At 44.0% G+C, this 142,742-nt stretch overlaps 8 protein-coding genes across 13 annotated transcripts in view; 4 read left to right on the top strand and 4 right to left on the bottom strand.

Annotated features, from left to right (window-relative positions):
- LOC311508554 (cystine/glutamate transporter) overlaps positions 1–1,333 on the top strand; it is a 4,133-nt gene extending 2,800 nt beyond the window's left edge. Inside the window, exons 9-11 of the mRNA XM_084573369.1 lie at positions 204–353; positions 453–630; positions 1,167–1,333. Of these exons, the coding sequence (XP_084429495.1) occupies positions 204–353; positions 453–630; positions 1,167–1,231 (393 nt within the window). The 3' untranslated portion in view covers positions 1,232–1,333. The remainder of the gene's footprint in view (positions 1–203; positions 354–452; positions 631–1,166) is intronic.
- Positions 1,334–1,448: 115 nt separating this feature from the next.
- foxm1 (forkhead box M1) lies at positions 1,449–6,007 on the bottom strand. Of its 2 annotated transcripts, none has more exons than XM_084573367.1 (8): positions 5,511–6,007; positions 5,268–5,410; positions 4,965–5,156; positions 4,722–4,850; positions 4,540–4,593; positions 4,075–4,123; positions 3,782–3,954; positions 1,449–3,695 (listed from the first exon to the last, which is right to left on the bottom strand). In XM_084573367.1, the coding sequence occupies exons 1-8, from the start codon at positions 5,968–5,970 to the stop codon at positions 2,901–2,903; spliced, it is 1,995 nt and encodes a 664-aa protein (XP_084429493.1). In that variant the 5' UTR covers positions 5,971–6,007; the 3' UTR covers positions 1,449–2,900. The 2 variants fall into 2 exon arrangements, with proteins under 2 accessions (XP_084429493.1, XP_084429494.1); XM_084573368.1 differs by having other exon boundaries at positions 4,075–4,120.
- A 241-nt stretch (positions 6,008–6,248) lies between these two features.
- Positions 6,249–9,109, top strand: rhno1 (RAD9-HUS1-RAD1 interacting nuclear orphan 1). 2 transcript variants are annotated; one of them, XM_084573371.1, is made up of 3 exons: positions 6,249–6,292; positions 7,480–7,667; positions 7,869–9,109. In XM_084573371.1, the coding sequence occupies exons 2-3, from the start codon at positions 7,503–7,505 to the stop codon at positions 8,583–8,585; spliced, it is 882 nt and encodes a 293-aa protein (XP_084429497.1). In that variant the 5' UTR covers positions 6,249–6,292; positions 7,480–7,502; the 3' UTR covers positions 8,586–9,109. The 2 variants fall into 2 exon arrangements, with proteins under 2 accessions (XP_084429497.1, XP_084429496.1); XM_084573370.1 differs by lacking the exon at positions 6,249–6,292 and adding an exon at positions 7,197–7,336.
- A 488-nt stretch (positions 9,110–9,597) lies between these two features.
- tulp3 (TUB like protein 3) lies at positions 9,598–27,977 on the top strand. 4 transcript variants are annotated; one of them, XM_084573210.1, is made up of 12 exons: positions 9,598–9,659; positions 15,193–15,234; positions 17,038–17,089; positions 21,260–21,422; positions 22,110–22,331; positions 24,231–24,364; positions 24,453–24,644; positions 24,730–24,842; positions 25,047–25,164; positions 25,251–25,349; positions 25,456–25,627; positions 26,154–27,976. In XM_084573210.1, exons 1-12 carry the CDS (start codon positions 9,640–9,642, stop codon positions 26,285–26,287), a joined length of 1,461 nt encoding a protein of 486 aa, XP_084429336.1. In that variant the 5' UTR covers positions 9,598–9,639; the 3' UTR covers positions 26,288–27,976. The 4 variants fall into 4 exon arrangements, with proteins under 4 accessions (XP_084429336.1, XP_084429337.1, XP_084429335.1 ...); XM_084573211.1 differs by lacking the exon at positions 9,598–9,659 and adding an exon at positions 10,959–11,323; XM_084573209.1 differs by lacking the exon at positions 9,598–9,659 and adding an exon at positions 12,782–13,222 and having other exon boundaries at positions 26,154–27,977.
- A 21-nt stretch (positions 27,978–27,998) lies between these two features.
- LOC311508892 (protein mono-ADP-ribosyltransferase TIPARP-like) lies at positions 27,999–31,440 on the bottom strand (the record flags this gene model as incomplete). Its single annotated transcript, XM_084573879.1, has 5 exons — positions 27,999–28,455; positions 29,300–29,563; positions 30,101–30,288; positions 30,382–30,550; positions 30,620–31,440. The coding sequence occupies 5 exons, from the start codon at positions 31,438–31,440 to the stop codon at positions 28,005–28,007; spliced, it is 1,893 nt and encodes a 630-aa protein (XP_084430005.1). The 3' UTR covers positions 27,999–28,004.
- A 1,121-nt stretch (positions 31,441–32,561) lies between these two features.
- On the bottom strand, positions 32,562–35,154 carry LOC311508971 (zinc-binding protein A33-like). The gene is made up of 7 exons (XM_084573978.1): positions 35,075–35,154; positions 34,449–34,892; positions 34,235–34,330; positions 33,929–34,159; positions 33,821–33,843; positions 33,620–33,738; positions 32,562–33,518 (listed from the first exon to the last, which is right to left on the bottom strand). Exons 2-7 carry the CDS (start codon positions 34,872–34,874, stop codon positions 32,977–32,979), a joined length of 1,437 nt encoding a protein of 478 aa, XP_084430104.1. The 5' UTR covers positions 34,875–34,892; positions 35,075–35,154; the 3' UTR covers positions 32,562–32,976.
- A 26,955-nt stretch (positions 35,155–62,109) lies between these two features.
- Positions 62,110–108,111, top strand: ptn (pleiotrophin). Its single transcript, XM_084573977.1, has 5 exons — positions 62,110–62,237; positions 92,954–93,048; positions 94,588–94,761; positions 97,765–97,926; positions 107,354–108,111. Exons 2-5 carry the CDS (start codon positions 92,955–92,957, stop codon positions 107,407–107,409), a joined length of 486 nt encoding a protein of 161 aa, XP_084430103.1. The 5' UTR covers positions 62,110–62,237; position 92,954; the 3' UTR covers positions 107,410–108,111.
- Positions 108,112–116,307: 8,196 nt separating this feature from the next.
- On the bottom strand, positions 116,308–118,068 carry chrm2a (cholinergic receptor, muscarinic 2a). The gene has a single exon (XM_084573017.1). It carries the CDS (start codon positions 117,851–117,853, stop codon positions 116,345–116,347), a length of 1,509 nt encoding a protein of 502 aa, XP_084429143.1. The 5' UTR covers positions 117,854–118,068; the 3' UTR covers positions 116,308–116,344.
- Between the last annotated feature and the right edge of the window lie 24,674 nt (positions 118,069–142,742).

Genomic DNA, 142,742 nt, shown 5'->3' with positions numbered 1-142,742 from the left:
TCAAAGGCCCCCACCAATGACATTCTGTTGCCAGGACACCCTCAGAAGGCCCATGTCCATTCTCTGATGAGTTACTGTTACAGAGACACAAGGGAGACCTACACAAAATTAGGAAGGTGGTCCTTATGTCCTTTTTCTTGTAATGCAGTATTTTCACTTGAGGGTCTGAATTGCTTCATCCACCACTGCCTTGTTATCTGCAGTACCCACTGTCGGTGCTGATGCTAATCAAAGGAGAAATCTACCAGCTCATCAACTTCGCCTCCTTCTCCCGTTGGTTCTTCATCGCCTTGGCAACCCTGGGTATGCTCATCCATCGCTACCGTTTCCCTCTCAAACCAAGACCTTTCAAGGTAAACATGTCGCGCTGCAAACCGCACTGCTTTGGTTTTTTTTTCCTCCCCACCTTCTGCAAACTGACCTTTTCACTCGCTCTGGTTAACGACCCAAAGGTGCCTCTGGTCATCGCAGTCACCTTCACGGTGGTTTGCTTCTTCATCGTGGGCCTGTCTCTCTACTCGGACCCCTGGAACACGGGGCAGAGTTGCGCTCTCACGCTGACAGGGGTCCCGGTTTATTATTTGACCGTCTACCGCTTTCGATTGCCAAACAGATGGAGACGCATCTTCAGTAAGTGTCTCTGCACTAAAACTAGCACAACCCCCTAGTGGACGGACTTTGAACAGCAGTTGCATTTATTGAAAAATTTCACACTTTGCAAATTCATCCCGCCGGGTGAGACTAGACCCTCTGAAGGGCCAGTTTTGGCCCTAGGGTCGTTTTAGTTCAGGGGCCACATACAGCCCAGTTTGATGCCAAGGGGGCCAGACGAAAAACACAATAGCGTATTTATCTATAAATAATGACAACTCCAAATGTTTCCCTTTGTTTTAGTGCAAAGAAGAACATTATACACCAAATCTGTGTGAACCCTAGGAATAGCAATTGCTTTTATTGGAAAATTTGCAGTTAATGTCTTCCATGTAATTTTTGCAATTTGCAAATTCATCCTGTGGGCCAGATTAGACCCACTGGTGGGCCGGTTTTGGCCCCCGGGCCGTATGTTTGTCACGTATGATCTAGAAGATATGGTTTGACTTAGACCAGGCTTCAGTTATGTACAAGTCTTTAACAGTTACATAATTCTGACTCTCTGATATTTTCAGATTATTGCAGCAAGCAGATGCAGATCCTTCTAGAAGTGGCTCAACAGGAAGTCCAGACGTACTGAAGACACCGTGGATGCCACCTTGACAAGTTGTAGTCGTTTTATTGCAGTTGATTGTACTTCATCATGTTTTTAAGTCAGTCTAGATAAAACACTTCAGTAGAATTTGACTGTTTTTTTTTGCAGTACTTGATCCATTAAAACTTTTACAAGGAAGAACCAATAATTTCGAATCACATACACAATCTATAAATTGTTTCAACTTTTATTGAAATATAAATAGAAAATGAGCAGTTGCTATGTAGTTTTTTTCCACATACAGTACACTATACAGGGCTAACATTACTGTACTGTAGCACATATCAGATTAAGACATATTTCAAAGTGTCTTTGGTGGAAAAACACAACTAAATCAAAGCGTGATGTTCCTTGAGGCACTAACAGATTTATTGTTCAGTCTTAGGAAACGCCAACTTCAGAAAACAGAGCACAGCACATGCTTTTGGATACAGCACTCCTCTCTCTCCCCTGCCATTTAGCACCAATTGCAAACAGGCGAACTTGCTGCAACGGAAACGAAACTCAAGGATTTATTAAAGCCATACATTATTTTGTGGCATTCGATCCTCCACCCCAAAAAAGAAAAAAGGATGCTGGGAACATTTATTTTTTTTTTGCTTAATGACAAAAAGAAAACAAGCATGTTTACTGACGACAATCTGTGCTACATAGATGCAACATGTTCAGAATTGCGTTCCCGAAGACGAAAAGACGACACTGCATGCAAAATATCCCTCTGTTGAATATATATACATATATACACAGAGTCAAGAGACAAAGACACTTCTACAATTACCCGACAGACATTCCTACTGCTGTTAGTGCTATTTTTGTTTTTTATTCTTTGTCATTTGTGTACATTACTAACGATGCTGGGTTCAGTTCTACAAGTCTAAGCGCCGCTGTCTGAACCGAACGGCACAGAAGCTGGCTGATCAGACATAGAAATTTAAAAGCTAAATTATATATTAAAATGTGCAAATCAACATACATATACACATATTGGTCTTCAGTTCTCTGAGAAGACAGGCAGATATGACTGGCTAAGAAAGGTTAAAGGACAGACAAGGATTCCCACGTGAGGAATTTTACAGGTAAGGGCAGTAAATGAGTAATTCAGTTTGTGAAAAAAATAAAATTAAGCTGGAGATGGAGAGAAGCCAGTGAGCAGCTCCTTAAATTTGACCTGGTTGATTGAAATTAAAGTGTCCCAGTAAACTTTCTTTCCCGTGGCCGGCAGAAACGGAAAGAAAGCAAAGCAGGCGGAGAAGAAAGCAATTCCAAAAGATGCTAAAGACATTTCGATGCTTAACTGAGCCTCATTACAGGAAATAAAAAAAAAGTGTTTACAGCTATGTTACGCCTCCAGCTGTTGAACAGAATGGGGTAAATGATACGGCTGCGTTTTGCAAAGCAGATTTAGCAACTATTCATTTTTGGATCTCCACCGCTCTCGATGGATAGGATAACAATATACTGGCAATAAAATATTTTATTTTACTCTCTTATTTATTAACTCTTTCTTAGCCTCAGATGCTGGTCTAAACATCTGTACAGGCTGGGGGTGGTTGGAAAGTAAGGGACATTTGGATCTGCTTTGCTGTTTCAGTGTGGGATTTCTCACCTGTAGTGTTTTAAAAACAACAAAAAAAAAACCTGTTTTGGTCCTAAGCTACTTAAACTGAGGGATGAATTCAGACCAGCTGATGTTAGCCATGCCCAGGTCCTCATCATCCAGGCCTGAGAAGCTAATGTCCACCAGGATCTTGCTCAGGCTGTCGTTCATGGTGTCCAGGACGAGGCCCTCTGTGATCGAGCGGTTGGAAGGCGTGGCGGCTCCGGCCTGCAGCAGCTCTCTGGAGCAGCCGCCGCCGGTGGGCGACTCCGTCGGCCCCGGCGCTCTGGAGGGAGCGGACGTGAGCAGCTCTCTGGGGGAGTTGAACAGAGGCAAGTCTTTAAAGGGCGTGCTGTTGAAGCTGAAGGTGGTGTAGTCGTGTCGCGGGGTGACCGTGGGGCCGCCCGGCGTGCGGATGGGGCTGAAGTCCAGAACGCTTTGGCTGCCTTTGCCGACGGGGGTCACTCTCCAGGGCTCCAGGATGACGTTACAAGGGGGCTTGCTGGGGGTGGAGGAGGTCAAGTGGCTGCTACTTTTTATGGGGGTCTTGAAGGAGAACTCCCGGTCAGGGCTGTCCTGCGCATCTAGCTCCCGGATGTCCTGGAACGTGGACGCGTCGGAGGCGACGCCAGAGTCAAAGAAAGTGTTATCGGGGCAGAGGAGAACGGGCTCCTCGTGCACAGAGTGAACCAGGCGCTGTTTGCGGCGGGAGCTGCTGGCCTGTCTCTTCGGAGCGGCTTTGGGAGTCTCGCACTTTACCGGAACGCACACCAGCTCCTCCTTCACCTCCACCTTCAGGTCTTTGCTCTTGGTGGGGGACATCGCCACGGCTGGAGCGTCGCTTTGCGTCACCTGTCGGACAAACAAGCACGGACTTTGAAAACGTACGAGTCCTTCACACTAGCTAGAAACCTGCGATGGACGATTAAAGTCTTTACCTTAGGCGCTATGCGGACTCTCTTAGTTCCCCGCGAAGTGTTCCTTTTCAGCTGGGAGCAAGAGGGCACAAAGGGGGAAGACGAGGACGGCAGATAGACCGAAGAGGCGACGGGCAGCTGGATGGGAACCAAGTAGGACTCGGTTCGAGGGAGAAGAGGTTTCATCCTTCTCTCTGAACACAGAACAGATAAACACTGAGAGCAGGGCATCTGAATGACCCATTTCCAAACTAAGAAGCAGTTACCGACATTGTTTTCTTCCCCATCTTAGTTTAACTCGACCAAAAACTCACCAGAGCCGTTTGGCGTTCTTCTCACATCAGGAAACATCCTCTTCTGCTGCTATGAAAAATAAGACGTGTCATGACTCGATACAGACAAAGTACGGTAGCCTTTATTGAGCCGCCATTCCTCTTTAGTAGCAACTTGTAGGTTACCTTTTATCACTGTCCCTATTCTGTATGGAAGAACAGTGGATATAGTGTTTATATTAGTTTTGGCATACTGTCTGAAAGTACACTAGGCGTTCTGTCTCTGTGCCTCCCTGACGCTCACATCAGCTCCCCCTGCAACAAAGACATGCACCTCGACCTTCAAACTCTGACTGCGGCTACACTCTGCGGGGCCAAAACAGTCTGGTGACAAACGGGAAAGTGAAACTGTGAAACTTTGCTGTCCCTTCTCGGCTCTCTGCTGCCTGACCGCGAGGTGAGGTGAAGGCGGCTCCTAAAGGGGAAAAAAGGTCAAATCAATCTTACTTGGTGGGGAAATAAAACCATTTGCGCGGGAGCAGTCATTGGGTCGCCACCAGGCTGTAGAGGAAAAGAAATATGAAGCTCATATGAAACTCAACACCAGACAGAGAAAACCGGAGAGGTTAATAATTCCTTTCAGATCCTTTCTCTTGGTAGATATGCGAGAAGACGTCAGGTGTGCTCACCTTGTACACCTGATCTAGAGTGAGGCATCGATTGGCCTCGGGTCTGATAGTCCAGAAAGACACTTTACCATCGGGCGACGTCTCACGGATGAACATGTCATGCAGAGAGAGGTTATGGCGGATGGAATTCTGAAAATGTGAAAGAGAAAAAAGTCTTAAATGCACCCTATCTCTGAAGTTTTATCTTCAGCTGCGGTAGATGTGACCACTAATTATACTTTTAACTGATGTGTTCTTCACTACCTTCCATCCTGGTTTGGCCACGTCCCTATAGTAAGGGAAATGGTCCTCAATCCACGTGTAAATCTCTTTCAGGGTCATCCTCCTGTTTTTCCGGCTGTTGATAGCAAACTGGATCATGGCCATGTAGGAGTAGGGCGGCCTCTCCGACATGGGTTGCTTAACAGCTTCGGACTCGACATCTGGATTTTGAGCCTGTACAAAAAGAAAGAGATGCATTTGAGATGTAGGACATTGTAAATTACTTTTGTGCTTTGTTTTGAGTGAGACCGTCTTGTTAAAAGACAATCAAAAGGAGATGCTGACCTGAAAAGTCTTCGTAGTCGTGTTTTGGTTCTCCTTGTTGGTCGCTAGCTTGGCAGAATTTGGCTCGAATGTGCTCATTCTGCCCAGCCACTGGATATTGGTGAGGCTGTCATCTAGAGGTCCGCAACTCACATCCCTGTTCACTAATGAAAGAGTGAAAAAACATTATTACAGTACGTAGAGATAGATTACTCCATATATAACTCCACACTAGAATGAAAAAGAAAAAGAAGATTTCCATACATGGTTTAATTCCAGTGAGAGGTTTTGCCTCCGGGGAGTTGTGCGCAGCCTCTGCTTGCACCGGCTGACCAGCTGCACTCCTCGCGGGAACATTTTCCGCTTCAGAAGCAGGCTGGCAAAGAGATTCGCCGTCCCGACCCTCGCTCCCACTCAGAAGGATGAACTTGTTTGGGCCCTGGACGCCACACTCTTTGCCTTTGGCGGTGAGGGCCCCGATCACGCTCTGGAGGTCGGCCGTCTTGGGAATGACGACCACCTGGGTGTCGGACATGGAGGGGTGATCCATGATGCGGATGCCGTCGGGGAAGCACTGGCTGGCGGCTGCTGCTGCTGGCTCTGGTGCTTCTTTGGGGCCCGGTGCTCCACGCTGGATTTCCGATTCAGCTGCTGGAGGGTCATTTTGCTGAAAGGGCAGTTTTCTTCTCTTGAGGATAAGGGGTCTCCTTGGGCTCCGTCTCATGGTCAAATCATTGAAGTGCCCCTTGCTGTTTACTGGTACTCTGCACAAAAATAGAAAAATACAAATATTTGAATTTGGATTGTTTTTACACCTGTTTGGAGAAAAATACCATCCGTATATCACTGTGTAGCATACAGGCAAATCGTGCTAACTTGAATTACCGGTAGATTAACGTTTGGCTACCTGACAGGAGGCAGTTAGGAAGTCGATGTTGCTCGCTAGCTAGCAGCTAACCCGGGGCTGGATGCAAATCAGTTTAGCCAAGGCACGCTGCAGAGATGGGCTAAATGCTCTCGAGATGAGACTCAGATCCACATTGTCCGTGAGTCTTTTATTTATTTGCTCTACAACTTCTCGGCCGAGCGGCTGTTTTTCACCGGTTAGCGGTGTTGCCTAGCGAGCTTCTAGAACAACAGTCGTTAGCTAGTGACATATCTGCAGTTGGTGGTTCTTTTTAATGTAACGTTTGCCGCTAATATACTGGCACACGTTTTAATATTTTATTAATTAATTAAGTATTCATATAATTAATATAGTTAATTTGGGGCACCAATACACTTGGCAGCTCTGTGTCTAAATAATAGTTTTATATAATCATAATATTAAAGACATATTCGACACAAACACGAACGACACGTGTAGGAAGTCAAAATTAAGTTTAAAATAATTATTCAGAACTATTCAGGCAATATAATATGTACATATAATATGTTAAAACTGAAGACAATACAGTTTCGCTATTGCACTTTGCAAGCCTAGCCAACAAGCTAGCTAAGCTAAGTTAGCTGGGTGGCTAGGTGTCACCACAGCTAGCTAGCTAGCTAGCTGGCTAACTATTGTAATGAACGGAAAAGCCACACAAAGCCTGACCTTCATATTACTGCGATGTTTCAGACGATTCCGCTCGACTTGTCTCCGACTGCAAGTTGAAACACTCGGTTCATATTCGACCTTAAATCATACAATCTGCGGTGAGTGCGGAACTCTTTTATTCAACCTTATTTACATGCCGTCAGCTCGATCCAGAAACGTTTTTGAATTTTGGCGCTGTGGGGGCTGCCCCCGTCGCTTTGATCACGTGGTGTCAAAACGCACCAATTGCAGCTAGACATAAAACCACAGTGTAACCAATCAGGAAATAGATTGAAGTCCGGTAGGTGGCGGTAATGAGCCTCTAGGCTGTTTTGTCAACAGATAATTTAACTAAAAGAAGAAAAGGAGGAGGAAAACAATGGGGTAAGCCGGGAAACTGAAACAAGAAGGCAGAAAAAAAGAAAAGTTTGGAGCGCAATGTGGGAACGGAATAACCAACGTTTGCTATATGTGCTCAACAATGACTATGTTTTACACTAAGAGACAAATTAAGGTAAATATAATGTCGTACCTGTAGCTGCGAGTGCAAACATTCAAGTGTCAACAATCGGATGTAGACATTTGAGCTGTGTGGGTCTGTTGTTTTGAAACAGGATAGTTTTCTAATCTAAATAGTGTTTTTTTTTATTCCACCAGATGTTCAGGGATGATTTCTATTGATGCCCCGCAAAGTTACAAAGACAGACAAGCCTCCCTTGCTGTTCGCTGAGCAGCCTGTGTGTGGCGCCAGACTCCAAAATGGGCCTGAAGTCCGAGCAGCAATCAATCCCAAAGATTTTTTCACAGAGAAACAAGAACAGAGCAGCTCGGCTCTTCATTCCTGGGTAAGATGTGTGGTTGCTCTGAACCTCCTTTTTAAAGTTGGGAATGTAGTTTAAAATATCGACATTCAGAGAAAGGGGACACTGCTAGTCGCTGAGTCTGTTGAGCCTGCAAATAAACCTGATCTTCTTTTCCAGTAATTTCACATAATATTTGCTGTATGTGAAATATGCTGTTTATTTATTGTGCTTTTAATCTTTTAGGTAAGCCCAGAGTTTGACACTTCAGCTGCAGCTGCAGCTCCAGCGAGACGAGGGAGGAGAAAATGCCAGACGGCCACAACCTTCCTTGGAAGTTGCAGTCAGCTGTCCAGGAAAAACAGCGTGTGCAAATTCCCCTCGTTATCTTTTCACACTGAGTCGAGAGAGCAATCGCATCAACCAAAGAGGACTCGCAAAAAGAAAGCTGCAGAATGTGCTGCAGTGTCTGATGAGAGAAGTCTGCAACGGGAATCATGTGCAAACCAAAGGACGGGTTCAAGGGCACAGCACTCTGACACACCTAAGAGACAATTGTCCTCTTTCAGAAAAAATAATTCAAAGACAGTTTCCGGTGGCGCTTCATCCCGCAGCAAATCTTTAGCTCAACCTGAGGGATGCTGTGTTCCACCAAACGCCGCTTCTACACCTGCTTCCAATGAGTTTAGCACCTCAGAGGTCAGCATTGTCGACCCACCGCCCGATGTAGACACTCCAAAAGTAATACAGGAAGGCAGCAGTTGTCCCTCGTCCCCCTCGGTACATATGCTACTGGCTGAGCCGTGTACACCACCGTGTAATCAGCCACCTGACATTTTGGCGCCGGACACACCAGAAAGGAATTATTGGGTGAAGGTGACATGGAGGAGGAGGAAGGGTTTGATGTTGCTGTTAAAAGAGAAGGGCTATCTCTCGGAGTATGATGCACAGATTCATAGCTGATGCAGAGAGTGTAAAAAGCAGATTAGGCACTAATGTGAATGGAGAAGAGACACTGATTATTTCGTTGGTCCACTTCTATGACCAAAATTATCTCTATGATCTATTTTTTATAGCACACCAGACAATGCTGCTGCAAATCAGTTCTATTTTTATATCAAATAATTTAATCTGGATTTTGATTGGTGGACTAATTGTTGCAGTTCTAAATGTCACCTCAGTGGGCCAACAGATGATATTAAATAACTCTCATGCTTCCTCTCTGCATGCTTCCAAAACCTGGTGGTTATGATTGTAATAATAAAAGAAATAATAAAAAAAAAATGAATTGATCAAAACTGCAGTTTAATGGCTGCAATGTTCAAATCGCAAGATGGATTCTGTTTGTACTGTTACTAATTATGTTGTCAAATCATTGGCAATCCCGACGCCACGAAACACAAACCACTTGTGTAATAAATCTAAGAGTGAAATAAATATGTAACTGCAAGGAGGATTTTTTCTTAGCATTGATTTAGTAAGACTTCTCTCAGGGCATAATTGCAGAGTGGTTATAGATGGAAAACTGAAGTGGATGCTGCAATCTGCATATTTCTGCACAAACACAGAAATAAAACTACACATTGTTTGATAAAACCTAATTGGGTAAGAATTTGTTCTAAGTGTTTTCAGAGATGTATTATGTTTAAACCATTCCAGAGGCAACAGTTGTAACATGCAGAATGTTAACCTTGGATGGGTTTATTTAACTATTTATTGTGTCTATTACTGGTTACTACAGCTCATCCATCACATCACATTTATTAATATATATATATTTATTCTAGGTTTGCTTTTCATGCCTCTGAGGCTTAGGAAAACTACGAGCTTCTCTACATCCATGGCTCGCCCTCCATCTGGCTTTGGAATTTCCGCCAATCAGCTTCCACCTAAAATCAGGGCGGGCCAATAGGAATCCCCGTTCTTGGTGTGCTCGGTAACTAAGGACCTAGCAACGGAGTTCTCCGCGAAAAGTGCTCAACCTCACGAGGATCTTCCTTAGCAACCGCGGATAAACATGAGTTACTACAGCATAAGGTGAGTTTAAAACATAACGCCGCGTTCGTGCTTGTTCTGTTCGGTCAACCGCGGAACGAGAAGCTAAGCCGTGGGCGTGTTACGGTTTTTCCTTTGAACCGAAAAAAAAACTTAACTGTCGCCCTCAACTTTTATAAAGGCACCATTGCAGAAACAGCGGAGGCTTGGGCTGAGGCAGCTAGCGTTAGCTTCTAACGTTAATAAGCTAGCTATAACATTCCCCAGCTGACACAAATAACATGTCTTTCACAAAATACGTTTTTTCCTCCTTTTTTTTTTTTTTTTTTTTGCTTATACGTGTTAGTAATTGAGCAACAGGCTTGTCGAGTGAGCGAACAGTTGTGGCACGACAGCAGAAAAAACCGCTTCACATATTATTAAGCTGCACAATGGGAACAACGTCGAGAAGAGGAAAACATTCTTAATCGCAACTAGCTAACGTTTTAACAATATTTCGCTTTATTCGCTTATAAATGGATGTGTTTCGTTTTGTTCGTCGCGTCGAATACAGTAAAAAAAAAAAACGACGTACGTATGGTCCGAGTAGCCATAACAGGGTCTCTTTTTTTTACTTATTCAACGTCCAGGGAGCGTTTCCCTTACATACAAAACATTTATGTAAAATAACGAGCAGTTTCCTTACATTAACATGAAGATTAAGGATGCCTGGACTGAATAAGACACTTTTTGCTTAATTACAGGCCATTAAATATGCATTACAGATCCACAGGCTCTTTCTCTTGCTTTGGATAAAGAGAAGTGAGTGGCGTTGGGAAAGAAGTGTTTGCATATCATGCCTGAGCATGCCTGTCTGGAGTCTCTTGTCTTTTTGTGTTCAACACATGCACGCTTGTGTTCATCCTCTCTCCTCAGTTCAGTAAAGCTGTGTAACCAGAGAATTACTTAGTAAGCAGACCAGTTTGTAAATGCAAAACATTGGCACATTAATGCACCATGACTGCAGCTTCTTTTTACATGCAAATAGATATTGGGATATTGGGTTGGCTTCATGTGTGTTTGCGTGTGCGCGCTCAATCTCCTTTGATTTTGGAACAAGATTAAAATCAGAAGTAGCTCACACCCCTTCCTGTTGTGGTGACATTCAGATTTCATCAGTCTGAAGAAAAAGGCTGTCACCTAAAGATCACTTTTTTTTTTTTTTTTTTTTACAGTTTTTTGAACATATGTAAGTATGTGGCTCGCTGTATCCGGGAATATTCTTGTTAAATTGTATTGTGAGACAGAAAACGACTCGACATGGCTATGTTTTTTTGTTCTTTTCTCCCAGAAATGCCTTGTAACTGTGTCGGTTTAGTAATATGAACCTGAATCAGCACACCAGCTGGGATGCACCCTGCTCTGTAACCTCAACCAACCCGGACAGTTTGTCTTAAAGTTCACGGATGGCAGCTTCAGCATTTGTAATAATCAACTCCTAAATGGGGACTGTGTTTCTCTGCTTCTTGTAGCTTTTTATTCATCTCAACTGCACTAGTTATTAGTAGTGTACTGTTTGTTTGTTGATCTTTAATATTTATTCCCTTTCTCTTTAACTGGCGATGGGCTGAGTCACTCGGCAGTTTGAGGCAGTTACAAATCTCAAGGTCCGCTTGCAGAGATGACACATTTGTGGAGTGACAGTTTTCATAACAGCATCACGAGCGGTGAGTGTGGTTTTGGGAGTGGTGGACTGAAGAAGTCTTGTGGTCCCTTGTTGCACATTGCCAGGGTTAACGGGGAGGTCGACACATACAACCTGGTTTAAAGTGGATATCTGTACTTATAAGACATGTAGAAGTGTTAGCACGGAATCCACAGCTGAATGGCAATGATTGCTAGCAATTTTCAAGGGTATTGTTGCTGACAGTTTAATCTAGGCCTGACAAAGCTCTTGATACCAATCATGGTGGAGATGTGTTTTTTTTTACTTTGTACCGTAATCTGTAAGATCACTGTTGAGCTTCCTGGTTGCCATGGCAGTTAGCGTTCAACTCTTTTAAAAGAATGCTCATCAATAGTTTCCTGAATTTGTCAAATGTGTAGCCTATGGACCAGTGTTTAGCTGACCCTAAGAACTGTATACTGTGTCTTCTAAGGTCACTGTCATTACACATCGCCATAAATCAGTCAATTAAAAACATTCCCCACAAAGATGGCGGTTGACATCTGCAACTGCATGCATGGCTTGTGGTGAAGCTGTGGTTCACTGTTGTTGTCCAGTGAATTCCAAACACACATGTCCCTGCTGGCCAGCTTTAGTCCACTCTGTTTCTCATGCACTTAGAGACCGAGATAACATTTTCTGGTGTTTGTATTTCACGCACTTTCTCCTCGTTGAGTGCTTACAGCTCTGCATACATTTTTATGCAACGTTTTCACTTGCACGTCCACTCTGAATCTGGACGTTTCTACGATCAGTGCCAACGGACAGCAGCCTGCATTTCTTTTAAAGCTGCCTGGACAAAGCATCACTGTACGCGGGTCATAAGCCGAGTGCGTCGCTTGGGATTCCCAAGAGAAAATGTATTATTATCAACTCTTGCCGCTTATTTCCATGATTTGTTTTGAGCTCAGTAATTACCCCCTCAGGTGAATGATTCCCCTGCTTATCATCAGTTGACTTACATGCCATTTTACCGCTGTCTCTCGAGGCAAACAAACATACATAACATACTCCTCATTTCTTTGTGATTTTTTTTTTTTCTCCCCCCCCCTCCCGCTTGCAAATAGGCGTAGAAAAACGAATGCTAGACTCTGGTCTCCTAGCAACTAGACTGAGGTCCCCACACCGCATCTGTTTTTAGAAAGGGCAGTCTATAGGTTTAATTCCACTGAGTAACCTGAGTAGAATATCTCACTTATATAAGGACAGGCAGGGCATTATTTATTTTAGAAGAGATTGGCACCATTTAAAGCTCTATAAATTCCCGCGATTGCATATAAGTGAGATGGCAGGCAGTGTTTGCACCTGTGGTTTGATCTGTGGTTGCCCCAAATGAGTCAAAGGAAGTGAGTCTCTGAGAAAGTTGCTGAAAAGTTGTAAGACAGTGAAATCCGGAAACATAGGCAATAGAAACCTCTGTCTATCATATTTAAACAGGCTCAAATAGCTGTCTGGCATCTGCATTCACCGTGTCAGCTTGGCTTAAAACACTTTTAATAGTTAATACAACATTCAGACTTTCTTGCTTTCCGCTCCCATCCGATCTCTGCAAACACCTTGGCATTTAGGGCTATCACTTTCAGACCTGTCCCTCTGTGGATCCTCGTGCGTTGTCTGAAAAGTGAAGTCATGGTAACACAGCATAAGCCTCGCAACCTCGGGAGCTGTCACTCCCCAGGGTGGGAGACAGCCACTCTTACTCTGTGACATAATAGCAGAGATCTTGGAGCCGGCAGGGCTCAGTGTTCGGTAGGAGTGCACAGAAACTCTGACCGAGAGTGTGAATGTAGATTTTTGTGACACCGTAGGAGACCCGTGGACTAGGAATTCCTGCAGCTGCATCCATGGACACTGTAAAGACTGAGGGATCTCAGCCTGCGTACAGCCGCTGGTCATACAGGTAGCTGCACATACAGGCTCACATATGTGTGTTACGATGGTACGCATTTGTTAAGAATAAGCTGTCTTTTGTAGCTTTTGAAGTGGTTTGTTTGTTCGAGCAGAACACATGGCATTAAACACCGTTCTTCTGGTTCTATTGGCTTTGTAGAAACTGAGCGGCCTGTTTGAGCGCGACTGCGGCGTTTCTTCCAGTCAGTGCCCCGTCCTCCAGGCCGTCTGAATGACACGTTGACCCGCAGTCAAGATGTGCCGCTCGCTCATGTTTCCGCCTCCTTGTCGTTACTTATTCAGGTGACTGCGTGTGCTGTAACCAGAGTTGGTGATTTGCGTATGCGTCTATCCAACGTTTGGCATTTGGCTGCTTGATTGGAACACTCGCGTAACTGAGGATGTGCTTCGAATATTCCTCCCGTTTGATTACTGAAATAGCTGTTTAATGACATTTGCATAACTTAAATGGTAATTGTTTTGGGGTGTTGTGATCTAACTTAATAAGAGTTTGAATTATCATCGCTCATTGCATTTCGTGGGTTCGTAGTTTATCTACTGACATGTTTAATCTTGTTTGAATAAGTTTGGCAGAAACATAAAATCTAAAACATACTACTCAGGGTTTTACGGGTGGTTATGACGCTTTCTTTTTTGGCAAGCCACAGCTGACAGCGACTGCTTTGCAGAGTCACAGTGAGGTTGCTATGTTTGGCGTCACTGTACTTGTCGGAGGCCAAAATCTGTACTCCTCGACCGCATCCTGTAACCTGTACGACAGCTGCAAATAGTGCTCTGAAATAACGGGCAGGTGGGTCAGTTTAATTCTTGTTCAGTTGCAGGAAAGCTTCCTCAGTGTGGTCACCAGAGACTGCCTAGCTTCATGCTATCAGTTGTTTTTTTCATGTATTTTAGTAATATTTGGTAATATTCCCTCGATTTCCTTGTGCTGACCCACGGGAAACCAAGCATTTAATCTTATCAGCTCTTTTATTCCGCATCTAAGCTGGATGCTGAATTTCCTTTGGCAGAAATCAAGTTATGCTCATCCAACTTCCACATAACTTTTTGAAGCGTCACAGTGGAAAGCTTTTTAATTAAAATGAACAACAGACAAAATGGACGCCGATCGGATAATAGGATTCCTGCCGGTTCGTGTCATGCAATTTTTTAGTAGCTTTGATATTGCCGGCTGGAAACAAGTCCTGGGTCAACTTGTCCTCTTTTTTTTTTTTGTTTTTTTTACCCTGGACCATCACCTCATTACCGCTACACTGAAAACATATTCATAACACTCAAACCTCACCGCGACCTCTGACCAGATGTTGGCTGAGCGGATAGCTTTTCATGTGCGCTTCAGCTTTAATCACGCGGCGCCTGTCAGCATGTGAATCTTCGCAGCACGGCGCTAAAGGCCTCCAATTACAGCGAAGCTCAAGAACCGGCTGCAGGTTTTTAATCAATGCTGGTGGAGGTGTGCCGTTGACGGAGCCGGAATCTCCATGGTTACCTCGATCTGACACACAAGGAAGGGACAACAGTGGCGCGTCCTTGTCTTGTCACCCAAGCTGTGACGGACTAATGAAACATTGATCACTCACAGCTGTGAGGAGGCACCCCGCGACTGTGTTTGTGTGTGTGTGCATCATCTCCAGGAACATTTATGATGGAGGGCATTTTCTCAATCCCCAGCGGATTAGAGTATTTATTATAATACTCAGAAGGAGCTTGTCACCTGGTGTGCACCTGTCCTTTCCGTACATTATCGGCTTGTCGGGGTTTATTAGGCGACATCTAAAAGTGTAACCTGTGTCCGTACTCCAAAAACGAATCAGTAAATCCAATCCGGCTTAAGATGCAAAATCAGTCATATCCCCTGAGAGTTCTTGCTAGGTTTTGATCTTGTTGTTGAACCTGTCGCTTCACTGTTTTCTTTTCCACATGTGCGGTGCTTGCGGTCGTGCCTTCTTTGTCCTGAAGACCCTCCAGCTCTGCCAGCTTCTCCTCTAACTCGACAGGAAGGTACACAAGAATGCACAACCCCGAACACGAACGCACACACAAATCTGTTTTGTCACGAATATCGGAGGACTGAGGATAGATAGAGTTTTCTCGTGGAGCTCTAGAAGCAAACAGATTATTTTATTGACCAATCAGGTCAATAGATCAATAGATAATCCCCCTGTTGTTTTCCTTCTCACATAATGTGACCACATGTGGTATAATAAAGCTGATTGTAGAATAACAAAGATATAGAGGGCTACAGCGTTGCATACATGGTGTAAACACTATATTTGTATGTTTTTCCACTGCTATGACTCTTGCATTAGTAATGATTGATCTCTACAGGCTATAAACAATCTTTTTGTCAGGGTAAACTTGCTCTACTCTGTTGAAACAGCCATAAAAATGTTCTTTGACTACTCAGTCTAAACACAGTAGTCAAAGATTACCTCAAGGTTATGTTGCAATACCACCGAGGCTGAAAATACCAGAGAGAGCTCTGATGTTGTAATGTAGAGGGAGCTTCTTCGACCGCGCAAGTAACATTATTAAAGCACAGTCCGATGAGAAATCTTGATTTAGGTGGGAGAATTTGTGAATGTGACAGTCCACTGGTAAAATCCACTAAAGACTAACTCAGTGACTTAGTGTGAAATCCACCTGCAGATCTCCCACCCACCCCTCTCTGTCGTTTACCCACCTAAATGACAGTACGTGCAATTAAAAACCACCATTATCCACCACTCTCCACCCCTCATCTTTGTCACCGGCACCTGCTCTCAGGTGCAGTAATGGCCTCCCGGGGGGGGACCCATCTGCGTGCCAGTGTCAACAGCGGGGGGACATTTTAGAGAAGGATTCATTAGCGATGATATGACACACTGGTGCGAGGTGACTAATTCTTTGACGCGGGGCGGCCAGATCGTGACTCAAGCCTCATGCTGGCGGTTGGGTTTACAGATCGTTATGTCGACTGTAACCCCGCTAAAAGAGCCAAACAGCTTCATCCGAGCATTAAATCTTTTTTTCATTGGTCTTGAGGCGCTCGAGTGTGTCACCATACAAGCTGTGGACAGGATGTGGGACACGGGGACGAGCGAGACAGATTTCTAATGAGCTTACCTCGTGGAGAGACGGGCAGCGTGATATGAAGACTTTTCATCCAATACTCTTAAGTCCATCTCTATGGGAAACTCATTCCAGCCCGGCAGAACATGTAATATTAAACATGACAGAAAAAGATGGAAGATATGAGGAAAGGAGTCAGTGACCCACATGACTGATTCATGTGTTGCATTTTGACAGGGATATAGGAGCAGAGCTACTGTAAGTCTCTGATTCTTGACAGTAGAGACTCCTGCTGTTGCCCTTCTCTCTCTCTCTCTCTCTCTTTCTCGTCACTGTAGCTAAGCAACATGGGCCCAGTCCCTTCAGATAGGTGTCCAAGGTGAATGCCCAGAGGCCTGACACTGTAAGACAGTCTCTCAGCTGGGCATTGTCCTGTTTCTTTTTCTTTTTTCCCCTCGCCCATTCTGTAAATACCTTGCTTTTAAAAAGACATGTTGCACAAACAAGTTCAGAAGATCAGTGTATAGATTTACCAAATAAAAGGATAACAAGTCTCTTCATTGTGGATTTATTCTGCTTTTCTGACTAAACCTTGTAAATGCTTCTTTTGCATAAAAGACCGTAAAGGATAGAAAGTCTTAAATGCTTTCTGTTTATGCAGTGATGACCCCTACTGGTCAAATTCTGTGTCGATACTTGTGTGCTCTACAATCTTGCTTTACACTGTTTCTCCTTCTTTTCTTTTTCCTGCAGCGGCATTGAAGATGACAGTTCAAGTTTTATGCAGCAGAAGCTGGAAAAACAGGTGGGGACTAAATGTTTACAAATGCACCTTTCACATAGCTCATATCTGTTGTGCTTGGAGCCTTCTAACCCACACAGACATGCTGTAGGTTGTATTTGTAAGCCTGATGGTAAATTAAAGGGCCTGCCTTGGGTTCAGCTCAGTTGTCGCCCTACTGCTGGCAGGAGCGGCTTCACTATCACACAATGTGCATTTTAACGATTAATGTTTCCTTCTTTCACTTTTTTCCCGTTCTGCCGTGTTCCCCTTTATCCGCCCGTTACGCCGACATAGCCGTTCCTCTGTCACGCATTTGTCCGCTTTTTTATCCTTCTCCTCCCGAGTCTCTGCTGGTCCCTTTATCCCGAACCTTGCTGCTGAGCTGCGGTGTAGAGCTTTGATTTAAGCTGGAAGCTCTACCCTGCTATCTTACCACACATTAGACAGAAGGAAAACAGGAGGGACAGATTGGTGAGTTCAAAGAGAGAGGAGGATTTAGTGTGGGGCGCCTGACTGTGTGTTTGTGTGTGTGTGTGTGTGCCCCACGGTCCCACTGTGGATGACTTGTGCCGCACACTTTCAGCTGAGACCAAACAGCCTCTCTGGAGAGTCTTCTGCTTTTACATAACTCAGGAGGATAAACACAAATGCACTTATGCCTAGAAGGGATCAGATGCAGGTTATAACCACAAGATAAAAGATAAAAGGATCACCGTGACCGCGTCTGGATCTGCACCTCTCAGCCCCTCTCTCTCTCTCTCTCTCTCTCTCTCTCTTTCTCTTTTGCTTTCTCTCTTTATCTCTCCCGCTCCTGCTGGAGTGCTAATGAGCGCCGATTCCGTTAGCAACGGCGACTGTGCACACACACACACGAGCTCTCGCACTCTTGCAGCCCGCTTGGTATTTGGCTGAGTGATAGACCTTTTCTGTCAGAGGACCGCGTAGTGCAGAGGAGGCTGCTAGTTTATTGATTCTCTAACTGAGCTCCAGAGGAGGTACGAGGGGCAGGGAGACGGAGTCATGCCCGGCGGGAGTGCTGCTCCTCGGGGGAGGACGTATCTTCATCTGATCTCAAGAGAAACGGAATCTGAAAGTTTGTCGTAGAAACTTCGGCCCGACAGTCTTTCACAATGTCAATGGAACGGGTTTGTAACCTGTAATTTTTCTTTCTCTGATTTGATCTGTTTGTGGATTGTTTGTGTTACACAAGCTGTTGTTGAGACTGAAAGTTTTTCCAGTTCTGTCTGAAACCAAATCTGACCCAGTTATAACTTCTCTTCTTTGTATAGGTTGTATAGGCATGACCTCTTTTTCTCTTCATCATGTGCAGCCCATTATTATCGTCATCATTATGTATTAAAACCAGCGTCTCTCTGGCGCAGGAAGGGTTGTGAAAGCCCCTATTATGTGTCACATCCTGATGTGAAAATATCTTCACAGGAGAATGGAGTAGTAGAATGTCCGGGCTTAAAATAGTCCCATGGAAGATGAAACAATCCTCTCAGACTTCAGTGCATTTAGTGAGAAGTTGAGTGAGACAGACAGTTTTCATTTAAAAAAATAAATAAAAAAGTTTCAGAGGATTAGGATCTTGATATCAGTTAAAGCAGAATTACACCATTTCTGGCATCACTTCCACATCCATTTATCACACTAACGGTGTTCATTATGATAATCCTGCTTTATGTTTTATTCATCTGTCGCCTTTATTTATAGCCGTGAAGCGAGCATGCCGTCCTGGTCCTATTTCCTCGCTTATCCCTTATCGTTAATCTTTCCCATTTGTTGCCTTGTGGCGCTGGTGATGATTGGTGAAAACAATCCCATTAATCCACTTTCACAACAATGGTGGCAGATGTTTCTGTAGAAACCGGTGGAACAGATTCCCTAGAATTTTCTCAGTGCTCACACAAGGGCCTATGAGTTATGAAAGCTTTTTTTTTTTTTTTTTTTTGGTCTGGCAAATATGAGACAAGGCGTCCAGCTCACTTCCAGCTCACTAAACAGCCTCAGTGAACGGAACTTGTTGTGCATTTTGTGCGCCAATTAGTGTGCTTGCATAATACATCCTCTGACTACACCGGGGTTTTTTTGGGAGGGGGCGGTGGGGTTGTATACAGTATGACCGTGGTGGATTGTCTCCCCTCATTTAACTTGAAGCACAAACCACTGTGCACTAATCCATACTTCCATAGTAAAGCACAAAACCAGCAGATATACTGTATATATTTTTAAAAAAGCCTCAAGACCCTGGATTTTAAGAGGCATATAACTTTACCTTACGTTGTGTTTATGCTAGCCATTCTTCAATACAGCACTATACTCTCTCAGCACCCATTATTCTGGCTATTCACTGCACTCAGATATATATAGGCCTCTGTGTGATTGTTGGATTTTATTCTATCTATACGTTTTCCTCTTTGCTTTGGCTTCAATCTGTCGGTGAGTCATCCAGCATTCATATCTCCTCTACTGTACAATATATTTCATTTCCACATGCAAAGTGGGCGTATATTCCTATACTTATCATTTTTTTTCGATCGTTGTCATTCCTATTAAGCGAACTATCCATACTTTGAGTCTCTTATTCTGTTATGCAATGGAGCAAAATCTGTCCCGGTGCCAGAGGCAGTCCAGGAATGAGATTGTGGAAGGTTCCGAGTCTCCTCCCTCCAGTGGAGGAGGTCAGCTCGCAGATTGTGACTGCTTGTTTCGGGCCGTTTAAAACAGAACCAAATATTGGACCCGTTCTTCATGAGTCACCTATCTTCTGAACAATAACACAGCAGGCATTTTTCAGACAGATAAACCGGGAGAAACATTAACTTTGTTTGAAAGCTGCAGCGGCGCACACTTGCGCAACATCTGGATACACGGATATCTCTCATCCAAAAAGGCTAGGTTTGGAAAGGTTGCAAAACCAGAAAGTATTCATATGCATTCCAAATGATACAGTAAATTTGCCGTTAATATCATCTAGTGTCACATCTCATCGATCCGAGTGAGCTGATGGGTGTTGTTTTCATAATGACCTTCTAGCTACCCAGTTCCAGTGCAAAAAAAGTTTGAAAAATTAGTTGAATTACTGCAATTTACACAAGTAATAAGAGATAAAATGAGTTGGTGGTTAAAGTCAGAGTGGAGTCTCAGATGAAGGTAGTAGATAGGGACGGGAGTATATCAGCCAACTGTGTTCCAAAGATAGATTTCTCCACAGCTTTCATACATCATCCCTTTTTTTTTTTACAAAGTTTACCTGAAGTGAACCACCGTCGGCTCAGTACAGCTAAAACCAAGGACATGGTAGTGGATTGGTAGTGGCCTGTAACCATCAATGGGGAGTGTGTAGAGGTGGTTCAGACCTATAAGTACCTCGGTCTACATCTGGATCACAAACTGGACTGGTTGGCTAACATAGACTCAGACATAGTCTACAAAAAAGGTCAGAGCCGTCTCTATTTCCTCAGGAGGCTATGGTCATTTAATATCTGCCAGAAGCTGCTGGACATCTTCTACCAGACTATCGTTACCAGTGTCCTCTTCTACGCTGTGGTGTGCTGGGGAGGCAGTACTAAGAAGAAGAAGGACACCTCACGGCTGGACAAGCTGATACAGAAGGTGTCAGGAGTCCCAGACATCAGTGGTAGATGCAAGGGCCTTAAACAAACTCTGGTCCATCATGAACAATGTCCACCACCCTCTACCTGACACCATAGTCAGGCAGAGAAGCTCGTTCAGTGACAGGCCGCTGTCTTTGTCCTGCGCCACGGACAGGTTGAGAAGGTCGTTTGTCACTCAGGCCAACACCTCCCTGTCAGGAACCAACTGGACTGTGGTCGCTCCAGCTGCCAATACAGTATATTTTTTACACAGCATTACATATTCATATTATTATATAACTTTATATCTGTTTCTATTCGATGAAGCTACTGGACACTGAATTTCCCACGAGATAACTAAAGTATCCCATCTAATCTAATCTAATCTATTGTTCTGGCCACTCAGAGGCACAGGTTGTTACTCATCGCGCATTTTAATGTCAGCGCTATTTCCAGCTGGGCTGAGTCTTCTCAACTCCTCTACACAAGATGCCCATTACGTATGCACCAACCCATTCGCTTAAGGTCGTTCATATTTCTACCCAGAATTAAACTTCACCCCCTGCCCCTGTCCTCTTGTCTCCGTCCACAGCGGGCGCTGCTGGAGCAGAAGCAACGGCGGAAGCGCCAGGAACCTCTCATGGTTCAACCCAACACAGAGACCCGGCCCCGGCGCTCCAGGACGCGGCGCGGGGAGGAGCAGGCCCCGCTGGTGGAGTCGCAGCTCAACGTCACTAACGACGTCATCATGGACGGTGAGGAGGACACCTGTATGCCGCAGCACTGTTTGCAAGGACTGCTTTCTACACGTTCAATGTTTGTTACACTTTATACTCTTACAAACTTTTCTTGTAAGAGTAGGAGGATCACGGAGGCAGCATGGCTGAACTACTGAGCCAGTCTACGGGGTTCAAGCAACAATATACTGTTGTTGTTGCTCTGCTGCCTCGAGCTGGCAACATAATGTTCACTGCCGCACAGTGGGATGCATAAAATATATTATAGATAAGGCAGTAAAAGGTAGTGCCGTACATCACACTAAAACAAGCGGGTGTTCTTCTTTCACCGCAGTATATTTTTACACCGAAGTGTCTCTTTGTGGTTGTCTTACGCTTTTACAACTTGGCTCGAGGGCCAGAACATAAAGTGGAGACACAAAGTTGGAGAAATAAGGGCTTACTTCACTAAAAAGGAAAAACAATAAGGCGACAGGTGGGACACAGTGAGGCTCTGCAGCTGAAGAGTGGTCGTCCTAGGCCTCTTCACCAAGGCCCTTTATTCAGTCTTCTCAGGTGTGGGTAATTAAGGTAATTAGCAGAGATGCAGAGGGGCGTAACAATAATAAAATGAAGGTTATTGTTATGATACTAGCAAAGAAGCTATGCACAGTAGCGCACAGAGTTAGAAATGTTCAACAACTGACTTGTTTTGCTCTGCTGCAGGTATTGATGGCCCAGCAGCTTTCCTGGGCTCGGAAGCCCCCGATCTGGGCATGAGAATCCAAATCCTGTCGGTGAGCCAGACCCAGCCCCAGCCCCAGACCCAGTCCCCCCAGTCTCAGCTGCAGCCTCAGTCCCCTGCTGCCGAAGAGCCCGAGAGAGACGGAGACACCGAGACGCTGCTAGAGCCCAAGACAGATATCCACGAACTGCTGCAGAAACAAGGTGACTTCTGTTGTATATTAAGTGAAACGATTTCTGTAGCAAATACATTTTAATTTCTTGAAAACTTCCCTTATGCTGCTCAGTGTCAGCATATATTACAGTCCCAGGTTTTTACAGGCAACAATTACCAGTTCAATTAGCAGTTCTTCAGATAAAGATAACAAGCGTTGAGATAAACTGTCACCCCGATGAGTGGATTTAGTATTACTTTGCTAATGAAACGACTGTCCCCGACGACACCCCTCCCACACACACACACACACCCCAGGTCAGCAGCTACCGTCAAGACTCTTTGACGTCTCTGAAATCCAAAGCACTCTGCCGCTGCATACGGAGCGAGTGGTGTGATTGATGGTGGCGCAGTGAGAAATGGGTCATTTAATAATAGGCCAGGGCATTGTTCAGACTGCAGCGCTCATCTGTGGCATCATTAGAACTACAGCCACCCACACTCACCAGCCAGCTGGCCGCCGAAGATGTTTTAAAGCCCAGAATGGACTTGTTTACTTTTAAGAGTTCCTCCGTCTGAAATAAAATGCTGACTTTTTAATAAAGGAAGCCAAATACGTTCTGTTGTTTTAATTAAATCTAGATGGCCTGAGTCTGACGCGAGGCCCTTCTCAATAATGCAAAGCCTCATTATTAACGTCGGCCCCGTTTAACATAGGAACATGTCCTCAGGAGTTCAAGCAGGTATTTTTGTCTCCACCGTCCTTGCGTATTACCCCAGCGCCTCGGAAACAAAAGAAACAACCTTTTGAGATGCATTCTTTAAAAAATCTGGGGTTTTAGCTGATTGAAATTTTTGTCTTTTTTGACATTTCCAGATGGCTGATCTCATAAGCCGCTGCTTCACACACAACTTTTGCGAGATGTTTTAATTGGCGCCCCGGAGTTCGCTGTTAGAGGGTAGCAGCGTGCATTTCATGACGGATGTGGTTTCTGTCTGGTACAGCTGCACATCCAGGATTCATCTCTCGTCAATACCCTGCTGAAGATCTTTTGTCTGGCTGTGTTGTCTGTCACATTAGGGCACACGTAGGCCAAAGCTTTCTCTACTCCTTTCAATCTAAAAACCTACCCTGGATACATTAGCGATCAGTACAAATTAAAAAGAAATCTTGTGAATTACGTAACTCACCCTCCTTCCCGAGATGTGTCCTACTGTTGCCTCCTGACGGCAGATTAAAATGTGCTCTGGCCGCGTCAGTCCAATTATAGATGACAAGACAGACGTCTCAGGCAGCCCAGACTGGCTGCGGTCTGTCTCTGCACACTTTACTTTAGCGTTACGCACGGGCCAGTGCTCAGATGCCGGCCGTTTAGGGACATCAGCTTCATCTCCTGATGTTAACATCACTCTTTTAGAGACTGACTTAGAAATCTGTAGGGCGGGGAGTTGAGGTTATCAGCCAGATGTGACCTTTAGTAGAGTGAGTGTTAAGCAACGCTGAATGCATCACGGTGTTGTTTCTTTCATAGAGGACATTCTGGAGGAAGCTTTGCCTCTTTTCGTTAAAGAGCTGAAACCCGTCTCCCTCGTGTAATCGAGAAAAAAAAGGAAAAGACATTCCCTTCTGAATATTTCAGAGAAACATAAAAGGGAGTTATTTTAACTGTATAATACTCTTTCACATGCATTGCGTCATTTTTTGAGAAATTTGTTGTCACATATCAAAGGCTATAGAAGAAAAAAAATAGTTTAATCCACCTTCGGGACAGTTTTGAAATCAAAGAAACCCCTGGGAGGAAAATAAGAAGACTTTGAGATTCTTCTGTCGTGGAGTGGCGCCTCTGGAATTCTTCTTCCTCTTATGGGAACGAGCCTCCCAGCGGGAGACAGTAAAAAGGGCAAACACGTATCATTAATCCTCTCTAACACCTTCTGCCTCTCGCCAGGTTTGTGCGGAAGCATGAACTTCGACGAGTCCAGCGAGCACGAGGAAGACGCGGAGGACGAACGGACGCGCTCCCTCTCCCCTCACGCGGACGCCAACAGGCCTTCCTCGGCCGCCAGCGGCAAGGACGTTCCGGTGAGCGCGCGGCTCAGTAAATCCACTCAGAACCTCTGCGTCGATCGTAACCATAAACGAGTCTGAAAGCTGTTTTCGTTCTGCGCAGGAGGCGGTGACCCCCGGATCGCCGTCGGCCGACAGCTTAATAGCGGACGTGGCTAATCTAGAAGAGTTCGTCTTGCGCCCAGCTCCTCGCGGCGTTACTGTTAAATGTCGAATCACAAGGGACAAGAAGGGCATGGATCGAGGCCTCTACCCCACCTACTTCATGCACATGGAGAAAGAGGACGGCAAGAAGGTGAGAGAGACATAGACCAGGGGACTAAAATCTATGGATAGGACACATTTAATACATATGTCTGATGTAATATTTCTCTTTTCAGATGTTTTTGCTGGCTGGGAGGAAGAGAAAGAAGAGCAAAACGTCCAACTACCTTATCTCAGTGGACGCCACTGACTTGTCACGAGAGGGAGAGAGCTTCATAGGTAAACTGAGGTAAAACAACACCCCTTAGATCGACAGCGTCCGTGTCCATTGAGGGCCACGTGTTGATAGAACACCTGGATTTACATCTAAAAGGTTAAACCGACACCGATCTGAATCCTCTTCTCCACATGTCTGTGTGGAACAAAACTACTAACAGCAGCTGAGCGGCGTGAGGCGGCGTAAACATTTAATCACCAGCGTGTCTCCTATCAGGTCCAACCTCATGGGCACCAAGTTCACGGTGTACGACAACGGCACCAATCCCTGCAAAAACCCCGGGGCCCTGCTGGAAGACAGCAACACGCGACAGGAGCTGGCTGCCATCTGCTACGTGAGTTCCCGTTTGTGTTTATCCGTCCCCGGCTCATTCATCACGTTAAGCTAACTTGTCACGCCGCCTGTCCCCTTTTTTGGCAGGAAACCAACGTGCTGGGATTCAAAGGGCCACGCAAGATGACCGTAATCATCCCGGGCATGAACATGAGCTTTGAGAGAGTCCCAGCAAGGCCCCAAAATGTGAGTCTGGCAAGAAGAAGTCCATGTGCTTGACGTGTCGTTTGATTCACTTTAAATAATCACCTGAATCATCTTAAACCTGAACGTGGTTATGTTTGACTGGCAGGAGCAGGAGAGCCTCCTGAGCAGGTGGCAGAATCACACGCTGGAAAACCTGATTGAGCTGCACAACAAGGCCCCCGTGTGGAACGACGACACCCAGTCCTACGTGCTGAACTTCCACGGCCGCGTGACTCAGGCTTCGGTGAAAAACTTTCAGATAGTTCACGACAACGACCGTAAGTAGCTCTCTCTCTAACTGTCCCTCAGCTCCACATTGAGCTGGAGATACACCAATCAGCCACAACATTAAAACCACTGTCAGGAGAAGTAAATAACCTTGACCAACTTGTGACAGTTCAATATTCTGCTGGGAAACTTTTGGACCTGGCATTCATTGGTGTGGATGTTACTTAGACATGTAGCACCCACCTAGACCAGACCAGGCACCCCCACCCCATAGCAATGGATGCAACCTGACACAGGAACACACACAAAAACGCTTTAGGAACAGCTCAAAAAAACATGAAGAACAGCGCAAGGTGTTGACCTGGCCTCCAAATTCACTAGATCCCAAACTGATCAAGTATCTGTTGGATGATCCACAGAGGTCCCTCCTCTCAAAGGCCCCCCCTCTAACAACATCCTGTTACCAGACACCACAGGACACCCTCAGAAGGCCCATGTCCATTCTCTGAAGGTGGTCATAATGTTATGCCTGATCAGTTATGTACCTACTGTTGACCGACAGTCTGTTTCTTCCAGCTGACTACATCGTCATGCAGTTCGGCAGAGTCGCCGAAGACGTCTTCACTCTGGACTACAACTACCCCATGTGCGCTCTGCAGGCCTTCGCCATCGGCCTGTCGAGCTTCGACAGCAAACTGGCTTGTGAATAAACGCCGGGTTCAGCTTTCACGCGGCCTCTCCTGACCTCTCCTGTCAGACCTTCTACTACTCGGACCGCTCGGAAGCCGACGGCGAAGTCTCTTAAAACGATCAGGAATCAGTCGAGTCTGATGAAAAGAAACATCGCTGTGGTTCAGAGGTGTTGGTGCTCCGTTGGCACACCCAACAAAATCTCTTGTTTTCTCCGTGGCTGTATTTTATTTTGATTTTTTTTCCTCTTCGATGTGCACCTGTACAGACCAAAAGGGAAAAGCAAAAAGCTCCCGATCTGCAGTGGAGACAGGCGCTCCCGTTGGAGACCAAGTGCAAAGAGAACGGAGGCGGTGTTCACGACCCCGTCTGAAGATTTGTTGCCTTTGAATTTAATTTCACTCAGTGTTTGTGGTCACGTTAGCAGTTAAAGTCGGCTGTCACTCCTCAGAGCATGAACCATGCATTACTTAACATGGCCTTTGCTCTGGCGCCACCTGCAGGCCAAACTATAGATTTCTATGTTTCTTGTTTCTTTTCTTGTGACTTTATATTTTATTTTTACCTCGTTTACATCTTTAAACACAGACAGAAAGTTTTAACCTGCCACCTGCTTATGACTAATTTGGACATAACTCCTTCATTATCATTTTTATCCTTGTGTGGAAGCTGTATTATTCAGAGCAGGCCCGTCTTACGGTTTTTGTGTTGCTGTTTAGTTGTTTTTTTTTGTGAATAAGTATAATTTGCATCTCGTGGCTGTGATATTTTTTGTCTTAGCAAGTTGGATCATCGCTAAAAGGATAAATGCAGAATTGCACATTTAAAGAGAAAGGAAAAAACATACTGTATATAAAATAGGACATCATGCCTTCTTGTTTGAGAACTTTATCGATCTTTGAACACCTTAAAATATTAATGTTTGTCTTTATGAAAAAAATCTGTTGTATCTATATAAAAAAAAAAGAGCATGGGCTGGAGCCAGTTTTTTTTACGTTGTCTTAAGGAATTTTAACTGTTACCCTTCACCTCCATTTATTTTAAATAGAAGGGAAACATGGAAATCACTAAAAGGGATACTGTTCTCTTTATATGCTGTTATGTCATCATTAAATAAACATTTTCTTTGCTTTTGTTTTAAGTGACTCGGACTAAAACGTTTTAACACGCAAAAAAATGGTTTGTTTAAAGATATTATTAACGTTACAAAGGTTTGCTAGCTAAAATTCCACTTGTATTTTTTTGTTATGATGTGCAATTAACTTTTAAAGACTGAATTAAACTATTAATTAAACTATTTTTCAAACACACCACGCGTGCTTTTGCTACGAGAGACTTCCATTTCAGACGGTTTGAGAAACGTGGCCGTGGTTTCAGAAGAGAAGAACATCACACACACACACACACTTCTTCGTCATGCTGAGAAATGAATGTATTCAGTTTTATTTTCGTGAACGTGACAGATTTGATTCCGAACATCTGTGAGAGAGAGAAAAACAGAAAAGAAGTACTTATTTCCGTCAATGTAAAGTTTTGAAATAACCAAAATAAAAGACATTTTGAAAACTTAAAGGCTTCATTCAACTCTTTTAACCTTCTGCTGTTGAACTTTTTTACTGTAAGACAGCGGTGACGGTATTTGATTTGAACATTTCTGGTCTTCTCACAGTCGGACATCTTGAACTGAACAATTAACAGCTAATTCACCAACCTGCCGTCGACCTGACCTCTATATCATCAAATATCAACCTCTTTGGGTACGTCTTTGTACTTGATGAGGTAGTACGGGTAGCACTGACAGCTGTCGAACACCACGAACACGCTGGGTTTGACCACGTCGTCCACGCAGGCGTCGTAGAGGACGCACGGCTTCCCCCTGGCGAAGCTGCGCGGCGGCGGCCGGCGGTAGCCGTCCCTCCCCAGGCTCACCTTCCCCACCAGGACTTTGGCCAGGAACATGTGGCGTACGTCGTCCGGCGCCGCCTTGGTGGAGTAGGTGTGGGACACGGAGGAGGTGGTGGAGAAGTAGGAGCCCAAACCGTAGGCACTTCCGTTGATCCCGGCGACACGGGGGTCGAAGTTGCTGTGGCAGATGACCTCGGAGGCCTCCTTGGTCGTCCCGTGGAAGAGGTGTCTCTCCAGAGGCTTCTTAGACCTGGCGTGCAGCTTCTCCATGTACACCTTTTGCCTGCACAGAACACACATTTCACCGTTTTCTAACCCGGCAACAGATGATCTGATGGTGGAAATAATTATTTGCAGGTCTTTCTTTAGTTTCAAATTCACTTCACACGACGACCAAAGAATGATTGTAAAAGGAAGATGCCAGTTTAACATTTTAGGACATTTTATTGGTCACTTTTGGTAGTAATTGCGAAGCTTCAATTAGGAGAGAGTTGGCCATTGAGTTAAAGGGGAACTACTGTTTTTTACAACCTGGACCTTATTTCTGGAATAAAATATGATCGTATACTCACCCATATAACTTTTGTGTCATTTGTAGTCAATTGGGAGATATTTAGATCTGCGTATATCCATATAGTGGGAGTGACTGGGGCACCGAAACGCAGCCTCTAAATAATGCATTATCTGCCGTGAAACTCGTTCATTTCACCAATATTTTGTTATGATACACTAGTGCTATTCCCTGTTGAGTCCGGAGTTACCTGTTATCATCATCTGGGGTCTGTAGATTGACCTACTAACCTCTGACCTGGATGATGTCATCTCTGAGTGCTGCGCGCGACTGGTGCCCCAGTCACTCCCATCTAAATATCTCCCGATTGACTACAAATGACACAAAAGTTATATGGGTGAGTAAATGATCGTATTTTATGCCAGAAATAAGGTCCAGGTTGTAAAAAACGGTAGTTCCCCTTTAATTTATCTAGACCATAAATGGATATTGGAACCTGGATAATCTTTGGCTACTCCACTGACTTCCTTGAGTCTTTGCTAGTTGCCTGGCAACTTCCTACTGACCAAATCTTCTTGTAGAGCATGTCGAGCAAAATTAAGGACATTGTCACAACCTTTGGTACTTGTCCCAGTGGAGCTGGTTCTGGACCTGCTGGATGCTCAGGATGTCCACCCTGGTCTCGGGCAGGCTCTCGTGGAAGAGGTTCTGGACCGTCCGGTAGGCCAGTGTGCCGGCCGGAACCTCCACGAGGTCGTAGTCTTGCTCCGTGGCCCGAAACCACACCGGAGGGTACCAGCTGCTGAACTCCTCCAGAGGATCCACGCTGAAGTTGGCGGCAGGAGAATGATGGAGGGGAGGGTCGGCCTGGATTCCCGTCCTAGGGGTGTGGGGAGTACGGAGGAAGAGGAGGTTAAATCTAATCAAAAACTGGATAATTTTAGAGGATCGGAGCTGGAATTCTGGAAGTAGTTCAGTAGTTTTGGCTGTTTTCATGCAAGGAAGGTCACAAAATATAATAATATACACCAATCAGGCACAACATTAGGACCACCTTCCTAATATTGTGTCCCTTGTGTCTAGTAAAACATCAGAGAATGGACATGGGCCTTCTGAAGGTGTCCTGTGGTGTCTGGCAACAGAATGTTGTTAGTGGGGGACCCTTGGGTCTTATGGATTGAGGGGAGGGGCCTCTGTGGATAATCCCACAGATACTTGATCAGTTTGGGATCTAGTGAATTTGGACACCTTCTGCTGTTTTTGTTGCTCCTAAACCGTTTTTTTGTTGGCTGCTGCCATCAAGGAGTGTCATTGCTATGGGGCGGGGGTGCCTTGTCTGGTCTAGGTGGGTGCTACATGTCTAAGTAACATCCACACCACACACAGCAATGTGGGAAACATGATCCAGGATACACACTGCAGGTAGGGCCGCATGGATTCGGGCGAGCGGTAGACGGGTCTGCAGCGAACTTCCCTCTGGTACCCCGTGGTGGCGTTGGTCTGGGTCATGCTGGTGAAGTCTAGGTTGTACTCCTGCGAGCCGATGGTGAAGGAACACTCGGGCTCCTTTTTGTCCATCTTCTGCAGCAGCCAGGTGGACAGAGTCTACGGAGGGACGAAGAGGAAGAGCCTGACACATGGAGGAAGGCACTCAACAGTGAATAAAGAGAGGTTGGAGGACAGAGGAGGACTGCTCACCTTGCTGTACTCCTCCCAGCTGACGTTGTTCCACCAGTAGATTTTCCATCTGCTGGGAAAGTACGGGTTCTTGACCAGACTGTCCGAGTTAGTGAGCCGTCTAACGGTGTCGTACTTAGAACAATCATCCAGCTCCATGCTGTCGAAGTTCAGAGTGTAGCGGAGTTGCCTAAAGAAGGGCTTTCATTAACATTTCAAGACAGAAAAAAGGAAAAGAAAGCGACCTTTCTCCACTCACCCATCTTTGAGGTGGATGATCTCCTGACTGACATCGCAGTAGTTCCTCTCCAGTATGACCTGAGCGCGATGGGAGACGTCCACCCACTGGTGGGTGACGTTGCACCACAGCTGCCAGTGAAACGGGTAGGGAGTGTGGTGCATCTTGCACTTTGTCCCGGCGTGGCACGTGCTCAAGAGGAAGTTGTCGCAGATCGGGGTGTTGAAGCAGGTCTTGGTGTGGAAAAGGAGGGGGGCGGGGACTTCGGGTCGGGTGCACAGCTTGCAAGCGGCCGTTCTTGACGTCTCGGCGGCGGGTTGGATTTCGGTCTTGGCCGGCTGGTCGGCGGGCTGAGGTTGGGAGATGAGCAAAGGCAGCGACGCGATGAAGGAGGTGGATGGATTCGGGTCCGGGGCTGGGTTCTGCGGGTGACTTGTAGGACATGGCATCACTTGGGTGTTTTGGGACAAGGTAACCAGCACGCTGGACCTCTTCTGCGAGGGGCCGTCTTGCTGAGAGGCGAACTGGATGGCCGTATGAGGCGGCGGGCTCTGGGCAGACGTGCCTTCGCCTTGGCCGGAAGCAGCTGCACCCCACCCTTGCTGGGAGGTCACGGGCGTGAAGCGAACGCTGACGCTGTAGGGGCTGGCGGTCCAGGTGATGTCCACGTGCTTGGATCTCATGGCCTCCCACACCGGGAGGCTGATGTTGGCCTCAGCAGGGACTTCCAGGAGGAGGAGGGACGGGCCCACCTGGGTGACCTTGGAGGATTTGGATGAAGGCTCCACAGCTAAAACACTGACTGAAGATTTTCTCTTCACACCTCTGCTGCGTGTAGCCATCACCTGCAAAAAAAAATAATTAAAAATAAATAAATAAATAAGAACAGTTAAGTTTTCTTTATTTGTCGTTCTAATTTTACCAATTTAATTCAAACATCTGGCGGAAACTAAATGGTCTCATCTTAAAGGGGATACTAATTTAAAGTTTGGGGCTTCGCTACATGCACGTGTAGCCGACTAACCGACTCGGCTCGACAACGAGTTGAAGTTAATGCGTTACCTTTAGTGCAGCTCGGGCCTGAACCGACGGTTAAAAGCCAAACGCTTCGACTAATATGAACGATTTGAACAGGAGGTTATAAACGACGGCGTGGATGCGGCGATGCAGAAATTTTCGGTGAAGAAGAAGAAGAGGTCGCGTTTAGTGGGTGGAGGGAAGGCGTCCGAGTAGCTACTGTTCATTTTTTTTTTTTTTTTTATATTTTTTTTTTCGTTAATTATTTTTAATTTCATGTTAACTCGTAGAAAATAATCCACCATAATTATTTCATTCAGTTAAAGAAAAAAAAAAATATATCTTAGGAAAATACCCATGCAATAATATATTGTTATTATTTAATTAATTATTATATAATTATTTAGATTACTTATACGAATAAGAATAGATATCATGTATACACCAACCAGGCATAACATTATGACCACCTTCCTAATATTGTGCAGGTCTCCCTTGTGTCTCCAAAACAGTTGGGACTCATCAGAGAATGGACATGGGCCTTCTGAGGGTGTCCTGTGGTGTCTGGCAACACAATGTTGTTAGTGATGGGGGGCCTTTGAGGGGAGGGGCCTCTGTGGATCATCCCACATATACTTGATCAGTTTGGGATCTAGTGAATTTGGGGGCCAGGTCAACACCTTGTGCTGTTCTTCATGTTTTTTGAGTTGTTCCTAAAGCGTTGCCATCAAGGAGTGTCATTGCTATGGGGTGGGGGTGTCTGGTCTGGGCTAGGTGGGTGCTACATGTCTAAAGTAACATCCACAGGAATGAATGCTAGGTCCAGAAGTTTCCCAGCAGAACACTGAATTGTCAGAAGATGAAGATTAAGTATGATTTTGAAGACTTTTCTAGAGTTCCACATCTTATTTTAGACCAGGAGTCACATCATCAAAGGAAGCCGTAACACTTGCAAACAGTTTATTTGGAAATCAGCATTGTCAAACGTTAGCTTTTGCATACGAAATATACATATTTGGCATTTTATTAGTATTTTTTTTTTTTATTATTTTTTTATTAGTTATGAACACAGCTGGGCTCCAGAAAAAAGGAGGAATATTTAGACATGCGTTAGCTTAATATTCAAGTTTGGTTAGAGCTTCTATTGCAGGTAACAGTGAACCGTAATACAAAGTACATACAGTGCATGACATTCTGTTTCATATCAACAACCCCAAAACAAAATATTGCAAGAAATGCAAGAAGGAACCAGTCACTGAAATTCAAGTTTAAATATATGTTTTAAACTGACTAAATTAACAATTAGGAAATTAATGCAAAAATGATTCGATTCGCTTTCACAAGTTTGTTCAGGTGTTCTTTCAGCACTCTGCAGTATTCAGGAAAACTGCCACCGGTTTAATGGTCAAAGGGCACTGCTGACAACCCACCCAGAAGTAAGGAAAGACTTTCTCAGTGAGGGCGTGTTTGAAAGTGTAGATAAGCGTGTTGTTCTGCGGGTCGTGGAAAGACACCTTGCCCTTGTAGCAGTCCAGCTGCACTCTCACCGTCTCCGGGTTCTTTTTCAGGCTCAGCCGCGTCAGAGGGGAAGTACCTGCGAAGTACATTTTGTGGTAAAAGTACACGCACAGGTAGCCGTTGTTCAGGACCGAGGACACCTTCTCTTTCCTCTTGACGGATTCCTTCGCCACGCCGACGACCCACGCCGTGTTGTCCCCGACGTGCACGTCCCAGGCCAGCTTGCCCGAGCTGAAGCCCTCCCGGCCCAGCACGGCGGTGTCGGGGTCGAACCTCTCCGGGTTGTCGGGCAGCTTCCTCTTCTCGTCGCTGTCGCACACACTGGTCAGGTCGTCCGACAAGACGAGCCACGGGGCGGCGGTGTTGGGGTCCAGGGTGACCGGGGCTGGAGAGAACACGGCAAATTTTCAGCTTCGGTTACTTTGACTGCAACACAGGGGATGTAAAAAGTAGCTTGAAGTTTAAAAGTGCCAAGTATGAACTCACTGTATCTGGTGATTTCTTGCATCTTCTCCCAAACATTGAACGTCAAAGACCCCACATATTTGGCCACGTCTATGAGCGCTCCTGGAGCCATATCTGGTTCTTTAACTGGACGATCAGCTCTGCAGACAGAAAACAGAAACATTTTTACAAAACCAAAGTAAAGAAACGTACATTTCAAACTTGTTTTATCATTGTTTTTACCTTGCCAGTGTCTTCTTGCATTTCTGGGGGTAAAAAAAAGTAAAGTAAAATTAATTTTTATGCAAGTATTCATCCACTTGTTCATAATTCAAACAATGGCAAGCTTACGTGAAGCACAGAGATGCCCTCCGAAGCCATCCCCTCCTCCAGCAAGCGGATGGACTCGGACACGGACAGTATATTTCTCTCCATCTCTTCAACCATCTTCCTCATCTCCTCTGTCTTCTGTTCCTCCTCCCTCCTCAGCGCTTCCATCCTGGACTCCTCTTGCTCGTTGAGGAAGGTGCGAAATCTCTCGAACTCCTCGTGGGTGCGTCTCTCCACGAATCGAGCCTGGGCCTGAAGGAAAAGAAATAGACTTAAAGACTTGAAGAGAAATTTGGACGCATTGCCGAAATCGTCTCCAATGCACACCTCAATGTGCACCACGGTGTCTTCGTAGTTTTTCTTCAGTTTGTCAAAGGCGTCCCTCTTCTCCTGCAGCGAGCTGATCGCCGATTTCATTTTCTCCTGAGTGAATTATTAAAAGAAGTTTAGCAGAACACACAGAGATTTGTCTTTAATAGCTCATAATGGTTACTCAGAGCAGCCCAGGGGAAGAACACATTATTCCACCAAGGCTTTTTACCTTCACATCAACAACTGCCTCGCTGACGGGGCAACAGTCGTGCTGCTTGTGTTTCCTGGAGGTGTGGCACACCACGCATATGGGCTTCTGGTCCGTCAGGCAAAAGAGCTTGAGCCTCTCCCCGTGATGGAGGCACAGCTCCCCGGGCTCGGAGTCCTGCTCCTCCCCAGCTCCGTCCTCCCCGGCCTCGCCGTCGAGGACGTACGACTCGCACAGGTTCCTCAGGGTGAGACTGGGCACGGGGTCGTCCACGCTCTGGCTTCTGCACAGGGGGCAGTCGCGGTTTCGTCCGCGGGGAGTCCAGTACTGCTGCAGGCAGGGCGCGCAGAAGCTGTGGCTGCACTTGAGGACCACCGGTTCCCTGAAGATCTCGCAGCATATGGAGCAGGTGAGGTCCGCCTCCGGGAGAGACAGCCTACGGGCCATTCTGACGCTCCTGTTTTGCTGATAAAGTGAAAGTAGGGTAAAGGTTTAGATCAAGCACAGAGGCCTTCCTACACACACACACACACAGTCACAGATTTAGTTCTGCTTCACCCTGCTGAATACAAACAAGTCTTTAAAAACGCAAACTGAATAACTGGCAGTTTTATATATATAAATAAAAGAGTCAGAGACAAACATACCAGACTCTTCTTGGAACAGAAAGACGTGCCTGACTGTGAGCTCTTCCTGCTTCCTGTTTTGTTGAGTCACTCAAAGGGGGTGGAGTCTAAGAGGCAGAGCAGGCACTTTTAACCCTTAACAATCTAAACTTAAAGTCTAAGGGGGGTTATATTTATCTTTTTCTTATATCAAAACATACGTTCCTGATTAAATTTCTCAAAGCTCCAATAAATTTTTGAAGACAGAGAAGGTTAGAAACCACTGGTGTAAATAAACCAAGATTTTAGGAGCCTTCGCTAGAGCCTTCAATAATTAGGTGTTTTTACAAATGAAAAATATTAAATATAAAATAATGCAATGATTTAATGCAACTATATGTTCATTATGAAAAAACTGCATAATAAGTAATCAGAGTGCAGTTTACTTGGCTAAAAAAAACAAACAAAAACAACAACTGTCAATTGTTCTTATTTGCTGGTTTTTAATTAGCCATATAAGGAACTCACAGCAAGTGGCGCCACCTAGTGGAAACGTGCAACAAAAAGTTTGTCGTACAGCCAAATTCTGACTTTTCCCATTAGAAAATATTCATTTTAATTAACCGCATACATCAATATCAGTGGCTCCCCTCTAACCTGACTCTCAAGGGCATTGTTAAGAACTTTTCTCATCCCCGGCCGCCACCTATTTCACCTCCTGCCCTCTGGGAGGCAGTATAGGTCCGTGAAAATCTGCACAACAAGACTATTGAACAATTTTTCCCAAAGCAACCCAGTCAAGCAATAAACAACAAAACCCACCTTAATATTTAACATCTTTGTGCGGTATATTTAATATGTATTAGTGTCTTAGTGTTTCTGTGAATGGGACTGTAAGTGAAAGCACCGATATGATGGTTATTTTGCAATTCCGTTGTATCGTCGACAACAGTTTTCTATTCCATTTCTATATGTGTCAGATTTTTTTGCTTAGTTTGTCGTAGCCTCAGAGTCTCAAGTTGCTATTTTTATGTTCCAAAGAACGAAAACTAACAGACGCAGAAAAATAGCTTGTTCAGTGGGGTCTTTGATAAATGTATCGAGCAACCCCACAGACTCGGTGTGACCAATCTATTCATCTTTATTTTTCCTTTCTGTCAAATTGAAGTCTAGTTGTACTTGGTCTCCATCCACCGCGGGGCTTCTGTGATTGTTAATAAACTTTTTTTCGATCGTCGCCATCGGTTGCGCTGACGCCTGGTAGCCTGCTGTGCTGTGGTCCCGTTCAACCCTCTCTGGTGTCTGATTAGAGCCCTGGACTCCTCACTATAATCACTTGAGTTATATAGCGAATGCTTTGCAGAAGAACAAAGCAGTTACAGTGAGTCATTACACGCGGGGACTATCCTGGTAACTTTGCATTTAAATCGAAGAAATCAAGACCATCCATTTTTTGGAAATGTGGGAAAACTAAAGACATAAACACTCTCAGGTGGCTACCATTTTTTTTTTTTTTTTTTTTTGCCAGAACACAATTAGGTTAATTCATTTCTTCTAATTGGTATTCAGAGGAATTGCAGCATCTTGGTGGAGATTACATTTGCGCTGCGAGTCACTAATGAATTGAAAAATTAGTACTGGCTTTACACGTAAAAGGCTTTTTGGAAACATATAAAAAGGGAATTGCTACTGCCATTTTATTACATGCCAAATTTTACTGGCAATTAAGCTCATTCAATTTACTTTAATTTCCATAAATGATGAACACTAAAACGGTACACTGATATATTGAAGCAAGTCAACCAATTTAGCTGCTCTGCAAGAAGCCATCAACATGCTAATATGCTTACATGCCAGTATTTAGCCATCATTAGAACAGTTCATGGTTATTTGAATGTCTGTAGTTTTACAAACACTTGATCACAAAGTATTGGAAAAACAAAGAAACTGAGTTGAATGTGTTGCTACATGAGTAATAACTGCATTGTAGCAACACTTTACAGAGACTGAAATATGTGTAGGTACACTGGTTTCTACCATAGACTTTAAACAGCTATGCTAACTACTCCCAAAAGCTGTTACTATTCTAAAATGGCCACAGTGCTAACAATGCTAGCATGCTAATATTTAGCTAGCATAACGATTGCCATCTCAGTTTAACGAGTTAGCATTGTTAGCTAATTGGAACGGTTAACGGTTTTAAGAATGTAGTTTCACAAGCATTTTGTCATAAATAAAATATTTGAATGTGGTGCCGTATAATTGTATAATCACCACATTGTTGGCTGCAGGTAGTGAAATATGTGTAGGTGAAAATGGTATACTGATTTCTACAGTCATGCTAGGTCCTCCCGAAAGCTGTTCACACTGCAAAACGCTCACGGTGCTACCAATGTTAGCATGCTAATATTTAGCTAGCATAAAGATTGCCATCTTAGTTTAACGACTTAGCATAGTTAGCTAATCGGAACAGTTAACGGTTTGGGAATGACTGTAGTTTTAGTAGCATTTTGTCATGAAGAAAAATAAAATATTTGTTGAATGTGGTGCTGTATAACTGTATAATCACCACATTGTTAGCTACAGGTACTGAAATGTGTGTAGCTTTTCACACTGTAAAACGCTCTCAGTGTAGTTTAACGTGTTAGCATCGTTAGCTAATCGGAAAACACAAATAACAGTTAAATGTAGCCGTTTACAAACGCTATTAGCATTCTAAAATGCGATAAATGACAATGCTAGCATGCTAGTATGTGGCAAGCATATGAGTCACTATGTCAGCAGTTTGGCAAGTATTTGGTTTTAAAATATTAGAATAAAATATTAATGTGTATTGCTGCTTAATTGTACATAAATACGGGTGTCTGTAGCCACACTCTGATCCATGAAGCTAATATGCTAATATTTAGTATCATTACCTAATTAGAAAACACTAAGAACTGTGGCTTATGGGCGAATTGTGGATATATTAAATATGGAAGTATTGGTCACAACAAACTAATATTTAAGCTATGGCGTGAGAAAATAAGTTAAAGGATAACTGTTAGATACGATACAGGTCTAAATGGAATATCTGTGCCAAATGTCAGAGCAATCCCTCCAAAATTGTTGAGAGATTTCATCCTCAACCACAAATGTCAAACCTGCTGGTGGGGTTGCAGAAAAAAAAAAAAAAGCAGTGGGATCAACAGTTATTAGAATTCATCTTCAGGGGAAAACGAATGTCTGAGCACTGTCTGGGGACAGTTGTGGAGTGTGGGCCAAAGTGCCTTTTTGTACACTCGAACACCATTTCAATTTTGACCCAGACACGCCGAGGGTGAATTCACTGATTAGAATGAAAACCTGTCGTCTCTCTCAGAGACCTCCGACCGGTGGAGCACTTTACCATCTCGTCACCTTCAAGAAAAAAAAACTTGAGCACAAAAGTCTTACAAAAAAAAAAAACTTACTCCAAAACGTGCTCTTTTTCTTCAGTCGACAGAGCTTTTAGTTCTTTTTATTTGACACAAGAACAGCAACACAGATGGTCTGTTTGTCATCCTTAACGGAGGGTTTGAGTTTCCGGCAGATGCTGTGGTTGTTAATTTCTTTACTTCCCTTTTTGAACATCAGAGATCCGCTTCAGTGGGCCACTCAAACACTTCCTTTGTGGCTGTTCATTATAGGACATTAGAAAACACCACTATGATGTCTTTACAAGGCTATTTGCGTGCCTATGCATTTCAGTTTCCTCAAATTATACTGCGAGTTCATCTAAAGATTTCAGTTAGTGGCATTCTTTTACGCCGTTATAAAAAAGAACACATAACTCTTTATGAGCCGTATCTCAGGTAAATATTTGCCAAATAGGATGTGTCACATCATCTGCTGTCCTATTTTAATCATTTATGAAGCACCAGTTGCAAATTTAAATTCTTCTTCTTCAGGAGAGGGCCACAAATTAATAGCCAATAAAATCTGACACCCCTTTACATCGTTTTCTTGGGGTTGCGTTTATGTACCACCACTAGATGTCAGAATTTACCCACTTATTGGATCAAATAGAGCTGAGCAATTTAAAATACTGACACTCTGCTGCAGCCTTCAATCAGAAGAGTTTCTCATTGCCATTAAAATGACTCGAGGTAATAGACAAATATCAAGAGATGACATATAATCTTATAGTCAGACCATGCTTTGAAAATACCTTTAGGATAAAGCAGTTAAATGGCCACATTTACCTGCACGTCACTGTCTGCAGCCTCTCCTACCCTGTAAATTGGTTGTCAGCCAGTGTGACCCAGGCTAATAGTGATTCATTATTTGCCCACACCCAGCCAGCGTTCGCAGGGCTTCATCTGGGCCGAGAGGGGAAGGGGAAGAGGAGAAGGGACGAGGGGGGGTGGCTGTGTCAATCTCCCTGTATCTAATGAGGACAGGCAGGCTAACAAACACGAGAGGCAGCCTGCCTCACCGTCAGACGCTCCGCAGAGCGCGCCGGGAGATGAGCTGCAAATCTGCGGCTGCGGCTCCTCGTGTGTCGAGTATTGACGAGTGCGGCTGAAGAGTTGCGTTAAAAACATTATCGGTGAAGCATAACAGTTTCGTATTTGTTTCGGCCTTTGTACAGGCCTATTTGCACACACGTGACAAAAAGTCAATAGTCTATTACTGTGCTGTGCTGCACAGTTAAGCTGGACAGTAAAAAGTGAACTAAAACCTGTGAGTTATGGCAGGGCCGTAACAGGAATGAAAGCTCAAATTGGCAATAACTTCAGTTTTTTTTTGATATTTTTTCAGACTCTTTGGGGCAATTGACAAACAGACACCGACATTATTACCTTTTAAATGACATGGCAAACTTTTGTAGCCTATGTGCACATATTTTAACTGTTTATTCACCCGGATATACCAACTGTATAGCTAGTTAGCAAACATAACCTCTGACTATTATCACTTCTTTCAGTTAAGGCCCTTTAGACCCAATTTGGACTCCGAGCCCTTCAAAAGGGGGCGCCAGAGTTCACAGGGAGGACGCCAGGCATTCTCTGTGAGACTGAAAATGGCTAAATTGTTGTTAAATAAAGTATGGCAATATCCCCAAGAGTTACCTCAATCTTGGTTTTATTATAGGGCAGGACCAGACCAGGCCAGAATGTGTTATTTGTGCAGAGAAGCTAACTAATGAGAGTTAGGGGGCCCAAAATGCTAAGTCAAACATCACACAAAATGCACCAGATGCACAAAGTATTGCACTTAAACACACCGCAAAGACTACAGCCAGTCTGGCACATATGTTCCGCACCTGTGTGAAAGGAGATAACTCTTCTGGGAAACCTGTTAATTGGCTGAAAAGCTGTCAACGGCGGCCCAGCTAGTGACTCGGCCGGTTTGTATTGTTTCCATACAACCTCCAAAATGGTCTGACAACACCTCAACACTTACATTATATGAAGTTATAGTTTTATAGTTGTAGTTTGCATTAAGTTGCATCATGTGTCCACTTTTGATCCATCCCAATTTATAACACAAGTGCCCAGCTCTGCGTTTTGACTACAACCGTGCTCGCCTTTAGCAATATTTGACAGTTAATAACGTCCCACCGAATATGGAAATTGGTGCAGTATGAAAGATTACAGTCAGCAGGCAGCAGCTGAGTCAGTGCACAGCGCAGAGACGACATTATGAGATTAATCTCTTAGTTTAGTCATAACTGTAATTGCGACCGGGGAGAGAACGAGAGCGGTGCAAGGACGCACGGAGCCGAGTTACACTTTCTGCCACGTCCGAATGCGATCTTTTCAGATTAAAAAACATGACGCAGTGACGAATCACTTTCACGCTCTTCACATCCTGACTCATGAGCTCAGTCGTCAGAGGCGAATATTGTCGCACGGCCATTTCATCAGAGGACGCTTTTATTTTGTCTCTTTTTTCCCCACACATGGATTGAGTGCTTCGCATAAAATTGGATTAAATGCACAATTTCACCAAAGCTTGCACAAGGCACTCTCAAAAACCAGGTACATTTTTTATTTTGGTCACATATTGATTTTTCCCCCTTGGTCATAGCTGGAAAAACTTTTGACAATCTCAAAGAGACACTGCAAGGCATGTGTGAGGTAGTATAAAAAAAAAAAAATATCTGAGTAACAGTTTTGGTCTTTCCCCTGTTGGCTATTTTCAGTGTGTGTTTGCAGGTGCGTGGGAGGGGTCGACTGAACGCTTGCTCGCACACCCACAAGTGAACGCGCACCACACACACACACACACACACACACACACAATCACGGCGACACTTTCAAGCGCAAATGTGTACTGAATTGAGGTAAATTCGATCTTATTGGAGGGGATGCTGGAAAGCCTCGGGCTCAGAAACCTCCTTGAGTCTCGGGAAGGTCGCCAGCCCCTCCAGATTCACAGGAAAACCTCATCTCTTCTTCCCCCCCACACACCTGCACACACACTGAAATTTAAAAGGAGTGACATCAATTCAATAAGCCCGGGCCTGACAGGGACGGAGCAATGCGCCACAACACAGCTGCTCTCTCTCCATTTCTTTTGCTAACCCATTTCCCCTCTCCCGGCTTCCTCCCTTCCCTTTAAACTCCAGCTCAGCAAAGCAGAATGATGACAATTTTGTTTTAGCCGGATGAATCTGCTCTGCTGCTGTGATGACCCAAATCTTTATTAGCCTTTTTTTCGCCCCTCTTTCGCTGCTATCAAAAATCTTGTACAGAAAGTCAGGAAATTGTATCCGTGTCAGGGAATTGCTCGCGATCATTTTCTATTGGAATTGAGTCATTTATAACTTTTTCCTTGTATCTCTTCAGCTTTATATACGTCATCCAGAATACCTCTGGTGAATCTCAATTGGATAAAATTGTAGGCTTGTAAATTGAGTCTTTTCAGTGTCTCCATGACACCACGAGGGCCGCGCAGTAGGCATCTATGTGGGTCATTTGGCTCGGCCCGGGCCCGGGCCGTCTGTCACCATCGATGTGTCAAATCAGCTGTGGCGTGGCATGCTCGACCATCGGGAGGCCGAAGCCGGGGATCTCGGTGGTTAAAAAGCCAGAGCGACACGGCTGAGTCTACAGACTGCTAAAATGTGATCATTAGGCGCATCATGGCCGACTTTATCCGCCGTCTGGAAATCCAGTCCCCCCCCCCCCCCCGAACGTGGGAATAAGCACGAACGCGCCTTTTGTTCTCCGGGAACAAATTGGCCCCGGGCCTCCCTTCATTTCATCGACTTGAAGGCAGACCTGGGGTCTCCTTAGGGCTCAGATGGATGTGCTTGCTCTTCCTCTATGACGCCCAAAGGCCCCCCTGTCACGTGATAGCGCACATTATGAGCTGACCTGGGAGATGGATACCCCGCCCCTCGATGGCTCTATATCGGGGCAAATGTAAGATATGGATTGCTGCAGGGAGGCTGCACAATCCCCAGTTGACCCGTATGAGTCCTGTGTGTGTGTGTGTGTGTGTGCATTGTCAATACTGGGAGTGATAAAAGAGAAGGTGTGTGATTTTGCTTGATAAATGAGCTGATAGTCGTGACCTGGACAAAGTAGTGGCAGAACAAAGAATCCTCTTTAAAGATATGACACAAACTCATTGGGCGATCAGGTCTATGCAAGTTTTGAAGAGTTGTGCATGAATGCCATATGACTTGGCGCATTTTCAAGTCGCACTGTAAAACTACGGTTGTGTAAAGATAAGGGTTAAGGCTCATTTAAAGTACTGTACGCTAGTCGGCGCTGTGTCTTTTTTGCCAGTCGGGTTAATTTTTGTTTCTACTTCCTGCTTCACTTTCAACAATGGCGACTGAGACTTTTGCTGAAATTTCGGCGAAGACAAGTCGTACAAATGTTCGTATCTCTGAACCTCCTCAGTTAAGCTTTCCTGGATGTGGTCCATCTTTATTGATCGAGAACAATCACTTCAAAAATAGTGGAGCTGGAGAAGCAACCGGAAATACTGAAGCAGTAACACGCTACTACCAAGTGGACCAATCACAGCTCTTGCGGTCTGTAGGGTCTGCATAGGTTCTGGACTGAGGCCGTAGCTACGCCCTCAAATTGAGCAAATAACAAACCAAAAACACAAAATGATAGTACCCAGCATTCCTTGGTGTAACATGACACCATGGTGGCCTGGGTAGATTAATCTAAAAACACTATTCAGATTCAAATATATGCTTTGCATTTTCAGATCATGCTTTTCAAGACCTCAGCCTTAATTAACATTCCTGGGGCTACGCACACGAGGATAGCTTCAGCCAGCGACAATTCTGCAAGATTAAATTATATTTTTTTTATCTTAGCCACGGGGAGGATTTGAATGATATAAATCCCCATTGCGGGAAAAAGGATTGGAGCTTTCGCCTGACTTAAAGGTGTCAAACAGTCAGCGACGGCAGTAATCCTCTAATCTGGGCAGTCAGCAGCACCGCAAAGACCCCTCGCCACGGTATGTACGACACGGGCTCGCGGAGGCTGATGCCGAAACACTGCCCTGTCATTAAGGCCGCAGCTGCCGCGAGCAAGCTCTGGCAATACCGCCACCCACATCTCGTCTGTCGTCAGAAGCCACCTACTTCACCCCAGCAACCCTTTGTCCTCAGGCAAAATTCTTGTGTTGCTGTGAGGGCTCAGAAGGAAAACGGTGCATTTCTATGCAGTACTTTTAGTTGTACTCCAATATTTGTGTGTCCATTTTAGATTTAGGTACCATGCTCATGTGCAAAAATAAATGGATACACCTGGATTTAACTAAGCAAATAGGTACGAGCCTCCTATTGGATAATTACTGCATGGGCGATTATCTTTCAGCTGGCAACAAGTTATTTGACCCCAACTGATGCAATGAGTAGCTTCTCATTTTTTAAACAACCATGTTGAAGGACACATCCCGCGGTTGTGGAAAAGATGTTTGTTTGAGAAGGGTCCAATCATTGGCATGCATCAAGCAGAGAAAACATCCAAGGAGAAACTACTGAAATTGGATCAACTGTCCAATGCATTATTAAAAACTGGAAGGATAGTGGGGAACCATCGCATCAGGGTAAGAAGAGAAGAAGCCTAGTGCCTACTGTACAAGCCTGTGGGGGCAGTGCTATGATCTGGGGTTGCTGCAGTTGCTCAGGTCAAAGTTTAGCAACATTGTGTGTCCAAAGAATGAGGTCAGCTGACTACCTGAATATTCTTCTCTGATGGCACGGGCATATTCCAAGATGACAATGCCAGGATTCATGGGGCTCAAATTGGGAAATAATGGTTCAGGGAGCATGAGACATCATTTTCACACATGGATTGGCCACCACAGAGTCCAGACCTTAACCCCATTGAGAATCTTTGGGATGCAACACTGGATGGAAATAAATCTTGTGACATTGCAGAAGCTTAAATGAAACAATGCCACAGTGAATGCGCGCCATAACCAAAGCTAAAAGCGGTCCAACAAAATATTAGAGTGTGTGACCTTTTTCTTGGTGGCGACTTTTTTTTGACCAGGCAGTGTATACATCTCTAGATAGATGGACCCGCAGCAGGAGCCAAGCATGGGATGATTTCCAATTGCTGCTGGATAATAATGGTAAGTACGAGTGTTATTTTTATTTCACCTGTATTTACACTGGAAAACTCCTGAAGGGCAAGCCCTCATGTGCAGTGATGTGGCTATAGAAATCAGTTACAATTGCTGTCAATGCTCTATTTCAACTGAATGGACATTTAAATATAAATGCATGCAAATTATGATTGACTTTGCTAACTGATTGTTTCACAGGTCCAGTGCGTGCTGTGTGATGCGAGGCTGTCATACAGCAACAACACCTTGTCTATGTTGAGGCATTTAAGGGCTAAGCATGGACAAGAGATGGATCCGGTGCTGGAGAACATCCACCTATTACCACCCAGGTAGGGTTAATGGCAATAGCAAAGGCTTACTTATACCTGTAAGTTCATTTTATATTGGCGTGTTACTTACACTTAGTATTTTTGTGTAACCCAATGCATTGTATTATATACACATTCTTTTTCAGGCAATAGAAAGCGACACGTTAATGATGCTTTGGTAAACTTCATCATTAAGGATTCTCAGCCGTTCTCTGTTGTGGAGGATGTTGGATTTAAAGAGCTTGTGGCAAAACTGGACCCCACATTCACTTTACCAACCAGGAAGATTTTAAAGAACATGGTGGTGGCCAGATATGAAGAGGAGAGGGAAAAGGCCAAAGCCGAAAACCAGGGTATTGAGACCGTGAGCCTCATCTCGGATATGTGGACCTCCATAAACATGGACGCGTATCTGGTTGTCACCTGCCACTTTATGAATGGGAATGACCAGCTGTCCACTCTTCTTCTGGGAATCAAGGATGTTCCTAGAACCCACATTGCAGCTGAAATCACATCACTGATGGATGAATGAGGCTTAGAAAACAGTTCGGTGCATTGTGACTGATTCAGCCAGTAATATGAACGCTACAGCAAGCATATTGAACATGAGGCAATGTAAATGTATTGCACACTGCCTTAATCTTGTTGTAAAGAACTCAATTGGAGCCACTCCTGGCCTTGAGGAAATTCAAGCCACAAGCACAACTGCCAAAGAGAGGCTCAGCCAAATGTAGCAACAACTGGACTGCAATGTGAAAACACTCAAATTTGAGATGGACAAGCGGTGGAACAGCACTCTGGATATGTTTCAGCACCTCTGTGAGGAAAGAGAGGCAGTGGCAGCAGCTCTCAAAACAGACCTCACTCCTCTGAGAATGCATCGAGGTATGTAACAGAAAACCAAAGAAGAGAATGATTGCATAGTTGTTGCTGAAGGGTTTACTCATTTGGAGCATTCAGACAATGTGTTTTCCTGTCCTTTCAGCTGCTGGTCGCATTCCACGTGGCGACTGTGGAGAAGAGAGTATCAGCCTCAAAGGTCATTGCCCTCCATCGTGTGTTGCGGCATTCAACTGAACTACTTAATCCGCAACTCACCACCCCCATGGCAAAACACCTCTCACACAACTTGATCCGATGAAAAGAGTTTGCTGGCAGTCGCAACGCTATTGGATCCATGTTTCAAAACGTTTGGTTTTACAAGTCAGAGTGTTAGTCGTTGTGAAAGAGCGGCTCATAGGTGAATGTATTACAGTCATCACAAGACACACCTCAGCCTCGTCCTTCAGCACCAGGTCCATAAAATAAGTTTTTTTTTCTTATTTGATTTTGAAAAAATAAATGACTAAAGACATTTCTGGTGACGATGATCTTCAATATGTTTCAGGAGTTGTGGAGACTTCTGGACCAAGATGCCAACAAAGCCAGACAAATGCAAAGTGCCACAGCAAATGCATCTGTTGAAGTAACAGATGTTTGGCTGATCCTCTCCTGGAGAGACCAGAGCCCCCCCCTCTCATACTGGGGTGCCCACAAGACAATTTATCCAAACCTATGGAAAGCAGCAAAGCATTTCCTATGTACCCCAGCCTCATCTGTGTGGTGTGAATGAGTTTTTTCTAAGGCTAGGGAAATACTATGCAAAAGAAGAAACCGCCAGAGTCCGAAAGCTGAGAATAAACTTTTATTTCTTGATTTAAAAACTCAAACAGTAACACAAGCATCCCCTCTATCTTGTTCTTCAAGCACACTCTCTTTATCCACATATCCCTGAACCTCTGTCAGTGAACCCTGAAACATACTTTGGCAAAATCCATAATATAATCTGTACTTGCACCTGTCCCGTGTTTTATGACGTATGAACCAGTTTATGTATCAACCCTGTCACTGGTTTGGTTGTCTCGGCTCTTCGTGAGAGCTGAGATGAGTCGTCGAAGCAAATAATGACCGAGTCGAGAAAGATTTAGTTTGACAGTGTTGCATTCAGTACAAACATTCTATAACACTACTAAACCACGATACCAAGAGCAAATAAAAATAGCTGATGTAAACACTGCAACATAAACATTGGTGTAAATTAGCGAAGGTTCATAGAGTGTAGTATTGACGTTAATCAAAACGGTCCAACGACAGCAGAGCTGAACGTAGCTTGGAGCTTGTGGTACATTGAAAAAACAGTCTTGCATTAATGAAGCAAGGGTTTGATTCCCATTGATTTTTCTTATTTTATATTTTGTTATATGTACATTAGTTATAATCAGCTTTAAACCACATAGTCATGAAGTGTAGTCGAACAGGAACGTGCATGGCAAATCAAGTCCCATACAAGCATGAACAAATAAAAGACACGTCTCGATTGTACTACATTTTATTGTCCACTAGATGTCCTAATAGAGCACTGCGTCATTGAAGCTTTGAGTAATGAACCTTTTTTTTTTAATCACGTGTTGAGGCTTCCACAAAGCCTCGATTGGCCATCACCAAGTAGGGAACCAAAATGACTTTTACGAAAGTTCAAACGAAAACAAAAACAGGCAAAGACCAAGACGATAAACACAAGAAAAGGGACAGCATAAGAAACAGGAGTAACACAGCAGACGACTTGAGAAGAAATGGAAAGGCAGGGTTATATATGCACACATGGACAGAGTGGCTAACGAGACACATGTGGAACTAATGAGGGTGGACCACACAGGGAGAAACCAATCCAATAATAGAGGGGGGGGGGGGGGACCAAAGGAAGGAAGAAACTAACAAAATAAAAACAGGAAAACACAAGGAAAACCAAACAAGGTCACAGGAAATACTGAAAATTCAAAACCATGACACTTCCACATGTGCACCACGAGTACTCAAGTTTTATTTAGAAAGGACAAAAAGTTGAGAGCGACCAAACCAAGGATTCTTCTCCACACCATCTTGGCAAAGCAAAACTATTATTATTTATTTTTTTTTTGATAATTTATCTTTTTATTGCTGCTTTTTTCCTTTTATTTGATAGATAGTGGTAGTGAAGAGTGACCAGAGGCAATGGGCAAGAGAGATGCAGGAGAGAGAGTGCAGGCTGGAATCGAATTTGCCCCACTGCATTGAGGCCTGTAGGGCATCCCAGGCTAACCAACTTTCAAACTTGTAAAGATGACAACTGAGGAAGTTGCATTTGTTGTTACGCACATATTTTTCCCAAAGTACCACTTTATTGTCGCAGATGGAAGCCATTTGGGGGATCACTGGGTCAAATTACCCGCTAGCATCAGCTGCTAGCGTTAGCTCAGTAGATTAGCTGGTCAAATGTTTTCATTTTACATTCTACTTGATAAGATAAGATAAAATAATTCACGCACACACTATGCAAGTAAGTTCAGAGTTCAGAAAAGAGAATTTGGGCTAAGTTTTGTTGCCTTGTAGCTAATGACCCAAGAACGAGAACGAGAGGTACAGCCGCACATGGTCTCTTAAAAGTATAAGTTTGTTAAATGTCAAAGCCTTTTTAACATCAACATCTTGTTTACTGGGCAGAGCTGAACATCCCTCCCAGTAACCAGCCCGCCACCACCTCCTCCTCCTCCTGCTCCCTTATGCACGTGTTAGCGGAAAAACATTCGGAGGCTTGGGAAGGGACGAGGACACGTTGCTGGGATACGGAGGCTTGAATGCATTGATTGCATCCCATGCTTAAAGATGTACACTGAATCGGATTACCAGGGCTGTTTGTACCTTATTAGTCTGACATTTCTACAAAAGGAGGACGGTGTCCCCAGATGACTCGGAGAATTGGCTGCATTTAAATGTCAGACTACAAGGGCTAATGATTTTTATGTCTTGACATGTTCTGATGTGCTTATGAAAGTGGGGATGATAAAAAAAAAAAAAAAAAAAAAGCCGCCGGTCTAGAAAACTGCGTATTGTGGGACGAGCTGAGGAACTGATAAGAGACCTTTTTATCATTCTTCCTTTCAAGAAGAGGAGGAGACACAACAAACTCTTCAAGTGAAGCCCTGACTGAGTGCATTTGATGATAGCAATTGCATAATGAGGCTGTCCAGAAGCTTGGCTGAGTTCTCGATTTGAAAATAAATTAATAAATAAGAGAATCACAGGTTTACCGGGGGCGAGACAGAACAATGCCACGTTTGAAGTCTTTGTTGTGGTCCGTCTGTTATTTTTTTTTTCTCTCTTTTCAAATATTAATAACTTTGTGATGGCCCAAATGGAATGAAAGTCACATCTAGTTGAAAGTAGCTCCTCTGTTCTCAGTTACGCTGGAAAAAAACATGACTTTCTCTACAACATTCGCGTTTAATAGGCTCATGTGAAGAAGAGACAACAACTCAAACTTCAAGCCTCCATTGCATAAATGCGATAGCTATTATGTGACCACTTACGGTGGCAACCATCTGTATTGACTCACGCTACTTGGGCTGCACTCGGGCTCCCGACGAGAGGTGCTTAAAGCGCAGCGGGAGCCATAATCAGCCATCGATCCACGGACGGAGGGGCTCTCGGCCGCCGCGGAGCCTCTTTCGATTTTGATAAAACGGTGACGCATGGCGACCTGGGCAGTCGCGCAAACGCGTCGAGATAATTGTCGTGTTTGTGTTCCCTCCTTGACCGCAGCGCGCCCTCTGCAGCACTTGTGAGTGTAACCAGGCATTTACATGGAATGGCCTTATCGATCGATGCTGTTTCCGCGTGTATATTTTACATGTCCATGAATAACACAGAGCATGAGAAGGTGTTTGAGTGTTTACTCTATGAGGCTGGGAGATAAGTGTAGTATGGATTTTATGGAGAGAAGAAGAGTGGATGCATTGAGATAGACAAAGACAAATAGACTTTAGTCAGTGCAGGGTGTATAATTGATCTTTACTTATGTCATTTTAAATGTTATTTAAATAAAAGAAACTCTACTGCTGCTCTATTGGTTTGGCATAAATATAAGAACATGAGTCTGGTAATGTGTTTCAGCTGATTAACTCCGTGATTCCACTCACCTGTCTTGCCCTTGTGCTCCTCCCGTCATTGGTCTCAAATGTCTCTCGTTCTCCCATCAGCCCCTGTGAGCATATATATAACCCTGCCTTTCCTTTTTTAGTAGGTTGCCTGTGATGTTACCCTTGTTTATCTTGCTGTTCAGTTCTTCATGCTTTCTCCTGTCTTGGTTTTGGTCTTCACCTATTGTTTTGTGTTTCTGGATTTTACCTGCATACCCTATAGCACCGTTTGTTCTTGATTTTATATTGGTTTTGTTTCCTACTCCTTCCTTCTTCTTCCTTGTGTCCTGCATGTGAGTCCTACCTCACAACTCGGAACCTAACACATAACTCCAGCATTGACCATCTTGTGACAATTCAATGTTCAATTGGGAAACCTTTGGACCTGGCATTCATTGGTGTGGATGTTACTTAGACATGTAGCACCCACCTAGACCAGACCAGGCACCCCCACCCCATAGCAATGACACTCCTTGATGGCAGCAGCCATCCCCAGCACACACACAAAAATGCTTTAGGAACAACTAAAAAAAAAAAAACATGAAGAACAGCACAAGGTGTTGACCTGGCCTCCAAATTCACTAGATCCCAAACTGATAGTCAAGTATCTGTAGGATGATTCACAGAGGAGGTCCCTCCTCTCAACCCATAGGACCCAAATGCCCCCTACCAACATTCTGTTGCCAGACACCACAGGACACCCTCAGAAGGCCCATGTTCATTGTCTCTAGATCGGTGTATATCCCCAGCAAGCACAGAAATGTGCTGGAAGTGCAAACAACAATGGAAATGTTTCCAGAGGGCCCCAAAAAAGTGAAGGACTTGGCTGAGACATGCTTTTTTTTTTTTTTTTTATGACTTCTGGAGTGGATGACATTTGCTCCTTGTCTGTAGTGTTGGAAATGTTTTATTTTATTGTTTTTGCAATCACATCCTGACTGAATGATTCCTCGCGAGCCTTTCGCTTTTTATTAGCTCACCAGTTCAGGTAATCTGATGATACAGAGTTCATTTGCAGATTATATTATACAACCACTACTGTGAATGTGAATTCCCATTTCAAAAAGGTATTAAATCTCAATATTATGTTATTGCAAAAAACAAAATGCATGATGTTTAAAATTGCAGTTGTATTTCTTATATACTATTTCAACTGATGGATCGATGCTAAAAATAAACTGGGACTTGACTTCGCTTCATAGAGACTGATTCAAGCCTCTTCAGACTGAGTAATATACATGACCTGTCCAGAGCTCCGGTCGATGGCTTGCCATCTGTCAGGCTTCCCGTGACTGATGGTTATGGGGTGTGAAAGGTCAGCGCGGTCTAACCTAACCTGCTCGGACCGCGGCTATTCTCAACCTCATTAAGTGGAAATCGCAGAGCTCCTCTTGGAACCAGACGCTCATCTGTATGCCAGGAGTCTCCCTCTAACACAGACATCAATGCGGCCGGCGCTCGGCTCCTTCCGCTGTTTGCCTAAAATTGACCCAAATAAAACGCAAATGGAAGACATATGGCCGCGGCTCGTGAATGCGAACGGTTCCTTTTTCTTAACGCCGTGATCGGCACTCATACGTGGCGGCCCAGACATTTAAGGCGACTTTTGGGGGAAATTAAAAGTGTATAAAAGATGCTGCTTTTTGTAGTTTAAACTCGCAGGCCCGCTCATCCAATTACAATAATGGAGACCATTTGGGAGGCTGCATTGCAACGCGCCACATTTAATGCTCGCTAATGAGAATACAGCGGCGGTACCTTGGTGATGGATGAAAACTCATCAGCAGGCATTTAGCACGGGGGCACCGCAATGCGCCAGCTAATCCTTAACATTTTATCTTTGCAACAACGTCCAGCGCTGGGCCAGGACAAATTGCCCGCCGCCGAGGCACGTTTTTCCTTTCGGAGGGGCTGCCTGCCTGCCTGCATGTGGCTTCATTAAAAATGGATGAGAGCGCGGCGGACAAAGTCAAGTCCCCCCGTTTGAATGAATAAAGTTATCGTGCCTTGTTCGGAATCTGAGCCGAAAGTCCACGTGTCTCCTACGGGTTAACGTGACGCAAATCCAGATTTAATGAAATGACTAACGGGCTGCTTCAGATCCCTGCTGGTTTATTGTTTTTTTTTTTTAATAATGTACTTCATGCGAGTTCTATAGCGTGACTGACCAAGGACTAAGACGTTGCATCTGCGGAGCTCTTGATTGCAGACGGTCCGGGCTGTGTTGTCAGATGGACTTTTATTTACATTACCACCTCCCGGACCGACAGTGAGCACCTGCAAAGGGCAGGACCGGCACCCGCTAAGCTGATGTGTGTTTACACGCTCGGCTGATTCGCAGAGAAGCCCGCGACTGGAGAAATGAGGCAGAGGGGGGGCCCGGTGCCAATCACACTTTGGCTGTCTTGATAAATCCCGCGTGAAGTAGAGAGAGAGAGAGAAAGAAAGCGAGAGAGTCATAATTCGAGACAAATTCATCCCTTTTACATACGGTCCCTATCGGCCCAGATGTCGTCTCATTACTGCAAATATTCCCAATTGTGGGTGAACTGGAGCTGTGGCTCAACCTCTGGCCTTTGCTGAGACTGCTGCCGGTAATTCATTATCTCATCGATTAGGACTGAAGGGCTTTCCCACCTGGAGAGAAACAGAGGTGTGTTTTTTTTAATTTATTTTTTTATTATTATGAAGACATTGACTTCCATTGAAATTCGGTAAAATCACACAGGCAGGACATCTTTGGGAGTTGCTTGCGTAGAGCAAAAAGGTCCAGGAACATCGGGTTAGCGGTTAGGACTGAAAGGCCTTCCAAACATTGCTAACTTGTGATCAACTGGAGTGAGACAGCGTTGATTTTTATCATGAAGACATTGACTTCCATTTAAATTCAGTTAAGTCCCTCAGGTGGGACATCTTTAGGTGTTTCTTGCGTGGAGCAAAAAAGCTCCAGGAACATCGGGTTAGCAACAACTGTGCCGGATGTCTTCGGGTCAGTGTCACTCTTCCCTCCGAGGAGGTGGACAAGGAAGGTTCAGGGTTTGGTCACGGAGCTATTTGGCCTCCCTCCAGATTAAAAGAGCTGTGCCAGCGCCAGACAAACAGACCCAAAGCCCACCGGCTACAAACTAGATGACAGAGAACAAATCAAACAGAAAGACAAGTGCTCCCCGCCGGGGGAGGTTCAGGCTCCATCGGTGATAGCGGAGATCCCCCTCCTCTGCCTTCTTTCGCTTGCTCGGCTTGGCGCTGATGCTATTGTTAAAGGTGCCTGCCAAGAACACTGAGATGCTTGGAGCTCAAATGCAGCGCTTGTTTGGATGAAACAAAGTTACTTCTACAGAAGCGGGCAGATGATATGTCATTTAAGTTTGTCTCCCCCCTCTCTCCCACTCAGGCCATCATTCTTAGTTTCTCTCCCCTCGCTAATTGGCCTCGAAGCTATTGTGTAGCATGCGTGAGCGATCTATTCACAAGGCTTTCTTTCTATCCGAGGCTCTGGGTTGTTTTGACAACTAAAAGTTTTCAATTGGAAAGACAAAAAATAAATAAATAAATAAATGAAATATGGAAGGCTGTGTTTTATTACACTTCAGAGTGAATACCCAAGGGGACTTGGTGCAAATCCATAATCCTAGAAAACGGTTAAGAACAAGACAGCAGAACTGTGTGCCTTGTTTACTAAGTTTTAAAGGCAACTTCAGGACCATCTTTTTACGGCTCTTAACCTGCAATTTTACACATATTAAGCATTTAGCAGATCAGATTATTATTTTTTTTGTTTTCTTTTAACTTTATCCAAGAATCCCTTGCCCCCTATAAACTAACTTCGCCCCGTGTCTTACAGTGTCTTTCGTAAGTTGTTAATTCTCGTTTCGACTTGCTCAAAGCCTTTCTACATTTTCATTTTCTGTCATCATCCCCCACAGATCTCCTACTTGATTATCCGCAGTGCTCGACATCAAATAACTACAAGAAGGATCACGTACGTTTCCTATTTCCAATCTAGGCCTCCCTCTTTTTATTTATTTATTTTTTTTTTTCGAAAGGAAAAAGACATTTTTATAATCTCGCCTCTGCTCTATAGCATAAGATTGAAAAGCCATTAATGAGAACATACGCGGGCCATACTGGGAACACTGAATTAAGTCATTAGAGATTAATGACTTTTTTTTTCGAGATTGTGTGGGGAGGCAGATAAATGCTGGGCGACAGGACCAGACTGTCGGCTGGGAGACGAATCGGGCGAGGACTGTTTTCGCCGACGCCGTCACGCTCCGGCGGCCATGCTGGAGTGTTTTGGCTCTTTCAGATTAATTGTCAGTTCATAAATTAAGTTCTGCGGTGTTGTAACAGGACGGCCGGGGACGAAGGGGTGGTGGTGGTGGGGGCTTTTCTCTGACATGATTATACATGAGCACAGGAGAAGACATGTTTGATTTATCTGGTTGGAGTCGCATTAAAATTTCAGCCGAGAAACTTCTGAGGCAAAGTGAACATTGTGCTGCGTCGTATTTCCATTGTTTTGGTAAAAGTTTCCACTGTCTGACACTCGAGAAGCTGAGGAAAACTCGACATCCACTAGGCTCCCGAGGGATCGCGGGATTCCAACACCAAGGGAACCACATTATCATACAAAAGTATCCGCCTAATAAATCAGCATTCGTTCATTTTCGGGCCGATTATCTTTCTAATCAATAGATTTTCCACCGTTACACTGCTGATGCTAAACGTGTATGATGACTAATTACCATCAAATGGGTTTTAAATGGAGATTAAATACTGCATTAAGGCCTGAATAACAAATGCAGCTGCAGCAAAAAATACAAAACAAAGTCTAACCTCAGCCGTTCAACAACAGGAAAAGAAAACGTGTCGACTGTATGCCACAGGGAATGCCTGGGATGGTCTTTGGAAAGTAAAAAAATCTTTTATTAGCTAGGGCACAGGCGTATGAATATTAATATTCAACCATGCTTTATTAATGAAACTGAGCTCCTTGTGAAATTAAATGGGCATAATGGGATACCGTTCATTACCTCATGCTGAACAGATGAAAGCCATAAACTTTGTCTGTAGATAAAGGTTGTGCTCTCGTAAGGAGGACTGGATCGTGATGGGAATCGATTCCGACTGAGGTGTTGTGTTTGTGTCCAATTAGAGCGACGTGAGAGAGGACGGTTAGCATTTGGACTGATCACGGGAAGAAAAATAATCAGAGTCTAATTGACTTTTTATTTTCTTGACTGTGCTAATCACACGAATCAATAATTTGACATTAACGGTGGGTTGCGTGTCATGTGAGAGCAGTTGGTTGCGGCGGCAGACCCACGGAGACTTGTTGTGCTACTCTACAGTCTGGTCTGTGTGTTATTGTACCGTTACTTTCTACTGTCATCAGCTTTGTTTCTCACCTAACAGGGAACCTAAACAGCTAACCTTGCAATATAGCAGGGGATTTAACCGTGTAAGAGCCAAGTTGGTTGGTGGAGACCAAAACCGAGATAAAACGATTGGCCGGAAACAAGTAGTAATTAAAGAAATCTGTTCCATGTTTGGTGACATAACATGTGCTCTGCATAAATCTTCTGGTGGTAATACACCAATATTGTATTTAGAGCTTGTTTCTCTGCTCCCAAGTATAAAATATGAGCCACCCCTTTGTTTTGACTAGCTAAAAAACAATCCATCAACCAGTCCAAATGTAGCTCTTTGAAACAAACTGATGTTACACCAAACATGTCAATGTGAAAAATAATCGTTGTGACTCACCATCCAGGTCCTTTAGACCGCAGGAACTTTTTCCAACGCTCTCCTAACTCTTGGATAATGTGCCACATCATTGGTGTGTCTGAACTGCAGGAACTGAGGGCAATCGTAGTTGTTTTTCAGGGTTTACCTACATGAAGGTAGGCAATTTCCCTGCACAAGACGAGTTTCCGCGACCAAACAGTACAGAGTATGGTCCAGACGTAAGTTTAGAGTTGAGTTCCTGGATGCATCAATGCAGTACCGGCATCTGCAACTTTAAAAATATGGAAAACCAAGACATGGACTGAATGCAAAGGTCAGGATTTACTGAGCCTGCTTGCAATATCGTTGCATGTCCTTACATGTCCCAAAAGACTAAGAAATGGTACCTTTAGACTCTCTGAGGATCCCAGTCAATGAAGCAACCATGTGACATGGTAGCTATGAGGGTATTTCTTTGCTACCCCCCCTCCTGTCACTAGGTATGCAGTTCTTGGTAGTACAGTTTATTTTTACATATATTACTCTGAAGTTACTGGTTCTAGACTACACCAGTCCGCCATAACATTACAACTACCTTCCTAATAGTCTCCCTTGTGCCCCTACAACAGTTGGGACTCATCAGAGAATGGACATGGGCCTTCTGAGGGTGTCCTGTGGGACTGAGGGAGGGGTCCTCCGTGGATCATCCCACAGATACTTGATCAGTTCGGGATCTAGTGAATTTGGAGGCCAGGTCAACACCTTGTGCTGTTCTTCATGTTTTTTGTTTTTTTTGTTGTTCCTAAACCGTGTTTGTGTATGTGCCTGTGTCAGGGTGCATCCTGCTGGGGATTGCTGCTGCCATCAAGGAGTGTCATTGCTATGTGGTGGGGGTACCTGGTCTGGTCTAGGTGGGTGTTACATGTTTAAGTAACATCCACATGAATGAATGTCATGTCCAAAAGTTTCCCAGCAGAACATTGTATTGTCACAAGATGTTCAATGTCATTCACTTCTCCTGTCAGTGGTTTTAATGTTGTGGCTCTACATTGTAGTTCTATTCCCATTATTTCCTACTATTCAGCAGCATCTTGACTACTGTATATTGTTCATTTGGAAGCAATCCCTCCTCTTTTGCGTTTCCTGAACTCTCTCTCTCTTGCTCCTTGTGAATAAAGGCGACCTAAATAAACTTGTTTCCTTAGGTGTACTGGACAGCTGGATCCAATATGTGGCGGTCGTGGCCCCCACAGATGTTCAGTGTATGCGTGTGTTTTGTCTTTGTCTGATAGGATTCGGGGCCCTGGCGGGGTGCATTGTGTGAGTCGCACTGTCGAGACATTTTGTCCCCGCATTTTTTTTCTTTCTTATTTTTGCCCTCGTTCATCTCCATGTGATGAATGAAATGTGTGGATTACAGCGGCACAGAGCACCAATCTGCCCTTGACTCTGGAATATGTTATTATGGGCTGGGGCTCCAATATGCTGTGTACGATTATCTTACATCTAAACAATTTTGAGTTATAGGAGGGGATGTTCTGAGCCGCGGCTATTTTTGCACATTCCCTCGCAGCCGTAAATTCTGCCTCCATTTCCTTTTCAGACACGTTGCGCAAATTAAATAATAATAAAATAAATAAAAAAAAGGTGTGGAAAAATGACTTTCCTGCCATTTCCTGGCGGTGTTTGTGTCAAGGAGTGATGGGATGAAGAGGTAGAGCCGATGGAGCTTAAGAAAAAAAGACAGGAGGAACACTGTGGCTGACTTCGACAGGCTGATTTCATTCGGTTTCATCACGCTCTCACCGCAGACAGGCCCCAGTCACCGTCGTCCTCTTTATTGGGCTGCCGATGGACATATACTCAAGGAACAGGGTTACTGGAGCTTAGCAGCGACTCCCTCCATCTCTGCTCGGCCTCAGGATGACAGCAGCCGGTTTAAACCGAGTAAAAAATAATGAGGGATCGCATTTCGCTCAGATTCCTTTATGTGTAAACTGTTTTTGTTGGCGCTCCCTTTGTGCTTTCCCTACAACAGAAAATCAAATCTTGGAGGTGAGGATATTTTCCCCCTCATTTTTTTGGTTATATCTCATTTAATCAAATGAGGGGAATGATATCACCGGAGAAGAAGCTCGTTGTGGACGCCATAAAGCCCATCACCACTAAAGGGAGGGCTGAAGGAGGGGAGGTGGGCAAATGGATGAAATGTATTATTGATGAGCCGAATATGAGACGGCAGCAGTGGAATGGTGTGCATAGCTTTATCAGCGTGGGGAGGGGTGGGGGTGAGTCATGCTAATTGATGACCATCACTGGAGGGGCCATGCTGAAATCCCCAAAAGTGCAACACGATGCCGAACACGAGGGACCGCAATGTTATCGCTATCAACGAACAATGGGCTGAAGTGCGGGGTAATTATAAAAAACAAAAACAACTCTATTATGTGTTTCATGGTCAGAAAAATAGCGCGGGTTAGTACTCTCATTTTCTATTTTTAAGTTCTGAAAACAGTGCTTTCTGCTCGTCCAAACATCGATTTCTTCATCACTAGTTTCTGTCTTGATTTAGACTTCAGGCGCACCAAACATATCTGGCCCATTGCTCGTCACGTTTTATTTTTTTAAACTCATCTTCAACGGCTTTCAGAACAAGTTTTTGGTTGCCAGACCAAAGGTGTCAAAGGAGCACGGCTCATCTCGCTTTTGAACTTTGAGCGTGAATGTTCGTAGCGTCGAGTCTCGCCCCTCTGTCAACCCTTTTTTCCACGTAGGTCTGAAAGAACGTGAACGGTGTGAGAGTTAAAAGCAGATTATTATTTTTTTAACACTTGAGTCAGGCTTGCATCATGAGGAAAAAAAATTTAAAAACAGTTGACGTGGACTTGACTGCTGTGAGAGTCCCTCAGGACTTGGCCGAAGAGCAAAGTGTCCAATTTTGACTCAGTGAAGTCATAAACATAAAAATGACACAACACAAGTGGACTGTGTATGAATGTGCACTGTAAAAACATGTTTGGCCAAAAAAAAACCTTCTGATTCTGATTAAACTAGATCGAGAACTCTTACAAATGATGAGAAAACTTTATTTGAACGTCTACAAGGTCATGGCTATGGAAGCCCATTGGTGCCAATATATTTTCTCAAACTATGAACAAAGTATGTCAAAATAACATGTAAGAATCTCTTTGGCACGGGCATATTCCAAGATGACAATGCGAGGATTCATGGGGCTCAAATTGTGAAAGAGTGGTTCAGGGAGCATGAGACATCATTTTCACACATGGATTGGCCACCACAAAGTCCAGACCCTAACCCCATTGAGGATCTTTGGAATGTGCTGGAGAATCGTCATCATCAGTACAAGTGCTTGGTAACAAATGAATGCAACACTGGATGGAAATAAAGTTTCTAATTCATAAGTCATCATTTTGAGATAGTTCCTGATTTATTTTGAGATACTAAGTCATCATGTCAAGAAACTTCCCTGATAATTACTCAATGTATTATTCGTTCCATCACATTGGCGGGAATAGGCTTCCATACACAGCAACTCTGCAAACTCTTCTTTGCCTGATGATCAAAAGCTATTAACTTGACCATGCCAAAAGTAAACTTTGTCAAATTTTGACCAGCTCTGGAAGAAAACTCTTAAAATATTGTGTCATTTTAAAGGCATTTGCTGAGAGATTTGCAGTTTCCTCTGAAAAGAATTTGCCCTCCAGTACTTTCGGAGACTTGGACTTTTCTCGATTTAGACTTGATTTTGGTTTTAAAATAAATGATGATGAGGTGCTAATGCTAATTTTTGCTCCTCTTTGAATTAATAGTGGCAAATGTTTATCATCTTGTCCAACGGCTGCTTCTGCTTAGAAAATACCATTAAAGTTGAAATTGGGCTTTATTATCACATCGTGAATCACTCTGAACAGCAACCCAACAGCAGTCTCTGTCACCGAAATGTGTTATGTAATAATTATGACAGAAAGAGATGTGTTTTTATTTATTTATTTTTTGGCGCTATGAGTCATTTTAATGTAGTGCAGAATGAAATGGTGCCAGGGTTTCAATCAATAACCCGGGGCTGGAAAGACGGCCTTATGATGTGATATATGAGGCCATTCATCTTTGTGTGGACTTCAGAGAGTTTACAGAGGCGGTCTGACATCAGTATTGTACACAGGGCTTTGTGGACAGAACTAATGGTACACTTTATTGATTGTGGGTGCTGTAATCTGTCAATCCAGGCTCGTCCAGCTGTGGCAGAGTGCTGGGCTCGCTCTGTAGGGTCATCTCCAGCCATCTGCCATTCCAAACACAGCGACAGTCTACACGACGTATTGCCACGCTGTGTCTGAAAGGATATTACACAACGGACCATAACTAAAATCAAGAAACATGAGAGGAAGAGGAATTGACGGCGACTAAGGGTTAAACTGGCAGGTGGCTGCACAAATGAGTTTAAGGTTTAATCATCTAAGTTCAAGTTACAATTAGATTAGGCAAAAGGAAATCAGTGCTGGGCGTCTTACTTGAAACTCAAAAAATGTCATTGCTGATGAGAAAGGGTAATCAGTTATATTGTTTTAGGTCCAACAGAGACGGTGAATTCAACAGCAATTTCTTGTATCTGTCACGTTGCCAATATAGCAGGTTTTGAGTTTATACCTAGCGGCAATGTGCGGAGCTTTTAAAGAAAGTCAAAACTTGTCAAAATTTGCAGTTCTACAAATGGCCACTTGGGGGTGTCAAACTCCGAAGACCTCCGAAGACAGCACAAATAAACATGCTTACAGCCTGGTGCAAGTATAGTTTCAATCTCTATAGCTAATTTTGCCACTCATGACAACTGCACAAAAGGTGGATTTCTGTATAACGCACCTGTTTCTTAAAGTTATGCATAATTAAGCATTTTTAAATGGGAGTTTGGTGAAGTCAAAACTAATTTCTTGTATCTGTGTCACGTTGCCTCTGCGGCAAAGTTCTGAGTTTATACCTAGCGGCAACCTGCGCAGGTGTTAAAAAAAATCTGTAGTTCCACAAACGGCCACTTGAGGCTGTCAAACTCCAAAGTCCTCCAATTATTAAACAAATCTTCTAGCCTGGTGCAAGCATAGTTTTGATCTAATTTTTAAACCCTAACTGTATTGTATATATTTTGTTTTGGATGAAACAATTGCCTGATTAGTCAAAAGGAAGTCAGTGCTAGGCAAGTTACTTTAAAAACTGCTTACTCAAGAATGTCATTGCTTATAAGAAAGATTAGTCATTGCTTTAGGTCCAAGAGAGACGGTGAACTCAAAAGTAATTTCCTGTATCTGCCTCTGCGGCAGGTTCGACAATGTGCCGAGGTTTTGAAAATAAGTCACAAATTGACAAAATCTGCAGTTTCGCAATTGGCCACTTGAGGCTGTCGGACTCCGAACTCCTCCAGTCCTACAACAGAAATAAACATGTTTACAGCATGGTGCAAACATGGTTTCAGTCTTTAGAGCTGTTTTAGCCATTGATGAAAACTGTATTGGGTGAATTTGCATATAACTCATCTGTGTTAACTCAAGGCTTAAAGTTATGCAATTAGCCAGAAATTAGGCGACAGCTAGCGTCACCTCACTGGACTTAACAACATCTCATGTGATCGATGTCAAACCTTGTTAAATCATTGTGAACACGTACATATATTTGTGTTCTGGACTCAGAATTAAACTTTTAAAAGTTGAGTCCTGCATATCGAACATGGTGACTGCTAGGTTTGTTCCTGCGTATTTTTCAAAACTCATTTTTGCTGTGCTATCATAGACAGTGCTGATTAAATACAAACAGAAACAAGTCAAGCAGCTAAAATAATACGCACAATAATGGATAAAAAGTTTATTTACATGATGCTGGAAATATGATTTGTTGCTGTGCTGGTCCACATGAAAAGCTGGAAAACAAATCCAGGGCCCCGACCGCTGTTTGTCAATGTTCCATTGATTGCTTTGGACTCACTTTTCCATGGATCAACACGATATTTTATATAACTGTGGGGGTTTGACCGGGCTGTTGTTCCCAGCTTGCTCGCTCCGTGCCAGGTCTCACACGTTTTTGTTGTTGTGCTCGCCTCTCCGCTGGCATTCGGATCGCTCGCTGTCTCGCTGTCTCTGTTTATACGTTTATCTGTCCGTCTCTTTTCTCTATCAGCTCTCTGTCTCTCCCCGTCCCTGCGGATTTCCCAAGCACTTTGGCTCTTCGACTGCTCTACCCCACCACCTCCCTCCCCACACTCTCATCCTCCATCTCTCATCCTCTCTCTCTGGTGTCTCGGTGAGTGCCAGGCAAGGGCGTCCCTGGAGTGACCTTGGGGGTAATGAGCTCCTGATCACGAGTCAGGAAACCCGGCATTCAACACCCTCCCCTCACCCCGTGCAACACACACACACACACAAAAAAGAGGAAGGAGAAAAAAAAAAAGTCTGCACAGCTATCGCATGCTCAGCCCACAAAGAGAAATAGTATTGGAGAGGCAGGGCAGCAGGGCAGAGGTGCAGATGAAAAGAGCCTAGAGAAACTATTGCTTTAAGCTCTGATATACAACTACCAGACCTCCAAAATAAAGTAAGTGGATTTATTTTTCTGGGATTTCTGATAGAGGACTTTTGTAGGGGTAGGTGTGAAGTGAGCATCCAGACAAGTTTAAAAAAAAAAGTTTAGAGTTCTGTGCTTTGGTGGTACAGATGGTTCGAAGGCTATTTGGTTGCTGGCGGTGCAATTTACATGGTTTTTCATTTGTTTGTGTGTAATTCGGTAGCGGGAATGGGATTTATATGATTTCCTGAACTGCCCATATCAACGCCCGGATGTGTGGCGACATTACAGAAAGAAAACTTTGGGGAAAGTTGCAAAAATAAAAATAAAAAATAAAAATCTTAGGATCACAGCAATCTTTCCCATTTGTGCGTTTTGCTGATATTTCGTCTTTTTGCCAAAGCACTTCTGTCGACATGGTCCTAATCGCTTCTTTGTTGTTCTTCCCACTTTTTTTTTTAAAGCAGATTTTGCCTCGGGGACTGTTGATAGGAGACGATAAACATATGAAAATTATAAAGAGCTTGAAATGCTTGAGAATTATAACGCCAGATGGAAAAAAAGTGGCTTGTAGACGTATTGGGTAAACAATCGGAAAGTAGCCCCCCCCCCCCCCCCCCAATAATCCAGCAGCCATGGGCTACTTGGGGGCCGCGCTGTTAAATCATTAACAGGACCGTTTCCTCAGTGATTAGACTTCAAACATGCGTGCGTTTTGTTTTTAACCGCTATCAGCCAAATACGTTGCGAAACCCAATTAAGTCGATCTGTGCATGTATGCCGGTTTGAAGTGGGCCACTTTTTCCCAGGATGTTGTAATTTGGGTCAGGCCTGACTGGAATGACAAACCCAGAGCTGCGGTATTGTATCAGCGCTATGTGATCCGGCAGACCTTCTGCTTTGCGTTGCCATGGCTTTCTCCAGCCCTGGTATAGCAACCCAAGTCAGACCAAACAGTGTTCCTCTCTGTCTTATGGGCATTCCTGCTGCCGGACAAAAGCTCTCCCCGGCTCATTCTTGCTCGAAATGAGGTGTCCGCTTCATTTCTTTAGAATCAACACATGGTGTGGTCCTAATGAAAGAGCGGGGGGAGATTAAACATGAAGTGGAGATGAGCTTGAGAACCCTGCTATGGTCCGTAGGAAGTCAGAACACAATGTGGATTAGCCTGGAGGCTAGCCAGCAAGGGGCAAACTCATAAAACCGCTTCGCCCCTAAACAGGTCCTGGCATTTCCCTTCCAACATGGCAACTTGGAGGCCTTTAAGAGACATTTTACACATTCTGCCCTTTTCTCTTGTTAAATGCTTGCCCCCGCAAACCTCACCACGTGATCTTGCCTATATGTCAAAGCGTTAAACACAAAGCCAGTTCATTTCCTTGTGTGTGTGTGTGTCCTAACAAATGCTTTGACGAGGCTGCTCTCCATGGAGGAGCCGGAGCAATAAGGCATAGAATTGTCCGCTCCGAGAAGTCCGCTCCAGGGGGGAGGGAAGTGCCGTGAATGGAGCCAATTCTCGTCTATAGGGCACAAGTAAGTGAGGGAGAGAGAAAGAGGGTAGGGGGGCTGAGGACACGCACAAAGATTCTCACATTGAGTGGCTGGTTTATTTTTGTGGGGTGCGCACTGACCCCTCACATGTGGGGATGAACAGAATGAGCCTTGATGGGGTCCGGAGGGCCTCCGCAGAAAGGGAGGAAATGATAATAAGAGAAAGGAGTTGAAGAAAAGAGGAGGGGAAGGGTGCCAGGAGAGAGGCCTGTCGAGGAACTGTCCTCCGAGCATCCAGCTTTAGACGAAGTGACGGCGAGAAGCTGCAGACGGGCGGAGGAGCTGGGAAAGGTTAAAGAATAATTCACGGGTCTTGCAACTTTGCGTTCTATTTTTATTTTTATAGTTCTGTGGGAAAGGGCTCAAAGAGAACCAGGAGATCGAGAAGCATCCATTGCTGCCTCTTTGTGGCAGTGTCAGAAATGTGTGGAAGAACTAGAACAAACCCCAAATGGAGAGCATGTTTGTCAGAAAAGACTGGACAAATGTCTTCTTCCTGGTGGAATGACACTCAGTTTTAATACGTAGCTAGAGTCTGTGCCTGTTTTTTTTTGTGATTCTTTTATCTCCTGCACCTCTCATGGTGAACTCCACTTCCTGGTTCACCTGATTCACCCTTTGAATAGGTAAAAATCCAACCAACGCGGAGCCTCACCACAGCGCTATGACCTGCTGTTGGGTTGTTGCGCACCTCCCCAGCCTCCGCGTTGGCTAAATTCCCATAATCCTTCACTCTCTCTGTATAGAGGGTTCCACAAATGGATGCAAGTACAGAACTATGAAATGGCCTTTGCAATTTTGTATATGGGTCAAGCTCCAAAGCCGAAAACTGGACCCTACAGTTCCCTACAGCCAGTTCTTAACCCTAACCCTAGCCCTAACCCTAGCCCTAGCTCTCTATCATGCCTCCAGTTTCAGTTTTACGTTCCATTCCTGTTGCTCTCTGCTTTAGTAAAGCTTCATGTTGACGTGCAGTGCCCTGATTCACTCAACAAACATTCCAAACTGGGTTTGTACTTCGACCACAGCCTCTTTGGGGGGGAGACAGAAAACTTCTCCCTCTTCGCATTCCCTGAGCATGTCATGAAAACCTCTCCCACTGTTTTATTAAGCCGCGGCGATGAACAGCGACTGCAGGGGGACCGGCCCTGGAGGCTGTTAGGCTAATGCAGACGTTCTCACGGAGACGTCTGGCATGGAGCTATCTCATTACGGGGGGAACGGTGAGGCAATCAAAGCCGTCTGAGCTTGTGTGGCGTTGGTCCTCATTGTCTGAGGAAGCCCATTGAAAGGGCCGCTAATGCCCTTTATGGAGGAAGTCGGGGTTTGTGTTTGTGCACGGCGCACTGTGAATCCCCCCATTTGGCTTTTTTTTTGGTCAAGTTTCTGCACACATGTCACTTTGTACCCTTAAAAAGGTGTTAATTCCTTTCCTTCCTTTAAAACTGCGCAGACTTTTCCGCTTTTCCGGTGGAAAAACAAATATCTAATTGTGGCCGTCTCTCTCTGCTTCCCCGCTTGATCTGGTGTTTGATCCTCGGAGAGCTAATGATAACCTGAGGCTTTCCACTGTAATCAGCCGGCTCATTAGTGCCCCACTCAGCCACACAGCCACCCACATCCACCCTCGACACGCATGCACGGGGGCAAACTCTCTCCGGGCCTGCCACGAGTGACTGAAAGAAAAGGGGCCAAAAGGTCACGTGGACGGATCTGGAGGTTCTGCACCTACTGAAAAAGTAATGCAACACTTAATTGGATGCATTTTTTTAATTGTGCATCGATACCAATCTGTTGCCCATTAAAATTTAAACAAGTGTGCAGGATGTTCTTGAAATTTCCACCCATTTCCTACAAATCCTCCGTTCATTTGTTCAATTATTCTGTCTACCATTCCAGACATCCATCACACTGCACTTTTATCCCCTTTCCCCCATCTAACTTACACTGTTCTCGTGAGTTTTCAAACCTAGTTATGCTATTAAGGGCAACGATGAAGTGAGCATTGGCAAACACGAATTTGCAGTCGGCGTGCGCGGCACAGATCCTCAACTGATTTTTGCACAAAAACGGATGAAAATTAATTGCTCCTGGGGAAGCCAAGAGAGAGCGAGGAGATGCAATCCAAACTTGCATCAATTAGCCGACTGGAGGCTGCGCAACAAGCTGTAAACACACCGTTTACACGTAATCACGGCACAAAGTTGATACGGCGAACCGCCGGCTTATCAAGCATTCGCCAAGCGAGACCGGCATTCATTTGGAGTTGTGTTTTTGTTTACCTGATGGAGTCCAATCCTCACTCTCCTTTCGCTCGGTTTAAAAACAAGAACTCCGGAGGGAAATATCCGGCTCTTTAGATGCCTTTAGAAGCGTTAGATGGTGCCGGTCAGGTAGTGTGCAATTGAAAACAGTTCTTTGTTAGTGTTGAAAAATAAGACGAGCGGGAGCAATGAGGGTGTAAAAATCCATATAAATGAGCTCGGAAAGACATGAAAACTGTGGAGTTGAGGAAAACTTTGGTAAACGTGTGACATCTTTCACATTATCGTCATTTGATGTCTTTTTAACATATGAAACATGAGTTAAAGCTAAGCTAAAACGCGGAAAATGCAGCTTAAACAGTTCCTGCAGCATGCAAGATGGAGACTTGTCATTTGGGGAATACAGGTCCTGAGAGTTCTTCCCTCTTCCCTTCGTTGGTGTGTGTGTGCACAGGCTTCAGAGTGCGAAGCTCAGGGGAATGGGTAGTGTTTGTATTCCTCGAATGAACTGAGGGATGATCTCGCCTCTCTCAGCGCGCAAAAAAAAGCTCTAAACTCGGACGGATGAGGAGGATAGACGGATAAACAGAGCTACTTTACCACAAACAAGAGCAAAACGGAGACATCTGGGGATCAGCATTAGCACGAATCCAGTGACAGCTACTTGCAGAATTTGTCGTTCTTAGATAATGAACATCTGGTCATTCTCCCTGTGAATCTGTCTTTTTTTTTTTTTCTTTTCTTTTAATAGGATGCGCAGCAGAAACAAAACCATGCCTCAATATTGACTCAGAAGTATCTTCTCTCCAATGCAGAGCCTTGCTAAATGGCTCAGGGGTGAACCCTGGAGGGACTATTAAAGAACATGCAACCAATACACTGCTGAAACTGCACCTAAATGCTGTAATCTATTGTCTTAATCAATGCAATCTAATTTTATTTAGAGCCCTCTCTTTCTGCTGCTCCAGAGCATGGAATGGAATGGATCCAACTTGGCCAAGAGATGTTCTTAGTGATATAATCATTTCTGTGGCGTGAATTCGATTCTTGCAAGGCGCAAAAGGTAAAAGGAAGGAAAAAAGGCATTCAGAGATGTGTGGCGGATTTGTTGTGATGTGGCCACTGATGTTGAACGGAAAGTTAAATTGATCGTGAGCACACGGCCCGCCACTTAGCGTCTCTGTTCCTGCCCCGCCGCTAATTGGATTGCTAATGGCTAAAGTTGCGCCGGGGTGAGAAACGTCTCCGATTAGAACCCTTTTGCGTCGTTTGTCACGAGACTCGGGCATGTTTCAGGCTCGGTGATCGCACGGAGAGACAGATTCTCGTCAATGGGATTGAAGGAAAACCTTTCTTGCAGCCTTTTTTTTTTCCCATTAGGCCCTAGCTGTGGTTACTAGGCCGCTCGAAGGGGCAAATCTTCCGTGTTTAATACCAGAATAATTTTAAACAGTTTACACAGCCTCCTCATGCTGAAGGGGGCGTCTAATCCTTGGTTAAATCTCAGCAGGTTTTAATCAGGCCCAGCGGAGACTTTCTGCAGCTCTGGGACGTCTTCCGATTCCTCCCGCAGGGCTCCAAATTCCTGATAAAGTATGATTCGAAAACGGCAAATGACGTATGGGGAGAGGATTAGATGGGCCCACTCTCTGGTTACAATCAACAACTTATTAGTGGGTGGACATAAAGCCATAAGTGATTAGAAACCGGGATCAGAAAGGGAAGGGGTGTGTCACATGTGCTCTGCCCGTTAGTCAAAACCGAGTTGTGCATTTGGAATCTTTACCCGAGACTTAAAAGTTTCATCCGCATGGAGGCAAAAGGAGAAGGAGGAGAAGTGAGAGAAGAGTCGAGTGGGAGGCAATCGAGAGAGGCGAGAGAGAATCATTAGTCATATCCATTAGTATTCCGTCCGCGGCTTGTGCTGTGAGACAGCCGGTCTGTCCAAACAAACAACCGGCAGAAGGGGGGATGCCTCATTATAACTTCCCCCCTTTTTTCTCACCCGGAGTTCACATTCCATCCGACCATAAACACCAGGCCACGGCTGCGACCCTGCCCTCCGTCCCGGCAGGAGTTTGGAGATGTTAGCGGGGTTAGCGGAGAAACAGTCCGCATGCTGTTCAGTACACGGCGATGACAGTACAGTACAAGGCGGCGTCCTGGGAGAAGGAGACAAAAACACGGCGTGAATCCATATCGCTTAGTCCTTGGAGCGTTTAAGATTTACGCCCCCTCTACAGCCTCAGAGTCTGGTGGAAAGGGGCGTCCTTCTCACCCTTGAGACACTTTCCACTCCTGTCACAAAGATCCCATTGCTCCCAGAAGGACTAACTAGGAGGCGGTTGGTCACAGCTCGGATGTAAACGCTTTTCTAATGAATGAAAGGGGATCTGAGAGGATCTTTGCAGAAGCCGTGTCGCAAATGTAAATCAGCCACCTTGCATGCATCTCTTCTGCACTACCTCACACATGAAAAGGGGGCGATGTGACATGAGGGTTCCCTTCGAGCATGAACCACACATGATCTGCACACTCGGCTCTTGAGTTTCTTTCATCTTGGCAATGAAACGAGTTCAAAATGGTTGCAAAACTGGAAATGTACCATTGAGTTCAGAGTCGTGTTCCAGTGCAGTGTAAGTCTCCTGCAGCAGATGCATGCGTAGCCTACACTGTAGCTTGTATGGGTGGTTTTCGCTTTTGTGATCATTCATACTTTTACGGCACTGTTACTGAAACCACTGAAACACAGAAGAGACAAGACCATCTGAGTAGATAGGTTGAAATTTTTGGTGCTTGTGCAGAATGAGGACAATGCATTGCGGACCAACTCTTCCAGTTCCGGTAGCTACATTTCCTGGGAGGTGCACGTCAAGCCACGGCGTAGCTCCAACTCAGATCCACAAATCTGGCTTATCAAGTACATTCCCTTTCTAGCCAGGCTGCCTGAACCCTTATCGCTGCAGCAACCTTGAGAAGTTCAAGTATTTACCCTTTAATGTGGCCTTTAGCGCAATCATAAGGGTATTGAGCAAATGGTACCGTCTTAATTTAAACATCCAATTCCCCAACCCTTGCTCTGCCTGTTTTGCATGGTTGGCTTCCGGAGGGTATAGGCGGACGTCAAAGCGGTGACAAGGACATGAACCCTCACCAGCTACTACCATGCTGGAAGCAATGCTGTTGGGAATTGAACAAGGGGTCTCTCTTTTTTTATTTTATTTTTTCCTCCTCCTGCAGCCTGGGCGGCTTTAATCCATGCAGCCTTAGGTTGCATTAATTCCCATTTATTTCATGGTGAATTTGTACAAATTCCGTGCCTCTGATGCCACGCATGGACCAGAGGATTTTACGTCGGACACCGAACTAGACTAAATAAGCTAATTATGTGCCGAATTATGCTACATTTCGAGAGTAAAACGTTCTTGCTTTGTTGGAGAATCGACTCCACGGGGTGAAGCCACCTTGAATGTAGTGGCTTGTTTGACATACATTACGATAAAAGAGGGTGTCAGCGCAGGCAGAAGCAGCAGCAGAACCCCCCCCCCCCACACACACACACATACACACACACACACACTCTGAAAGTACATACATGAGGACTCAAACTCAACATCTCCTCTGACTCTTCTAATGCTCTGTGGCAAGTTGAAAGGTTATGTCCAATGCCCTGGGCCGCAACTGTGGGCAAAAGCCACACATCCTCCATCCTCCCCCTCCCTTCCGACCTTTAACCCTATATCCACCCCACAGCTGAGCACAGCCAGTGTCGCAGAAGGGCTGCTGGCATTTGCACAGCAGCTCCGAGTTGTTGTTGTTGTTTTTTTTTTCTTTTCCCCTTCAGTTTAAATGGGAATCTGTCCATGCAGCAGAAACGACCCGCTCCCTTATTCAGTCGTAAATTGCGCCACGTATGGCATCGCCGCGTTTATGCGTTTGGTAAATAAAGCCGGGGCGAGCGGTGTTTTGTGCAGATGAATGTAGACAATAATGGCAGCCGGCGCGCAGAAAATCCGGTGGGTTTCTGATGGATGGAAATGGCTTGCTGCACAGACAGGTCGGCGGTGAATAGGATGGATCGGGGAGGCGCAGGACTCCGGCGAAACACTGATTTGTATGTGTGAGCAAAAAAAGGCTAAATGGGCTTTATTTAAAGGAAAAAAGAAGTAAAAACAGCGTTCCGCATTATCGTGCTGTGTCTACCTTTGCAGCGAATGGTAGATCATTCAGCTAGGCTATGCAGCTGATTGGAATATTGGATTGTTCAATGTCCTGTTACACAACTCTGCAGGAATCAACACTGCAAATGAACCAACTGTTTTTCTCTCCTGTTCTGTCACACGGTACAGAAAAAAAAAAAAAATAAGAGGCCGATTCACGGAAACCTCTTTCTTCGGTGACATCCATCGGCCCGAGGCATCAACGGAATGGCAGACAAACAAGCCGCGGCCGATGGTATCGTGGAATGAATTAGAGGGTGCGGACGCTTGCGTATTGAATTCCCATCAGCCCCCTCCGGCCTGACGTCAGAGGACCTCAGGCGGTGGATCTCTGCGGAGCTGCACGTGCCCTACTCGGTGACTGCTCTCCGCTTAAAACATTCCAACTCTCGCAAACACACGGACATGCCCGGATGCCTCTTACATACCAATCTTGTATCCCATTCAAGTCAAGACTGCTAAGATTTCTGAGTACTCTTTGTGGAAACGTGTTGTAACTTTTATCCAACTGGTCTCAGAGAGGTTTTAAAGTTAATTTCTTGTGTTGTCTGCTATTTTTCTGAGTGATAAAGACCTAGAGAGTAGAGAGTACGTCATCAGGTCAGCAGTTTGCTTACAAGGCCCGACTCTACGAACAATTGTGTTTCCCCATGCTCCACTTTCTCCAAACTCTAGATTATAGACCAGATTTTATCTTGGTCCAGGAAACTGCACTGTTCGAGACAATGCTAGATGAGGGCAGTGCTCAGCGTTAGCCTCCCGATTCGATCCCCTCGTGCCGAATGACCACAAAGACAATAAAAGTGAAGGATTTGCTTCAGCCAGAAGTCATGTCCTTGACCGATCAGGGTTGTCCAATCTTCCTCTGTCCGCCATTCTTATAAATAACATTCCCCCCCTCGTCCCGTTGCTTCTCCGCTGGCTGGAAATAAGACTGTCACCGGGTCCCGGAGCATGGCGCGTCACGAGCCACGTTTGATTCATTGAGGGGTCGTGAGGAGTCCGGCGGAGCAGGGTCTGAGTGACACTATCATTGCGAACCGGAGTAAACAAGTTAAGAATAGCAGGCTTTCTCCTGACGTGGAAGGTTTCTCAAAGAAGTGGCTGTGTCTCTTCGCACTTAGCACAAAGAAACGGAATTAACCGCAAACCGTGGCACAAAAACATCATGCTGAACGCACAAAATAATAGAATACTTGTAGTTTCTTCCATCTCGTTCACATCTTCTTTCACGCCGCTGCTTTTCATTACTACTCTTTTTGCTAATTCAATAAAAGTTGACAACGGATGATGGCTCTCTCTTTATGCAAAACAAAAAAAGAATCTCTAACTTTTATTAGTCACTGGTGCAAAAGAAAAAGTAAAACTATTAAAAGTTTTAAGCTTTACACAAACAAGAAGCTCAGTTTAAAGCAGTATTGCACGTATGCAGCAAAACAAGATGCAAACACAACCCTTGAAAGGTCACGATGTAAATAGCCACGTTATTTTTAGCTCTGTTTTTGTTCTCCACCACGCCCTGAGGGAAATCTCAATGCTAACCAGCGCGTTGCTAAGTTTTTTGTTTACATGGCATCGCCGGGCAGGTAGCAGAATTTCGAGAGAGGCGAGAGTAGTGATAGTGGTTTTAAGTTAATTGCGGGGTTAATTTGAGGGTCTAAAAACCAAAACAAAGTGCTTAAAGAGGCTAAAACATATTTTTTTTTTTTGTTTACTTTAGGGCAACTGCGGTGAGAGAAGCCTTTCATATAATATGACGGAATGTGACATATTATTGAAAAGCAAAGCATCAGTAAAAGTAGCTAACAACATATGCACATTGAAATATGCATAAATGACAATCAGAAACTTGCAGAGACGGCGTTTATTGATCCAGGCTTGAGGAAAACAAAGATTAAGTGAAGCAAAGGTGTCATGTCTCATATGTAAGCTCTTGTTTTGACACCGCACTCTCTAAAAGACGGAGTTTTGACACGTTTGAGAGGCTCCTGCAGTCGGCGGGTATTTCACGCCTGTTTCACCGAATGAATTTTGATGGGCCGCCGTGGTCCGGGCGTCTTTAACAGTCCCGACAAGCCTTTGTTCTTTTCCCCGTTTCTCATGTCTGATCCCCAACAGCCCACAGGGGGAAGCTCTGTCTGCTTCTGCTGCTGCTGTGCTCTGAAAACCTTTTCTGTTTGATCAACTTCTAACATATTTGAACAATTTAGGCAGGGATGAGCGCAGGTAATTCAAAGCCTGCCAAAAAAAAAAAGAGTGTTTTTAGGGAGAGATGAGAAGGAATGCAGGTTCATGGCGGGGGGGAGTAGTAGCGGAGAAACTCTGTTTTCTCATTTCTTCTGCTGCAAACTCCAAAAACTACCCATCAACAAGGATGATATTTTTAAATGAACCCCTAATACGGGTGACACCTTCCATCTAAAAAATGCACCTTGAAATGATCCCATCTCCTCCCTTTCTCTGCTTTTCCTCAGGCAATAGCTTATTTCACCCAGTAGAGGCCAGTGTGTAGTTGATGAGGTCATCCACTCAATAGGACAGCTACACAGCACCAAAAAATAAATAAAGAAAAAGCCTTTTTAAACACCTTCACACTGAGGTCAGAGTGAAGCGAGAGGACCTCGGTTATAATTTAGTCCCCCGAAATCACTGCGAGGAAATCAATGGGACATCGAGCAGCGGGGAAACAAAGACGCGCGGCCTCTGACAGCGGGGTGAGCTAAATGATAAGGCCGTCCCCCGCCATTGTTTGAGGTGGGAAAACAGAGCGGGCGCCGAGTGAAAGGCCCTGTTCAATACTGGAGCGTGAAAGGACGCTGATGGTGGGTGTCATTAAATACAGTCGCTGCAGCAGAGGTCAGGGCCATTACAGATAGATCATGAGGGCCCTCTGCTGACAGTTAAATCAAAAGAAACCAATGTCATCATGAAAACAAACTCTCCAGCGTCCGTTTTTTTTTTTTTTTCTTTTTCCGGCACATTAGGAAGAAAAATGGCTGAATGCGTGTGATCGTGTTCAGCGGTTGAGTCATCTGAAATTAGCTGCTTTTTTTCCCCCCCTCCCTCTTCATGTGGAGAACTGAAGTAGGACTGGAAAATTATAATCATCATTTAGTCCTGAAATCCTAATTCATACACCCACCTACTGCTGTAAAAGAAATGGAGCAGTGATTTAGTGATCTAAAGGGAGGCGTGAAAGTGATGAAGATAGCAACGTCTTAGCATATTCACGCTACTAAGAGCTCGCAGAAGTGACCAGAGCATTCATTTCTGACCCTTGGCGGAGGAAGCTGCAGAACGAACAATCTGTTCTGCGCAAGACAAGTTGCTGAGTCTCACATTCATTATTTTTTTCTTTTTTAGACTTTTGAGACTCTGATTAAGTGAAATTATTTTATCCGTGTGTAAAAGAAACTTCTGAGATGGAGATTCATTATTTTTTTGCCGTACACAAAATTAGCTGTAAATTCATGCTGTCGAAACTACGAGAGATTTATCAAAAGTTCCTCGACTCCGTCTGCCTAGTTCTTCAGTTTCAGGCTGATGTGTGTCCAAAAAAAAGGCCATACAGTTGTTCACTGTTCACAAAAAACGTAATCTCAGTTTACAAGGGAAGCTGCAGAGAGAAGGAACAACGCTCCACAAGTCTCCGAGTCTTACGCGTGACAGATTTTGAGACTCCAACAAAAGTCACAATTTTTCTAAATGTGGAAGAAACATTTAACTTTTGAGGTTGAGTCCCAAAAAAGAACAGTTTTCACCCTCAGAATCTTGTGAGAAATGTACACAAACTATATCCGTTTCTTATTCTGCAGCAGATTATGAGACATAAATTGACTAAATTCACCTGTCTCGTCTGTATTTTAGTTTCAGGAGGGCTGCACGGGTGCTGTGGGGGAAATAAACGGCTGCAGCAGCGACAGCGAGGAACAAGTTATTTAGTGCTGCTCCTGAAAATCCTTCTCTCTCTGCATCTCATTTTACATTTTTATTCACACCTACTTTTACAGGCGTGAAGCGTTTATTGTGTATACAGTCGGTGGTGGTGTGAAGCTGTGGAGAGAAAAATAAAAAGATACTACTCCACAAGTGATTGAGTCTCATCTTGGGTTTTTAGGGTAAATAAAAAAAAATGAAAACTAAAGAGCAGCAGAGCGACACAGTTATCCAGCGCTGCTGATATTACAGGTGTGAAGCTGCAGAGAGGAAGAAACGAGTCTCACGCGCCCGTTTGTTTTTACAGCAAACGTGACAGATCTTGTATATCTAATAACGTAAAGTCTTTTATTAAACTTTAACTTTAGAGAATGAGATTCAAATATTTAAATTGTTTTTTTCTTGCATGCCTTTCAAAACCCAAGTAATTTTATATTTTGGCCAAAATCAGCTACAAATATTCAGTCATACGAGAAATCTTATAAAGAAATTCACATGATCTGTTTCTTATTGAGCTGCAGGTATCGTGTCAAAAGCTGGATTCACTTTTAATCAAATCAAGCTTTATTGTCATTTTTGACATTCATACAACTGTAATGCAGACATAATGAAATTGTGTTTCTCTCCAAGATCTGTGCAGACTTAGTTAAAGAAGCCAAACAGGCAAAAGACTCCACTAAAAAACCTGGTTAAAATAAGTTAAAAAATAAATTATTCAATGTGTAATTTAATGTTTTAGTTTGGCCCGAGTCCCATCCACTAACATAGAGGAGGTGGAGCTTATGACCTACACTGCAGCCAGCCACCAGGGGGAGCTCTACTTGCTTTGGCTTCACTTTTGAGGAGCAGTTCAACTGTCCATCTTTATACAGTCTATGCCCCAGCGACAGTATGATATTTCTTAATTTCGCAAATGGCAACACAGGTTGGTCCTGGTTTTGATGCTCCGGTACCGTTTTAGAGTGTTCTCAAATGATATTTCGTGCTCTGTTCCTGCTAAGTTCTCCTCAACTCAGAGTTTTGGAAGAACCGCATGCACACCTGGAAAAGGATCTCCCTCCAAAACAGCAGCAGAGGAGCAACATGCAGTAGTTTATTCACCGCTGATCCTAAAAGCTCCCATCTCTCTGCGTGCCGTCCTCCCGGGAGCCGTCGCGTTAGTGAATATTAATCAAGTCAAACATTTTTGGAGATGGGAATCGAACAGAGGGGGTTGGATGCGCTAATTAACGAGGAACCCGCACCTGCCTCGAAGTGTCTCTGCGCATGTACGGTGATGCAAAGGCTCTCTGACAAGTGACAAGTGTCCTTGGGAGAAAATAGTTGAAAATGACCACTGATGATTGCCTCCTAACGAATCGCACAGGTTAGTGATTAAAAGGCCTAAACTCGCTCGCTTGCAGTCATCCCTGAAATTGGACGGATATTGAGGTAATGCCGGCGACTCAAAGTGCTGTAGAGGCTGGCTATTACCGTTATTTTAAAATCAATAGGCTTCTTTTTTTTAAGGCATCACTTGTGGGGGGGCTTGACTGGTCGAGGGCGTGCGACACGCGGCTCGTAGATGTTGAACTGTGACTATTTTCTGCCGCTGCTGCTTGTGATCTGAGGTGAGCCTCAGCCTGGAGGGAAATTTACAACAGTTTGCCTTTGTGTGGCTTTTGTAATCTGCAGTCAGGCTCCGTTCCACTGCCTCACAGGCTACAAAGGAACCGACGGGGGCGGCGGTGCTTCAGCAAAACAAATCAGCCATACTGTACTTTTTGTTATTCACCGTATAGACCCTTAATATCTATTTCAAGAAGGTCTGCAGAAGAAGCATGCATCACAGCATGTGGGCCCGGGATGGTGCCAGTTTGAAAGTGATAGATAAATATATCTAGCTTATGCTGAATATATTCTCTGGCGTCGGTGACAGCAGCCTGACACTAATACTCTAAACACAACATTACATCTCCTCAAAACGGTTGGAGGAGCTGTCAAAACTGTCCGGCACAATTTGTTTTGCCAAAGTGAACAAACGCGTCGCGCCCACACTTATTCGCCTTGGGTCGGTGTCAGGCAGTCAAAACTTCTCATCTGCTCGCGAGCTAATGCCGCCGCCGCCGTTGTTCGCCGCTTCCTTGCAAGATGAGATCTCTTGGCAAAAACGAGAGACGGGGACATTCACGAATCCTTCTGCTCCTAACTCATGTATGGCACAGTAATAGAAATATCCAATGTAATCACATGTGTGAGTAGCAACGCAGGCAGTGATAACGGAAAATAACATTCTCCTGTTTTGCATTCTGCAGACTCGACATTATTTTTCCACAGTCCACTTGCATAAACCTGTTAAATCAGCCTACTTGAATACAGATTCTAGCCTGTACCGTGCTGCGGCGTATCACAGACACCCATGTCATAGGTTATGAAGCGTGAGTATAACATCCTGGCACTCATAAATTTCCAACCGCTGACCTTGAAGCTCTATTAACTGGAGAGTGGTGGCTGAATTTAATTGATATAGATCCTCAGAGCTGGGCGGCTTCACACTGTAGAACACTTTTTTCCTTTTCTGACATCATTCCAGGCATCATCTTCACGGAAACATTTGAACTGTGTTGGTTCTCGCACCGTTTTTTGCAACCTGGACCTTGTTTCTAGCATAAAATAGGATTGTTTACTCACCCATATAACTTGGTGTCATTTGGAGTTGTTCGGACGACATTTACATGCGCGTATATCCATATAGTTTGAGTGACTGGGGCACCGAAAAACTAGCAGTAGCAAATTACAGGTAACTCCGGGGTCAACGGGGAATAGCACTAGTGTATCATGACAAAATATTGTTGAAATGAACACGGCAGATAATGCGTTATTTAGAGGCTGCGTTTCGGTGCCCCATTCACTCCCACTATATGGATATACGCAGATGTAAATATCTTCCAAATGAAAAAAAATGACACCAAAGTTATATGGGTGAGTAAACGATTGTATTTTATTCCAGAAATAAGGTCCAAGTTGTAAAAAACAGTAGTTCCCCTTTAAGTTAGTGTGGATTTTGTAAGATTTATCTTTTTATTTTACTTTCTTATTAAGGCTGTGCATATGTGCTATGATATATATACTGTATACTCCACTTTGGTGTGCATAAATATGGATGAATTATGCTGCCATTTTGGAATCGCCGGGTAACTGCTTACTCAAAGCATATTACCCACAATGCAGCTTGCTGCTAGCCTCAACAGAGGCCGATTTGATCATGTACTTTTTATAGTGGCTTTGAACGTGCTCATACAGAGTTTCATATTAATCTGAATCACCTACAGGTAAAATTGTGACTGCTGTCATTTTGAATGGCACCAACCTGGCCTCACTTCTGCGATTATGCAAATTGTTGCTTACGTACCTCCATACACTTGCAGGGGGGGAAATGAACAGCATTCCTCGCACTGAGCCGACTGAGGGTGCACAAATAACCGGTGACATTTGCGCACCGATGAGCCCGATCTCACTCTTCATCTGCTGCAAAGCATCGTTTTGCCACTGTCGACAGCAGGGCGTGCGCTACGGCAGGTGTTTCTGGATTTTTGGAAACAATCCAAACAGGTTTCAGGTCTCTGGTCTGTGTGTAATAAGTGGAAGGAAATCTGAGAGAGTCAAACTCCAGGGGGAAAAAAGGCACGGAAGAAAAGTAGATCTCTGGGAGGTAAAGTGCAGAACTACAGCAGAAAACAATCTGTAGCAGTTAAACGTATTGACAGTCTTGCTGTATGCTCCTCTTAGAGTATTCGGTGTGGTGTTAATCCCAGTCTGCTGTATCCATAATGCTGTGTGTGTGAGAAGCTAGTTTGGAATTACAGGTAACTGTGGTCTTTATCTCTCTGGCAGCAGCTGTATCTGTGCTTCCTCTCATCCTCGCAATGTGATGGCTTGTTGGGGGGGTAGGGAGTGGGTGGGAAACCTCTGTGGGGAAATGTTGGCGTGTGTGCAAGTGGTAGATGTGGGTTATCTGAGACTAAAATCATGGTTAAATCCGGAGATGAGCAATAACTCGTTCCTGTGTGTTCTGGTAAGCGTTATGAAGCGATACTGTATATACTGTATATCCAGCTACCACCAGTAGCGAAAAGCCAACCTAAGCAAGGGAAACACGTCGCTTTTTCATCGTCCAAATCAAATTATATGTGTATTTAGTTCCCTGATTATGCACAAGTGTCAAGCAGTGCTTTCAAATTTCACAGTTTGAAGGAGATTATTAAAACAATCTTTCAAGAAGATAAATGGCCTTGTAGCGCCTTTCTACCTATTGGTACTCAAGGCGCTTTACAGTCATCTACACCTTCTGTATCAGCTTGTCCAGCCATGAGGTGTCCTTCTTCTTCTTAGTGCTGCCTCCCGATAGTCTGATAGAAAAATGTCCGGCAGCTTCCGGCAGATATTAAACAACCATAGCCTCCTGAGAAAATAGAGACGGCTCTGACCTTTTTTGTACACTGAGTCTATGTTGGCCGGCCAGTCCAGTCGTTTCCTCACAGGAAGGCGTTGTAGAGTCATATGGCCTGAGGGATAAAAACCTTCTCAACCTGTCAGTGGAGCAGGACAGAGACAGCAGCCTGTCACTGAATGAGCTTCTCTGCCTGACTATGGTGTCATATAGAGGGTAGTGGACATTGTTCATGATGGACCGGAGTTTGTTCAAGGTCCTTTCATCACCCTGCCACTGATGTCAGGGACTCCAGCTCTGCCCCTACCACAGAGTCCGTCTTCTGTATCAGCTTGTCCAGCCTACAGAAGAGTTTGGGATTTGCAAGCGCAACAAATATGCATAAGCACATATTTGAATAGTAACTTTCTGGACTGACAATCACATTTTGGTAAACATTTATAAACGCAGGATTAAAAAAAAAAAAGTTTCCCCTCAGTTACAACGTACAGTAGAAACTTTAAAAGCTCAGGTCAGCTTGTTTTTGTATGGATGTAATGATTTTAAAGCACTGGAGCACAAAGATGGTTAAACTTTTACTCATGTGGTGGAAGTCATTGCATTTTGATCAAAGTCAGACTTCTGTTGTCTGTCCTGCTCTGAGAATAATATGAGAACCCCTTTTCCGTGTGATGCTGCATGCGAGTGTGTGAGAAAAATCCATTGCTGCGATTTATTTTGATCTGAGCTCTTTCCCCTCCAAGTCAAATATTCAGGGAGTTTCTTGTGTTTGAGACCTAGTCTCATCTATTGACTATGTATAAAGATGGACAAACCCTCCAGGAAGACATCTATAAGACTCAAAGAGTGGTTTTGAAGCTCAATGTAGGTGGTACCGGTCGCTGCCATCTTGCCCTGGCTCTGCATAACTTTAAACCCAGATATAATTTAAACAGATGACTTATATAAAGCTTCACCTCTGTACAGTTGTCGTAAATGTCAAAATTTATGTTTATTTGTGCTGTAAAGTTGACATTTTAGTGATTGATGCAGATTGACTCACTTTTTGACGCCACCCTCAAGTGGCCACTTGGGGAACTGCAGTTTTCTGCTTTGGCTTCATTTATCAGCCCCAGAGGTTGCAGCTTGGTCTCGTCCCAAAAGATATTCTATGAAATGTAAAGGACAGTAGGGCAAATAAAGTTTAAGAAGACAATAATTTGGTACAAATGATGGGATTTTGAGATTATCACAATGCAAACTTTGGGTGACTTAAGGGGGAACTTCTGTTTTTTACAACCTGAACCTTATTTCTCGCATTAAATACGATCGTTTACTCACCCATATAACTTTGGTGTCATTTTGAGTCGTTCAGATATCCATATAGTGGGAGTGAATGGGGCACCGAAACGCAGCCTCTAAATAACGTAATATCTGCTGCGAAACTCGTTCATTTCACCAATATTTTGTTATGATACGCTAGTGCCATTCCCCGTTGAGTCTGGAGTTACCTGTTATAATCATCCAGGATCTGTAGATTGACCTACTAACCTCTGACCTGGATGATGTCATCTACGAGCACAATGATTCGTAGAATTCTTTCATTTCGGGTTTACGACAGATTTTGGCACTTCCGGGTAGGTTGCTGGTTGGTTCCCTAGCTACTGGTCATTTAGTTTTTTTAAATCAGAAATGAACCCAAACCCAAATCAAAGATCTCTAGAAATAAGAACACTGAGCGACTTTAATAGATGTAATGAACAGTGAGATAGGTTGGTATAAAAGTAGCTGTGAGAATATATATAACACGGTCTTTCTTGGAGAATTGCCATGATAAAGAATAATAAAATGCATACTGTGTGCACAGAGATCAAATATACCTACTAGACAAACAGCGGTGAACTTTATACATCAAATGGTCCCTCTCTCTGTATATATATTTAGCAGTTTTACTGCTGCATTCATGTAGGTGAGTCACGACTGACAGCCATACCTGCTACAACATTATGGTCCTTAATCCTGAGCAGACTAAGTCCAGCCTCACTTTCAAGAAGACTGTCATTTCAGGGCTCTTTAATAAGCCGTCGCTGCCTTTCCACTGCAAATATTCTATTCCGCAGCCTGTTTACAGGCAAAAATTAAACACACACAGGGATACGCATGGCAGCATTCGAGTGGACAGACAAACAAATTCTCTGTATAACTCTCGGCTAAATAAAAAGGAGCACTGAGATGGAGACATGGAGGCTGATGGAATGGAGAAAAAGGGGGAGGATGTCTTGATCAAGAAGCAGACAAAACTGCCCACGCTGTGTGCAAAGGCTTTCTCATCCAGCATACTTTAATGAACAAGTGACTCAAGGTACTTTCAGCGGGTTCCTGAGAGGAACACACACATACACATAAAGATAAATGTAGCCTACTCAATTAGACAGACACCTCTAAATTGGCGCCTTTGGAGTGTCGGCTGGAGAAAGCGTCTGAGAGGGAGAAAGAGAGAGAGGAGAGAGGGAGGTGGTGACTGTTGATGCTAACAGCGTGGGGCTTGAGGGACGGAGCGGGATGGAGCTCTGTGGGCTGTCAGCGGCTGCCAGGGGGGGGATCAGACTGCACAGGTCCGGCAGCCAGACAGCCAGCATCTGAAGGGAACAAGCACAGCTATTTCTAGCAATCAAAAGGCACCCAAACAGAGAGAAAAGGAAAAAGGACAAGGAGCGGTGATAAGACGTCCCTCGCAGCCAGCTTGTACACAGGTGTCTCTACTGTAGCTTTCTTCACTGAGAGAAATGGAGATTAATGGATGGGCTAAAAATAGGTGACTGTAAGAATACAGCCCATCCATGTAGTCTAGAATGATCAAAAGGTGCTGACTCCAAAAGGTGCAGCCTTTTCCTACATAGTATCATAGAAATATACCTTGTGCATTCATGTTACAAGGTGTTGCAGGCTATACACAGGTGTATATCTTCAACTGCTGTTATTCAACTCCGTACAAGAAGATATAACTGCATATGAATCTGTAGGCAAGTAAAATATTTTACTATGAGAAGCTGTCTGGTTTCTGATTGGTATTGACTAATCCCGAGCAAGCTAACGTTTGTGTTTGTGGAGCAAAATCTTTTAAATAAAAACTGTAGAAGTGAGCGGAAGCTAGCTTCTTGTGAAACAATTCTGTTGTTTCTCAGCTCCGTCTTCATTTCTTGCGTCTCAAATTGCTGGACCGCACGGAGAAGAACTTCAAGCCCTAGCCCAGATATTTACCGAGTACACCAGAGGCCAAAACTCGTCCCCAAAAACATTTTTCCATGCACAATACCTGGAAACTTATTGGAAACACAGCTGTAAAATGGTTAGTAGATAATGGTCAATTTTGGTATATACTGTATATAACATTTGCAGAGTTCAAAAAAGAATTTTAGTCATTTCATTTATGTATATGAGGTACCATCTGGTAGTCAGAAAACTTGTTCAGACAGGGTTAGGGTTATGCGCGGTTTATACGTAGCCTGACGTGCACCTGCTCAGAAATGTAACTATAGATACAGACCACAAGAGCTTTGATTGGTCCACTTGGTAGTAGCGTGTTTCCACTTTAGTATTTACGGCTGCTTCTCCATCTCTGCAATTTTCAAATTGTATTGGATCAATAAACATGGAACACATCGAGGAAAGGTTAACTGAGGAGGTTCGGAGATATAAACATTTGTACGAGTCGTCATCCCCGAAATTTTGATGAAAGTTTCATTGGCCATTGTTGAAAGTGAAGCAGGAAGTAGAAACAAATATTAACCCAACTCACAAAATAGACACAGCACCGACTAGTGTTTGCGTTGGGTTTTTACAGAGCGAGCCAGACTGACGAGTGTACAAAAAATGGCTTATGCTGGTGCAGGCTACGTACATAGGTTATGTCGTTAATGCCCTGCAGAGGCATAAACCATTCTTTAGTAGTCTGAGCCAAGTTTCTCGGTCTACCTGGTCTGACGCACATCTTCTGGATATAAAACTGTGGAAGCATGTGGGACATCCAGGTAACTCAACTCAGTAGAGCTGAGCAGCTCTCATCGTAAGGAAAAAGAGGCCATTTTGTTTTCTGCTTGATAGACGAATGCTTAGCATGTTTAGCGGGTTGCTAATGTTTTTTCGGATTGTGTTTGGGCTTTAAACTGTACAGATGTGATTAAGTAATCAGCAAAAATATGAGTACAATTATTCCTTTTTGTCAAGGATAGAGGAAAGTGCAACGGGGGGCAGGTCCAAAATTACTTTTAACAGTAGCAAACATTCAAAGTTTGGCGCTGGCATGCACACGGACCAAAAATTTTAACATTCTTGAACACTGTTTGTCATTAGGACTGCCTCAGAGGCTAAACATTTCAACCTTTTTGGTATTTTACAAGGCTATTTCCATTGAACGAAGCTCAACTGAAAGTTGAATCTACACTCGCACCCCCCCCCCCGGCTCTCTTTGTGCAGCCTTTGTGAAAACGTGGCTAAAATATTCAAAGTTGAATTTGAAAAGAAAGTTGCATAAAGTCATTATTTGAGGGAGTATATAATCCTAAAAAAAAAATAAAGTGAATAATTAATAGTTTCTAATGCCAGTTAGAACGGGGCTCATACTATTCTCACAGCGTTAATAATATAAAGTAAAGAGGGCACGGAGATGAGGAGGAGGATAAGCAAATGAGTGGGTGTTTGGAGCGTAGTATAATATGATCAGCTTAATGGAGGCGTTCATGCATAAATTCAAGTCTTCAATTTCAGCTGTTTCAGCTCTGATGCTTCTCACGGGGCCATTGTTGTCGTCCTTATTATTGGGTTTTTATCATTAAACAGGCCGATCAGCCCTTGGTTCAAACTTAGCTCTGTTTTCAGGACTCGAACACAATACACACACACACACACATTGAGCACCACACATGCTGTTTTTGTTCCGGAGCCCGACTCCCTGGGGGGCTCCTCCGGGGCTGTTCTGAGAGATAGCGGGAACCCTCTCCGCACACTCTCTCCCCCACTGTCTGACCTTTACAAAACACAAGTCAGAAATGTGTGGCATTCTCCTCTAATCATCTGCACCTAAACACATGAGAAATGGTGCCGTGGCTCAATTAAGACATCCTATGCACCAACCCCCCCTCCACCCCCTGTGGGAATTCCAGTCACTTTTCATCAACGGCAGCCATTATCAAACCCAGAGGCATTACTTCACTCAGCATATCATTTAACATATAGTTATCTATATTCCTCTCTCATGTTGTTTTTTTTTTTTTATTTCTTGTGGCTGCATATTGGATCTATACGCCTGACTTTACACGCTTGTCTGCTTCTTTCATAAGCCTCCCCCTGTCCTCTAGTCAATACACTTCTCATTTCATCTGTGCCGGAATCTCTCAAAAGCCCGGCTCAAGGAACACACACACAAACCGAGGAAACTCCTAAATAAATCCTTTCAATATGCCCTGTGTCTGGGTGAGGCAATCGCTGCTCTTCTGAATCGCAACTACCGAGATGGGAAAAAGCCACAGAAGTGGATTTTTCTGCCCGACTCTTCCCAAGGACACTGTCTTGTGTTCTTCGTCGGCGACTGAAGGCTTAAAAAAATGCGTTGATGCAACTTACTGTTCCTGAACATCAGGAAAAACAATCATCATACGAGACAATGTTTCCCGGTCACATTTCTGAGTTATTGTTATACTTATTTACTCAGTAAGGCTGAGAAGACAGAGCAGACGTCAGTCCTATTGAGATTTGTCAGAGAACTTTGCAAAAAGTCAACAGTGACAGAACAAAGCAGCAGCAACAACAAATATTGTCTATATTAATAATAGGTTTACGCTCCATTGTGTACCGGTGCCAGTCACGAAAATGGCAACCGAAAGGGAGGCGAACTTGAAAAGTGCTGTTGTCAGAGATCAGCAGATCACAGCCTGGCGTGTCAGTATAGTTCTGTAATCACGTCGCTAAAATGCTAGACGGCAGTGTTGATTTCTGTGCCTGTTGTGTTGGGTTTCTTTGTGTACTTCAAACAATGGTGACTGGAACTGAGCGGCTTAGAGTTGGAGCTGTTAAATGTTACTGATACTTGTGCAGAAGAAAAAAGTAGGTATGCGTCTTGTAGGAGGAAGACGGATGTGGAAGCTGAAGTGTATTTTGGACCAGTTGTTGAGGTCTGCTTCTCCACGATTTGTAGGAACTATTTTAGGGAGGTGCACATCGGCCTACAACCTACCTACAGTGTATCCAAGAAAGGTAACTGGACTTGTAGAGTTTCTTGAAGATGTGGACAAAACGTCTTTGGGATATACCACGACCTGGATGGTTGAGAATGTTCACAGACACACCTACAGTGTATATCCAATGTAGAAGCATATCTATCTTGACTAGGGGAAGCAGATCTTCCCTTGTCTAAATCTAGGTGCTAGGTGACCCAGACAAGAGGCGGGCAAGGGAACGTGGCAGAGGCAGACAAAAGAATACATTCAGTAACGGCTGATGCACTCTTGGGATGTTCCCCTTGACTGCGATCTCGATAAAAGCGCCAAGGCAGATGTGAATCATATGAAGATTTGCCTAGAGGGCAACATCAACAACTTACGTCGCTCCCTTCAAAGCCAACCAGACTCATGAAGACAAAAACAGATTCTGATATGAACAAACTTGTTCACCCACCAAACTCACGCAATAGCAAGATAATGCATCAAAGCAGCGGTTGACCACAAACTCCCGTACCGGAAAAGACCCCCAAAGTCAGTGTGTTACCTGCAGTAAATGGTGAAGTCGCTAACCAAATGCAACCCCACTTGCATCCCTTTTTGTCATGCTAAAATTTTATTCATTCATTCATTTTCTGTAACTGCTTGTCTTCTGGAGGGTTGCGGGGCGGCCTGGAGCCTATCTCAGCAGTCCTTGGACGATGGGAGGAAGCTGGAGTACCTGGCAAGAACCCAAGCAGACACAGGGAGAACATGCAAACTCCACACAGAAAAGCCCCAATCAGCCCATGAATTCTGAACCTTCTTGCAGTGAGGCGTCAGTGCTAACCACCTTAGTTTGTCCTGACTGCATTTGAGGCACTGACCCTTATGTGTGGTCACCTGGCTTGTTTTCTGTTCAGTAGGCGCTGGGTCAGACCCATCCACCAACTTTCAAAAAACCCCAATTGTGCGCGCTAACGTAACAGAGCAGGTGGCATATGATGCTTGTCATACCGTGCGAGTGCTCCCATCTGCTCGGCGAGTAGAGACGTGATCGTGATCCAAGAGAAGCTCAAGCGCAATTTCCATCAGTTTCATTATGCCAAAATAACATATACCTTCACATCCACCACATCTCCATTGGGGCACCTTGCTCTGTATGCATTCCAACCACGAATGAACTGCATGGTCCCCGTGGTCAGTACCATTAATCGGGCCGCATTGATGGAGTGGTGCGGCTTCTGGGAATGGTGCTTTGTTTGATGTATACATGTGTACCGTCTGTTGCCCCCTTGGAGGTTTGGTGGAATATTGTTGGATTGGCGACTTTTGTCTGCTGAGGATGCATAATTTTCACAAGAGTAGACCATGGAAGTCTAAATCAGTAATACGGACAACGGAACCTGTGTAATGAAATATGTTCCTCTGACAAAATCACCATACACATTTTGTTTTTTTTCTCTCTCTCACTTAGTGGAAAGCCTCCGTCTTTGGTGGAGGACTCTGAGACAAGTCCAAGAGAGGACCACCCACCTCTGACCAAGGGGCGTTCTTTTTATTTTTAAATTAAAACTTCACAATGAAGATGTTCCAAACAGTTGATTCTATGTCAGCATTAGCCATGCACTGTTCAGGATGATTTCCAACAATAGATGACGTGTTGAACCCTTCCAAACACAGTTCATAAATTTAAACCTTCACATTATTTCTTTTACTGCTCAAATCAGGTTTAAGCATGCGTGCGGTACTACTATTGTCAGTCGGCCTTACGTCACGGAACGTGTTTGGATGCCGTCCCTCTTTTTACTTAGCAGATGGGAAAAGAAAAGTGGTGGTTTTCTCCTGTCTGACCTGCTATTAGACATCGTCCTTGGCTGCATTTAATAGATTTACCTGCCCATTCCACAAATCATTGACGTCGTAACAGAGCAATAGGCAATTTGTAAGTGTCAACATTCAAACGGTTACAGAGGAGGAGTGGCTACTTGAGTCGCCTCAAAATTTAGAATGTGTTATCTCTCTAAATACATTTCTAACAACCACCTGCCTACAACAATGGATTTTTTATGTGGCCACTTTAAAGCGGAAGGAAAAACTCTTATAGCTCTTTGATCAGTGCCTTTATCTGCTGTGAGCAATGCCTTGATGATTGATGAGTACAGCGTGCAGGATATTGGTTATTTATCTCCGCTCTTTCATATGTTGTGTTGCGTGCCTATAATTACTGTGTGTGGATTTTAGTGTCAGATCGCTGAGGGACACCATATTGTATTCAGTTCCATTAAATATTCCAAATCATTACATCTGCCGTCCCAGGGCACTTCATATACTACGGCTAAGACCTTGGATTTCTGCAGCCTTCTCTTGCACACACTAGCATTTTTTTTTTAATACAATGAAAAAACGAACGTCTTGTGTTTTGATGACCCATGTGACTCAAGTAAAAGATACCGGCATGGAGTTTGCATGTTCTCCCTGTTTCTGCATGGGCTTCCTCCAAAGACAGTCCAAAGACATGCTTGTTAGGTTAACTGGGGATTTTGCGATAGATATGCATGTGAATGGTTGTTAGCTCTGTGGCAGACTGGCGACCCGTCCAGTGTGTACCGCATCTAGCGTCCAATGGCATCCGCCTGCTAACCTCCAGAGCATAAATGGTAATAGATAACGAATGAATGAGGACTACCTAATATAGGCATCATCAGACAGTGCAGAGAGACTTGCTGTTAGAAACTACACCCTTTGATTTTCAACCTCAAGGGGAAAGAGTTATTATAAAAACATGCATAATTTATACCCAGTAAAGTGATACTAAATACATGCACGTGTCTTATGACAGTATTTTTTTCATTAACATATCATAGAGGTGCTTTTGCCCAATTACAGTACCGTGCTCCCTGTATTTACCGTACAAGCTCCCCGATTAAGAGCTGGGTCGTGAAAGGTTAATGGCTTAAATTAAAGAAGCCTCGATGCCTTCTTCAATAAGAACGGGAAAAAAAAAGTTGGAGATCTTTTTTGCTCAGCCGCTAATAAACCCGCCGATACCCCTTTTCTGGGGCCCGCATAATTGATTCATTAAACTGCTCTCGCCTTGATTCCTACACTGTTGACTCCTTTGCCTCCTGCCTTTATATCAAACGCAAGCAAAGGGTTGTATAAATAGACTCTCAGCAGGGATTACGTCAGTCCTAATGAGAGAGATGGAGGGCGTCTTGGATATCGCGGCGGAGCGTCTTGTGCACGCTTGCCGAAGCACATGAGGAGTCACTGAAGGTCCATCAATTTGCGGCGAGTATTGGCTTTCCTCCTCCATTCCATTCACCTGGATCAATGGGGCAAATGAGAGGGTTTGATAGGACTAATTCCCACCGGCTCAGGAGCCACACCGACCACGGGATGTTTCTGGCATCACAGCTAAAGTAACCCCTCGGTGTGAGGTTTGCAAACATTGAGTTCTCCTGTTACGCCTTTACCCAGGGAGTGAGGGACTATTAGATTTCTACGTCTATCTGACTTTCCATGCAAGCTAAGTAGGACTGTATTGTCTCTCACTTTTATCCACATTTACAAGAAACTGCTCAGTTAGATCCGCCCAGTCTTTTCCTCTCCAGAATCCAAACATGACCTAGCAGCATTTGCAGATAAATAATATTTTAGTTTCTTGCCACAATGTATTTATAGGATGTTGCTTTGAAGAGAGGGGTTAGTCTTTTAACCTGATACGCCAGATTCTTTGTTGGACGCAACTATTCTGGAAGTCGTCCTTGGGAACTGTTTGGTAAGGGCAGGCAATCAGATCAAAAATTGCACTTTAAAGACCATTGTCACACCTAAACTACGCCTATAGCTTCACGGATTGGTCCACACCTCTGTGGATCAGCTACCAGTGCATACCTTCATGTGATCCTGTGATTGGTAGCCAGTTCAACATCTACAAATGGTACATGGATAAATAACACAATTACTCATTTTTGATGATCAACGTGACCAGTTCTCTCTCCTTGTGCCGATAAAGTAGAGTCCATGTGTTACTATCCTAAAATGAGTTGACTTAGGAAGAATAGCCTACATGATAGGACCCATTCCAATCCACACTCCAATGCTGAAGGTGGCGGTATTGAGCCGTTAAAGCTGTTTGTCAATCATAAAGAGTAAAATTATCGTACTTTGGACATAGACTGTATAAAGATGGACAGATGAACTGCTCCTCAAAAGTGAAGCCAAAGCAAGTACAGCTCCCCCTGGTGGCTATATAGGTCATATATAGGACATAAGCTCCACCTCTTATATGTCAGTGGATGGGACTTGGGCTAAACTAAAACACTAAAATAGACATTAAATATATTTTTTTAAAGGATGGTTTCTGGTAGTTAATATAATACTGATACATACTCAAGTGTCATGCAAGGAAGTGGGGCTGCATTGTCCATATTTATATACAGTCTATGTTCCAGAGTGATTGCAACTTCTAAGACTCACAAAGCGATCAAAATATCATAGATTGTGAAACTTATTGCCATCATTGAGTGCAAAATCACTGTACAATGACAAGAATCATGGTACGTCTGGTAACGCTGGTCAAGAACCAACGTGTGAAGAGGTGGGTTTTCAGTCTGTGGAGGAGCGACTCTGCAGTCCTGGCTTCCTTAACAAAATGTCATGTTGAATTTGACATTTGCAGAAAAAAAAAGTGTTCTCCCACTTTCACTGTGGGTGCACACTACCTGAATGTGTTTTTCTGGCTGAGCCTGCACAAATCTAATCCTTTAGTGCAATGCTTGGTGGTCTATAAGCACCAGTTCAGAGGGTGACTCTTAAATTCCTATACTGACTTCCTGCATGTGTCTGTTTTTCAATTGACTGCGGTCATTACGTCACAGGGAGCCACGTCATTGCAGCTTCCTCATCCTAACATACCGTGTATGCTTTGTCTTTTTCTCCCATTAAACATTGCCTCCTTTAGAACATATTAAAATAATTCATGGACTCTTGGCAAAGTTTTCATAAGTTTATAATCTTCTACAACCTCTGGGGCATTAAATGACTTTCTCTCATTTGAAGAGCTTCACTTCACTAAATCTCCAGGTATGGCAATATCCTGCCTTAAATATCTAGCTTCGGATCTGGGGACACATTCAGTTATGATTAATGACACCCCTCCCCCCTCCCCCTTTCTCTTGCGTCAGGCTGCTCAGGTATTAAGTTTAGCAGAACATTAGAAATCTCTGCGAATGTTTCCCGATATTCATCCGCGTCTCACTTTAAAGAAACCTGGACAAAACACACCCACAGCAAAACCAATCACCAACTTTTTGTCGAGGGGGTGACTCGAAGAGCGGCGGCGAATTATGCAAGAAAACCCCCGCTGCTTTGTCAAATTATGGAGGTCTGAGTCACGACGAGTGGCTGATTCGTGCTCAGGTTGCCAGGAGCTGAGACTTGTAGGAAGAAACATCTGCAGGTTTTTTTTTTTTTTTTTTTTTTGAGCTCTTCTTCTTGCTGTCACAAAGCGCAGACCTGTAGGTGGTCCTCACTGTGGGGAAAAAAAGTGCACGGACGTCCTTTAACTTGACTCTCCACTGTTCACTGTTACACATTCCTACTGAATGATAGTCAAATGCTCCAACCCACCCATACGTTCAATTATAGGTGCTGCGATGGCTCAGAAATAGGAGCTTACACTAAATATATTCACTTCTAGAGGAGGAGGAAGCCTGTCGTCTCACACGGGAAATGGTTAAGTCAGCTTAATTCCAAGAGTTATTTTTCTTTTAACCTACCGTGTGGAGTGCTCATTCGAAGTCGTCAGCCTGCCCGGTCATTTATTATGCCTGCACTGCACCAAGAAGAGCCCCTCAGCCTGCGTGTGACTAACTGAGGGAAAGGCTTTCTTATCTTTTGAAAGGCCGTGATGCCCTTTCCTCGGAAAACGATCTTTATCTGTGAGCTTTCATTGGGTTTTTCCTCTATGAACCTCATTGTATTCGCTTCTAACAGGTTGGGATTCAAAGATTGGAGATGAATAGTTTGGAACCCTCTTAAAAAGAGTCAACATGAGGAAAAACAAAACTGTGAGATGGATCCTGAGGCATTTAATCAAAACCGGGGGTTGTCTGTGAGCTGCCACAGTCAGAGAAGGATAATATCAATCAAAAGAGGGATTCAGACGTCTTCCCCTGCCAGGAGAACTACAGTCATCACCATAGGGCTCATTATGAGTTTCTGAAAAGTGCTGGAAGACATTAAAAGTTACGATAAAACATACTTCAGTAACATCTAATAATTCAATATAAGGCCTGACTAGCTTTAAATCGCACTCGCTGTCAATCAGACTTAACGTATATGAAGGCCAGGGAAAATGAAAAGTTGGGAATGATTCAATACACAATGGGATGGTGGACCCAGAGCCAGCTCATGATTAATTAAAAGTGACAAATGTATATTATTTCCCTGCCAGGCTCAACTGTTCGACTGGTTCGAGTTCAGAGGAGCGTTTTTTGGCAGCGGACACTTGGTAATTGTCTCAGTCTCCTGCTGTCTTACTCTCACAGAGCCGGAGAATCTCATTCAGGGAAGAAAAAAAGGCCAAAAAGACGGATTTTCTATTTCTTTTTTGCAGTGATTTCACCCATTCATTAGGGTGGTGATAGGAATAGAAACAGCTCTGTGCTGATCCAGAACCAGCAGGAGGATCAACGAAGAAAGGAAACTCACATGCACGATATCTTGGTTGGATTTCTTAAACCTTAACTGTTAAATCTGGAAGTGACGCCTCAGTGAAAATGAAGGACAACAAAGAGACGGGCGACCCAACCCGTGTTTTTCCAGACAGTTCCATCACTTGTGGCGGTATAACGAAGGTCACACAGTCTTCCTGCTCTTTTCCGGCTCTGGGTGTGGTATTTTTCGTGCAAATATTGTGCAGGTCAGTAAGTCTGTTTGGCCCCAAAGCTTTGTCAAACTGAAAGCCTCTCAGCTATTTTACACCTTATGCGCTGCAAATAATTTTGAGTTTGTTCAACATAGAAAGTTCACCCGCTGCCTTAAGAATGTGCGTTATCTGAACTCCGAAGTTGTCTTATGCATTTTGAAAATCGCCCGAGTTTGACTAAATTTGAGAATTTCCTCAGTTTTAAAAGTCACATGTTTATTTAACACGTATAGCTTAAAGCTGCTGCAGAAGTACCAGAAATAGCAGAAAAAAGGGTCCTCCCAGCAACATACACTAATTATGCGTTTGGAACTAATTTGTATTATTATGCAAAGAAACAACAAATGTTCAGCACTAATATATCATATAATAAAAGTCTGGTCATGTGCGAGTTTTCTTATCGTCAAAATATTGCAATGGTGAGTTGAATGAACTCCAGTTTTTACAGTTGAGTTATTGAATAAAGATGAGTTGATTCAACTAACATTTGTGTATGTTTTACAGTGTAGCAACTAAAAAAAAAGTGTTATTCCAACATTATTTGTTAATATACTGCATAATATTAAAGGAAAATACGACACTGACAAAAAAAATGACAAAAATGTTCTTAAAATATTATCGTATTATCCTTGGAAACGTTTTTACTGAAGACACTACTGTAAAAACTGACACGGCTGTCCAAACGTACACACTTTAAATCCAAAAAGGAAGAATCCAAACTGGAGTTTTGACTTGACTTCGCTCACGGTCAAACTGAGTAACTATCCGTATCTATTTTTCTTGTTTCCTACTGAAGGTGGCTAGAGTTTTTGACAAATCGAAGCTGACCTTGTATTGGTGACTTTATCTATCTTTGACATGATTTCTGGCAACAAATACATGCCTGACTTTCGGTGTAATGGCGGTGCGGACAATCAAAATGATATTGGTATCCAGCACTGGGGAAACGACACAAGATGAGAGATGGAAATGCCCCTGGCTATTCCTCTGGTCCCATGAGGCTTCGGTCAGCTATTGCTTTTCTCTCCTCTTCCTCCTGTTCCTCCAGACAGCTGAATATGTCGAGTTCAGGTGCAATTGCAAGGAAAGTTGTCGAAGTTGTAAGTCATCTGTTGACATGTGTAGACGAGGCTTTCTAAGGACGCTTCCCGGACCGACTGCTGGATTTGTGTTGACCAGTTCCAGTGACTAAAGAGAGCATGATTTCATTTAACAGTTGTTTTGTCTTTCTTTCAGAATGAATGGACAGAAGCAATGGACACGGGTGGCTGTTATGGCACTCCTGGTGCTAACCGTGATGGCAGCTGAAGGAGGCAAAGGGGAGAAACAAGGTGACTCTCAAACCATCGGCGTGTACTCGCAACACGGAGGAGCAATTTTATTGTCAGTTACCCTCCAACCAGCTGATGTCCATGCCGTGTTGTCGCAGTCCTATGTCCCTCTTAACAACGCATTTAGTGTGATACAATGCTTAACACATGTATTAAAATGAAAAACAAAAACCTTCGTCGTATTAATTGGTCTCTTTTGAGAGTATACCAGAAACTATCAGCACCATTTTGCAAAAAGGGAACGAGTCCAACAAATCCCACTTGGGTGAGGAAAAGAACATTTAACCTAATTTAAATTCAAGGGGAAAATGCTCATTTGCATTGGAAATTAGTGCAAGTGCACCTAAACCCATTACGAATAATATCAAAAAGTCCAAGAGGGGGCAACGTAAAAGCAAGTAATTTTGTTTTTTTCATAACCAGAGCTGCAGAGGTGAATCACAAAAATGAGCACGAGAACTGCAGAGAAACCTGACTCATGAAAGCGAGAATGAATCAGGGAGGCCTTGTTGGCCACGAACCTCGAGTCATTTTTAAGATCAGCGTCAGCTATATACAATGAAATGTAATTTTATTGGTCAGCATTCAGAGATCTGACAGACAAGCAGGTCGATTTGCTTTCTGGTTATCGAGAGCTTTGGCTCTTCGAAGTGTACTGCACCAATTTAACCTTCTGACACTGCTCAGTGTGGCCCACACCCCGATTTTGACTTAAATGACTTAAATTAAAAAAATGAGTAAAGAGCTGAAGTAAGAAGCTAGCTAACGGCCTGTGAGGGCGCCAACCTGTCACTCAAAGCAAGCCACACCCTAAATTATGCAGTCTTAACATGATTTAAACAGTGAGTTGTATAAAAAATTACCCAGCCATAGAGTTGCCATAAATGGGAAAATTAGCTACACCCAATCCGATTCACGTATTAGGCTTTAAACATATTATTTTTGCCGTAAAGCAAAACATTTTAACTTGGAGGTCTTTGGAGGCAGCCCCAAGTGGTCATTTGAGGAACTGCAGTTTTTTTGTACTTTCGTTTTAGCTTCATTGTTCTTGACTGTACTTGTTCTTGTGAACTTGTGCAACGTCGTCACTTGCTGCCCAAGTTCTGTTTGGTAGTTGAAGAGATACCACGTGCAGACTTGGGGCAGCCAGGTATCCCAGAATGCATTTCATAGTGTCATTAAGTACGCTGCTGTTCCAGTTACAGAATGACCATACTGTAACTATACTCAAGAGGCTGAGTTGTCAAGTTCAAACTACCAACTATGCAAGTCCGAACCAGGCATTGATAAACACTCCTGCGTTACCCTCAATGCAACTTAGGCCTCGCCAGTCCAGTCAGAGGTTAAGGTGGGATAAGCTTGGGAAAGCTAATATAGCGTCTAGCTGCTGGCCTCAGAAGAGACAAGGAACAAATTCATTTCTAACTCATTCTAACATATGACATTTAAATTCATTTTAAGAAAGCCTCAACCAACATTGGTATCACTTGAGCTCCCCCTGCATCACTGGGTGTTTAAAGTGTGCGTTTGATCCCACAGGAAAGAAGGAGCGCAAGTCAGACTGCGGCGATTGGCAGTGGAGCGTGTGCGTCGCCAACGAGGGGGACTGTGGACTCGGCACCAGGGAGGGAACACGCACCGGCACTGACTGCAAGCAGACCATCAAGACCCAGCGCTGCAAGATCCCCTGCAACTGGAAGAAGAAGTTTGGAGGTGAGAAGGAATATTGAGAAACCATGCATGTGTACAGAACGTATACATGCTCACCTCCCTCTCACATCCTGTGATCTATTGTGGCCCCTTCATTATTTGCACAAACAATGGTCCCATTTTCAGAAAGGGAACGAGTAAGCTAGCTAATTACCCGTACACCAGAAATGACTGCTGAGGGTGTGATGCATTGTCATAGAAAACACGGGAATAATCCTCTTGCTGTGTCATTTTCTTTTTGGGCTTGAGACTCTGCAGTTTTTTTTTTTTTTTTTACAGCAGAAATGTCTTGCAGAGACAAGCCTGAGGGACTTTAGTTCCCACGGTATGGCCTGTCAGGCAGGAGCCTGCTGCTTTGCAATGAGCCTGTCAAGAATGATGAACACACTCCAGGAAATAATGGCCCCACTAACTGGCTATAAAGATTATAGCAGCAAAAGTTTTGGAACTGTGGCAATAAGTTACATGTCTGTGGTTGTCAAAGTGTGGAAAGTTACTAAAGAAAAAGCAAATAAAATCATACAGTGGAGGCTGGAGATCTTTTCAAACTGAGAGCAGGTTTTATTTTGGTTATTTTTGTATTTAAAAACACAAATAAATGCTGTAACACTTGGTGCCTGCACCCCATAAAATGTGTCAGGATAGGTGTGAAAAGACTCAGCAACTCAACCATAGCAGCTAGAGCTGCATTTAGATATGGTTCAGCTGAGTGAAATGTTTGTTTGCATTAATTTAAAGACTGTTCTGGCACCGATAGGTAGCATGATGCACGAAGGAACAACGTCACGTTAAAAGAAAAACTGGGAACTTGGGGTTGTAGGTGTTTCTCCAAGTGCAGTCCTGAGATTCTGTCACATTTTGAAAACTGAAGTTTGCTGCAAGCGGCCTGATCTGTTCTTTGCGGCAATGCAGCGGCATGACCCAAAAAGAAGCGTACAGTACCTGTGGGGCATGTGACACTGATAACAAATGCTGCAGCTAATGGGTCTGAACACAATGAACCAGAAACATGGTCATACAATGGCGTTACAATGGCTGATGCACCAAACATTTACAGTCACAAAGCCCAAACTGATAAATGATCTGAAAAGAGCTGAAGGCTGAATGGGAATATGTTTCATCTGATGGTGATGGTAACAATAAGTACATCAATGTTTCCAAAATATAAAATTTGTTGTTGGTGGTGGGGTGCCCCATTAATATAATAGTAGGGGAAGCAGTGTATATTACAAAGCTGTACCTCAAAGGGGAACTACTGTTTTTTACAACCTGGACCCTGTTTGTGGCATAACATACGATCGTTTACTCACCCATATAACTTTGGTGTCATTTGGAGTCCTTCGGCAGATATTTAGCTCAAGCGGAGCGCCGCGTATATCCATATAGTGGGAGTGAATGGGGCACCGAAATGCAGCCTCTAAATAACGCATTATCTGCTGTGAAATTCATTATTTTCACCAATATTTTGTTATGATACGCTAATGCTATTCCCAGTTGAGTCCAGAGTTACCCGTTATCATCAACCGGGGTCTGTAGCTTGACCTACTAACCTCTGACCTGGACGCACCCGCGAATAGATAGTAACTGGTGGTGTTCTTGTGGACAATGTTCGTCTATGACAACAGAGGAGGAATGCCTCTGTTGTCACGGGGAAAAGCACTAGCACATCATAACAAAATATTGGTGAAATGAAGTTTCACGGCAGATAATTCATTATTTAGAGGCTGTGTTTGGGTGCCCCATTCACTCCCACTATATGGATATACGCGCCGCTCTGCTGGATCTAAATATCTTCCGAAGGACTCCAAATGACACCAAAGTTATATGGGTGAGTAAACAATCATATTTTATGCCAGAAATAAGGTCCAGGTTGTAAAAAACAGTAATTCCCCTTTAAGCCAAAAACAACGTGAAACAAATCAAATCAGACCTTTTCCAGCAAATTTTATTCACATCACACACACGTAAGACTTTGACGGATGTCGTCGAGTGGGCGCGCTCACACTTTTACAACCATTTTCTCTCCTACACGTCTTAAGCGGGAGGGGCTGCCTGACAAATTCCCAGGAGCAAGCGAGGGAGCTCTCTCCACGAGATAAATTATAGGTATGAGGGCGCGGGGTTTTAAAAGCTGGTTGCTCAGGAAGTCCCGACAGGGTTCTCGCAACAATGGCCCTGTCACTCCCTCTTTCTGCTCTCCATCTCCACCCCACCCCCCTCACCTCATCTCCCACCTCTCCCCTCCTCTGATGAGCGCCCTGGGATCTCAGAAGCACTGACAAGAGGTGTGATGCTTTTGCGTGTCGGAGAAAGCTGACGAGCAAGTGTCACAGCCCTCGAGGGAGCACCGGCTAGATTGGCAACAAAATAATGGAGGGGGATATGAGAGACCATACAGTGCACGAGCTCTGCAAACACATTTCTGTAACATGCGCCGGTCACTTTACGACAATTTTCCAGAGGAGTCTTGCATCCTCTTTGAGTTTAAGGTTACATTTCATATGAAAATGGAATCGCATATGTGAACCTGGAAGCTGGAGGTACTTTTCACCGCTCTAAGCTTCTAAGATCATATCGTGTCCGTTATTCCTTGGATGCAGCAGCAGAAGCAGCCAGTCCTGTTTGTGATTACATGCGTCTCTTAGAGAGTTTCATCATACAGGAGATATAGGATCAAAACCGGTGAAGCAACATCTGTCCCTGCAGCCTCTGTCTTATTAAGAAAAGCATCTCATGCATGTTGGACACTTTGTATTGAGAGCAATAGGTGATAGTCAACTCCTCATCAAACAGCCATTCAAAATCTATGACTCTCAAGTCCCCGAGCTCAGGGGTCTCGTTCCAGTCACTGATTGCAATTGACTGCCACTTGAAGCAAGTATACGATCATCTGTGTGTCACTTTTCCAAGTTTCCTGCCTGATCGCACGTATATCACTCCTTCTCTGAGCTGCTTCACTTAACAAAAGTGTCTAATTAAGTGTTTTGATTTTGCCGTGCGCTACAGGGGAGTGCAAGTACGACTTCCAGGCCTGGGGGGAGTGCGATCTGGCGACGGGCAAGAAGAACAGAACGGGAGTGCTGAAGCGGGCGCTCATGGACGCGACCTGCGCCGCCACCGTCACAGCCACCAAGCCTTGTGGGAAGATCCCCAAGACCAAGCAGCAAGGTAAGCTGAGGGGAATAAATCATGGCTTGCATGTAAGCGTAACCCCGCCGCCGGACGTGGTGATGGGACGCACCGAAGTCCTGTTGATGGATCACAGCGTCCTCCAGAATGTGGGTTCTGTGTGCGCAAGGGAAAAGGATATGATAATTTACTGTTGAGGCTCAGAGGCCGAAACAAGACTTGGCATGATATTTAAATAGACGCGGGCGCTTGAGAAATGGCCTCTCATGAGAGTGATGAACAGTTTTGCATGGTCTGTATTTAACACTGTAGATAAACTCGTCTAAAGACAACACGCCACAACCCCTGTAGGCCAGTTTACAGACATCACCTGCAAAGTTATCCAGCATGACATAGTCCATTAGCAAAAGAAGAAACTATATCTGCATAGATCTATTACAATCTGTTACAAAGTGCTTTAGAAAATAAAGATAAACAAAAAGAAAAAATGTTTAAATGCCAGTCAACAATGGGCATTTGGACAAAATTAAACTACTGGTAAAAACAGCAAGTCGACCTGTAATTGTTAATGGAGGATTAAAGGTACTGTTTAGTGTTAGTTTGAAGCCTAAGGATTATTATTATTTTTTTAATAGTATGTTTGAAAGAAAGAAGTGGACGTAGCCTTAAGAAGTACTGCGGGACATAGACGGCGTAGCCTACGCCAGTGCGAGCCATTTATACTTGTGCGCTTGTTTTGTAACAACTCCACCCAAACGCTAGTCGGCGCTGTGTCTTTTCTTTTTTTTTACCAGTCGGGTTAATTTTGGTTTCTACTTCCTGCTTCACTTTCAGCAATGGCGACCAAAACTTTTGCCGAAATTGCGGCGAAGACGAGTCGTACAAATGTTTGTATCTCCGAACCTCCTCAGTTAACCTTTCCTCGATGTGTTCCATCTTTATCGATTTGAAAATTGTGGAGATGATGAATACTAAAGCGGAAATATGCTACTACCAAGCGGACCAATCACGTAGTTACATTTCTGGGGAGGTGCACGTCAGGCTACAGTGTTAGGGTACGGTCTGCGCTGTCACCGTAGCTACGGTGTCAAATTGACGCAGAAGCCTAAACCGCCTATTAAAGGTCGAGCATTCTTTCTAATGGCCAGCAGGGGGCGACTCCACTGGTCACAAGAAGATTAAAGCGATTTCTCACTTTATTACCTCACTAAACATTTTCATTAAACTTTTATGGCCTCAGTTGCCAGTGTCAAGCCTTCTTGGGTAAAGTATAATGCACATTGTGTAAACTCTGGTCGTATTTAGAGTAAAATAGACTGTAAACAGGTTTTACCGTAGAGCGTGCCTGTATATCAACATGAAGTTGCTGAACGGCGGCCAACGGGTCAAACTCAAAGCCTCAAAACCAGTGGATCACATCAAAGCGGATGTGTCAGTCTTGTATAAACAGTTATGGTTTACAGAACGGCTTCTCAATTGCCCCTTTTCACAAAACAAATACCATTATATTCGCACGTTTGTGTGCAATAAAACCTCGCCCTACAGACGAAAGCCTTTTACGAGCCTTGTTCTGTTGAAATGCACTGTCCCTGAACCCGACGTGCAATCAACACACCCTGTCTGGGCTGACTTTATATTTATTTTCTCATTAGGTAGGTTTGGATCAAAAAAAAGCCAAACCAACGCAGAAAAAGACAGATGATTTAAGACAACTCTTTCCACTGTTGGATCATTGCGAACAGTTCCAGGGACCGTTAGATCACTTTGCTTAATTAATCATAGCTGGAGGGGCTGTCTACCACCGTTTCTTCTGATGACCTTCCCTCCTGACAGGCTTGCGCATTTCAGATGTTTGTTTTATTTCCGGCACAACGCAAAGGTCAAAACCAGACACAAAGGGATCTCAACTTCACCGTAATTAGGGTAAATTAGCTCCAGCATACAGTACGTAACGACGCGTGTGGAAGCACGAACGTCTTCTCTCGCCTTTGTAATAATTACCGTGGAAGTTCAGTAGATGTTTATCTCGTCTCCGCTGCATCTCGGACTGATTGCATCTTCGCTAAATCCGACAAAGCCTCGCAAATGATTTAATCTCAGGCACTGACAGCCGTGATTCACATTCACTCAATCCGGCTTCGGCATGATGGAAATCCTCCTACTTAAGTGCTCAGTTGAAGCAGTGAGTGACAGAATTAAAGCAGGGGTGAATAGGTTAACTCGCTATTCAGCTGTAATTACAACCTTTTAGCTTTCTTCAGTCACGTCAAAGACACTGAACTCTGGATTTTCTATTATATATTTTTTTATTATTATTATTCTTCCCCCATCTGTGGGAAATGCGCGCTTATCAGAAAAGCTTGAGCAGAAACAAGACGTGAACTAATGGGTGAATATTAAATAACCACGCGGATGCACGTAGAATATTTAAGTCCGCTTGCAGAGACGGCCGATAAGAAGCTCTTGATTCGCTCCGAGTGACTCACTGCCTCTTGTTAATTTTGCAAACAGGGACGTAATTGACCCACCGTCAATGCCCCATTGTCCAAACAGGATTATAACGATTGCAGAATCGTCGCCAAAGGCCACAAACTGCGCCCTTATCACGCTCGGCAGATGACACGTGTCCACACAGAGAGTTTGCTCAACGTCGCTGTCGCTCCCTTCGAACGAGCGGAGTCAGGTACGGAGCCCCTTTCCGAATGACGGAGATAAGACGAGACGAGCGCTCTCGTGACAGCCTCTTAGCACGGGGAGTCCTGGAGCTGCAGCGCATCTGTCCGCCCGAGTGTTTGCCTTAAATTTTTATAGCAAACTCTATTTGCCTTTCAACCGAAGGATCCGCTGAATTTCCCGCTCGGTAGCACATCATTAATGCATCGCGAGGGGGAAGATCCTTGAGGAGCTGCACTATACATCCCATCTGTACCGTTTGCTTGTTCCGCTGGAAATATATACAGCTGCGTTAAAATATATAGAGATGTGGAAGGATTTATAGCAGGGGGGTGTGGAGAAGTGAGGGATGTAAGAAATACTGGGGATCAGACGTGACATTTTATTATGTGACAACTTTCGTGACATTTGGAACAAACGCCCAATTACGTACGCTGATCAGGCATAACATTATGACCACCTTCCTAATATTGTGTAGGTCTCCCTTGTGCCTCTGAAACAGTTGTGACTCATCAGAGAATGGACGTGGGCCTTCTAAAGGTGTCCTGTAGTGTCTGGCAACAGGATGTTATTAGTGGAGGGGCTTTGGGTCCTATGGGTTGAGGGGCCTCTGTGGATCTAGTGAATTTGGAGGCTAGGTCAACACCTTGCGCTGTTCTTCATGTTTTTTGAGCTGTTCCTAAACCACTGTTGTGTGTGTGCCTCAAGGAGTGTCACTGCTATGGTGTAGGGGTGCCTGCTCTGGTCTAGGTGGGTGGTAAGTAATGTCTAAAAAACATCCATAGGTCCAAAAGTTTCCCAGCAGCACACTGAATCATCACAAGATGGTCAATGTTATTCACTTCTCCTGTCAGTGGTCATAATGTTATGCCTCATCAGTATATGCATCTTAAAAGGCCCATCCATTTCCACGTTATTGTAAGGTAGTAAGGCACTGGCTACCTTTACACAGAAAATACTGTTGCATCTGATTGAAATCACTCTGATTAGAGATTCCAACTTAACGTTTTACGTGGATCTCACTCATGGAACTTACAGTGACCCGATAAGATATGCGTTTACATGCTCCAAACCTTTTTGTTGAATTCAGATTCAGATTCAGAAAACGTTATTTGTCTCCACGGGGGCAATTTAAGGCTCATGTGAGCAGCATTTAAGGAACAAAAAAATAGAACAATGCACAGTTTATACAAAAAACTATGCCGGAAATATTTTAACTTAACAAACCGTCCATGTACAATGTAAACGGGACTACATGAGTAAAGTGAATGAAGCGTGAACGTAAACAAGAATTACAGAGATTATATATTTACATGTTATCACAGAGGTAGTATGGGTAATAAATAACTATAACTGCATTCGGATCATTAGTGGAACATTGGTGTCCATGTGATTCATCAAACCCTGTCACGTCTGATGAATCCTTTTGAAACTTCCCGTCTTTGGACAGTGCAGCCGTGGAGATGCAAGTTCCATAAATCTAATTACTTTACTGCTGATATGAAGGATCTTTTGAGGAATTGATGAATCGCTGCTTCAGTCAAAGAAATCCATAAAAATAAGTCAATTTCAGCTCCACATTAAAATCCTTTTTTGAGGACGCACGTATGCACTCCACATCACACATGCACATCGATTATTCTGCCTTTTCATTACGGATGTGTGCAATATGTTGCACACCGTGAACTTATGTTTAAAAAAATGCAGATGCACAGTATTTTATTCATCTACGTTTGCCAGCAAGTGAAAATGTATGTAGCGGCGCTGCATACCTGCACGCGTCAGTTCTGATGAAGGTCGGGATGTGGAGTGACAAGCGCAGAGGTGCGAGAGCTGAGGGCGAAAGAGAAGCGAAGTGAAGATGACAGTGGCTGAGATGAAGGGAGGCAGTTGGGAAGAGAGACCTGCTATCTGAGCGAGGTGGGATTTCCCATATCTGCCAGTTGGAAGATAAGCCCTGGGAAGCAGAGGGGTTACTGGGGAAAAGAAAAAGGGGGTGCCGTGCACAATGAGGTGTGCAGGGGGAGGGGAATTGTGCATGCTTTTCTCCGTGTGTCAGGGGATGGCAAAGATACAGTCCACAGCAGCGGGATCAGAGGGCTTACGAGAAAAAAAACACCAATGTTTGGCTTCGGAGTGACTGAGATAGAGAGAGGAGAGGCCATCTAACCCCCCCCCTGGCTGGGAGTGGAGATCTTCCCATGCCAAAATCTGCAATTCTGAACAGCCACCTTGGGTTCGGGAGATAGGTTTCCCCTGACTGCAGCAGGTTGCCGTGATGGACGCAGCATCTGTCATTTGCAGATTCTGGAGGTAGACAATGCTAAGAGGCACCTTGGGAGCGATCTGAGATCCAGAGTTGCGTGTCTTCGCTGTCTAGTCCAGGTGAAACACAGACCCCGCGGGGCGCAGGCGAGAACAAAAAGTGACAGAAATGAAACATTATGAATGCCTGTAGAAACCTCACGGCCCCTGCCTCCTCTTTTCGGCGGAACTGGAGAGAGGAGGTACGCGAGGGAGTGTTCGGATGCCAGAGTTGATTTCAGGTTAAACAAAAGGCTCTGTCTGAGATAAAGCTGGCACCTCCGCGAATTTGCTTTCGTCATTCTTCTCGGACAGACAGCTGGTGTCCTGGTTTTTAAATCAAAGACGCGCATTCGCAGCCGCGCACACGGTGTTATTATTTCACTCAATACGTCTGTCTGAACTGAGGCGCAGCTGCAGAAACCGAAGTAAGATGAAGAAGATTTGAAGCTCCAGGTTAGGCAGAAGTTAGAACAGATTCGTTTTGTGCCTTTTTTGTCCAAGATCTTCTTAAAACGCAGCTGACAGACCGGTCACAACGTGAGAGGAATGAATTTGGATCTTGAGGCGAAGTTCATGGAAAATACAATACTTTCCTATCAGTTTGAGGCACAATAATTAATTAGTAGCTACGGTTCACTGTCGGTTTAGCTGTGTATGCAGCTCAGTCGCACTGTGACAGCCTGGAGATGATCAAAACAGAGTTCAGCGACTGCAGCAAGAGCAATTAAACAACCATAATTGAGGGTCTAAGAATAGAGGATGTTGTATTCTAAAGCTTTCCGAAACAAATGTGTGAATAGTGGCTGCATGAAACTTGGCCAGATATTCAGCAAATCTGCAGTACTTGCACAGTGTATTTTGAACATTTTTTGAATTACACTTAAAAGTAGATGTTTTTGGGGCCTCGGTTATACAGAAACAACAGGGAGTGATGCATGCAACAAACAAGAGGTCTGCAGCTAGATGTCAAACAGCGACGTCGCGGTTCTCGGCCACCGTGTCATCACTGAGTTATTAAGGCCCTCATGCGGTACGCAACGTGCAAATGCAGCAGAAAGTCCACATCTCGTATACACAGCGGAGGCATCAGTGTGATACTGAATCATTTTCCCCTTTTTCCTCTCCGGGGAGCTGAATGTGCTGACGCAAAAACGACGGGGGGAGAAATGGAGAGAAGGCAAAACAAATGAAAACAAGCAAACGAATGGGATGGGAGAGCCATTTCTCCACATTCGCATGGACGAGAGCGCCTTGCAAGTGGCAATGTTTACGGCAGTGGAAGTTTGAGGCGACAAGAAGTGATTTCTAAGAAGATTCCCTCGTGGTGCAAGTTGGGAATGCAAAAAGGTTGAAACTCGAGTGAAGTCTCATTGAATGAGCAGAACTTGTCGCACTTCAGAACTGCTTGCCGGCATCTCATTAGGGGATTTGTGAGTTGTGGAGGTGTCTTGTCAGGGTAATCCATTCATGCAAACATTAATTCAGGATTTAAGACTCCATTTATGATCAAATATATATCTTAAGATACACCAAGATGACAGACAGTTTAATCAGATCTATCCCCTACTTGATTGCTACTAGTTTGGCCATGGATTAAAGTACCATATGGTGACTTTTATCCTACATATGACACATCTATAACTATAGATATGAGGCAAAAGAAAAGCGAAGGTGTAGGTGGATCTATATATAAGTGCAGTAGGAACTTGCTTGGATGATGCACATGCGCTAAACAAAAGGGTGTGGATTAGCCCGGCTGACACCTCTGTTCAACATGCCATAAGCTGAAAAGCCTGCTAAGGAGAAGGTGCTCGCGGTAAGAGATTAGCAGAGGCAAGCATCTAATAAATACAAGCATAGATTTTTAAAGAGGTTGGTGAGAACTTAGCAGAAATGCAGCCATAGGCCTTTAACACCCCATGGTTTTACTTTTGATTGTAGGAAAAGCACTGGTTTTTACTTACAACAACGGTTTAATTCTTGTGTTAAAGTAAGACGTAAAAGCTTAAAGGGGAATTACCGTTTTTTACAACCTCGACCTTATTTCTGGCATAAAATACGATCGTTTACTCACCCATATACCTTTGGTGCCCTTCGGACGGTATTTAGATCCGCGTATATCCATATAGTGGGAGTGACTGGGGCACCGAAACGCAGCCTCTAAATAACGCATTATCTGCCACGAAACCCGTTCATTTCACCGATATTTTGTTATGATACGCTAGTGCTATTCAACATGGCTGAATATTTTTCTGATCCCGACGTTGTGGACGACGACGACTTTGTTTATGATGGACGTCCTTACCGTTTTGAGCCAGAGTATACGGATGAGGAGCTCGTTGAAAGGAGGATGCGGCGGCAGAGAGAGAAACAGCTGGCCAAAGAACAACAAACCGTTGCGCGTCCGCGAATAGATAACAGGTAACTCCGGACTCAATGGGGAATAGCACTAGTGTATCATAACAAAATATTGGTGAAATGAACGAGTTTCGCGGCAGATAATGCGTTATTTAGAGGCTGCGTTTCGGTGCCCCAGTCACTCCCACTATATGGATATACACTGTGCTCCGCTGGATCTAAATATCTTCCGAACGACTCCAAATGACACCAAAGTTATATGGGTGAGTAAATGATCGTATTTTATGCCAGAAATAAGGTCCAGGTTGTAGAAAATGGTAATTCCCCTTTAATTGTAGGAAAAGCACTGGTTTTTACTTATGGCAATGTTTTTATTCTTGTGTCCAAGCCACATGTAAAGGTTTGAGAAATAGTCTTGTTTCTGATTCCGTTTCAAAATTTTGAGAAATCACGTTTACATAGATGATATTTCTTCAACTGGATTTAAATCATTCTGATTAGAGATTCAAAGTTTCCAACTTGTTGGTCTGCACGCGGTGGGGCATCAAAACCGTCTTCTAAATTAGAAGAAAGTTGTTACCCAAACTCTACGGACAATGCTGATTTCATTAAATAGAAGATAATTTTAAACATGTGCAAGGTACAGTGAGTCGGTTGGCTGTGCCACTGCCATTCATAAGCACTACTGTATACTGGCCTCACTAGTTGGCTGTTGTGGATAGGAGCTGCAGTGGTTTAGCCAGGATTACCTTGCAAAAATTATGTCACTGTTTTTTCAATTGGTTTTTACAAAGGTATCTCCATTGTGTGTGGGATCTTAGTCAGGCTCCCGGTCAATCACAAGGATCCTGACAGAGCCAGTGTGTGACATGCAACATAGTGATTGGCACAGCAGCGAAAGGGGCGGGTTTGGAGGGACGGGTCCAGGAGGTTTGGAGGGACGGGTCCAGGCTTGTCTTGTGCTGTGAGGGAACCGGTGCCCAGCTTGAGAGGGCTCCTGTGTGTCGCTGAATGCGTGCATTTCTGACTGAAAGATAACGTCTCCTGCCTCCATTTATCCATTCGCTACCATATGTTTGGATTCGTGTAAATGCGTGTTTTAAGACTTTTGAAAATATTCGAAAAACATTTCAACCAAAAATTTCACGACCCCCTGCAGTACCTCCACCTACCCCCAGGAAAGAATATCATAGCTATATTATAACTTCATATAGTGTGCACACATTAGCAAAAAGCTCTACAAATGCTAACTAATAACTTGTCACCATGGCAGTTATAACACTACCGTGACCCGCTGATCCTGATGCTGTGTGGGAGAACAAATCTAATTAGTGCTTCCATGTAAAAAACAGTTGGATGTTTAAAGGCTGCTTGTAGAAGAAGAACAAATCCTCCAGCTACAACAGTTCTTAACGCTTGTAAAGGTGTTTGCTAACCTTAAACTGAAGCTGAAAATTCAGTCATTAATATATATTTCTTTGTTTTTTACCCGTCTTATTCCAGCTGTGGCATGTCAAGATGTCTTCTGTCAAAATGCTGAAGATGTCACATGGTTTTACCACGAAAAACAGTCTCTTTCAAGATGTGTATCTGCCCACATGAAAGCAAACCAACGGGGATTTAGAAAAAGATAAGAATTTGACTAAGAGACAGGCATGCACGCGGCCAAGCGGATACGTACGCGAAGCGCTCGGCGGATTGACAGTCCAGCAAACAGTTAGCCAGAAGCTCGCTGGCCAAACCGCCGCAGGTTGTGCTCTCTTTCTGTTCAGCAGAGCGGAGAGGCCACAAAGCAGAAAGGGAAGCCATGCACTGTGGCTTCTGTCATGGCTGCCAGGTACCGAGCCACTGTTGCGGGAAGTTGATAAAGTGGTTTTTCATGGAGTACACACACACACACACACCAGGCCACCAAATCAATCCCCAGGAGAGAGAGCAGGTGGAACTGCGAGCTATGTCGCGGCGGTCAACGGGCGCCCTGGCACGACAAACCGATTAAAAGTCATACAATCTGACACGGAGGGCTGGGTTCCCTTCATGGAAACAGCGGCATTTGCTTATTTTCAAAGACATCCCCTGTGGCTGGAGAATTGTCAAAGTAAAACTGTTTTTGTCTGTTTTCTTGCAGATGCAAAGAAGCAAAAGAAGGAAGGCAAGAAGCGAGAGCGCACCCAAATGGACTGACGAGGACGTTCGAGCCGAGGAGACGTCCGCTGCCCTAATTTGAAAACGGTTCCTCTCTATATGTCCTGTAGGTTGGCAGTAGGAGCCTGTATAGCTTTGACAAAACCAGTGGAAATATGTGCTTTTCTTCTTCCTAGCGCCTCGTAAGAAGCAACACGTACGTTGCCATAGGAGATATAATACTCAGTGGTATAGGGACGGATAATGAGAAGATTTGTTGACTAGTGTTCTCAGCTAATGATGTTATTTCTAGGATTATTTTCTTAAAACACAAATTGCCTAGGATTTGTTGTCCGACTGCATAGCCTAACCCTAATTTGGAAAGCTCTTTGGTCCGTGCCTCGACTTAATGAAGCCGTTTGTTAAAAAGTGGAACTATAAACACCGTCACTTAATTAATTTCACATTTGCAATTCTTCTAAGCAGCCCCAGATAACTGTAGCTCTGTTCTTCCTATCACTGACTGGTGGCAAGTGTCCAGCGCAAATAAACGTGATAGTTCTGTCTGGAGGTTGCATGAACGCTTAAAAATGTGATAGCTTTTAGTTTCTTTTCCTCTTGCTGCTGTGTTGTACCTCAATTTACATCCACTGATTGTTACTCTTCATCTCTCCTGGCTGTAAAAAAAAACATTGTAGTCCTCAGTCGAGGTTAACATTGCTTTTGTTTCCTGGTACATTTCCAAAAATTGAATAAAATGAAAAAAAAATAAAAGTTAGAAAAGATCCAACGTGTTTCTCCTCCTCTTTTTTCTTTTTTTCGCAATAAAAAAAAAAGCACGCGCACGGGTATTTCAAACACATTTCGTATATTTTTATTTGAATTTCATTCTGAGAGGATATGGCACAATGTAAACCACTTAAATGCAGTTCATCTTACAGTGTCGTGGGTGGGCCGATGATGGTTAACACTCGGATTCGTTGTCCGGAACAAATAGTCGATCAAGAATGCATCAAAAAAACAAAAAAGAAAGAAAAAAAATGAAACAACAAAAAAACAAAAAACGTAAATCAATACCATTGTTTACTGTACAGGGAGTATCATAGTCGGGGGAAGGGCAGGAGAATAAATGAGGGGGTCGTTGTGGGGGGAGGGGTAACATTCAGATAGTAGCTATTAAACATGTGTATGTACATTTCAAATGTACCGCATCCGAATTACATATAATGTATTTTAATATAGATATATACAATGCAAACAATAGACTTTTAAATTTCCTATTGCAAGAGAAGCCACAAGCCACAGTGAGTGATACACAATGAACATCTACGTATATAAGCAAATGAAAATTTAACACCTGAATGTACATTTAACACTTGCAGCAGGCTACTGATTTTTTTATTTATTTCTTTTTTTTCCAAAGTTTTTTTAATTTTAACATTTAAAATATTTCCGCAACCCTTGAAGTGGAGTTCAGCTCGGGTCGAGACAGCCTTCAACACATTGCTCGCTTCACAAAAAGAAAAAAGAAAATAATAATAAAATAAAAAATCACCTTCTCCCCAGAGTGTTAAAATTGCAAAAAGTTATAAAGTGTGTCCAGTCAGATGTAGCGGGGGAGGGGGACAGCGGGGGAGGGGCGGACCAGCTTCTTCTTCTTCCCGAGGTGAGTGTGAAGCCTCATAAATTTACAGGTGGAATCAAAAACGAAGCCCTTACCTCTGGGCTCTCCGGGGCCGAACCGAAACTAGTTTTAGCTTTTGTCCTCCTCTGGGGTCTATTTTTTTTTTTTTTTCACTTTTTTAAATTCCATCTTTCAGGCTGGCTGTGAAAGTCGCTCTCTTGGAAATCCCCCCCGGACGGGACGCCGCTCCGATGTGTTCAAGTTTTGCTCGTTTTTACAAGGCAGGAATCCATTTCTTAGCAAATCATGAACTCCAGAAATGCACATATTTTTACATTTATACCTTCTACCTTTACATATACATATATATATATATGTTCTCTCTGAAACACTTTCATAATCCATAGTATCATATCTTTATATCACATTTTCAAACCGAAAAAAAAGCTGTACATTGATCATATTCTAATATATAATACTACATTTGCACTTTTTTTTCTTTGTTTTTTACAATGATAAAAGAAGCAGATTTACAAAAGTGTGATAGAAAATGTACGATATCTACACGTGTTCCAGTAGCACGGAGTGTCTAAAGTGAGTCTTTGGAAGCCTATTACTATTGAAGTGGAAGGAGTGACGACAGAGAAATGTGCATCTTCCCCGATGCGCGCCGTGATATTTCGTCCGGTCTGAAGTCTTCATGCCGAGGAACACCGCACAGCAAGCTGCATGCCCACACACACACACGCGCACGCCAATACACAAATAAATGACAGCGCTGATCTCGACACACAACACAGGGAAGGATGTGACGAAAGTGAACACGCGCAAATTGGATGGGAAATCAACCAAAACAACCCACTGTGTCTGCGAGATAGTATTCAAATATGGCATTTTCTCTGGCTGTATACTGTCGTACGGAAAGGAAACAAAGAAAAAAGAAAAAAATTGAGAATTGAGATGATTATTTTAGATTGTTCAGTCCGCACGTTCATTGCCTCCGCAATCAGGCCGAGATGGAAACGGCGGTAATGGGAGCTCAGAGCTGGGGGGAAAAGACAGATCATTTAGGGAAAAGCTGAATAACACGCTCTTAAATGAGCATCTCACTGCAGCACAACTTTCAGAACGCACACACACTCCGGGAACAACGGGGGTTGGGGTTGGGGGAGGGGGGTTCAGGATAAAAGAGCAATTTGTTTATGTCACTCCGGATAAGGCACTTCAAATTGCTCGGTACAATCCGGCGATATATATATATGTACTTTTCCGTCTCACCTTGTGGACGCTGCTGCTGCTGCGTTTTCGCTTCATCTCCACGAGACTGTTGAGATTCATCTCAGCAAACGGCCCCCAAGAGTGAAGCCAGAGAAACCTCAAATTTCAAGTCATACGTCACGTCATGTGTGCTCCGTAAAAGGAGCGTAGCCCTTTGACATAAGCCGTACGAACGGGAGCCCAGCTAGCTCTGACGGCACACGATGATCTGTTGATTACAACAGAGACGGAGTGTTTATTTTACTCATGTTAGACAGATGGACTTCGGGACGTATACGCGGGGCGCGTATGCATTTTAATGGCCTCGTAAAATGTTAAGGTCGACGCTATGTGACCGTAAGGACGGACTCTGTTTGCAGAACATGAGTATGAGACGATAAAATCAGCGGGGGATGGTGAACGGTATGGTATCGCGCTGTGTTTACGCCAGGCGGCAGGTTTCGTCTGGGACACTGAAATTCCTCCATCAGAACCTTTGGCTGACCTGCCCTGAGTCGCTGTGACTTCTCCAAACATGGACCACTCTCAGTCTGATCTTCTAGCTTTGGATTCTGTCACCGACAGACCCCCTCCCCCACCCCCCCATCCTCCACCGGCTCTCCCTCCCATGCTTCGTTTCTCACAACCCCACTCGTAACCCTGACTACAAAGGCACGCTTATCTGTTTCGTGTGCTCAAAGAACGCCTTGGGGCCATCAGCTGGCCTTCTCCCCAGCACGCATGACAGCTGTGTACGTTCTCCCGTATCACCCACTTCCCCTCCGTTCCCAGACCTGATACAACGTCTGCTCAGCAAATTTGGCTGAGTGAAACTGTTTACCAGAACTTTGGAGACAACTGCGCTAAGCACTTCTTCTTCTCTTATTTATTTTTTTTCCTCCTCCTGGATGCATCCTGCCCTTTTCCCGCACCGGGAGGGCGATAAACTGCCATCACCTTCCATCAAACACCCAAGCAGCTGCTCAAACTGAGACCCCTGGACCACCGCTTGAGCTGTGAGCCACTTACTCCCCTGCTGGTATCACTCAAACGACAGCTTAGCGAAGATTAATCAGATATTCTGGAAGGCTCTTTACCCACTACCGAGATGTGTGACGGATGTCAGACAGACATGGCTCCACTTATCACCATGACGGATGGTTGGATGCTGAACTTGGATGGATGCCTCGGTTCCTGCTGAAACCGCTCAGATAATCACAGACCAGCCGTGACTGGTGCAGTGGGAGTGGGGAGCTAAAGTGCATGCACTTAAGTAAACTTTTGAGATAGTTTTTATTTATTTATTTACTTCATTTTATGCTTTTTTATAATGCTACCAAGTGCAGTACACGAAAAATATATAATACTTAACATATTGCATCATTAACTATGGTTGAAGGAGTTGCAATAGTCTCTCTGAATCAATGAAGCTAGTATTTAACCTACTTAATTTGAACTAAAATGATGGTCAGACCTAAAGTTTAAGTCAAAACAAAAGGCAACTGGAGTTGTTTTAGGTTTCTTGAAGATATTTCACCACTTAGCTTAGCGTTTTAGCTTTGTTTCAGACATTAAAGGCTCAAGTTCAGCCACAAACTCAAAGCTACCCTACGGCTTTTACATGATCTGTGGAGCCGTCATGTGAAAACTTTCCTGTTTTACGAAAGCTTAAACTCCACGTCCGGTCATCCATTTTTGACAAAACACAGACCTAGCGCTCTCCGTTAAGTCGGGGGAAAGCTTCTGCGAGAGTCTGCCTGCACCACCTGCTGCAGGAAACTATGGATTAATCCTGGAAGGCTATTGATGTAGCGCTTTTGTCCTCACACCACCTGCGACTGTCGATGAGACCATGCTGTCCAATCAATGGGCCCGAAAACTACAGCCCTACACTTTAATCAGCCCAACATTTTACAAATCATACATAAATAAACCAGGGATAAATAAATGAAACTATGATATATACCAAAGGTGTCAAACAAATTTTCGTTCAGAGGCAACATACGGCCCAATTTGATCTGAAGCGGGCCAGATCAGTAATGTCGTAGCGTAATAACTTATAAACAGCAGCCACTTTCACTTTTTCCTCTTTGTTTTAGTGCAAACAAGTACATTACTGTCCTTTTACAAAACATTTTATGAACTCTGGAAATTTTTTTTAGTAAAATAAGTGCAATTCCGGCACATTGCTGCCATCTGCTGCAGGTCACGGTGCATATTAGGAATTGCAACTAATTTTATCGGAAAAATCGCAATTTTTTTGTACAGATTTTCGCAGATTTTCAAATTCATCCCACGGGCCAGATTGGACCTGGGGGCGTACGTTTGACACCCATGATATATATACAGTATATCACAAAACATAAATTTAAGCACTTTGACTAAAAGAGGAACTCCAGTGCCTCAGTACTGCACATCCAAAGGTTGCATCTAATATTTATATTTTTGTGTCCGTTTTGAGTAGTAAGGTAATTGATTTAGTTTGTTAAGATTTGTTTTTATGCACTCATTTAGCACATTAGCATAAGAATGGCCAATGCTGCTGCAGCCTGGATAAGATCAGTGGTGCACATTTTAAAGTAAAAGTTGGTGCAAGATTATTGTCGTGAAAGGCAAAACCAGCGTGTTGTTCTGCACATGCATCAGTGAAATGTCGCAGGGAAGAGAAACTACTAATAAAACTAAACTACGTCCCCATGACATTCGTGACCTCACAAGAGTTCGAGGCTGCGACGGGATCAGGGGCCGAGAGGAGCACTAAGTGGGACACGGCGGCAAACCGGGCGTGTAATGGGCAATCTTTAATCTCAAATGTAGGTGTTCCACATCGTCCCATAATCTGATCAGCCTCCTGGTGAGTTTTCATTATAGCATCTGTCCCAGATCTCTCTTTAAAAAAAAAAAGGAGACAGCCTTGAGGAGCTATTCAGTGCAGGCGTAGCTCTCTCGCAAAGCCCCCCTACCGGCCTCAGCGGCAGCCTCCTGATGGCAAACGCTCATGCATATTCATCACTCCAACCGGCGAGCATACGATTACTGTAACTGAGAACGGGCTGAAATGATGGATGACATGCATGAATGCACGGAACGCGCCTTACAGTGAATTAATATTTTCCCCCTTCTTTCATTATAATCAAGCACTTTAATTCGATGTTTTATTTTATTTCCCCCGTGGAATTAATCCACTGAAATGTTAAGTGTAAAAAAAGAAATAAACGAACGAATGAATGGATTACAAAAACGCGTAAAGACGCAGGAATAGCCCTTTTTTAAATCACGAGGCGGTCACCTGTGATCTGAAGTAAACTCCACTCTTGGAGCGCACAAACACCCGTCAGCATGTACACCCACACACACAGGTCTTCACACTCGTCCGTACAGTGGAGTACAGAACGCACCGTGACATTAATCCACCAATCATCAGGATCAAATGAAGTCTCCCACTCATCCACACACACACACACACACAAGCAAACAGCACTAAAACGCCTTCCCGCAGGCTATAATAAAAGGACAGCTCTGAGCTCCAACCACCTGTTTCACTCGCCGAGTAGGAGGGTTCGTCGCAGGGGTGAAAAAAACACGACAGCGACCATAAATATCTTAATAGCCGCCATGAAATAAACATCTGACATCCTGTCAGCAGGAGAAGCCGTAGTTGGTGATGTGATTTCTGGAGATGGCAAATCAAAGAGTGCGACTGAACAATCTCATACCATGTCAACCCCCCTCCCACCACCACCACCTCTTTAAATCCTAGCTATTGTTGTTTGATCTGTTTTTTTTCTTGCGGTTACAGCTACTTCTCTGTAACGATACATGACAGGTTGTATACAGCAATTAAAAAAAAAAAAACATGAATTCCGTACAAAATGGGAAATGTGAAAATGAATGTTGTGCAAGGGGACTGCGTGAGGAGACTTCCTCGCACTTGAGACAAAGATTTCATGAAGATCTCTGCTCCAAGATGAAATAAAATAAAAATAACCCCTCGGTTTTAAGTTTTTGTACAGGTTGAATGTGTGAGATGCGGCGTGTTAATCAGATTCTGTTAGGCTGGAGATACGCTTGCTTCTGAGTCACATGTTCACTGAGAGGTTCCACTAGAGGAGGACTTGGACTGTATAGAACATGCACAGATCAGGCATAACATTATGACCACCTTCATAATATTATGTAGGTCTCCCTTGTACCTCCAAAACAGTTGGGACTCATCAGAGAAGGGACATGGGCCTTCTGAGGGTGTCCTGTGGTGTTTGGCAACACAATGTTGTCAGTGGGGGGCCTTTGGGTCCTATGGGTTGGGAAGATCCCACAGATACTTGATCAGTTTGGGATCTAGTGAATTTGGAGGCCAGGTCAACACCTTGTGCTGTTCTTCTTGGGTTTTTTTTAGTTGTTCCTAAAACGTTTTTGTGTGTGTTCCTGCTGGAGATGGCTGCTGCCATCAAGGAGTGTCATTGCTATGGGGTGGGGGTGCCTGGTCTGGTCTAGGTGGGTGCCACATGTCCAAGTAACATCCACATGAATGAATGCCAGGTCCAAAAGTTTCCCAACAGAACACTGAATTGTCACAAGATGGTCAATGTTATTCACTTCTCCTGTCAGTGGTCTTAATGTTGTGGCCGATCGGTGTATGTATTGTTCACTTCAAGCCAGCTCACGCATCATCCCCATTTTGTTTTGTTTTTTTCGGCCATGCGCGGGCGTAAATGTCCCTGACCTGCTTCCATTTATTTTTGCAGGTGTCCACCGTCTAAAATGGCACTGATCTTTCAGGGTGCCGGGGTTTTTTGACAAGCTCATTCGTCTCCGTGCAGCGGCGTTGACACTTTGCACAGATGCTAGTAATGTCGCTTTGGTCTGGAAAGCTTTTCTTTAAAACTTGTTAATAAAAAAATCAGATCCTCATACTGAGTCAATCGCATATACGCGCAGCATTCATTTCCAAATTTCTCCAAACGGACGCAGGACACGAGAGGCAGCCACGACGCAAACACGTAGTCAAAAGAAAGTATATCTCCGGCCTTAGAGGTGCTGGCGGGTGGATTTTTTTTTTTTTTTGGGGGACAGAGCCAGGTAATCAGTTTCCATTTGTTTCCACTTTATATGCTACACTAAGCTAATGCACATGCTATGCTAAGTTAATTTCCCATATGTTGAATAGCTCTTTCAACTGTGGGGGTTCCACTGTTGATGCAGCATCATCCGATTGGTCCAGATAAAGTTTTGACGTCCAAAATAACAAATAACCATTTTCTCATTTTCCACTGCTTTGGTGTAGAAAACCTTTCCTAAATTGACATTTTAAGCTCAAAATTATTTATAACCAAAGTTGACAAGTTCAGCTTGAATGTATTAATATATCTATTAAGTATTGATGGAAACTCATTCCCGCAGAGGCTCGTACTCAGATGGGATAGCTTCCAGCTGTGCTGTGGCCATGTCGGAGGCAGTCTACACAAAATGCCCCAATTTATTCTACATGTTGCTGGTTGGATGTGCCACGGCGATGATCACAGACGGAAAGGAGAAGGCAGGCAGAGGGGCGCGAGCGGGTGCGCGAGTAGACGCAGAGCTGCGGGCACGCACCCGCTTGAATATACACCGATATGTACAGCTATCTACAGGTATCTTCACTGAACTTCAAACTTGTGAGGTTTGTAAATTCAGACAGCCCTATTTTCCCGTTTTCTTGTGTTTTTCGCACAGCGCAGATCTCCCACTGCTCTTTATCTTTGTGCATTTTTTATCAGCTCGGTGGCGCTCCGCGTCCCCACCCCTGCATTACACCCTCTTTTTTTTTTTTTGGGAGCGCACCGCTCTCAATAACACTAAATTTTTCACAACCTTCCTCATCTACGCTGCTCCTGCACAACACATCTCAATGCAACTGGCTCCAGTTGAATTTGTGTCAAGTGCTACAACCGGTCATTGAGAGAAATTGGAAAACTAATCATGAAACGGTGGAAAGTGATTTCGAAAAATGGACTCTTGCGGTATTTATCATGCATACGAACCTCGCGTATACACACACACGGATGACACACACACACACACACACACACACACAGGTAACTCATACTTCTGTGCTTCCTCCCAATTGGCCCGTATTTATCTGGCAGACCTAATATTTTTATACTGGCAGAGGAGAAGGTGTTTGAATGTCTTTTTAAATGTGACATTGCACAGGGCGTAGCAGGCCGGATTGATGGTGCTGTTGATGTAGCACAGCCAGTAACCAATAGTCCATACTGTGTTGGGGATGCAGCTGGAGCAAAAGGTGTTAATGAGCACCATCACATTGTAAGGAGTCCAGGTGGCCACAAAAGCTACCAGGATGGCCATTATGGTGCGGGTGACTTTCTTCTCCCGCGACGGCGCCGCTTTCTTCTTCTTGTTCGGAGGTTGCTTGGTCATCTTCACGATCTTCCGGGCCACGTGGTTCTGCCGCTCTGAGGTCGGGACGATTTCGACGGTGGCGTTAGAAGGTGTGTAGCAGTCACCCTTGGGGGATTTAGTCTTGATCTTGATGCAGGTCAGCTTGGAGCCCCCTGCCTTGGCCCGCTGACGAGGAAGTGGCTGGCTCGCCTCAACGCTGGAGTTGGCCGTGGATGGTGCCGGTTCCTCGTCCTTCTGGTTGGAAGCAGCTGCGCTGCCAGACGTCGAGTCATTGGAGCTCTCCTTCTCCTCTCCAGGAGCGCAGTTCTCCCTTGCCACATCTTCGCCTTCGGCTTCTCCCTCGGCTGTGGTGGTGGAAGGTCCTTTGCCATTTTGGAGTTTCCCATCATGCTGGTTGGCGCCATCCTCAGCATTCTGGCTCTGGGAGTGCCCCGCGTCCGCCCCTGGTACATTATTATTGTTGGGTTTTGGTGTATTGTTTCTCCTCTGGACCGGCGACAGAGGTTCCGGGTTGGCCCCTGACGGCTTGCGGTTATCCTTCTTCACGCGGCTCTTGCTCGCTCTGGAGATCTGCCAGTACAGCTGGATCATGATGATGACGGGCAGGTAAAAGGCGGCAATGGCTGTGCCAAAAGTGACAGCAGCGTTGGAAAAGAACTGGATGTAGCACTCCTTCTCAGGCACCGTCCGCCCGCCGACGATGAACTGCCAGAAGAGGATCGCGGGCGCCCAGAGGATGAAGGACAGAACCCAGGCTGCGGCGATCATCATGCCCGCCATTTTGGTGGTCCGTTTGACAGGATAGCTGAGGGGCTTGGTGACGCAGAAGTATCTGTCAAAGCTTATGATGAGAAGATTCATGACAGACGCGTTGCTGACAACATAGTCCAAGGCCAACCACAAGTCACACACCACCGGCCCCAGAGGCCAGTAGCCTATTACTATGTAGACTGTGTATAAGTTCATAGAGCACAGTCCAATAATTAGGTCCGCACATGCAAGGCTGAATAAAAAATAATTGTTGACAGTCTGTAAGTTCCTGTTGACTTTGATGGAAAGCATGACCAGGATATTTCCGATAACTGTGACCAAACTGAGGGAACCAGCCACCAACACGATGAACACCACCTCCACGGTCTTGTAGGCGCTTTTGCTCTCTTCCACAACTTCTGTCTCGTTGCCTTCAGAGGCATTCCAGTTTGTGAAATTGAATACATCCATGGCATTTGGTCTTTTGTTGCCGCCTCCTACTCAGATGGAACCTACAAGAGAACAAAAGAGAGAGAGAGAGAAGACAAATGTTGTAATAAGGTGCAAAACATGACTGTGAAAGCCTCAGCCTTTTAGTCATCTGAAGGCTTTTGAATTAAAGATACAATGCACGATTATCTAATGTGGGAATACTTCACTCCTTTTCTCATTTCAGAAAGAAACTTTAAATCCTCTCCCGTCAGCTTAGCAAGTATTTACTCAAAACACACAAAAGAGAAATGATTTGTGTTTTAAATAATCTAAAAACACGGGAGAGCAAAATATAATTGTCTGAATTAAAAAGACAGAATGGCTGTGTGGCATCTGTGTGGCGCATTTAACATAACACATAGTTATTAGTTTCAGGCGCGTTCAGTAAAAATATATTCGGCAGATGCGAGTAATGATGATCCGGAGATAGGTTACAAAAATAAATGCACGTTTCACACCACGAACGGTGCGACCTTTTTCTTTTAAACCAATTTTTAGCCCCGTCTGAAAGCAATTCATCAAATAACAGTGATAATTTTGGCTGTACACCAATTAGCTGGGTAATTAGAAGCTCAGCTATCCGGCACGTATACTTTTCATAATCAGTACGTGAATAACATCCACCCATTAGACACCTGCTTGGTTATGGACGGGGAAAAATAACAACTAAAATGGATGGTACAATCTAATTGTGCATGAATGGTTGATGAAAAATGAAATATGTGGAACAAATGAGGGTATCACAGTGACTGCCTCAGCGGTGTGTCACACAAGTTGAACATGAAGTTCAGTTCGGTTCATTTTCTGTTCTCTTTTGCAACACATTTAGTTACCACAGGTCACAGCTATTGTCATTGTAGTCTTTTAATGCCAAAATCTCTGTCAGTGAGCGAAGTATCAACCTACAAACCAAGACAAACACGTTGGATAGGCCTCCCTTGTGCCTCCAAAACAGTTGGGACTCATCAGAGAATGGACATGGGCCTTCTGAGGGTGTCCTGTGGTGTCTGGCAACAGGATGTTGTTAGTGGGGGGCCTTTGGATCCTATGGGTTGAGGGGAGGGGCCTCTGTGGATCATCCCACAGATACTTGATCAGTTTGGGATCTAGTGGATTTGGAGGCCAGGGGCCTCATGTACGAACGTTGCGTGCATACAAAAACGTTACGTAAGTACTCGCTCACGTAAAAGTTCAGATGTATCAAGAGTGAAATGTCCGGGAATTTTGTACGTGGCTACGCCAACGACGTGGCTGGCGTAAGTAGGATTCTACAGATGTCGATCCTTTGGCGACACTTAGAGGTGATGCCGGGAAACTGTCATAAATGTGAAAACTATTACTCCGACCGATCGGGACTGTGCCGGTCGACCCTGAGCAGAGCCATGCCAGCAGTGTGGGACGGAGTTATCCGCATGTCAGCCAGGTATATCAGATTCCGATACAATGCAGCTGAACAGGTCAACATTAAAGAGCAATCTGCAGCAAGAGACGGTTTTCTGAATGTAATCAGAGCTATCAACTGCACACACATTGCTATAAAAGCGCCATCGCATATATTTGTAAATGTCAACAGGAAACATTTTCATTCCATCAATGTACAGATCATACGTGATGCGCAAATGCAAGTAACCATTGTGGCAGCGTGCCAAAGATGACATTTTTGCGCATCTCCACTCCAGTGAGTAGCGTCTCCAATTCGTTTTCTGTGAAGTTCTTCTTTTTCCCGTCTTATTCATTCTTATGTTTTCATTTTCTGATCTCGCAGAGAGGGGAATCTCAGGTGCAGAGTCAATTTAAATATAATTTCCATATTTAAAAGGGGCGTGGACAGGGAGGAGTCGGGTACGCTCGATTGGGATGTACAAAGGAAATGTGCTTCGAAATGCTTCTAAATCTGAGCTTACGTCACGATTTAGAAGGAAATCTACGCAACTCTTCGTACATGAGGCCCCAGGTCAACACCTTGTGCTGTTCTTCATGTTCCTAAACCGTTTTTTTTTTGTGTGTGTGCCTGTGTCAGACTGCATCCTGCTGGGGATGGCTGCTGCCATCAAGGAGTGTCATTGCTATGGGGTGGGGGTGCCTGGTCTGGTCTGGTCTAGGTAGGTGCTACATGTCTAAGGAACATCCACACCAATGAATGCCAGGTCCAAAAGTTTCCCAGGAGAACGTTGTCCTGTCGGTGGTCATAATGCTGTGGCTGATCGGTGTATCGTAGCATAGTGACCTAACAAACAGGGGAACGTTCAAGTGTGCCACTTTAAACCTGCAATGTCAGACCTACAGGGTTAAAATAAAACCTGGCGACACATTTCTCCAGGTAGAAATCCGTGTGATTCACACCCAAAAAAAAGAAGAAATGCCGTCATTTCAAAGCATGTGCATTCTCCACTGCTATCCACTTGGCATTTCTTTTCTTTTTCCATGCAGAGCCTTTTAAAAACCGGACCTTTTTCTCAGCTTTTGTCTGCCCATCCAATTTGACGGATACATTTTAGACCACATAATGCCTAATGACTGGCTTGTGGCTTAAACGATCATCGTTTCTTCTGTTTTCTGTTTCCAAACCCTCATATTTACAGCTGATGGGTGAAACTCTGAGTGCACCTTTTAAACTAAACATGCATTCTTAACAAGAATAGTGGGAAAATGTAATTATACACCGCAAACAATCAATATTAGCTCCGCTTTGTCAATAATTCCTTTAAAAGTCTTTTTCATTGAACTCCTGCTGACATTTTATCTTCAAAGGTCCATTTAAAAATACTTAAAAATTCTCTTCACACGGCACTATAAAATTCTTTTGATCCCCGAATGACCCACTAGTTCTCGCTTTTAACCTTAAACATTCGCATGTGTTGCAGGCCCGGCTTTGATTTTGAAAATACTGCTCGGTTCTCCGTGTTGTTTCATCCTTTGATATTAGGCATCTCGAACACTTTCACAACTCTTGTGGGGTGTTGTTGGTCAGATTTTGGCAAACTTGGTGACATAAATATCAGCAGGCTGGAGCGCAGCTTCAATTCTTTTCCTCGAGGTCCTCATTTTGCACTGCTCAATAGTTTTTCAGCCATGAAATCAAAGCTAAGGACCATTCTGTTGCTTAAAAGAGGAATCAATACGCTGTCCAATTGGTTTTTGTGACATTGAAGTGAGTACAAATCAAGGCAATTTGACTAAAACCCAATAGGGACACCAGTTAGCCTTGTCCAGAAAGCACCTGGACCTTCATAACACAAAACAGAAAATCCGATCGGTTCATTTGGGGGAGAAATACTAAATTTGAAAAGTGAAGACAGCAAGAAGATTCTGGGTTGGAATCCAGTGGCCGACCAGGGCCTTTCTGTGTGGAGTGTGCATGTTCTCCCTGTGTCTGCGTGGGTTCTCTCCGGGCACTCCGGCTTCCTCCCACCGTCCAAAGACATGCTTGTTAGGTTAGTTGGCGATTCTAAATTGGCCGTAGGTGTGAATGTGAATGGTTGTCCAGGGTGTACCCCGCCTCTTGCCCAGTGACAGCTAGGATAGGCTCCAGCCCCTCCACGACCCTCCAGAGGACAAGCGGTTACAGAAAATGAATGAATGAATGAAGACAAAATTGCAAAAGGTGTCCTCTACAGCAATTATTTCCTGCTTACATCCAGACAAACATAATTAAAGGTTTGAAGGTGGCAGATACCGTCGGTCGACTCCATCAAAAGTGCAAACTTATCCGTCATGTTGTGAGCGAAGCTTCTACAGCTCCCAAAGCGGTCTTGTCCTAAAATTTCCCACTTTGGCATCAGTTCTTTAACCGTTGAGCCAAGTTGCTGAGTAACTAGTGAACACTCACTTATCAGCTGTGCCAGAAATCCCTAATCATTGCATTAGGCATGGAGCTAAGCTGGACTAATCCCCATAAAATGTTTAAGTCCACCGATTTACATTCAAAAACACTAACAATACAAATGGGACACACTTGCGGCTCACTTGAGCCTAGTGGATTAGAGAACTAAAGTGGATCAGTATAGATGGTCATAGCCCAGTGGAGGCAGTTAACTCCCATGGCTGCTCTTTGTCCACCTCCAGCTGCCATAAGCCTCGTCCCACACCTGAAATCTCTGCAACAACTCAGCCAAAGCTGTGCTACTAAAGATGCTCAAATCCTTTTTAAGCTCAATGCGGACAGCCACGGGTTTCAAAAGCGAAATAAAAAAAGGATCAGGGGAGCGTAGGCTTGATTTTAAAGCTTCCGTTCACATGTTAACATGAACATCCCGCAGTAGGCTCTCAAAGGAGAGCCTGCGATGTTATGCTTTTATTTCCACCATCAGGTTGTAGTTTCACATGTTGCAGGTAGGTTTCTTGATTAAACGTCTTCATCTCGTCTGAAGTAAAGTTGCACTGAACGGAATAACGGCATCCCGGCGCCGACGAATACCGAAGCCATAGCCTGCTGAGTCGGAGTGCAATTGCCGTCGCCTGGGGAGAGCAGCAGTGGCACTCTTAGCATAGCTATCAATCATGAGGCTTACCTGCAACTCTGAGTACTACTGCAGTCGGTGCAAGTGCATCTGACAGACCCCAATCAGAGCATGAGTGACACATCCATTATTATCATCCCAAGAGAGATGAATATTCAGATTTTTTTTCCTCTCATCACACGTCTTCGCGGATTAACATACCACACTTTGAGTAATACATAAAATAGGTTTGGCGTTTGTCTTTGCCATCCTTAAACTTGGATGTGACGAGTCTGTTGCTGGCAGACGTGAATAAATGAGTTGAGTATTGTTCTGTGTTCACACTTAGGTATTCCTTGAGCTGGCTCACTAGAGCTGAAAATTGCAAATGCCCTCTGGGAAACAGAGAGGGCCAACCTCACCCCTTTTCCCACAGCTTCTGTCCCCATTTTGTCTTTTGGGATGAGGTCCAGTCTGACCAAATGACCACAGAGCGAAAACATGACTGTCGTTTCTGCTTAAATCGCAAAAAACTGCTTCCCCTTTTATTATATGAAACCAAATAATCACTTACACAGGTCGCCGGTTTTGTCAGGGACGGACAAACAGGTGTGGGATTTTTCTGTTGAAGTAGCTTCTTTGAGCATAAACCTAAGAAAGATCATTTCCTACGGTGCAGCTGTGCACTTGCTCTCAAACCGTCGCATTTGACTTCTTCCCCAAGTGTCAAGATTCCCAGTCCCCATCTGTGAGCACTGATCCCAGGCAAAAGCCAGAGTGCCTGACTCCTGCTTTCGATGATTACATGTATTTTCATCGCTGGCCCCTCTCCATGGGAGCATGCGGGGTTAGGCCTTCGTTTACTTGCCGTTTGCACAGGAGCATGACCGGAATGCAAAACCTATCATTGCTGCAGTACAACTCATCCACTGGGGGGTGTAGAGCCAGAGCACCTCTCAGGATGAACAAGTGGAGAGTTTTTTTTTTTTCCTTTTCTGTTTTTGTAATATAACACTAAGATCAAGGCTTCGCCACTGTAGACGAAAAGCATCAGTGTCAGTTTTTTGACAACTTCAGGATCTAAATACAAATATATGATAATGCGAGCAGGTTGAACTGGTTCATATCAATGAGGGCTAGACATAAAACATAAAACAGAGGAGTTTTTTTTTTCCCTCCTCCGAGGCACTCTGCCACATCCTTTTGGAATCTACTGTGACGGTAAGTTCCTGCTTAGGTAAATATTGGCTCATTTTATCCCAAGTGTGTGTGTAAACTACTCTCTAGCAGGGCTGTCATTCAGACGGGGATACTGACAAAGACCGGAGATACACACAGATACAGAAATGAATACAAATACTTGGGGGGGGGGGAGAAAATAAAAAAATAAAAAAAATGTTTAGCAGGAAATGAAAACTGTTGCGATAACCATCGAAGCAGCGCACCACCTCGGCGTTTTGATGAAACATGGCTCCGAATCTTGAGCTGGAGTATAATTACAAATTTGCATTCATTTCCTTGAGCTCTTTCCACTGTCTCAGGGGCATCAGACTGTGAGTTATAGATCTTGACAGATGCCTGTAGAGATTCGGTGTAAATATTTAGACTGCGCAAGATCAAGCCATTTACCCATCCGTTTTCAGTCATTTATTGGGTGTCAGATTGTGGCGGCCTTGGGCAAAATGAAGTAGGCCCCAACAAACCTGAGCTCTACCTGGGTAATCTTAGCTTAGAGTCCTCCCTGTGCCGAAATTACATGAAATCCCTGCGGCATGTCTTCCAGGATGTCGGCTTGGAAGAGGACCCAGCAGAGGCCTCCACAGGGGATCCCCTGGTGGGATCCAGGTCACGACTACTCGCTCCTTTTAACTTAAGAGCAGTGCTCCTGCTTAAAGCTTGAGTCTAGACACTCTCTGGAGAACGCCATTTTTGGCTGCTTCCCTCCACAGTTTTATTATTTCAGCCCCCAACCAGATGCCATGACCAGCGTTAAGGGTTAGACACCAAGGAAACTGAGAGCCCAGCTTCCTCTTAACTGAGTCAAGTCCAGTACGAAGCCTGAATCTACTTCTCATCTTCGTGTTCTGGCTTAGGTTTTGAGCTATTAACTTTCTAAAGCTGTATGGTACAGTTCAAAAGAAAAGAAGGTGACCCCAGTTCCTTCACTTGAAGGTTCATGTTACTCGCAGACTTGAGGAGGCAGTCAAAGGAGGCATCAAACACAATACTTAACCCTCAGAATTGAATTGGGTCCTATGGGTTGAGGGGAGGGGCCTCTGTGGATTTAGTGAATCTGGAGGCCAGGTCAAAACCTTGTGCTGTTCTTCATGATTTTTTGAGTTGTTCCTAAACCACCGTTGTGTGTGTGCCTCAAGGAGTGTCATTGCTATGGGGTGGGGGTGCCTGCTCTGGTCTAGGTGGGTGGTGAGTAAGGTCTAAGTAACATCCATAGGTCCAAAAGTTTCTCAGCAGAACATTGTATTGTCACAAGATGGTCAATGTTATTTACTTCAACTGTCAGCGGTCATAATGTTATGCCTGATCGGTGCATATACCAGTTCTTTTAATCCAATCTGCACAACAGTTTTTTGCTGAATGTCATAGAAACAGATCAGAAAAACACAGACAGGAAATCCTAAGGTCAACACTATCCGGGCTTTGGCTGCTCCTTGAAATTATGTCCACAATGACTTGGCAACAACTGGAAACCAAGGAGGAGCCCGAAGGAAACAGAATAAACTTGTCTATTGCTAAGAACATAACATACTCTAGGTCTCAGTGCAGCTGCCAAGAAGCAGAAGGCTCACAGCAGTGGCCTTTATGCTCACCAAGTGGATCTCATTTGAGTTCTTTTTGGGTGTCTCAAAACTTGGCTGGTTCCCTGTTGGTGTACTCTAACAAAGTCTAGGCCTAAAGGAGGTATTATAACCACAGCCAAATACATGTAACATCACTCATACCAATTAAAGCTGAAAAGGGGGTCCTTGGAGCCCGTCCAAGTCTTGATCCCCACCTGCGACCCCTTCTGTGTTTTTTCAGCCTACCGACACAACTCCCGGGGTCACGGAGGTCTCACACAACCTCTCCGACACGATAAGATTACGATTCACAAATGGAGTGTTAAATCATTATGAATTGACTCGACTGTGCCCTCTCATTAAAAGTTTGACAATGGCATTCTGCATGAGAGGATGCAATTACGGCGAGAACCTCTCCTTCGCAGGTGTGACAAAGCCTCTCAGGCCCAAGCCTCTCTGTCTGGCGGGGCTCGCGTTAAGTGGACACGAAGAAAGAGACGTTAATGGGGAGTTAACGAGCAGGAAATGGCATTCAAGCGGACGGAGGGGAAAAAAAACAAAAAGAAAAAAACAAGCTGTAATAATGTGCAAACAGTCGGCTACGATCATCGAGAGATTCCCTAGAGGACCTGTAGATGGCCATGTGTCACTGTGCACCAAGAGCTGGTAATGATATCGAAATGCACACAGGAGAATTAACATGGCTTTGTGTGCGAGTAGGAATACAACGAGGGGGTGTTTGAATACAAATCTTGGCAAGAGTCTTCTCAATCTTCTCCATCGGTCTGCGACGTGGTCATCCAAATGAAAACCAAGCCACTGCCCCACTCTTTTTACGGCCGTGGATGAATTGCCTTCAAGTCCTGACAGCAAAAGGCTCACAATTCTTTTAGCGTGACCTTTAGATGCCTCTTCATAGAAATGAGACTCCCTCTGATATACCACAAATTATCTCCGGCGTTGCGGGAATGTCATCTTAAGGTGCCTTCTACCCAGCCAACCCTCCACTCCCCACCTCTTTCCGAGATCTGTCTGTTGATATTCCCAGCTACTTTGCCGCGGCAGCCTCCACGCCGCCTGTGAAAAATGACAGTGTCACACGCGACCTCTGCTGTTCTGCTATCGGCAGCCAACGATTCACCGTCGCCTGCCACATTCGGCCCCAAAATATCTGTTGGGTGCACACATTTTGAAGCGTGTTTTAGCCTTCCGCAGAGGAACCAAGCAAGATTATTTTTAACAGATACGGGTCAGTAGAAAGATCTTATACAGCTCTAACTGCACTTGACAGTTCAGAAGCCATCCTGTCTGGAAAATATCACAAGCCTTCTAGGATGCATAAAAAAATAAATAAAAAAATCCCTACTGGAGCTCAGCCAGTAATGAATGAACAATGTCCTCAAGCAAGCTAGTGAAGGTAAGGGGGACGAGTCAATTTTCTCCTGTCATACAGAAACACCCTGCAGACGGTACGACTTGACAAACACCGTCACGCTGCCTACTCAGACCGCTTGCTATCTCACCTCTCGCTTCACATTAAAACATCTCGCGCAAATAATTTGCCCCACGTCTGAAAACCATGCACCGTTTGTCCTCTGTTGATTTGGCTTTAATTAGCAGATTTCCATATTTCTAATCGGAATCGCTTCTCGAGTGCAGAACACGAGCCGACACCCCACCTACAGTGTGATTCCATTCGTTTGATTCTCTGTGGGGATCTTTAGGCACTCATTATATTTTGTGTGAGACAGTTTCTCTAATATCGGCACAAATATCTGCCATTATCAGCAACCTTGATCCATCCATGCCTGGGAACGCATCGTGCCGCTTTTGCTTTCGTCCTCGTGAAAGTTGTCCCAGGTGTCGGTTAGTCGATACGTGACAAAGGCTTATCACCAAGGACATTTGGAACAAGAAAACCCTGGAACAAGCTATAATCAGGAAAACATTAACAGACATCTGTCAGGCTGGTCATTCCTCTGGTGGGATGCTGCGAAACACTGCAACCTCAGGTTAGGGTTAGGGCTAGGGCTAGGGTTAACAGTGCAACAGCCGGGTTGTTTGCGCAAGGCTATGGCCACGGATGTAATAGTGTAAAGAATAACACCCAACGACCTCGTTGTACATCATTCTTTCCACAGCTCTCACGTAGAAGTCCTTTCAGCTTGAATAAGTGTATTGACATTTCCATCTCTCCCCCCCATAAAAATATGCCCACTTTTGATTATCTAATCGTCGTCTCATGTGGGGAAAAAATAGAACATCGACGATTGTTCTTGCACAACGCGGCGCATGCCTTTCTCATCCGAGCAGACCTGCTGCTTCTGAGGCTCTGACAGCTATAGGAAAACTGAGTCACTGCTCAGCTTTGCTTGGCAGTCATGTGCCTTAAATGCGTCAATAATGTGTCTTACCTTATTGTTGCTATTAGCTAAGAGCATCTACCAAGTTGCATGCCCCCCCTCCCCAAGAGAATCACAATATAGTATACCGTTTCCTTTTAAATATTACCTTTGGGACCACCCACCCCCCTTTGCTGTCCTTGCTTCTTCACACTATGCATGGTAATGAGCTGGCCTGCTAGTCTCTCCCGGTAGTTTCTGGCTCATTACTCGTTTCACGTAGAGCGCAGACACGAACGCGCTCTTCGCCGAGTCTCTGCATTTATGTAGCGGCTCGGTAATCGCCTCACGCAGGTGAAAGCGGAGAGCTGCCAGAGCTGCACTGGGGCCTCCTCTCGCAGGCTTCGTTCAATTAAACTCTGCTCTTTGCCGCCACCGCTGAACAAGTGTATGGTGTCACCTCTACTAGTCTGGCAATTTGGAGGAACCGATGGAGAATGGAGAGGCGTCGCGGAAATATCCATACTTCAATTTGGATCGGTTGAGGAGTTTGAGACAGTGAGGGGAGTGAAAGTAAAATATGAGACAGCGTCTGCTGCAAACAAACGGAAAGGTCACCTCCTATTAATGTGGTGCAGCGTTGCCTCTGCATAATGAGTCTGTGTTATGCAAGTGAGCTCTCAGGCTTTGCACAGTGAGTGCTTCACACCAGTGCCTCTCAGTGTGGACTGACTTTTTGACCAGACATTTTAACTCAGACCGGTGAGCAATTATAACTAACTTTTTGACTAAATTGTACTTAGCTGGAAGAACATAAGCCTGTTAATATCACCATCACCGTGGCACTCTCAAAAAGGCTTAACTGCTACTCAAAAGGTGTCAAGCACGTCGTTAGTATTCAGCAGTCAAGAAAACCCATCTGATATTGGCACACAGTGACTGGAGAACTTGAGTGCTTTGATTCCGGCTGTCAAGAGAAGCTGACTTGGCATTTTTCTACTTAATAAAAAGGTAGTCAGCCATTCTAGTCCAATGTACTTTTTGCCAAATGCAGCAAATTCTATCTTCATGGTCCGCTGTGTGCTGGGGTTCGTACAAAGGCCCTGGCTCTGTAAGCAGGAAAGAATGGCCTGAAGCATTCAACACAACAGTAACCTGCACAACAGGGGGCATTGGTGGAAAAGAGGAAGCGTGAAGGCGAGATAAGTTCAGAAGAGGAATAAAAAAACATGCAACTAATGAACTCCAACAAAGATCAAGGCCTTTCAAAGAGCCCGAAAGAAAAGGAAAGCAACATCAGACGACTAGATCTAGATTTGCGAAGAACTTGTAATGGCGGAGAGACCTCCGAGTGTTGAAAACGCAGAGGTCGCTCTGTGTGCTGGCTCTGAATATTAGCTTTGCAACAACACCGGAGCAGTAGTTATCTAACCCACAGCATACGTAGCTGTCCCAGCTACGTCGCTTGTAGCTAGGGACACTGATGGGTGAACTCAATAACATTGAGCATCTTGTGACATTGACCATCTTGTGACAATTCAATGTTCTGCTGGGAAGCTTTTGGACCTGGCATTCATTCATGTGGATGTTACTTAGACATGTAGCACCCACCTAGACCAGACCAGGCACCCCCACCCCATAGCAATGACACTAAAATTCTTAAAATTCTTTGGGAACAACTCAAAAAACAGCTCACGGTGTTGACCTGGCCTCCAAATTCACTAGATCCCTGATCTGATCAATTGATCAAGTCTCTGATGAGTCACAACTGTTTTGGAGGCACAAGGGAGACCTACACAATATTATGATGATGTTACGACTGATCAGCGCATGTATGTCTGTCAACGACCTGTCCCATGAATAACTGACTATACCTTTAAACATGAAAATAGGCTGAAGGACATAGCAGCATGCTTTGCAGCTGGAAGCTGCAGAAATAGGAAATTCTAAACACTGTCCCTGTAACCTTTAATGAAATGATGCAGGTAGAGCTTGGACCTCTAATCTTTTATTTTTTTTGCATTTAAATGGACTATTTAGGCCTCAGCTTGGTCTGGTATTTATCTTGAATTAGACTCAATCACCTTAAATTCAACTGGATTCAGATCCTAATTAGTCATGGCTAACTCACTGACTGCTTCACACACACACATACACACACACTGACTGTTACACAATTCAGAGCCCTCCTAACGTTTTCATCTCAAGGAGAGGATGGGCGCCTCTGTCATTTCCCAGAGCATGATGGTGCTCTTTTGCTCACACTCTGAATCAGCACGCCTGTCTAAGCACCCTTAATCGCTCCGCCTGCATCACCGTCACCCTGCTGCCGTCCTGTCCTCACTCCCCCGTATGTGTCCTGCCTGCGAGACGTATCGCGCCGGCACCGTCCCTCGATAGAAAGCCGCGGTGCTCATTAAGATAGAGAAAGATAGCGAAAATGAAAAAAACAAAAAGGCGAGGGAGGCGAAGGGAACGAGATAAAGCTTGTGCCTGTTGGATTTGTTCCACTTCATTGTTTCTATATTTCACTGCCCATCCTCCCCCCCTCCTACTCTGTCTTTCTCCTGTGATTCTGTGTTTAATGATAAAATGCAGAGCTATGTTGCCCTTGGACAAATTGTTCTATTTAGAGAACCTGGTGTAGTTTTTACAGTCAGCCAGAGAAATGATTTGCAGCAAGTTACAACGCACGAAACATAAATAACTCTTTAAACTCTAGTTTCCTGTGTCCTTTAAATGCAGCACCCAAACAAACGAAGAAAAAACTGGAGACTGTCTATTTCAGTGGCGCGTTAAGGGACTTGCGGTCCAAGAACTACTGATGTATGAAGGCTCGCCGTGGTTGTTCACTTGCACAGGGATCTGTCTCAGGCCTGTAAAGAGACAACTTCAGCTCCGTCTGATAAGACTGGAACGCAATGTGCCGGAGCCGGTCACAAGTGGCCGTCGGCATCCTTAGCAGTAATCTGGGGCTCCGAAGCCACGTGGCGTCGCTGAAAGGAAAGCTGGCAGATGCTAATCCACGGTAGTCAGCCCTGATCCGAATAACAAATGCACCGCGGCTGAAACTCAAAGCCTTCAAACCTGACGGCCTGTCAAACCGTGATGATGGGTAATTTCGAACAGCATCCACTAATACGACTTTCCCAATTTGATTGCCTTGTCACTGCTTCTAATTTATCTGCTGATGAAAAGAGATTTGTGGTGGAGTAACGCGACACCTGACTGGTGATTTTTCATCTTTTATTTCACCACAATGTAATTGAAAGTTTCGACGTAATTTCTGAGACTGCCATTTTACAGATTATGCAACAAAAGAAACCGAAATTAAGCTTCACCCTGAGAATCTTCAATACAGTATTGTTATCACCCATTACACTTGCTATTATCTTATTTGGATTGTCTTCAGAAGCTGTCCTCTTTGGATTAACCACACATCATCGCGGCCGTTTAGTTAAAAGACTAAATTTAAAAGAGATAAACAGCGATCACAGGGTTTAATTTTCGGAGAAACCCACAGGAAGATCTGCTGGCGTGCTGTCAGAGCCATTTTCATTTTTTCCTGGGGTTTTTTGAAAGAGGAGAAGCATGCTCCTGCATTAGATTTCATTTATTTAAACCACCTGCCATTGCAGTAGGTCTTGACACAGGATTGATCCCGCTGACAAACACCGTTCTCAGTGGTGCAAATAATAAGTCAAAGCAAGTGACCTTAAAATAATGGACAAAACACTGTCCATTATTTATACACTGTTCAATGTTAAGACACTGAGGTACACACAAACAAAGCTGCTGTTGTGAAATTAAAAAAAAAGAAAAAAAGAGCAAAATGCCTTACAAAAGATGTTTGAAGGCAAGAGGTGTCAGCCATGTAATTAGCTCTTCTTGCTCTGTCCTCCCCTTACTTTCAGTGTCTCATTCCCTTGTGCTCTGACTGACAGCTTTATACTTCGAGGAAAGCATGCCACTGGACTTTTGTGCTCCAAAACCACGCTCTCCACAATGAAAATGCGGCTAATTGGTGTTTCACATTTGCTGGAACAACAACATTGCACCAAACCCAATATCTCATCAAAGCATTGTGCCTGAAGCCAATCAAATCATTTCAACTAAACATTTATTAGCAGCCCTGACACCAGTGATGGCTAGTCTGTTGACATCCGCACATGAGAAGGAAATAAGCCCAAGGAAACTGACTGTCATTTCCGATTCTGCTAATTAGTAAATATTTATGTCATGTCGCCTGTAGCCAAAATCCACTGAAAAGGCCAATCATTGACCCATTTTCACCAATATGAACACACTTCATTGATCACGACATATTCATTTCACCAATTCAGATGAAATATGTAATGTTTAATGTCTACTAAAGTAGCTATGTGGTTGAAAATTATCTTAAGAGAATTCTGAATTTCTCCAATAAACAAATGTTAACAGTGGAGTACCTCAAGGAGCCTGCATTGGTCCTCCATTATTTTCGATCTTAATGGCTTCCATCATGTTAATGTTATTGATACAACTGCTTGAGTGGATGAACCGAAATAGATTACATTTTTTAAGATTACCTTTAAGACATTTTATGCCTTTATTCGATGGTGACAGCAGAGATGGGAAGGAAAGGTGGTTAAAGAGAGTAGGAGAATGACATACAACAAAGGCATAAACTTATCCAAAACGAAATGCTACGTTTGATTGAAATGATGATTGAATTAATAAGATAAATGGATCTCCAAGGTATCTTCATTTTTTTTTTTTTTTTTTTTTTTTTTACATTTCCAGTCAGAGCATGCTTATAAAAGCAGAAAATCTACTGGTTGAGGTGTTAGACCTGTGACTAACACTCAGTGAGGTCAAGGGCCTCAATTTAACCACAACACAACAGTTTGCCCAGCTGCTATGAGACAAAATAACGAAATATACTCAAGACTTAAGTGTCTTTATTCAAATTAGATCTAGTTGGGGTTGGTCTAACCCCAGGATTAACTGCTGCAATTACTTGTTTGGCAGTTCTGTTCCAAACAACATTATATCACATAATATAGTGTCAACACATTCTGACAGCCCAGCATGTGGTACTTGTAGCAACACCATGATTCATCCACTCAAAGACTTCTGGAGCCACAGTCTTTTCGACAACTCTTCAACTGGAATCAAGAAAGATGAGACGTTAACCACAACTGACCTCACCTCCTTGAGTTACAGGACCTTACTCGAATCTGCTTTTTCAAGTAAAAATTTAACTCCTGCTTTAATTTCAGTATGTAATCTTTTTTAATTATGTCAGTGCTGCCTTTAGTCATAAAAACATAATTGGCATATTTCACGTTTACACACTGATGACTAAAGTGCTAGAATATGGGCTTTGTTTGCAACACTCTCAAGTTTGTTTGTAGTGTTTTGTTCCCTTCGTGTAATTCCCCTTATCTTGATTGGAAATGGAAAAGTTAATGAAGCTAGCGGGGATTTATTTCAGGGATTATTTTCCAACAAGCAGGGAAATAAACACTGGTGTAATTAGCCAACAGGTAACAATAGGCTTATTCGAAAAGAGCCAGGCCTGCGCAGAATCGATCGCCGCAGATCGCAGTACAATGCATGCTGATTAGACGCACCGGCGTACTCCAATCCCATGCAAATGGGTTCAACAATAACAGCAATCCTGGCGGGTAGAATGTTTGGAGCCTGGTTCTCTTCAATGATTGCAAAGATTCAGATTAAGTGAATGTTTCATATATGGTGACTTAGAGAGCCCGAATGCATTTAATTCACATTATAGCTCTCTCGGTCTATCTTGTAAAGTTCTCCCTTGGTTTCTCGTTGAGTGTAACTCCCTGTGTTTTCCCCTTTTGATTGTTTCATTGGTTTCTCCTTGTGTTCTCCGCCCTCATTAGTTTCACCTGTGGCTCGTCACCCCTCTGCCCACTTGTGTGTATATATAGCCATGCCTTTCTCTTTGTTCTCTGTTGTATCGTCTTGTAATCCTCCCATGTTGTGTGGAACACTGTTTTTCAGTTCTTACCCGTTTTTCATATTTGAGTTTTTGGATTACTCCTGCTCCGTGTGCACCACATTCAGTTACCTGCTTGTTCGTTACTTATCGTTAAAGCTGTTTTGTTTCCAACTCCTGCCTCATCTCCAGGTGTCCTGCGTTTGCATCCTACCTCATCACCGAAAACCGTGACATTTGCAGTGACAACCATAAATACCCTTAAAACTACAAAAGCCCTAAAGGTGCATCAACAATACCCCACTCACATAACACATCTGTGTCTTTGCCTGGGGCCAAGGAGAATTTCCCCCAACTGCAGCAAGCTTTTGTTGTAGCTGAGTCCTGGTTGCAGCTCATTTCCATGACAGATGCCAATAAAAATCACTGCATGTACTGGAGCTTGTATCTACTTGTATTTGTTTTAATTTTTTAATTATACCGATTTGTCTCTCTTTCTGTCAAACATCAATTTATTTCCATTAGCACTAATGGATTGTGCACACACCGTTTTCTACTGAACAAACCAAAAATTCCTTATGGCTGTAATGGAAAACTTTCAAATTATGAAATGAAAGGCGTAGAGCAGGCAGGATGCTGCATGGGAAACTGATATCAGAAACCACTGCATTAATAATAACTGCTAAAAGGTATTTTTTTTGTTTCATGTGATTTAGGGGATAAAGCTTTTTCTGTTCCCAAACCAATGGGCTAAGTCCGACCTCAAACTTCCAAAGGGAACCTCTTCAAACTTCTAACAGAGACTGAGCGCCGCCTCTGAGTGCCTACGCAAGTGGGACAATGACAATGATGATTCCAGTGAGTTCATCCGACATTTCTGCTCAAAGTTTGTCACGGCCTGTAATTTACAGGAAAGAGGCTCATTTCGACCCCTTCCTGTTGTAATTTCATTCAGCTGAATGCCGTTTACATAAAAAAAAAAAAAAAGAAGATAATTGACCGGAGTGAAAGGGCGAATAGAGAATAGCCTTGTCTCTGCAGAATAGATTCAAATCTGTCTCAGCTCATCATTATGCTCCACTCATGGTGTCAGTCTGACTGAAAAGGTGAGAGAAAAGCAGAAGAGGTAGCTTCCATGAAAAAGATCATGTGCAATGTTCTGCACAGCTATACTGAGAAAATCTCTTACACTGGTTTGCACGAGTACATCATTTCACCGTGCTGATCAAGATTAAAATATCTCCCGTTTCAGAATAGCCCACTCCTGTAATCTTGTTTTATTTTCATTTGCTGCACATTCACACATATGTTTTGTCAATAAATTGCATAATCTACATATAGACTACCAATAAGCAATAACACAGCGAGGGCTTCAGACGGCACACTGCAGTGTAATTGGGTCAGCGTTGCCTGCTGTTTCATTCAAATGCTGTTAGCAATCATTTTTCTGTTTGGTTTTAAAAGAAAAAAAAAGTTACCGGCAGCAAAATGAATGACGAAACTCTGGGAAAATGAGAATAACACGGTGTTTAGTTTGGTGAGAATGGTTTGGCAGTAATTTTCTCCATTATAGCTTTTGCATGAATGGATTTTAATTGTTTCCTTTAACATTTTTGCATCTCTCCTTATACACATGAATGTTTCATATAAAAAAAATTACAATAAACACATGTTAACAGTGGAGTACCTCAAGGAACCTGCCTTGGTCCTCCATTATATACACTCTTCATGGCCTCTGTCATATTAATGTTATTGATATAACTGCTTGAGTTCGTGAACTGAATAGATTACAACTTTTTTAGATTACCTTTAAGACATTTTATGCCTGCATTCAATGGTGACAGCAGAAATAGAAAGGAAAGGCAGTCAAAGAGTAGGAGAATGACATATTGTACAATGAAGGCATAAACTTAACATACCCAAAACAAAATGCTATGTTTGCTTGAATCTCCAAGGTATCTTCATATATGTATATATTTCCAATCACAGCATGTTAATAGAAATAGAAAATCTACTGGTTGAGATGTATGGTTGAAATCTCTCTTTATACACATGAATGTTTCATATGATTTAGAAAAATATTAGCAAAAGAGTTTGAGATCATAATCTGTATAATTTTCTCCTGTCTGTACATGATCTATAAAGCACAGAGGGCTTTTCTTGCTTATTTTTAGACTAACCTTCACCATTTCTATAACCATTTTCTATCCATTGAATTGAAATGTCAGCCTTGAATATTGTGTCTACTACATACTCGGGTTTGCAGCGGAGGCTCGAGATGATCGAGCCCATGTCGAGCGTAAGTTTCAGAAGAGCTCGAGATAAACAGATATGTGGTTTTTTAGTGGAACACTCGAGATGAATCGCTGGGCTAAAAGGAATCACCAAGCTAATATGAAAACATTCTCATGTCAAGTATCGGCAACCAACTGGCACAAAACCTGCTCCACATGGTGTTGAAGCCATGTGAGCCCAGCCTCCTTCAGTGTGTCAAATATATCAACTCTGACCCCACCCACCATTTCACAGCTGCAGGCACTCAATCGTTGGGCGATTCAATCGGAGAATAAAAGCTGCAGACATGAGAAAATGCACTGGATTTTCTCGATTAGGAGTTTATTTTTAAAGAACATGCACGCACAACGTAAATATATGCACATCTCATTGCACAGAGATTAAAGGAGATTATAAAGTGAGATTTAGTGATGCATCTTTAAAATGAAGAACATTCAGATGAATATTTTGTATTCACAACATTGCTTCTCTTTATTGTCCGACTGCTGTAATTATTTGCTGAAATATTCATCAGTCAGTTGAACGACTGAAAGCTGATGCACATTTGCAACAATTTAGAGACATTTTTTCAAGGTCAGATTTGATAGCAGAAACGACGCTTGATTTTAAATAATTGTAGAGAAAATAAAGACTGTTGCTAGAAAAATGCTCGATGGCTTGCTCACATGTAAAACACCATAATAAACACAATCGCAGCCCGATTCAGCGTTTAGACGGCCTGAAATACAATCTGTTTGCTCAGCTTTTGCAATAAGATTAAAAACAATGTAGGTCAGAAATACCCTCAGTAGCCTCAGTAGCAGCCAGTCATTGTATTATTTATTTGGCTGCAATAGAAGAGGAGGTCCCAAACCAGAAATCGCTTGTGCGTCAACCGCCAAAAAACCTTGAACGAGAAGAAGAAACAAAAGCAGTCGCCTCTGCCATTTACGTCTCGTCATCTGCTGCAGCGTTAGTCATGTTCCATGCCGTACGGAGACAACGACAAAGAAAGGCAATTATTATAATGCACACAGCGACGGCCACGTGACAATGATGAGCGCCCTTCGCATGGGGAAAACTTCTTCTTCCTCTCTAGAAGCTGAAATCTGCTGAACAAAGAAAGAGTTTTCTACCTCCCACTAAGCACCTAATTCATTTTGGAACAAGGCACAGGACACCTTAAGCGAGGGTTTTTGACCACATGGATGACTTTTTAACATTAGTTTTGCTGCTAATTCATAATTAAGTGCAATATCTTGTATTTTGAACAGCACCACAGTCATTATTTTTAACTCACGTATTATTTATTGTCCTCACGGCTGTATGATGGCGGATAATAATGACTGTGTTCCTTTATTTTTTTTTTATTGTTCGCACTGTTCACATGTGGCGTGTATTATTTAATTCGTCAATTGATTAATTTTTTAAAAGTTTTGCCATTTATGTCAATTTTTTCAAAAAAAAAAAAAATACTTTTATAGAAGGAAAAAGAAATGTGAGAGTAGAAATAAAGTATGTTTTTTTTTTTCTCTCTACTGAATGGCTCCATTAAATAAAGAATATATACATTTATTTACTTAAAAAGCAAATTTTGCTATCTCTAACCTAAACTGCTGAAATTCCATAGATCCCAGCCAGATCCCACATTTCGGCTTGTGCAAATTTAACAATATTTGATGTTTTCAAAATGTGTAATTCACTGAGTCACTTAAGAGTGAGATATTTATGCATTTATACCAGCACCGAGCGCTGCAGGTAGCTCGTAACATCTAAGTGGATCATCTAACGATTGAGTGCCTGCAGCTGTAAGATGGTGGGAGTGGTCCTATAAATATAGCTTGCAGTGAATGAGAAAGTAGAACGTGCACAGTGAGATGTGTTGGCACGCTGAAAGAGAGCTTAGTGGAACCGTTTGTGCTGCCTTTAATTTCTGTTTGATTATAAAAATGTCACGAAATTTTATTGCGGGGAAGTGACAACAAACTGTTTTTTTTCCCGTTCAAACGGGAGGAAGCTGCTGCAGGAATGTAAACTAAGTTCAGGGCTGACATCTTTAGCTAGTTTGGCCGCTCTCCTCTCAAACCTGCGCTTGGCTCGCCTCCCCCAAAGAACGAGTCTATCAAAGAAGACGTTTAATTTGAGGTGGATAATGGAGGTTTAACGGTCCTTAAAAAAAAAAAAGCCTCCTGCGTTGTGTTTGCTTGGTTTAATGCTTTTGATTTGTTTGTTTATTCTCTCTCGGTGTCTCTGTGTGATTTCCCCTGGCTCCCCTGTGGTGCAGTGCTAAATGAAGTGAAGTCAACACACACAGACACGCACACACCCTAAAGTGGCACTCTTGTCTCGCAGCAAGCCGGGAGGGGGGAGATGGTATCCATCACTGCAGGATGTGTCTCTGAGGAAATGATCGATTCTGGGTTGGCCTGGATCACATGGATAAGATTCACAGCTGCATTATTTTGTCATTTGGATTTTAAAGAGTCTGAAGACGCATAAACCGAAGGTCCGAACACAACAAAACTCAACGGCTGACTGTGACGTCGCCTTATGTCACCCATGTTGGGACCATAAAGTTGCACTTGAACACACCACAAAGACTGCAGCCGATGGCCCCGTGGCACACGCTTTATGTTCTGGATGTTCTTTCTGCATGAAAGGAACGAACGAACAAACAAACAAACAAACTAAAGCATAGGTGTCAAACATAAGGCCCGCGGGCCAAAAGCGGCCCGCCAGAGGGTTGGATCTGGCCCGCGACATGAACTTGCAAAGTGAGAAAATTACATCAAAGACTACAATTTTTCAATGAAAATAACTGTTGGCCCTAATTTGTCTGTCTGTGAAATTTGTCCACTTTTTTTTTTTTTTTTTAGTAAGATAAATGGACAGAACACAACACTGAGACCCAGAACTAAACAGTAGACAGCAATGTGACCAAATTACACTAATTTTTCTTAGGAAAGGTTGAACTGTATGTGGCCCCGGAACTAAAGGCTCATTTAAAGTGCTGTGGGACCTACGTACGTAGCCTACGCTGGTGCGACCCATTTATACTTGTGCACTCGTCAGTCTGGCTCACTCTGTAACAACGCCACCCAAACACCAGTCAGGTTATTTATTTTTATTTTTTTTTTCTACTTCCTGCTTCACGATGGCAACAGAAACCTTGGCTGAAATTTCGCCAAAGATGAGTCATACAAGTGTTTGTACCTCTGAACCTCCTCAGTTATTCTTTCTTCGATGTGTTCCATCTTTATTGATCCAAAACATCTTCTTCTTCTGTACCCGCTTATTCCTGTTAAGGGTCGTGGGGGTCTGCTGGAGCCTATCCCAGCTGTCATCGGGCGAGAGGCGGGGTACACTCTGGACAGGTCGCCAGTCTATCGCAGGGCCAACATAGAGAGACAGACCACCATTCACACTCACACCTATTCGAAAATTGCAGACATGGAGAAGCAGCCGAAAATACTAAAGCGGAAACGTGCTACTACCAAGTGGACCAATCGGAGCTCTTGCGGTCTGCGGCGCTGTGATGTATAGTACGTGCACGTCAGGCTACAGCGTTGGTGTCAGGGCTGTCACCGTTGCTACTGCATCAAATTAACGCAGAAGCATAGCAGATTAGAGGTTACAGTATTCTGCATTTGTCATTCAAAAGGGTAAAACCGGAAAAGTTGTAAGCCCTTGTGCAGAGCTGGCCTCTCCTAAATCAAGCAGGTTTGAATATTCCGATGAGATAAAGACGGAATAATGATTTTTGTGGCCAAATGAATTTAGATGACTTTTAAATTAAACCTCAGTACAGACCTGACAGCATGCTGCTGCTGGATTGTAGAGTTTATACCAAACAGTGCGTCTTTTCTTTAGGTTTCATTTTTCCGACTGCATGCACATGCTGGAGATGACCTCTTGCTCCATTAACTTCTATGATGTAACTGCAGAGTCCTTATGGGATGTCCAAGTCTCTGGGGATTCTGGCTAGTACTTAATGCTCCTATCAGTCGCAGACAATTGACTTTCAGGCCCAACATTAAGGTTTAATTTTAAAGAACACTTCACATGACCATATGGATTACATTTTAGCATACGTCAAAATGAGTACGTGTCCTGTTCTGTGTCATTTAGCCTTTTAGGCTCGCAAACAACAAAAGCCCATCTCTATTATAGCGCTCCCTCTCATTCCCTCTCCTCCTGCTCAGCTGTGTCCATCTCTTAATCAGATTAGGACGTTTATATTTGAGGTTGTTGGCGTAATCAGCGTAATAAAGGGTCTCTGAGAGCATTGCCGCCCATTAGTGTCATTAGGCTGCGGCTGAAAGGAGGGATTTGTAGAATCTGCTTGATCACCGCTGCTTGGAGGAGGTGAGCATCCATCTCTCAGGTGGGCCTATTGATCTGTTTACTCCCATATGAGCCGGGCAGGACTCGTAGGAGTTCACCGCCACCACCACCACCACACAGGAGCTAAAAGGGTTGCTTTCTGAAAGGGGGGCTGCTGTTCTGTTGTGTAACCACTTCAGCTCTGCTGCTGGTTTAGGAAAGCAATACGGCAAGAATGCAACAACTGTTGGAGGATTCTGGTTATGCTATACAGCCTGATTGTATTCTTTTGGCATTATTGTTTGAATAGGGAGTGCAAGATCAAACAACAGGGACCAAACTTAAAATTGGATGCAACTTCGGTATTGGGAACACATATTTGGAATATAAATGGAACAGTAATTATCTGGCTGTGGCCCAGAGCTATGACTTTTGTCAAATCTACTGTTATAGGCTGTTGTGTGCTTCCTCTTGCAATGACGGAGCACTCAGTGGTTTTAATCTGCAGGCCTCACGCTGTCATTGCTTTCATGGCACAGTGGGTTTGATAAACCGCCGCTAAGCGCTGTGTGCCTACAATGGCAGGAAGCGAGCAGAAGCGCTGCCAGGCGTCAGTCCAGCTGGACGGCTGCAGCTAGACTCCAGGGACTGGCATCAATATGGTACACCGAGCTATGCTGCCTTCATGCGGATGAGGCTGAGAGGGAGTGGCTTTGCCAGTTTGATTTACAGCCCCAGATTAGCAGCTGCATCGAGGGCTGGACGTTGTCATCCTCTTGTGTATAAAGAGAGATGTTCTCGGGGAATGAAGAAGGTCTTGAGCAAACTTCTGTGTTTAAATTTGAATTGCGTGGATGCTCCATTATGCACATCAAATCCCACCTCGGTGTCGGCATGTGTGCTGAAATGGGCAACCTCGTGGTCCGCGGGTACTGCCCTGCTCTCAGAAACATTCATGAAAAGCCCATTATCATTGACCCCGTCAGCAATAAAAGCTGAGGCATTGTGCGTGGAAGGCTGGGGGGGCTGTATTGAGAAGCCGGAGAGGCCAGACTTCAGTAATGGGTCACTGCACACTCTCAGCTGAGAGCTCCTCAAAGCCTTTTCTTCTGCCAGCTTCCGTCATCCAAGGATGGTTTTTCCTCACTACAGATTTCACTGATGTAATTGCCAGAACTTCAGAAGTGCATATTTAGTCCGTTGCTAAGTAGCCCGGCATAATCATATAGGAGTGTGGATGGTTGGAAATGGAGTCTTGGGAGATTTGAATTGTTGGAACAGTTTAAAATCTTGGATTTGTTCTTCTAAGAAGGCTGAAAATGAAATTCAAAGGAGTGGGGGAAGGCTCACCTGAAACTCCAAATGAAGTCTTAAAGGGGAACTACCGTTTGTTTACAACCTGGACTTTATTTCTGGCATAAAATACGATTGTTTACTCACCCATATAACTTTGGTGTCATTTGGAGTCGTTCGGACGATATTTAGATAATGTATATCCATATAGTGGGAGTGACTGGGGCACTGAAACACAGCCTCTAAGAGGAACTCAGAGATGACATCATCCAGGTCAGAGGTTAGTATGTCAATCTACAGACCCCAGATGATAACAGGCAGCTCCGGACTCAACGGGGAATAGCACTAGCATCCGATAACGAAATATTGGTGAAATGAACTAGTTTAGCGGCAGATGATGTGTTATTTAGAGGCTGTGTTTCGGTGCCCCATTCACTCCCACTATATGGGTATACACGGATGTAAATATCGTCCGAATGACTCCAAATAACACAAAAGTTATATGGGTGAGTAAACGATCATATTTTATGCCAAAAATAAGGTCCAGGTTGTAAAAAAAAAAACACAATTCCACACAAACTGAATAGAATATGCTTAATTATTCTTTCCCCTACCTGTCTTAATGTGAATAACAATGACCAGTCAAAGTTTAGAGAAAAATGATTTCTCCAAACATTGAGACACTAATCCTGACAGCCCAAACTAAAACATATCCGTAATAAGTTCCTCTGTGAATAATGTTCCATCTCAAAATGCAAAAAAAAAAAGTATATAGTTAAAATGATGTATGACTTCTAATAACATTAAGCTCCCTTTGGCACCGTTTTGTCACAGACAGAAGGCAATTTTACAGTCTCATTCCGGACTGTAATTTGTAATTATGTGCTGGTTATGGTGTTATGATTCTGTCCGTGGCCCCTGGTTCGTATTTGACAGCCAAGGGATGATTAAAGTCACCCATCAGCCTGTCATTTGAAATTATTCACCCACGCAGACAGCTGTAGTACGTCCAAATAAGTCGCGCGTCCGAGCCCGGTGGACAGTGAAGTGTACAGTGTCTTGAAGTATCGGCGGTGCAGGAAGATGAAAAATATGCTCCATCGTAACCAATGTTCATAACGGGGGGCTGGAAATTGAGCTGAAGGGAAAGCTTTAGGTGTAATGAGAGGAGGAAACACCTGACGCCTCAACATCGGTCTGCAAAGAGGCGGATCGCACCAGTTTAAGCTGTGAATTGGCCTCTTTTGACCATTTTCTCAACCTAAAAAAGAAAACAGTTTTGGCGCCAGCGACATGAAAAAGTAATTGCACACAAACCCCATTTTTCTGGCTGAAAATACCCTTCCTCCCACCTCCATTTAAATTGGACTACCTCGCCTGGCCCCCAACTTATCACACATGTCGTTTCTGCAAATCAATCATGTATAAATTTTCAGCAATCGCTGGCAA

The sequence above is a fragment of the Chelon labrosus genome (genome assembly GCF_963514085.1).
Source record: "Chelon labrosus genome assembly, chromosome: 23".
NCBI lineage: Eukaryota > Metazoa > Chordata > Actinopteri > Mugiliformes > Mugilidae > Chelon > Chelon labrosus.
Note: the sequence above shows the minus strand (reverse complement) of the source record. Positions and strands in the feature narration are given on the sequence as shown.

What these genes read in the sequence shown, in the direction of transcription:
- LOC311508971 (XM_084573978.1), bottom strand. Translation starts at nt 34,874, where the DNA reads ATGGCCCGTAGGCTGTCTCTCCCGGAGGCGGACCTCACCTGCTCCATA. An exon ending in AGGCAGTTGTTGATGTGAAG is followed by an intron (nt 34,331 to 34,448) that starts GTAAAAAGCCTT and finishes TAATTCACTCAG; the next exon opens with GAGAAAATGAAATCGGCGAT. An exon ending in ACACCGTGGTGCACATTGAG is followed by an intron (nt 34,160 to 34,234) that starts GTGTGCATTGGA and finishes CTTTTCCTTCAG; the next exon opens with GCCCAGGCTCGATTCGTGGA.
- rhno1 (XM_084573371.1), top strand. Translation starts at nt 7,503, where the DNA reads ATGCCCCGCAAAGTTACAAAGACAGACAAGCCTCCCTTGCTGTTCGCT. An exon ending in GCTCGGCTCTTCATTCCTGG is followed by an intron (nt 7,668 to 7,868) that starts GTAAGATGTGTG and finishes TTAATCTTTTAG; the next exon opens with GTAAGCCCAGAGTTTGACAC.
- tulp3 (XM_084573209.1), top strand. Translation starts at nt 13,167, where the DNA reads ATGGACACTGTAAAGACTGAGGGATCTCAGCCTGCGTACAGCCGCTGG. An exon ending in TACAGCCGCTGGTCATACAG is followed by an intron (nt 13,223 to 15,192) that starts GTAGCTGCACAT and finishes TTTGTCCTGAAG; the next exon opens with ACCCTCCAGCTCTGCCAGCT. An exon ending in AGCTGGCTGCCATCTGCTAC is followed by an intron (nt 25,165 to 25,250) that starts GTGAGTTCCCGT and finishes CTTTTTTGGCAG; the next exon opens with GAAACCAACGTGCTGGGATT.
- ptn (XM_084573977.1), top strand. Translation starts at nt 92,955, where the DNA reads ATGAATGGACAGAAGCAATGGACACGGGTGGCTGTTATGGCACTCCTG. An exon ending in AGGCAAAGGGGAGAAACAAG is followed by an intron (nt 93,049 to 94,587) that starts GTGACTCTCAAA and finishes TTGATCCCACAG; the next exon opens with GAAAGAAGGAGCGCAAGTCA. An exon ending in CCCCAAGACCAAGCAGCAAG is followed by an intron (nt 97,927 to 107,353) that starts GTAAGCTGAGGG and finishes GTTTTCTTGCAG; the next exon opens with ATGCAAAGAAGCAAAAGAAG.
- foxm1 (XM_084573367.1), bottom strand. Translation starts at nt 5,970, where the DNA reads ATGAGACGGAGCCCAAGGAGACCCCTTATCCTCAAGAGAAGAAAACTG. An exon ending in CTCTAGATCAGGTGTACAAG is followed by an intron (nt 4,594 to 4,721) that starts GTGAGCACACCT and finishes TTTCCTCTACAG; the next exon opens with CCTGGTGGCGACCCAATGAC. An exon ending in TGGTTTTATTTCCCCACCAA is followed by an intron (nt 4,124 to 4,539) that starts GTAAGATTGATT and finishes TATTTTTCATAG; the next exon opens with CAGCAGAAGAGGATGTTTCC.
- chrm2a (XM_084573017.1), bottom strand. Translation starts at nt 117,853, where the DNA reads ATGGATGTATTCAATTTCACAAACTGGAATGCCTCTGAAGGCAACGAG.